This window comes from Mobula hypostoma, chromosome 14, assembly GCF_963921235.1.
Source record: "Mobula hypostoma chromosome 14, sMobHyp1.1, whole genome shotgun sequence".
NCBI lineage: Eukaryota > Metazoa > Chordata > Chondrichthyes > Myliobatiformes > Myliobatidae > Mobula > Mobula hypostoma.
The window spans coordinates 17,337,793-17,459,688 of record NC_086110.1 but is presented as its reverse complement, the minus strand read 5'-3'; the positions used below and the strand labels follow the sequence as shown (position 1 = coordinate 17,459,688).

At 41.5% G+C, this 121,896-nt stretch overlaps 1 protein-coding gene and 1 long non-coding RNA gene across 2 annotated transcripts; one reads left to right on the top strand and one right to left on the bottom strand.

Annotated features, from left to right (window-relative positions):
- Positions 1-9,583: 9,583 nt before the first annotated feature.
- On the bottom strand, positions 9,584-66,669 carry LOC134356598 (BTB/POZ domain-containing protein KCTD19-like). The gene is made up of 12 exons (XM_063067557.1): positions 66,603-66,669; positions 62,719-63,035; positions 52,382-52,529; positions 46,362-46,553; positions 43,189-43,320; positions 41,631-41,850; positions 39,559-39,711; positions 38,702-38,813; positions 30,720-30,862; positions 23,951-24,034; positions 23,388-23,529; positions 9,584-10,003 (listed from the first exon to the last, which is right to left on the bottom strand). Exons 2-12 carry the CDS (start codon positions 63,007-63,009, stop codon positions 9,584-9,586), a joined length of 2,037 nt encoding a protein of 678 aa, XP_062923627.1. The 5' UTR covers positions 63,010-63,035; positions 66,603-66,669.
- Positions 66,670-75,209: 8,540 nt separating this feature from the next.
- On the top strand, positions 75,210-84,847 carry LOC134356456 (uncharacterized). Its single transcript, XR_010020356.1, has 3 exons — positions 75,210-75,306; positions 79,171-79,260; positions 82,429-84,847. It is a non-coding gene; the product is annotated as an uncharacterized LOC134356456 (long non-coding RNA).
- The last annotated feature ends 37,049 nt before the right edge of the window (positions 84,848-121,896 follow it).

Genomic DNA, 121,896 nt, shown 5'->3' with positions numbered 1-121,896 from the left:
CAAATCTTTTCTGGAGGCATTACAATATTTTCCTCTTCAAACTATTAATCCAATTCTCTTCTGTATGTTTACTGACTTCATCAGCGCCACACTTTAAAGTAAGTGCATTAGATTGTTGCCTGGTATGACCTATGCTGCCATTCAATAAAATAGCTGATTCTCTACTTCAAGTCACCTTTCCTCATTCAAACTACAAATCCCTTGTTATCCTGAGTGTTTAAAACAGTGCGTGTCATCTCTAGCAACACACATCAAAGATGCTGGTGAACACAGCAGCCCAGGCAGCATCTCTAGGAAGAGGTACAGTCGACGTTTCAGGCCGAGACCCTTTGAAGGGTCTCGGCCTGAGACATCGACTGTACCTCTTCCTAGAGATGCTGCCTGGGCTGCTGCGTTCACCAGCAACTTTGGTGTGTGTTGCTTGAATTTCCAGCATCTGCAGAATTCCTGTTGTTTGCATGTCATCTCTAGTTAGTTTGCCAGTTATCTTAAAACCTTGTCCTTTTATTACTGGCCCTTCCTCTGTTGGAAAGTTTTAAATTAACTTTCTCTTATCAAAACTTCAGATTTGAACATATCTATTTTTAATCAAAGCCAAATACTTTAATACAGTAAAACAAGATTTTAAGAGCTAGACAATTAGCTTTATCATGCTAATACAAAGTCAGGAATGCTAAAGTATCCAACAGTGTAATTCACCAGACCAAAAATGGCAACTTTACCATAATTGATTTATACAAAATGAGAGCTCTTTGTACCTATGTCCGTGGAATACTTCATATATAACACACTATCTGTATAAAACTCCGAGTAGCCATCATTTCCCAGGAGGAGAGGATGGTGGACTTTTATTATGAATCCAGTGTCGTGTGGCCAACCATCTAAATAATTACAATCCATTGATTTATCAACTTGTTTACCTGTGACAAACAGATCAAAATTTATTACAAATTGGTATGTCTACATTTCACATTTACTTCTATTATAACAAGTTACAATATCCTTCCGAAGATACATTCTGATTTCATGAACTTAAATACCCAACAGTTGCAATGATTTGCAACATACTAACACACTCAAAATTATCCCAAGGGCCTGTAAATGCTATTCTTTAATTTCTAAACTCACCATGTTGTGTATTTAACATTTCAGTAATATTGTAAAAGTACTGTTTGATTAAGCATTCTTGTTGTTTACAATATGCTTTGTGGGTTATCTGTAAAAGTATGTAAATGGCATTCGGCATCACACCACCATGTGACGTGTGTGTCTCGCTTCCTGCAGTCTCAGAATCAACTCCTACAACCAACACAGAGGAGGCTGTTTCACATCCACAAGTCCCACCTGCCAAGCAGAATGAGCCCCTTGTCAGGAAAGACATTATCCCACAAGAGTAAGAAAGCCTCCATAGCAATTAAATCTTTAGACCTGAATGGTACAATTTAAAATTGACTATTCTGTGAATGTCTATATATTAGTTGTATTGTAGTATATTGTATATTGAGTTAGAGTTTATAGATAAGCAGAGAGGAGTGTTGTGCATTTAATATTTTAAGTAATATTTGAATAATATTGTAAATATATTGTTTAATTAAGCTTTATTGTCTACATAATGCATTGCAGGTTATCGGTAAAAGTACATAAATGACATACATCGTTACGCCATCACGTGATACATGCACCACACATACAGTAAAAAGTGAAATTAGACTCATATTCCTGACTCTTTATTTCCTGTAAATAAGTTTTAGGTTTTGAAGTTACAAGACTTAACACACATGTCCAAAAACACCTTTTATAGAAACTTTTGTGAGCTACAATTTTTCTGTTATACAATCTCATTTCTCACTGGATGGGAGAGCTGAAATAAGGAAGTCAGCCATGCAAAAGTGAACAAACATTCATAATTTAGAAACATAGAAACATAGAAAATAGGTGCAGGAGTAGGCCATTCGGCCCTTCGAGCCTGCACCGCCATTTATTATGATCATGGCTGATCATCCAACTCAGAACCTCGCCCCAGCCTTCCCTCCATACCCCCTGATCCCCATAGCCACAAGGGCCATATCTAACTCCCTCTTAAATATAGCCAATGAACTGGCCTCAACTATTTCCTGTGGCAGAGAATTCCACAGATTCACCACTCTCTGTGTGAAGAAGTTTTTCCTAATCTCGGTCCTAAAAGGCTTCCCCTTTATCCTCAAACTGTGACCCCTTGTTCTGGACTTCCCCAACATCGGGAACAATCTTCCTGCATCTAGCCTGTCCAATCCCTTTAGGATTTTATACGTTTCTATCAGATCCCCCCTCAATCTTCTAAATTCCAACGAGTACAAGCCCAGTTCATCCAGTCTTTCTTCATATGAAAGTCCTGCCATCCCAGGAATCAATCTGGTGAACCTTCTTTGTACTCCCTCTATGGCAAGGATGTCTTTCCTCAGATTAGGGGACCAAAACTGCACACAATACTCCAGGTGTGGTCTCACCAAGGCCTTGTACAACTGCAGTAGTACCTCCCTGCTCCTGTACTCGAATCCTCTCGCTATAAATGCCAGCATACCATTCGCCTTTTTCACCGCCTGCTGTACCTGCATGCCCACTTTCAATGACTGGTGTATAATGATACCCAGGTCTCGTTGCACCTCCCCTTTTCCTAATCGGCCACCATTCAGATAATAATCTGTTTTCCTATTTTTGCCACCAAAGTGGATAACTTCACATTTATCCACATTAAATTGCATCTGCCATGAATTTGCCCACTCACCCAACCTATCCAAGTCACTCTGCATCCTCTTAGCATCCTCCTCACAGCTAACACTGCCACCCAGCTTCGTGTCATCCGCAAACTTGGAGATGCTGCATTTAATTCCCTCATCCAAGTCATTAATATATATTGTAAACAACTGGGGTCCCAGCACTGAGCCTTGCGGTACCCCACTAGTCACTGCCTGCCATTCTGAAAAGGTCCTGTTTATTCCCACTCTTTGCTTCCTGTCTGCTAACCAATTCTCCATCCACATCAATACCTTACCCCCAATACCGTGTGCTTTAAGTTTGCACACTAATCTCCTGTGTGGGACCTTGTCAAAAGCCTTTTGAAAATCCAAATATACCACATCCACTGGTTCTCCCCTATCCACTCTACTGGTTACATCCTCAAAAAATTCTATGAGATTCGTCAGACATGATTTTCCTTTCACAAATCCATGCTGACTTTGTCCGATCATTTCACTACTTCCCAAATGTGCTGTTATCACATCTTTGATAACTGACTCCAGCAGTTTCCCCACCACCGACGTTAGGCTAACCGGTCTATAATTCCCCGGTTTCTCTCTCCCTCCTTTTTTAAAAAGTGGGGTTACATTAGCCACCCTCCAATCCTCAGGAACTAGTCCAGAATCTAACGAGTTTTGAAAAATTATCACTAATGCATCCACTGTTTCTTGGGCTACTTCCTTAAGCACTCTCGGATGCAGACCATCTGGCCCTGGGGATTTATCTGCCTTCAATCCCTTCAATTTACCTAACACCACTTCCCTACTAATAAGTATTTCGCTCAGTTCCTCCATCTCACTGGACCCTCTGTCCCCTGCTATTTCTGGAAGATTATTTATGTCCTCCTTAGTGAAGACAGAACCAATTTTACAATCTGCAGAAAATTGTCAGTAAGTATTATCTGTTTAGAGTTTTTGTAACAAGAGCGTATGTTAGAAACTGTGTTCATTCGTAATATGACATAATGTACCAAAACTTTCCTGAGATGTAGGAGGGAAAGGCTCCTTTATAAATACAGTATGTACGTGACCTTTCCTGCAGTCTGGACAACACCAAGTGGGCAATTTCCAGAGAACCCAGCACATTCTTGTTCAGTAGTGATTTTCTCAGATAACACCGCCAGGAGGAAACTTACTCACCAGTTGTGGCAAACAAGTGTGCAGCTCCAATAACTTCAAAACGAGAAGTCAACAGAACTCAGTCAACTCAGCTACACCATAGCTTTAATTTTTCTCATAAACCAATAATGTATTTTCCTTGATGGATATTCCTGTGATTTATGCATATGGTCTTAGAAAAATACTGTCAGAAACAGGCCCTTCGGCCCACCTAGTCCATAGTGAACCATGTAAACTGCCTAGTCCCATTTACCTGCACCTGGACTGTAGCCCTCCCATTCATGTGTGTATCCATACTTCTATTGAACATTGAAATCAAAATCGCATGCACCACTTGTGTTGGCAGCTTTTCCCACAACCCTCTAAGTGAAGAAGTTTCCCCTCATGTTCCCCTTAAACATTTCACCTTTCACCTTTATTCAATTATCTCTAGTTGTAGTCACACCCAACCTCAGTGGAAAAAGCCTACTTGCATTCATCCTATCTATACCTCTCAATTTTATTTTTACCTTTATCAAATCTGCCCTCAATCTTCCATAATTCCAAGGAATAAAGTCCTAACTGATTCAAACTTTCCTTTTAACTCAGGTCCTCCAGTCCTGGCAATATCCTTGTAAATTTTCTCTGTATTCTTTCAACTTTATTTACATCTTCTGTAGGCAGGTGATCAAAACTGCATACAATACTACCAAATCAGGCCTCACCAACACCTTATACAACATCAACACAGCATCCCATCTCCTGTACTCATTTATGAAGACCAATATGCTAAAAGCTTTCTTTTGACCCTGTCTACCTGCACCACCACTTTCAACGAATTATGGACCTGGATTCCCAGATCCTTTTGTTTTCCCACACTCCTCAGTATCTTACATTTACTCTGTAAGACCTACACTGGTTGCTCCTACCAAAGTGCAACACCTCGCACTTGCCTGTATTAAATTCCATCTTCCATTTTTAAGTCAATTTTTTGAGCTGGTCCAGATCCCACTGCAAGTTTTGATAGTCTTCCTTGCTGTCCACTACATCTCCAATCTTGCTGGTCCAATTAAGAACATTATTATCCATCATTGATATAGATGACAAACAACTACAGACCCAGCACCAATCCACAAAACACAGGCCTCCAGTCAGAGAGACAACCGTTTCCCACCACTCTGGCCTCTCCCGATGTCCAATCCTGTTTACTGTTTCATCTTGAATGCCAAGTGACTGAACCTTCCTGAACAACTTCCCATGCTAGATCTTGTCAAATGCCTTGCTAAAGTTCATGTAGACATCATATACTGCCTTGCCTTCATCACCTTTCCTGGTAACTTCCTCAAAAAACTCTTAAGATTGGTTAGACACGACCTACCATGAACAAAGCTATGCTGACTATCCCTAATCATCATTTAGTGTCATGTCATATGATGTGGGCGATCATGGTCTGACATCTGTTATGACTATGAATGTTGTTGGAAATTTTTTTGACAGAAGTGGTGTGCCATTGAATTCTTCTGGGCAGTCCATTTACAAGATAGGTGACCCCAGTCTTTATCAACATAAGTGGTCTATGGTCACAGAACCAGGATGTGTAAAGTCCAGCTGCTCATACAACCATCACCACCTGCTCCCATGACTTCATGTGACCCTGATCAGGGTGCTAAACAAGTGCTACACCTCGTACAAGGGTGACCCGCAGGCTAGTGGAGGGAAGAAGCACCTTACACCTCCTTTGGTGGAGACATATCTCCATCCCGTCACCCTTATCCCTAATCAGTCTATCCAAATACTCATATATCCAGTCCCTTAGAATATCTTCCAATAACTTTTCCACTATTGATGTCAGGCTCACCAGCCTATAATTTCCTGGTTTTAGAGCCTTTCTAATCAGCTGAACAACATTAGCTATCCTCCAATTCTCCAGTACCTCATCTGTTGTTAAGGGTGACTTGAACATATCCTCCAGGGAGCCTGCAATTTCTGCTCTTGCCTCCCACATGGTCCAACTGAACACCTCATCAGGCCCTGGGGATTTATCCACCCTGATTTACATCATGACAGCAAAACATCTGCTCCTCTGTAATCTATATACGGTCCATGACCTCACAGCTGCTTTACCTCACTTCTATATCCCATATCCCAAGTAAATACAGATGTAAAAAAAATCCATTTACGGCCTCCCCCATCTCTTTTAGCTCCAGATGACCAATTTTGTCCCTTTCAATCCTCTTGGTCTTAACACATCTGTGGTATCCCTTAGGATACTCTTTCACCTTGTCTGCTAGGGAATCCTCAATCCTTCTTTTACCCTCCGGATTTCTTTCTTAAACGTTCTCTTGCACTTCTTATATTCCATAAATACCTCATTTGTTCCTACTTGCCTATACCTGCTATGCACTTTTTTTTCATAATCAGGGACTTAATATCTCTTGACACCACGGTTCCATGAACCTGTCAGCTTTATTTTTTATTCTGACAGGCACATTCAACATATGTACTCTCAAAATTTAACTTTTGGAAGGCCTCCCACCTACCAAGTACACCTTTGCCAGAATGTCCCAATCCACACTTGCCAGATCCTTTCTGATACAGTACTGTCAAAATTGCCTTTCCTCCAATTCAGAATCTCAAACAATATATAAAATCTATCTTCTTTCTATATTTCCTTGAAACTAGTGGCATTATGATCACTAGATGCAAAGTGTTCCCCTACACAAACTTCTGTCACCTGCCCTGTCTCAGTCCCTAATAGATCACATACCACACACTCTCTCACAGGGACTTCTATGTACTGATTAAGGAAACTTCCCTGAACACATTTAACAAACTCTATCCCATCTAGTCCTTTTACAGTTTTAGAGTCATGGACAATATGTGGAAAGTTAGAATTACCTACTACCACAACCTTGTGTTTCTTGTAACAGTCTGCGATTTTTCTGCAGATTTGTTCTCCTAAATCCTGCGGACTTTTGGATGGTCTATAATATAGCCCCATTAATGTGTTCATACCTTTCTTATTCCTCAGTTTCACCTACAAAGCCTCACTAGATGATTTCTTAAGTCTGTCTTGATGGAGCACTGTTGTGACATTTTCCCTGAAGTAATGCCACCCCTCCCCCTTTAACCCTTCCTGTTCTGTCGAGCCTAAAACAATGAAACCCTGGAATATTGAGCTGCCAGTCCTGCCCATCCTGCAAACAAGTCTCACCAATGGTACAATATCTTAATTCCATGTGTTGGATCCATATCCTGAGCTCATCTGCCTTTCCTACACGATTTCTTGCTTGAAATACATGCAGCTCAGAACATTGGTCACACCATGCTCAACCTTTTGGTTCCTGACTTTGTCTGAGTTCTTACCAACATCTTTCTTGACATCCACTCCACTATCTGTTCTGGCACTCTGGTTCCCATCCCCCGTAACTTTAGTTTAAATCCTTCCATGCAGCACTAGCAAACCATCTCTTCTGCAGAGGTCCCACCTTTCCTGGAAGAGAGCCCAATAACCCAAAAATCTGATGGCCTACCTCCTACACCAACCCCTTATCCACATGTTAAACTGTAAAATCTTCCTAGTTCTGACCTCACTAGCACATAGCATGGGTAACATCCCTGAGGTCATAACCCTGGAGGTCTTGTCTTTCAACTTAGACCTAACTCTGAATCCACTTTGCAGAACCTCGTCACTCTTTCATCGTCACTATGCCATTGGACTACATGGACTACAACCTCTGGCTGCTTCTCTTGCACTTAAGAATGCTGAGGACTCGATCTGAGATGATCCTCAGATCTTGGCACCGAGGAGGCAACATATTATCTGGGAATCTCGTCCTCATCCACAGAAACACCTTTCTCTTCCCTTAATTAACAAATTCCCAATCACCACAGCTCACCTCTTCTCCCCCCCCCCCCAAAGTCGCAGAGCCAGACTCAGTGCCAAAGACCTGACCACTGTGATTTTCCACTGCAACATTGGTATACCTGTTGTTGGGGGGAGGAGAATGGCCACAGGAGTACTTTGCATCAGCTGTTTAACCCCTTTTCCCTTCCTGACTGTCATCTAGTCTCACTTCTACCTCTTGATATGTCCTATCTATCCCCATCCTCAGCCTTTAGAGTTCATCAAGTTCCAGCTCCAATTCCTTTGAAAACTATATTTTAAACAGTTAATAATTTGGTGGGAAAGAACTGGTCTTGAGAATAGACATTGGGAATTGTAAGCAGGGGAAGGTGCAGACCTTCTCACTACTGCACAGACGAGTTCCAGCACTGGCATCATTAAATATCCCAGAACTGGAAAAAATAGAGCTGAAGAATATCTATGTGGCAAATGTAAATTACCCATCGTGTAGGCAATTGGTAGGGGAATTGCAAGGGGATGGGGTTGGTAAATTTATGTAAGAGAGAAACAAGGGGAATAGAATTGATTGAGGATTAATACAACATTGTGAACTTAAGGCTGGATTAATGTTTGTACTGCATGACATTTATCTCCATTAAACAGAATCATTGCACACTGTAAATCTTTACCTGTTAATAACTTTTCCATTCAGCCTAGAAATATCCTCTTAGTATACATGCAGTTGTATAAGTTACACTATGAGATGTTTGTTTTTGTTCATATCTATTTTAGTGCAAAAGACAAACTGCAATAAAGGAAACACATTCACAAAAGACTCCATTAAAATAAATCTTTTTACAGAGTTGAATTCTGCAATTTCTGGGAAGGAATCTAAAAGTATGTCAGAGGAAGCTAAGTGGGACTTGAGCTACTCAATATTACTTGGGTCTTCCCCTAGATTACAAATGCCCAATTTGTGTACAACCCGTACATTTCAAGGAGCAATTGGGAGACTGGCAGGTTGGGTTTGCTGGCTTCTGCGGGGCTGCAGACATCTTCAGCTGCCTGGGAACTTGGTTCATGGTAACATTTCCAACCTGCTGATTGTCTAGTTTAAAAATAGTTCACAGCAACAGAACTTAGCCATAACCTGGGAGGACCTGTATGAGGCAAACCATTTAAATTAAAGCAGGCTATACTGAAGATGTAACAGATCATATTCCTGAGCTGCACCCAATGCCACCAAGCACCTTGTACTCCCTTTATTGTCATGTTAAGTATGAATAATGAATAAGTTCAGTGAGCGTTTTGCTCCCATTACATTTTTCACAAGGTACTTCTTGAGTTAACATCCCTCCACGTTGAAAATAACCTATTTATTCCAGCTCTTGATATTCTACATGAGCTTTCAAACCATGCCAAAGTTCCTCTATTATTCTCTTCATGCACCAGTTTCTTTTGTGGTACTCCCAAGGTGAATGCAGCTCCTTTCAAACATGCCCTTGATTTTAGCCTGCTGCTGGACTGAATTTTTGAAGAAGGATGATGGAAATGATTTAAAACTTTTCATCACTATTAAATTACTCTCTAAATATTATGTTTCTAAACTGGGAGAACCAATCCTCTTTGTCATTCCTTTCCCAAGGAGGATCATGTATAAAATATAAAGCCAACCTGAACCCATTCTGAGGACTTCTTATGTTTGATATCTCGCCCAATACACAGTTGCATTCTGTTGGGTTCAAGTGAGACATGCAGGCACTAAGTAACGCTTTTGAGCTGAAAATCCTGAGGATTTAGAACTTTATGATCCTTCAACTCATAGGCCAGTTGGGCTTCAGTACAGGTTCCAGGCTCCAAAAAATTAAATTATTAAATGTGGCTGTAGTGTTTTACCTTTAGAACCAGCACTAGACAAAAATCCAGCCTTCTCTGTGTCATTGTGCTTTGATCCATTAGCGAACAAAATTAATTTATCCACGGACACCACTGATTCTCTCTGTCCATTACGATGTGGTTTGACTGTTCGTTTTTGAGGTGGACTTACTGAATCATCCAAACATACTTCATTGTCTGGAGCACAGGAATCCTCACTAACTTGCTTCCCTCCAACAAGAAATGTATTTAATTTACTTTTTTTTGCTTTACGAGGTGAAGAAGCTGGACTGTGGCTCTTAGCAGCTCTATTCACGGTCACAACTTTTGTCTGAGTTGTCTTATTACACCAGGTCACATTGATCATTCTGCATTGATCTATTTCAGTATTGTTGTTGCAACGGTACTCCTGAGAGAAGTTTAAAAAAAAGTTATTTAATCACTTTTGACAAGAAATTTAGTACTTTACTATATATAATTGTAATATAACACAAGCTTAATTAAATATGTGTGATGACTCAAATTGGATCATAAAAGCACCCTTTTAAGATCCACATAAACGGAATCAGAAGGGTTACACTGGGGAGACAGGTCATTCAGCCCATCAAGACTGCCAGCCCTATACAATTACAATTTAACTAGTCCTCTTTCCATTTGCTCTCCCTCACTATTTTCCACGAATAGGAAAAGTTTCATTCTGTATTCTCAAGACCCATCATGATTTTCAATACCTCTAATTATGTTCTGATCATTCTCTTCCAGCAGGTACAACCTATCTTTCCCAATCTATTCAGGAAGAATAAGTAAGTCCTTCATCCCTGGAATCATTCCATTAAACCTTTCTTGTACCCACTGCAGGGTGTTCAGTAATTTTATTTTTGAGGTGGGGTGCCTGAAATTGAGCACAGTTGTGGATAACCAGTGTTTCATTAAGATTCATTATGACCTCCTTGACTGTATGCCTGTATTTATAAAGTTCAGAGTACCAGGCTTTTATTTTAAACTATATTCATTATCTGTTCTGCCACTTTAAATGATTTATACACTACACTCCTTATCACTACTTCTCTATTGTGCTTTCAAAATTGTGCTCTTTTTATTGCATTTCCTATTGAAATTTACACTACAATTTTCTGGATTAAATTTAATCCAGCATATATCATCCCATTTCTCCAAATCGTCTACATTCCCTTGAAGTCTATTATCATGCTTCCAAATTTTGACTACAAATTTGGAAACTGCTCCCTGTGCAAAATCTGTTAATTAAAAAAATAAAATCAAGAACAATTCAAGGACAATGTGCAAGGCTGTAGAAAACTGTTTAATTCAGAATCAAATTTATCACATGACATGAAATTAGTTGTTTAGCAGTGCCGTGCAAAAACAAAATTACTAAAAATTACAATGATATATAAATAGTGCAAAAAAAAAAGCAAAAAATTATTTAGTGGTCACAAGTTCATGGACTGTTCTGATATCTGATGATGGAGGGGCAAAAGCTGTTCCTAAAATGCTGCGTGAGGTTTTCAGGCCTCCTCCCCAACGATGATGAAGGTCCTGAAGCACCACCTCTTGAAGATGTTCTCAATGGCAGGGAGGATTGTGTCTATGATGGAACTGTCTGAGTCTTAAACTCTTTACAATCTCTTGGATACTGGGTATTGGAGCCCCTGTACCAAGCTGCAGTGCAACCAGTCCGAATTCTCATCCACCATACATCTATACATTAAGGCAGCATGGTAATGTAGTAATTAGCGCAACATTTTACAGTACCAGTAACACAGGTTCATTTCCCCAGGCCGTCTGTAAGGAGCTTGTACATTCTGTCCTTGATCGCGTGGGGTTCCTCCCATATTTCAAAGATATCCCAATTGGGAAGTTAGCTGGTCATTATAAATTGTCTCGTGATTAGTCTCAGGTTAACCATAAAACAATTACAGCACGGAAACAGGCCATCTCGGCCCTTCTAGTCCGTGCCAACTCTTACTCTCTCCTAGTTCCACTGACTTGCACTCAACCCATAACCCTCCATTCCTTTCCTGTCCATATATCTATCCAAATTAAATTTAAACAACAACATAGAACCTGATTCAACCACTTCTGCTGGAAGCTCGTTCCACACAGCTACCACTCTCTAAATAAAGAAGTTCCTCCTCATGTTACCCCTAAACTTTTGTCCTCTAACTCTCAACTCATGTCCTCTTGTTTGAATCTTCCCCACTCTCAATGGAAAAAGCCTAACCACATCAACTCTTATCAATCCCCCTCATAATTTTAAACATCTCTATCAAGTCCCCCCTCAACCTTCTACGCTCCAAAGGATAAAGATCTAACTTGTTCAATCTTTCTCTGTAACTTAGGAGATGAAACCCAGGCAACATTTTAGTAAACCACCTCTGTACTCTGTCAATTTTACATCTTTCCTATAATTGGGTGTTGCTGGGTGGCACGGTTTGAAGGATCGAAAGGCCCTATTCTGCACTGTGTCTTAATAATAAATAATCAGTACAGTGTAAAAGTCTTAGGCATCTAGATTTTTAATATAGTTTCAGATGTATAGCCTCCTGATCTTGACATCATTGATGCTGTCTGGGATTACCAAGAGAGACAGAAGCAAGCAAGCTGCCGCCAGTTCTCCAAAATGCTTGGAACGGCCTACCAGCTGGTTTTAAAAGTGTATGACTGTACCTAAGAAAATTGATGCAGTTTTAGAGGCAAAGGGTGATCACACCCAATATGGATTTGATTTAGTTTTTTTACTCTACTATTCTTCATAGTAATTTTTTGGTATTTAGAAACTTCTAATTTATTAATTTTGAAAGCATCTTTGCTTTATAGAATTTTTCTTTAATGTGCTAAGACATTTGCACAGTTCTGTAGCAACTTGTAAGAATCCTTAATGATATACTACTAAATCTCCTCAAATACCCAATACAGAGCTGCTAGCGTGCCGCCTTTATGGTTGCATCAATGTGTAGGGCTCAGGATAGATCCTCTGAGATGTTGACACCCAGGAACTTGAAGTTGCTCACCGTTTCCGTTGCTGAACATTCAAAGAGGGCTGATGTGTGTTCTCCTAGTTTTCCTTTACTCAAGTCCACAATCAGTTTTTTGGTCTTGCTGATGTTGGGTTTGAGGCTGTTGTTGCAACACCATTCCACCTGCCAATCTATCTCATTCGTGCATGCCTCTGTTGCCATCTGACTACCAACAACAATTTTCCTTTATTTTTCTCATTTGTATCAAAGGCATAGAATGTTCTGTGGATTGAGGAAACTTTTGAAATTGTATCTCTAGTATATTAGACTCTATGCTGGGTCAGAATAATAAATATTTCAATTCAATTCAATTTTAATTGTCATTCAACCATACATGAATACAGACAAATGAAACAGCATTACTCTGGGGTCAAGGTGCATAACACAGTGCCAACAGTCACACAGCACAAAGCACACATAGCACAGAAAAATAGAAAGATACAGCCACTCAATAACGAAGAGCAACCTCAAGCCATCCAATGCCACTGAAATCTGCAGCCAACTACAACCGAGCTTGCCTTCTGCCAGGTAAATACTGGGATTTGGGGTGGGGGGTGGGGGGAGGGCAGCACCAACTCCAACCTGGACACCTACCATAGCACCACCCCTCCGATGGAGCACACCGGTTCTGACGCCTCTCCCTGGACACCTACCATACCACCACCCCTCCGATGGTGCACACCGGTTCTGACGCCTCTCCCTGGACACCTACCATACCACCACCCCTCCGATGGAGCACACCGGTTCTGACGCCTCTCCCTGGACACCTACCATACCACCACCCCTCCGATGGAGCACACCGGTTCTGACGCCTCTCCCTGGACACCTACCATACCACCACCCCTCCGATGGAGCACACCGGTTCTGACGCCTCTCCCTGGACACCTACCATACCACCACCCCTCCGATGGAGCACACCGGTTCTGATGCCTCTCCCTGGCGACTGTAAACAGACAACACCATAGCTTGAGGCTTAGTCCTCACACATACAAGGTAGCAAGTACATATAGGATATCAGTAAATACAATCACACAAAATATATGCGTATATAGTCCAGACCCTGAATCCATTGTTCTGCCGAGCAAACACTGGTGGGGGTGGAGGTGGGGGGGCAGGGGTGGTGGCAGCACCAACTCCAGCCCGAATGCTGCACCACACCGCAGTCCCCAGGACAGCACACTAGCTCCATGTTTCTCTCCCAGTGGCTGTAAACAGACAACACCGTGGATTGAGGCTCTGAGTCCAACTGAATACAACCAAAACCTGCAGTTGACCACAATACAGCTTGTGTTCTGCCGAGTGAATACTGGGGTGGGGGGGGGTCACCAGCACCAACTCCAGCATGGACTCTCCACCACCCCTATCTGCCTGGAGGAGCACTCCAGATACAACACTGCTCTCCTAGTGGCTGTAGACGGGCAACGCCACGACTTGAGGCATAGTCCTCGCTACGACCAAGGCCACACAGCTTCCCGACCATCCGACCCTGCTCGCCATCAATAAAACACGTGACATTCCACATTAACAATGACCAAAAGGGTCTTGCGGTCACAAGGAAAACAACCAAGATAGTGACTTGCCATTAGACTGTGAGTTTCCTTTAACTCAGGCAACAACAAATTGCACAGCTCCTTCATCTTCTCTGCCAGTAAGTAACTTGCTGATGGGGATTCTTAATATTCAGCAGGATCTTGTGACATTAAAAATATGTTTAAGTTCAACTGTAGCACCTTTTGTTTACCCTACAGAAGCCGCCATAACTATGCACCACCATCTTACCAGAAGATTTCCAAGCATTTATGATTCATAACAATTGTGGGCAATTATATTTTAAAAGTCCTGAATGAGCAGTGCAATATATTAGTACTGGTAAATGGCACAATTGTTAAACTAAATCTTTAAGAGTTGTTTGTATCTTTCCATTTTTAAACAGCCACTAGTAACTCAATTTCTAACCAATTCCCTGTCTCAAGATGAAGTTATTTTTTTCATTTAAAGCTCATTATATTCATTGAACTGATTAAACTAAATTTCCCTGAACTATATTTTTCCTCCTCTAACAAGTTATTTCATTACACCTGCATTAAGGAAAACCATTGAAAATAAATGATCAACACAACTGCAACAAAACAAATGATAATAAAACTTTAATACAGATAAGTCTTCTAAAACAAAAGGAGAAAAGTTATTTTGAGCTACAAGCATGACGATGTAGAATCCTTATGGTGGAGTTAAGAAACTGCAAGGGTATAGAGACCCTGATAAGACCATAAAATATAGGGGGCACAAATAGGCCATTTGGCCTACCAAGTCTGCTCCACCATTTCATCATGGCTGATTCAATTTTTCTCTCAGTCCCAATCTCCTGCCCTGACTGATCAAGAATCTATCAACCTCTGCCCTAAATACACATAAAGATTTGTCCTCCACAGCCGCCTGGGGCAATGAATTCCACAGATTCATCACTCTCTGGCTAAAGAAATTCCTCCACATCTGCGTTCTAAAAGGATGCTCCTCTATTCAGAGGCTATGTCCTCTGGTCTTAGACACTCCCACCATAGGAAACGTCTTCTCCACATTCACACTATCAGGGCCTTTCATCATTTGATAGATTTCAATGAGGTCACCCCTCATTCATCTAAATTCCAGTGAATACAGGCACAGAGCCATCAAACGCTCATCATATGACAAGCAGTTTTATTCTGCAATCATTTTCGTGAACCTCATTTGAACCCGCTCCAGTTTCAGCACATCCTTTTCTAAGGTAAGGGGCCCAAACCTGCTCATAAGCCTCACCAGTGTTTTACAAACTTTCAACATTACATCCTTGCTTTTATATTCTAGTCCTCTTGAAATGAATTGCATTTGCCTTCCTCACCACAGACTCAACCTGCAAATTAACCATTAGGGAATCTTGCACAAGGACTCCCAAGTCCCTCTGTGCCTCAGATTTTTATATTGTGTCTCCATTCAGAAAATAGTCAACCCTATTATTTCTTCCGCCAAAGCGCATGACTATACACTTCCTGACACAGTATTTCATCTACTTCTTTGCCCACTCTCCTAATCTGTACATGTCCTTCTGTAGCCCATCTATTTCCTCAAAACCACCTGCCCTTCCACCTATCTTCGTATCATCGGCAAACTTTGCAACAAAGCCATCAATTCCATTATCCAAATCATTGACATATAACGTAAAAAGAATCTGTCTCCACAGACTCATGTGGAACACTATTAGTCAACATAGCCAACCAGAAAAGGCTCAAGAGGCTCCCTTTATTCCCATTCTTTGCCTTCTGCCAACCAGCCACTGCTTTATCCTGTAATACCATGGTCTCGTAGCTTGTTAAGCAGCCTCGTGTGCCTCCTTGTCATAGGCCTTCTGAAAATCCAAGTACACAACATCAACCAATTCTCCTTGTCTATCCTGTTTGTTACTTCTTCAAAGAATTCCAACAGATTTCTCAGACAAGATTTTCCCTTGAGGAAACCAGTTGATCATGGCCTATTTTAGAAATATAGAAAATCTACAGCACAATACAGGCCCTTAGGCCCACAAAGCTGTGCTGAACATGTCCTTTACCTTAGAAATTACCTAGGGTTACCCATAGCCCTCTATTTTTCTAAGCTCCATGTATCCAGGAGTCTCTTAAAAGACCCTATCCTTTCCGCCTCCACCACCATCGCCGGCAGCCCATTCCACACACTCACCACTCTCTGCGTAAAAAAAACTTATCCTTGACATCTCCTCTGTACCCACTTCCAAGCACCTTAAAACTGTGCCCTCTCGTGCTAGCCATTTCAGCCCTGGGAAAAAGCCTCTGACTATCCACACGATCAATGCCTCCCATCATCTTATACATCCCTATCAGGTCACCTCTCATCCTCTGTTGCTCCAAGGAGAAAAGGCCGGGTTCACTCAACCTATTCTCATAAGGTATGCCCCCATATCCAGGCAATTATCATGTGCATGCAAGTACCCTGAGATTCATCCTTAATAATCAATGTCTTCCCAGCCACTGAGGTCAGACTAATTGGCATATAGTTTCCTTTCTTCTGCTTCTCCCTCTCTCTTTTTGAAGAGTGGAGTGACATTTGCAATTTTCCTGTCTTCCAGAGCCATTCCAGATCCTAATAATTCTTGAAATATCATTACCAATGCCTCCACAATCTCTTCAGCCACCTCTTTCAGAACTGTGGGGTGTGCACCATCTGGTCCAGGTGACTTATCTACCCTTAGACCTTCCTGTTTTACAATAACCTTCTCTTTAGTAATGGTCAGTTCATCCACCATTGCTACCTCTCCAGCAGTCTGATATCCACACTTGCCTCTTTTCCACTATGTATCTGAAGAAACTTTTGGCACCCTCTTTAAAATTATTGACTAGCTTACTTTCATATTCCCCCTTTTGCAATCAGGTTACTAACCTGATTTTCCCAATTTACTTGCATATTGAAAACCCTCATGATTATTGTTACATTTGATGGGAGAACATACAGGCCTCTGAACAGTAGCTAGGATGTGAGATATAAATTACAACAGGAAACAGAAAATGCATGTAATAAGTGTAATGTTGTGATGGTCATGGGGGATTTCAATATGCAGGTGGATTCAGGAAATAAGTTTGGTGCTCGATCCTAAAAGAAGGAATTTGTAGAATGCTTACAAGATGGCTTTTTAGAGCAGCTTGTGGATGAGTCCAGCAGGGGAAAGGCAATTCTGGACTCGGTGTTGTGTAATGAACCAGATTTAATTCGGAAATTTAAGGTAACGGAACCTTTTTCCCATGGCTCAAGTGCATTAAGTGTCAGGGTCTGAGCCCAAGCCCTACTGAAGGTCAGGAGAGAGAGCAAAAAAAGAGCAACTTTGGGTAAGGCCGGTTTTTCAGCTGCACAGGTGTGGTAAATGTTGGTGTCAGAGGCCAAAACTCACAGCAAATAAAAGAAGGTAGGGTCAAGTGGAGCAGTCATTGTCAAAGTGTACCAGTGATAGATTGCGAAGGCTTTGACTTACCAGGCTTCGGCAAAAACAGGCAGATGCATAGATAAGAAGAGGTAAGCTTTTTTAGTACAGAGTAATCAGGATGGAATGCTCCTCCTGCCAGATGTGGGCATTCATAAGAACATAAGAAATAGGAGCAGGAGTAGGCAATCCAGCCGATCAAGCCTGCCCTGCCATTCAATAAGATCATGGCTGATCTGTCCGTAAACTCAACTCCATCTACCTGCCTTTTCCCCATAACCTTTAACTCCCTTACTATGTAAAAACCTATCTAACTGTTTCTTAAATATATTTAGTGAAGAAGCCTCAACTGCTTCCCTGAGCAGAGAATTCAACAGATTCACGACTCTCTGGAAAAAAAAATTCTCCCCTGAACCTTGAGGCAATATCCCCTAGTTCTAGTCTCACCTACCAATAGAAACAATTTTCCTACTTCTATCTTATCTAGCCTTTTCAAAATTTTGTATGTTTCTGTAAGAGCCCCGCTCATTCTTCTGAACTCCAGAGAGTATAGTCCCAGGCGACTCAATCTCTCCTCATAGGTTAACCCCTTCATCCTTGGAATCAACCTGGAATCAGGATACCTGACGGTTTTCCTGATGACTACATCTGCAGGAAGTGCACCCAATTTCAGCTCCTGACTGATTTTGGGTCAAGGAGTTGGAGCTGGAGTTAGATGTACTCAGGACCATCCAGTAGGCTGAAGACATTATAGATGAGAATTTTGAAAGTGGTCACACCCAGAGTACAGGCTGCATGATGGGTGACCACCAGGAGAAGTAAGGGGATTAAGAAGTCAGTGCAGAGTCCTCTGGGAAAAGGGCCTAAGTAAAGAGTATATAGAATTAGGAAAGAGGTGGAAGAGAAGGAGCTCCAAGGTAGGAATCTCCAGATTACTCTTTGTGCCACAGGCTAGGGCAGGTAGGAATGGTATGATTGCACAAATGAATAAATGGCTGAGGACATGGTTCAGGGGACAGTTTTAATCTCTGGGATCATTGGAACCTTTTCTGGGGAAGGGGTGACCTGTACAAGAGGGACAGGTTGCACCTGAACTGGAGGAGAACCAATACCCTGGTTGGAAGGTTTGCTAATGCCATTCAGGAGAGTTTAAACTAGTTTTGCAGGGGACAGGAAACCGGAGCACCATGTAGATTAAGTAAAGGATCAGACAGGTAGAAATACGCCAGGGAAAATTTTGAAAGGCAAAATCCAAATAACAGGTATGATAGGTCAGATAGATTGAAGCACGTGTATTTTAGTGCTAGGAGTATTATGGGTAAAGGTGATGAACTTAGTGCATGGATCAGTACATGGAATTTGGTTGAGAGAGGGGCAGCAGTGGGTAATTAATGTATCAGGTTTTGTAAGTTTTAGAAACGATAGAGAAGGATTAAGAAAGCTGGGGCTAGGTGGGGAGTGGGTGAAATTGCACTACTAATCAGGGACAATATCACAACTGCACTCAGGGGAGACATATTGGAGGGTTCAGACACTGAGTCCATTTGCATAGAATTCAGGAATAAGAAGATGCAATCACACTGATGGGATTGTACTACAGATCTCCTGATAGCCACCAGGAGATTGAGGAACAGGTATATAAACGGTTAAGGAAATATGGAAAAATAATGAGGTTGTTGAAATGTGAGATTTCAAATTCCCCATTATAAACTGGGACCTTCTTAGTGCAAGAAATTTAGATGGGTCAGAATTTGTTAAGCATATCCATGAGGGTTTATTAAATCTATATGTGAACAGTCCAATGAGAGGAGAGGCAGTACCGGACCTGGTGTTGGGTAATGAGCCTGGCCAGGTGACTGACCTTTCAGTGGGTGAGCACTGACCACAACTCCTTAACTTTCAGGATAGCTATATATAAGGATAGGTATCGTCCTTGTGGGAGAGATTTAAATTAGAGTAGAGTAAATTATGAGGACATTAGGCAGGAACTAAGAAGAAATGGCAGACCAATTGAATAATTACTTTGGTTCTGTCTTCACTAAGGAGGACATAAATAATCTTCCAGAAATAGTAAGGGACAGAGGGTCCAGTGAGATGGAGGAACTGAGTGAAATACATGTTAGTCGGGAAGTGGTGTTAGGTAAATTGAAGGGATTGAAGGCAGATAAATCCCCAGGGCCAGATGGTCTGCATCCCAGAGTGCTTAAGGAAGTAGCCCAAGAAATAGTGGATGCATTAGTGATAATTTTTCAAAACTCGTTAGATTCTGGACTAGTTCCTGAGGATTGGAGGGTGGCTAATGTAACTCCACTTTTTAAAAAAGGAGGGAGAGAAACCGGGGAATTATAGACCAGTTAGCCTAACGTCGGTGGTGGGGAAACTGCTGGAGTCGGTTATCAAGGATGTGATAACAGCACATTTGGAAAGCGGTGAAATGATCGGACAAAGTCAGCATGGATTTGTGAAAGGAAAATCATGTCTGACGAATCTCATAGAATTTTTTGAGAATGTAACTAGTAGAGTGGATAGGGGAGACCCAGTGGATGTGGTATATTTGGATTTTCAAAAGGCTTTTGACAAGGTCCCACACAGGAGATTAGTGTGCAGACTTAAAGCACACGGTATTGGGGGTAAGGTATTGGTGTGGGTGGAGAATTGGTTAGCAGACAGGAAGCAAAGAGTGGGAATAAACGGGACCTTTTCAGAATGGCAGGCGGTGACTAGTGGGGTACCGCAAGGCTCAGTGCTGGGACCCCAGTTGTTTACAATATATATTAATGACTTGGATGAGGGAATTAAATGCAGCATCTCCAAGTTTGCGGATGACACGAAGCTGGGTGGCAGTGTTAGCTGTGAGGAGGATGCTAAGAGGATGCAGAGTGACTTGGATAGGTTGGGTGAGTGGGCAAATTCATGGCAGATGCAATTTAATGTGGATAAATGTGAAGTTATCCACTTTGGTGGCAAAAGTAGGAAAACAGATTATTATCTGAATGGTGGCCGATTAGGAAAAGGGAAGGTGCAACGAGACCTGGGTGTCATTATACACCAGTCATTGAAAGTGGGCATGCAGGTACAGCAGGCGGTGAAAAAGGCGAATGGTATGCTGGCATTTATAGCGAGAGGATTCAAGTACAGGAGCAGGGAGGTACTACTGCAGTTGTACAAGGCCTTGGTGAGACCACACCTGGAGTATTGTGTGCAGTTTTGGTCCCCTAATCTGAGGAAAGACATCTTTGCCATAGAGGGAGTACAAAGAAGGTTCTCCAGACTGATTCCTGGGATGGCAGGACTTTCATATGAAGAAAGACTGGATGAACTGGGCTTGTACTCGTTGGAATTTAGAAGATTGAGGGGGGATCTGATTGAAACGTATAAGATCCTAAAGGGATTGGACAGGCTAGATGCAGGAAGATTGTTCCCGATGTTGGGGAAGTGCAGAACGAGGGGCCACAGTTTGAGGATAGAGGGGAAGCCTTTTAGGACCGAGATTAGGAAAAACTTCTTCACACAGAGAGTGGTGAATCTGTGGAATTCTCTGCCACAGGAAACAGTTGAGGCCAGTTCATTGGCTATATTTAAGAGGGAGTTAGATATGGCCCTTGTGGCTACGGGGATCAGGGGGTATGGAGGGAAGGCTGGGGCGGGGTTCTGAGTTGGATGATCAGCCATGATCATAATAAATGGCGGTGCAGGCTCGAAGGGCCGAATGGCATACTCCTGCACCTATTTTCTATGTTTCTAAGCTACAGAAAGTTGTAAAATTAGTCAGCTCCATCTTGAGTACTAGCCTCCAAGGTATCCAAGACAACTTCAAGGACTGCTGCCTCAGAAAGTTATTAAGTATATTACATATACTTACTATAATTGATTTCTTTATTTTTTCTTTCTATGTTATCATGCATTGAATTGTACTGCTGCTGTTAAGTTAACAAATTTCATGATATACGCCAGTGATAATAAACCTAATTCTGATTCTAAGTGGACATTCCTCTTTCTGAGGCTATGCCATCTGGTCTTAGACTCACCCATAAAAGGAAACATTCTCGTCAAATCCACTCTATCCAGGCCTTTCAGTATTTGATAGATTTGAATGTGCTCTCCCCTCGTTCTTCTAAACTCCAGCGAGTACAGACATGGAGCCACCACACTCTCCTCATGTGTTTCATTCCCTTTCATTCCAAGAATTATTCTTGGAAGCCTCCTCTGGACCCATCCAGTGCCAGCAGAACTTTTCCCAGATAATGGGCCTCCAAACTGCTCATAATACTGCAAATGCAGTCTGACCAATACCTTATAAATTTTCAAGGTCACATCCTTCTCTTATATTCAAATTCTCCTGAAATGAACACTAACATTGCATTTTCCTTCCTTACCACTGACTCCTCCTTTTGTAGGGAATCCTGCACAAGGACCACACACAAGTCCCCTTTCTCCCCATTTAGAAAATAGTCTACACCTTTAGTCCTTCTGTGTATGACCATGTACTTCTCTACATTACATTCCACCTGCCACTTCTTTGCCCATTCTCTCAATCTGTCAAAGTCCTTCTGCAGACTACCTGCTTCCTCAACACTACCTGCCCCTCTGGCTATCTTTGTTTTATCTGCAAACTTGGCCACAAAGCCATCAATTCTGGCATCCAAATCATTGATATATACAGTGAAAAGAAGCGGTTTCTATACAGAGCCCTGCAGAACACCACTACTTAGTGGCAGCTAGTCAGTCAATCTTCCATCCATCTTGGTATCTTTACTGTAATACCATAGGCTCTTATCTTGTTAAGCAGCCTCATGTGTGACATATTGTCAAAGGCCTTCTGAATATCCAAGTAAATAACATAAACTGATTCCTCTTTGTCTGTCCTGCTGGTTATTTCCTAAAAGAATTCCAAGAGACTTCTCAGGCGACATTTCCCCTGAAGGACATGTTCACATTCCAACTTTATCATGTGCCTTCAAGTACCCTGAAACCTCTTAATGATGGATTCTAATATCTTTCCAACCACTGAAGTCAGGCTAACTGGCCTTTAATTTCCTTTCTTCTGACTTCCTTCCTTCTTAAAGATTTGAGTGTCATTTGCAGTATTTCAGTCCTCCGAAACCATCTCAGAATTTAATGATTTTTGAAAGATAATTACTAATGCTTCTACAATCTCTTCACCTTCTTTTCTGGTAGAGACCTGATTGCCAGAATTAAATGCCGCAGACCTAGCCCTCAGCAGATGATGAAACTCCTGGTTCATCTACGGCTTTTGGCTTGGGAATGTAAAGCAATACTGCAGCATACTCATCCAGATTCGAAGACGAATCCTTGAATACAGTCTAGCTCATCGATTCAAAGGAGCCCTGTAGGCGCTTCTGTGCTTCCCTTATCCATACCACCATGGTCCTTACTACTGGTGCTTCAGTACTCAGGAAGTAGAACTACAGCCAGGTGATCAGACTTTCTAAAGAATTTTGAACAGAAATGAGGAAGAATTTGTTTAGCAGACAGTGATAATTCTGTGGAATTCATTGCCACAATTGGCTCTGTAGAGGCCCAGCTATTGAGTATAAAAGCAGAGATTGAAAGGATCTTGATTAGTCAGGGCATCAAAGGTTATGGGGAGAAGGCAGGAGAATGGAATTGAGATGAATAATAAATCAGCCGTGATAGAATGGCAGAGCAGACAAGATTTACTGAATGGCCTAATTCTGCTCCTATGTTTCATGGTGTTACTATATTTCCTCTATCAGGGAAGACTTTACCAATGCCAAATGTTGGGATATAAATAAATGGATAATTGATACCTTTTGTATAAAATTACTTAACACATTTCCCTTTTCTGCTAAGCTTCCATGCAGGTCCATGGATGAAATTGACTTTGATGTTTCTACGGGAACATTAACTGTTTCTGCTGTAATTGTCTTCTTATTCTCTGCATACCAAATTCTATAAATAACAATGTAACATAATGTTAGCATTGAAGCGTAATTCAGAAGAGAGCAAATACAATGCGATAAATGTTGCATTATCATTTGTCAGCAAAACACCAAAATAAATCGAAATACTTCTCAAAGCTGTTTTCTTTTTGGTAATGCCACATCTAACAGGCATTAGTTGTACATAACATAGTTGTGACTCCAAGTCTAGCTCTCATTTCTATTACATGGTCATTTTCATTTTTATTGTCCAAGTACATTTTGCTCATCTTCTGTCAATAATAAGGGCCAGAATAAATGTCCATGAATTAATTATATAAAACTGTGAAATATGCTGATCAAGAGAACTTATATGTTTTTAACAGATTTTCAAAGAGTAATATTACAACAATCTCAGCAAAATTCATGAAATTCTTTTCCATTATTTATACCTGTATTGTTCATTATTTTGCAAGGCTTCAGTAAGTGCAGGGATCTTACAATCTTCTATTTCTTGACAAAGTAAAGGCCATTCTCTGTGATGTTTAAGAGTACAAAAACAAACAGCAAAAGCATTGTTATTAATATAAGCAACTGATGTATTTTGCAATGACGACAACACAAGGAAATCTGCAGATGCTGGAAATTCAAGCAACACACACAAAATGCTGGTGGAACGCAGTCGGCCAGGCAGCATCTTTAGGAAGAGGTACAGTCGACGTTTCAGGCTCAGATCCCTTCATCAGGACTAACTGAAAGAATAGCTAGTAGGAGATTTGAAAGTGAGAGGGGGAGGGGGAGATCCGAAATGACAGGCGAAGACAGGGGGGGAGCGATAGAGCTAGGAGCTGGACAGTTGATTGGCAAAAGGGATACAAGGCTGGAGAAGGGAGAGTTTTGCAATGAGTTGCATTTATAGATTTAAGATAAAACTATGCAAACCCACTTTGTATTATAGGCTCCACATTATACTGTATTAGTATAATAACCAATTTAAGCCCCTCTATCTTACTGTGCTAATCAAATGAAAGTAGTCATTTGGGCTTTGGAGGTTAGGTCAGTGGTTGCTTCTTCTACAGGGTGTGGGAGAATGGGGACATTTCCATTGAATACACCTGCAAGATGCATGTACAGCTGCTGTGCCTGGCAGACAGCCTCGAGCAGTTAGTAAGTGGTCACTCGGCAGGTACAGAAAGAGATAGGTGACTGCCAGGAAGGGTACTCAGGTATGCAGGACTCTCCTGTGGTCATTCCCCATATTAACAGGTATGCTACATTGGATACTGTTGGGTTGGAGGATATAGCTTACCGGGGAAAACAGTAGCAACAGCATAGTTCAAGGTACCATGGTGGAGGTTGCTGTACAAAACAAAGGAAGGAATGAATAGGACTAAGACAGCAATAGTAGCGAGGGATTCTAGTTTGGTATTTGTGGGTGAAGGTACAGAGTGCCAGATAGATATTGTATGGTCGCTAATGAGGCTCGAGTTTGCTATGTTGCTTCCTGGGTACAGGGGTCAAGGATGTTTCTGAGCAGCTGAAGGACATTGTGAAAGGGGAAGGTGAACTACCAGAGGTCATGGTATGTGTACTGCAGTTAACAGTGACACAGGTAAGAGGAGGGATAAGGTCCTGCAACACCAGTTTCAGGAGCCAAGTAGACATTTAAAGAGTCACAGGCTAGTGAATATAGGGATACAAGTATAGTTGAAGGGATGGTGCAGGAATTTGGGTGTTAGGTTCTTGGATTATTGACACTGTTTCTAGGGTATACAGGACCTGGACAACCAGGAGAGGTAATGTTGCCTATAGGAGAAATAGTTAAAAAGTCCATTAGGCTGAAAAAGTAAGTTTGTGAACATCAAGGGAATTAAATGCTAAATTGTATTTATTTTATCAGAAGGAGTAAAACTAAAAATGAACTCAAAACTTTAATACAGGGGTCTATGATATTGTGCCTCACTGAGACATAGTTGAAAGATGTACAGGAATGGCAACTCAATGTCCCAAGATATAGAATTTTCAGGCAAGTTAGAGGTAGCAATGAGAGGGGAGGAAGTTAGTCAAAGTCTGCATTACTGAGTGAGGATATATTGGAAGGTTCCTCACAAGGGCTATATAAATCAAAGTCAGAAAGAAAAAGGATGCCTTCAACTTGGCTGGGGATTTATTACAGACTTGTCAACAGACAATAGAGGAATAACAAGAGATACATTAAAATAGGGTCAATGTATTGGGGTTTCCAATTTCCAAATTCAGTGGATTCCAGTTAATTAAGCCATTGGTTATTCAGTGCAGCCACTTATTTGGGACAACTCTTAAAGGACAAAAACAAATCAAGAAAATGGCCAGGATTCCCTTTGTTTATGTGGGACAAAATGCTACTTAATTAGGGCAGGAGACTATTGCCAATCCTTCTCTAACTAGCGTCAGTCTTGTGCACATCATGTGGTTGTTAGACACTACACCATGCTTAGAGCAAAGAGTTTTTAAATAGTGCCAGTTAAGTGTTTTGTGTGTTCAAAAATCCATGATTTTTGACACTATTTGGTGAGAAATATGCAGTAAGAAAACTCAGGACTGTTTTGTTCACTGAGATTTCAAGCATTCATTCTTGGAAATGCCAGAAATGGCTGGGAATGAAACTATTTCAACAAGTTAACAACACTATAAAGAATTTGAAGGTATCAACAATCATCTTGAATGTTACCTTTGGTCCCCACCAGACACTAAGCTGTCACTTGTGGCTCCAAGTAGCTGCTTTCATGTACACAGCTTTGACAGGCAGGCTAAACCAGATGAAAGCACTGGCCAGATGAGATCTACCATGAGATTCAACTGCCAGGAAGGTGGTTCTAATACTTCATGGAGAGCGAAGATTATGGCGAGGCACAGAGAAGTCATAGTTATCCACAGCAACCAGGTAAGACCCCAGTTGAAACGATGACTCCTCCCACCAGACCTGGACTTCTAAGGTCGGGAGAGTGGAACTGCCCCAGCGCAATGGTTTTTCCACTTTAAAAACTCATGTCAGACAAAATCTGCATCAAGCTTTTGCACTAGAAACATATGAACTAGATAGTTTCTAATGAGAAAGATCGATGTAAATTTTGCAGTAACAGCACAGCAAACCAATTTCCTGTTTGCAAACCAATATCATGGAGTATATATTGAATCTAATCAAGGAACCTTTAAACTGTATTAACTGAAATTGCAAGAGTGAGAACAGTGACATGCTGCGTTGGCAATTCACTTGTTTCTTTATGAGATGGTCCATCCAAGATCGGACTACTTCTGGTAGGTATTCTACTGTAAGGGTACTGACCAAGAAGAACAAATGGGTCATCAACAGAAGAGTACGGTGGCCATAGAACTGCATAAAGGTAGGCATAACCATTACCAAGCTTGAAGCCAATAATTGAAAAACTCTCAATTTAATTCCCTGACCAAAGCCTTTTGTGATTTTGCATCCCATCTAAGCAGAAGCAAGTATAAAACAAAACCAATCAGGAGGGACAGACTATGGGAGTATAAATGCCCAGGCCTGTTGAGGATAGCGGAGTTTGTCATCGAAATGTCAGTTATAATTGATACCTTTATCTGGCTGAGAAGTATTTATTCATCAGAACCAAGTATAGTGTTGGCAAGTAAGTGTGAATATGTAATGCTTCCTAAGACAATGATGAGATTACCACTTTATTTTAAGATTCCCAAAATCTCTGTGCCATATCAATAGAATTTTGTCAAAATTGCATGTATTATTGTAGCAATTCCTTAAAATCTATGTGAAGAACTCTGTTGTTGGAATAATGAGTAGAAACTCTTGCTAAAGATTAATAGATGGACACTACTCTTTGGTCACCTCTTTGGTAACAGCTCTCCTTTCCCCTGGTTAGTGCTTATCACTTCAATTAGAAACATAGAAAACCTACTGCACAATACAGGCCCTTTGGCCCACAAAGCTGTGCTGAACATGTCCTTACCTTAGAAATTACCTAGGGTTACCCATAGCCTTCTATTTTTTAGGCTCCATGTACCCATCCAGGAGTCTCTTAAAAGACCCTATCGTATCTGCCTCCACCATCATCGCCGGCAGCCCATTCCATGCACTCACCACGCTCTGCATTAAAAAATTGCCCCTAACATCCCCTCTGTACCTACTTCCAAGCACCTTAAAATTGTGCCCTCTCATGTTAGCCATTTCAGCCCTGGAAAAAAGCCTCTGACTATCCACACGGTCAATACCTCTCATCATCTTATACACCTCTATCAGGTCACTTCTCATCCTCCATTGCTCTAAGGAGAAAAGGCCGAGTTCACTCAACCTATTCTCATAAGGCATGCCCTCCAATTCAGGCAACATTCTTGTAAATCTCCTCTGCACCCTTTCTATAGTTTAGATTAGATTAGATTATGAGGACACACAGTCCTCTTTTATTGTCATTTAGTAATGCATGCATTAAGAAATGATACAATGTTCCTCCAGAATGATATCACAGAAACACAAGACAGACCAAGACTAAAAAAACTGACAAAAACCACATAATTATAACATATAGTTACAACAGTGCAAAGCAATACCGTAATTTGATAAAGAACAGACCATGGGCATGGTAAAAAAAAAAAGTCTCAAAGTCTCTCGAAAGTCCCATCGACTCACGCAAACGGTAGAAGGAAGAGAAACTCTCTTCCTACCATGAACCTCCAGCATCGCAAACTTGCCAATGCAGCACCCTGGAAGCACCCAACCACAGTCCGAAAGCTTCGAGCCTCCGACCAGCCCTCCGACACTGAGCACCGAGCACCATCTCTGCCAAGCGCTTCGACTCCGGCCCCAGCAACAGGCAATAGGCAAGACGAGGACTTGGGGCCTTCCCCTTCGGAGATTCTCGATCACACAGTAGTAACGGCAGCGAAGCAGGCATTTCAGAAGTTTCTCCAGATGTTCCTCCATGTTTCTCACATCTGTCTCCATCAAATCAGGATTGTGCACAGTACTTAGTTAACAAATACGATATCATTTCGGAGCGGCTGCGCGCGCTGCGACGTGCCGCCATCTTCTCCTCCCCACCCCATCCTTCCACATGTTTCCACATCCTTCCTGTAGTGAGGTGACCAGAACTGAGCACAATACTCCAAGTGGGGTCTGACCAGAGTCCTACATATCTGCAACATTACCTCTCGGCTTCTAAATTCAATTCTACATGATTGATGAAGGCCAATGCACCGTATGCCTTCTTAACCACACAGTCAAACTGCGCAGCAGTTTGAGTGTCCTATGAACTCGGACCTCAAGATCCCTCTGATCCTCCACACTGCCAAGAGTCTTACCATTAATACTATATTCTGCCATCATACTTGACCTATCAAAATGAACCACCTCACACTTAACTGGGTTGAACTCCATCTGCCACTTCTTAGCCCAGTTTTGCATCCTATCAATGTCCCGCTGTAACCTCTGACAACCCTCTACACTATCCACAACACCCTCAACCTTTGTGTCATCAGCAAATTTACTAACACATCCCTCCACTTCCTCATCCAGGTCATTTATAAAAATCACGAAGATTAGAGGTTCCAGAACAAGTCCCTGAGGCACACCATTTGTTCTCTCCAAAAAATATTTACTGTTTAACAAAGCACTTTCAATACTATCTCATTATCATATCCCAAAATGGACACTTCCAAATGGGGCTTGTTGTAGTGTTTTTGAAAAACTAAACAGCTTTTTGGTACAAGTTGCATTATGTTAGAAGCATTGCTTAGTATGTATATGGTAACAAAACTAATATGGTATATCACAGCAGAGTTGATGTGGTGTGATGTAGGTCACTAAGTACATGATCTTGAAGAAACCTGGTTGAATCGGAATGAAACTCCCAGATTCTCCTGCCCTTCAACTCACTACACCCCAATTATTTAGAAGACATGTTTTTAAAGCTGGAAATAAAACGGAGGTACTTTTCTAGAAGATGCAAAGATGTTTCCTAGAAAAATGCTGCCAGACTTAGGATATAATAGAAGATGCAGTCCTACATAAAAGCCAATCCATAAGTAAAACATAAAGGTGACGTAAATCATATACCTTTCTTATAAGAAAACAAAAACAAATGCAAAATCCATTTTAGAACAAAGTGATCGGAGTGGTCATAGTGTTGCTAAACTGAAGTGGTGATTAGCGTTTTGCCAGTTGGTTTAAGAATAAAATGGTTGAAGAAAAGAGGCTGCCTTGGTAGTGTGTGACTTCAGGCTTCTGTACTTCATGCCCAATGGTAGCTACGAAAAGATGGCATGGCCCAGATTATGTGGATCTTTGATGATGGATGTTGCCTTCCTGAGATAAAGTCTCCTGTAGATACTACCTGTGATGGGGAAGGATATCCCTGTTACGTATTGGGCACAGACCACTACTTTCTTCATCTTTTTGCTTTCCTGCTACCATACCAAACCATGATGCAACCATTCAGGGTACTTCCAACAGTACATCTGTAAAAGCTTGTTAGTGGTCAGTGATGAGCTAATCCTCCTTAAACTCCCAAGGAAGTAAAGATACTGGCATACTTTCCTTATGATTGCATTTAATATGTTGGGCCCAGGACTGGTTATCTGATATGCTAACACCCAGGAATACTGACTCCCTAGTGAAAGTTAGGATTAAGTGATCCTTTTTAAGGTGCTTCTTAGAATAAGAAAAATGTTCTTCTATAATCTACACATCAGAACTGTTGAACACCTGTCAACAAAACAAAAATCACTGCCAAGTATGCAGCTTGCATTGTGTTAAGAAGCAAACAATCTGCTGAAACTCAGCAGGACCTGACCCTAAATACCAACAATTCCTTTTCCTCACCACAGATGCCACTCGACTTGGCAGTTCCTCCAGCAGACTGTTTGCTACTTCAACTTACAGAATCTTCTGTCTATTGACTTTGTACTACCAGATAAAGCAATCCATATAGCATCAGTTGTCAATTTTTCAGCTTGACTACTTTCCTCTAAGTGATATCAGTAATTTCAAGATCAGTGCAGCTTTATATTTTGGAAGTCAGAATTTAAACTTGTAGTCTACAAACGGACAAAATGTTCATCTTATTAAACTAGTTGGATTTAAATATTTTGATTTTTAAAATATTCTTTAATTTTAAATACTCTTTAAATATTAGAAAATCTATATGAATTGTTTGACATTCAAATGGCTAAAATATGAAGTATTGCACTCACTTGAATCCTGATGGAATACACAGTTTGTCGAATCTCAGGAAGTTGATAATATGCCTAAACATCTGACCATCTCCAATGATGAAAAGTGTCTTGCCATATGTGATCCATTGTGCTTTGTTGCGATTAAACAGCAGTTCAGGATACTAACAGACATGAATCTTGTCAAAAAGGCTACATTGTTTATTTAATTATAGTCACTCAAGAAATTATAATCATTGCCTTAAAGATTCGTAAGAACTTATATTATCACATTAGAATTAATTTGTTAATTTTTTTTCATATCATATGCAAATTTGGTGAAATAATTCACCAGAAGAAAGTCACATCATAGTTTACCACAGCAAATCACTGGTCCTTTGAACTAAACAGATATCATTTTGCATCACTTTAGCATATTTCTTTCCTCCCATGTACTAATCTAGTTTTCCTTAAATATATCAATGATACCTGTCTTAACCACTCCATGAGGTATAGAGTTTGTCACTTCTTGAGAAAGAAAGTGGTGCACAGTATATTCAGAACTTCCAATCACAACACAATTCATTAGAACACAAGCATTTATAAAGTTGTCCTTTTAAGTTTTACAAAGCAGACTGACATAATTCTAGATATATTCCAGATTAATTAACCAGCAGTATAACAGTAATAAAACAAGAAACTATTTAATTGGGCAATGTGTTACTTTACTAGACTATTCAATTTCTAGTCAAAGCTGAATCAGAAAATTCATGAGCTGTAGCTCTAACGAAATCTGGCATAAGACCATAAGACACAATGGTTTCAGTCCGGAATCATTCTAGAATTTCTTCAGCTACCTCTTTCAGAACCCGGGGTGTAAATCATCTGAATCAGGTGACTTCACTCAACTTTGCCCCCCGACACTCTCAAACTTCTGGCATACTACTAGCAACTTCTACAGTGAAGACTGACACAAAATACAATTTCTTTGTCCACCATACTACCTCTCCAGCATCATTTTCCAGTGGCCCAATATCCACCTTCTCCCTTCTGAGGTCCAGAACGAGGGGTCACAGTTTGAGGATAGAGGGGAAGCCTTTTAGGACCGAGATTAGGAAAAACTTCTTCACACAGAGAGTGGTGAATCTGTGGAATTCTCTGCCACAGCAAACTGTTGAGGCCAGTTCATTGGCTATGTTTAAGAGGGAGTTAGATATGGCCCTTGTGGCTACAGGGGTCAGGGGGTATGGAGGGAAGGCTGGGTTCTGAGTTGGATGATCAGCCATGATCATAATAAATGGCGGTGCAGGTTCGAAGGGCCGAATGGCCTACTCCTGCACCTATTTTCTATGTTTCTATGTTTCTTTTACTCTTCACAGATCTGCAAAAAACCTCTGGTACTCTTGCATATTATTGGCTAGCTTATCTTCATATTTCATATTTTCTTTCCTAATTTCCAACTAATTTTTGCTACATTATATGCCATCTCTTGCTTTAATGCTGTCTCTGACTTCCCTTGTCAGCTACAGTCCCCTCATCCTCCCTTTACAGTACTTCTTCATCTTCGGGAGGTATCTATCTTGCGCCTTCCAAATTGTCCCCAGAATCTCCAGCCAATGCTGTTCTGCCATCATCTATACTCGTTTTCTTTTCCAATCAACTTTGGTCAGCTCCTCTCATATGCCTCTGTAATTCTCTTTACTCCACTGTAATACTGATACATCAAACATTATCTTCTCCCTCTCAAACTGCAGAGTGAATTGTATCACATTATGATTACTGCCTCTGAAGAGTTCTTTTACCTCAAGCTCTGTTACAGAAATGGCTGGAGTCGCTTAACACTTTAGTGCAAGTGTGTTTATTAGGTGTGTCAAAAATCAAATTTACAAAATTAGAGAAAATAGTGGGAAAAAAAACTGCCAATATTTTCCTCAGGATATCTACTAGAAAACACAATAATAGCTCCATACTATTGTTGTCCACTGTTAAGTCCTTGAAGCCATGATCTCTCTCCAACTGATGATAAAAGCTCAGTTTATTAGGCACCAGGGCATACCATCTTTAATTACCCACAAAGTTAACTTAAGACTTGATGCATCCCACAATGTAGTTACAATCATATTACAAAATAAAAGGAAGAATTTCCTTTAAATACAGTATACAAACAATATATACATATTTACACATCCCCATTACTACAGAAAGTGAATATTTCACTGTGTATGGTGGGAGGGCACCATCCAGCCAATATAAGTTCATCAGCTTGGTTTCGGACCCATTATGAGAATATACCGGGGAAGACATTTAAGTGTGTCCACTCAGCACAACGACATCAGAATGACAAGGCAATGACTGTGTGTCTGTAAATGCACATGTATAAGGAGTGTGTTTACTGAGTGCTCTCCGTCACATTTCCACCCTCCTCTCCTGCTGCACCAACACACAGCAGCCAAGACAGGTAGTCTGCAGTGACTTTCCCTTTCCCTGCTTTATGATGGATGCAGGATTTGAAAGGTTGAAGCTCCAGATACCACTGTGTCACTCTAGTACTACGGTCCTCCACTGTTTGAATCCATGACATCACTCTGTGGTCTGTGCAGAGGTCAAACTCCCCACCAAGAAGGTAGTACTGAAGGCTGCCAAGGGCCAGACACTCCTTTTCAATGAAGAAATACCTGGTTTCCCTTGGGAGGAGTTTTTGGCTCAGGCAAAAGGTAAGTCGCTCTTCTCCAGGTTCTTCAGACCCGCATTGCTCCAGTGACTACTCCTGAGGCAGCCATCCACCTGGACAAGAGACCATTAGTCAAGGTCTGAGCTCTGAAGTACAGATGAAGAACACATGTGAGCTTTAAGGACTGGAAAAGTGTTTTCATGCTCACTTGTCCACGACACTGGGTGACTTACAAGTTTCCCAGGAAGATGAGTCAAAGGTGCAGCCAGAGTGGCGAATTGGGGAATGAACCCGCGATGCCACCCTACCAGAGCCAGGAAGGACTTCACTTTGTCCACTCGGGCTCAGATTTTTCCATGTCCCAGCTGATAGCCAAAGTATCTGGATTTCCTTTTTGCCCACTCACATTTTTGTAGATTGAGGGTGGAACCATCAGCATATTTTCCAGGATCCTGTGCAGATGGTCCCAGTGCTCTGACCACATCTGGCTGTAGACAAGCACGTCATCTAGGTAGGCTGCACTACAGTCCTCAGCCTTGTAACACCTGGTTCACCAGTTGCTGGAAGATTGCCAGTGCACTATGAAGACCGGAGGACATCATGGTGAATTGAAACAGAACCAGGGTTGGAAGGCTATGAGGGGTTTTGATTGGTCATCCAGGTGAACCTACCAGTAGCCTTTACAAAGGTCCAGTCTAGTAATGTCATTTTCCCGTCCAATTCTTTCTAATAGGTCATCAATGTGGGACATAGGATAAGCATTGAAAAATGAAATGGGATTCAGCTTCTGGAAGTCAATGAATATCTTCAGGGTACCATCCTCCTTGGGGCCAATAACGATAGGACCACTCCACTCACCATTTGAAGGCTTGATGACTCCCAGTGCCAACATGGTCAGCATCTCATCCTTCAGGGCCCCCACAAGCCGCTCTGACACTCCGTAGCAGTGTGTTGTACTTAACTCTGGTCATGTTTGATCCTGATGGGATGTCTTAAGACCTTTGTCAGCCCTGGTCTCTTCTGGAACAGCTGTGGAAAATAAGCAAACACCCTCTGCAGCTCCACTGGTTGGCAGCCATCAAGATGGGAGAGGTCAATCCTCCAGGCCTCCATAGCCCCCTCAGAATCATCATCATCAAATGGGTACACCATCTATACAATTATCAACAGAGGCAGGAGAACCAGCATATTTCTCACGGTGCTGTTGCCAACCTAATTTTCTAGGCCTTTTGATTCCTTCCTCCCATTGATTAGCATTCAGGTCAGGCAGAGATTGTAACCCAGCCATTGGTTTGGTTTGCACAGGTCATGCCAAAATACAAACCAGCACTATCTACTCAAGGAGTAACAGATGAGTGTGATTGGCTATTTTCCTTCCTCAGTAACTCATGAAACACAGGCAAATTTCTTCCCGATTCATGTTAACTGGCAGTTTCTCGGCACACTTACATTCATTAAATACTTTGTGGTCATTCAAATCAACAGTGAGTTCTGCCAGCGACTCAGACTTCCAGTCACCATGGACATACCGGACAGGTGTTTGCTGACTATAGGCAACACCAAAGGCAGGGGCATGACTTTTCTTAATAAATGATAGTGAACCACAAGAACCTAAAAGAGCTTTAATAGGTTTTGACTATTACAAACATGAGCTCTTTTTCCTCACATTCTGCTTGATTTCCTTACCATATTATCATCGTCAATATCATAATCATCACCACATTCTCCCTGTCTTGGTAGAGAGTACATACCTGATAATTTGGCCTTCTTGACAGGATACACAGAGGACTTACGATCTGGCTGCTGACAATGTTATCAAATTCAAGTCTTAGAAACAACTACCAAAGGTTCTTTGCCCTCTTTTCTCCTGCACTTGCTGACTTTACCCTTCCCTGTTGAGCCTCAGAGCCAGCTATGGTGGCCTGGCCTAGCTGCTGCTGCACCCTGATAGGTCATCCCCACTACAGTCTGCAAAGGAGTATACTTGTTGCTGAGAGAAATGGCCACAGGGGAACCTGCACTGAGTGCTTACTCCCCTTAATTCACATATGAGATGGTTGACCACCGGGAGAAGCCTACGCTCCAGGTATGCCCACTTCAGTAAAAGTCTCAGCCTCCTGGTTGGTCCCAAGTGCATCCAGCTTCAGCTCCAGCTCCTTAAACCTATCAAGCCAGGAGCTGAAATTGGCTGCACTTCCTGTAAATATAGTTATCAGAAAGACCATTCGACATCCAGAAATCCCACATCTCACAGGAGGAGCTTTTCATCATGCCCACACTTATTATACCTTTAGCTCCCACTTCTTCAGCTTAAATCCTACAATCAACTAAATGACTCCAAAAGCTCAGCGTCTTTAGCCTACACCTGATCTTGCTGAAGCCTGTTGAACCAAAGCCTGCCTGCATCAACAATGGGCCGCTCAAATAATACTCACTCCTGACAAGACTTGATGTTTTCAAATGGCTCCTATCTTGCAGCATGTCAATCTCTCACTTGCTACCTAAAGCAATGACTTACTCCTGAATAGACTTGCCTTTATCAAATGGCTCCTGCCCTACAAGATGCCACTCTCTCACATGCTTCTTCAAACAATAACTCACTCCTGTTGAGAGTTGTTGATTTCAAATGGCTCTCACCCTGAAAAAAGTCACTCTCATTCACATCTTTATATCAGGAACCAGCCCCAGTATTCTTTAATGCTGATCAATATTTAATGGTTCCTGCCACATGGACGTTGATGAAAATAAAACGGGACTAATCTGTAATGCTCCTTTATTGTCAAATATATTATCATCATGCACATTTTGGGTTTGCATGTTTATAAAAGTTGTATTTCAATAAAGGATTCCAGGTCTGGTTGGACATATTCTGGCAGTTCCATCACAATATGAATGGATGAAATTGTTTTAAAGCAGTAACAGAAAATATGAAATAACAAATTAGCAACTTCTTCCGTGTCCATCATAATTCTCTTTTACTTTGAAGTCAATGGGAGAGAAAATTAATTGGGGTAAAGTCACTATCATATTGCTATTTCTCATTTTACAAGAAGTTATGTAGAGCCTGCACAGAAAAAGACCAAATCAGTCACTAATGACAGTGATGTTCAATTCAAGCTCTTTCCTATTCTCCTTCAAGGACATAACTTCAGTTGACTATTCTCCCAGTAAATGGTGCTATTGAAATGAGATACCAAAGGGCTTTATTGCCATGAAATCATCATTGACTATAAATAATAGGACCAGATAATACAATAAGGGTTCGAGAGGAAATAGGTCTAGAAAAACAGGGATTTGTATTTTACTGGATTGAAAGTTTTGCTGGATTCCAACATAGCCATTGCTTAGTGGAAAAGCTCTTATAATTTGCCTTAAAAGGAGGAAACAAAAAAACAGTAGTAAATGCTTGTGTTTTTTTCAGATGTTGTTCCCAAAATGTCAATGTTGGGATCATTTCAATATATATATAATAAAACTAATTTGGCTGAGACTTTAAAACTCCAGGGTGAACCCAAGGTTCTACCGCTGCCCTAACTTTGTATGTGGTAAATTACTGCATTCTTAGTCTAATAGAATGTGGAATTTATCATATACTAAACCAGGACAGAGGTGGAATCTTAGGCTGTGTTATCACCTTCCTTAAGTGGCTGGTAAATTAGCAGGACCATCTAATACACACCAGTTAGCTAACATCGGTGGTGGGGAAAATGCTAGAGTCAGTTATCAAAGATGTGATAACAGCACATTTGGAAAGGGGTGAAATCATCGGACAAAGTCAGCATGGATTTGTGAAAGGAAAATCATGTCTGACAAATCTCATAGAATTTTTTGAGGATGTAACTAGTAGAGTGCATAGGGGAGAACCAGTGGATGTGGTATATTTGGATTTTCAGAAGGCTTTTGACAAGGTCCCACACAGGAGATTAGTGTGCAGACTTAAAGAACACTGTATTGGGGGTATGGTATTGATGTGGATAGAGAATTGGTTGGCAGACAGGAAGCACAGAGTGGGAATAAACGGGACCTTTTCAGAATGGCAGGCAGTGATTAGTGGGGTACGCAAGGCTCAGTGCTGGGAGCCCAGTTGTTTACAATATATATTAATGACTTAGACGAGGAAATTAAATGCAGTATCTCCAAGTTTGCAGATGACACAAAGCTGGGCGGCAGTGTTAGCTGTGAGGAGGATGCTAAAAGGATGCAGGGTAACTTGGATAGGTTAGGGTAAGTGGGCAAATTCATGGCAGATGCAATTTAATGTGGATAAATGTGAGGTTATCCACTTTGGTGGCAAGAACAGGAAAACAGATTATTATCTGAATGGTGGCCGATTAGGAAAAGGGGAGGTGCAAAGAGATCTGGGTGCCATTGTACACCAGTCATTGAAAGTGGGCATGCAGGTACAGCAGGTGGTGAAAAAGGCAAATGGTATGCTGGCATTCATAGCAAGAGGATTCGAGTACAGGAGCAGGGAGCTACTACTGCAGTTGTATAAGGCCTTGGTGAGACCACACCTAGAGTATTGTGTGCAGTTTTGGTCCCCTAATCTGAGGAAAGACATTCTTGCCGTAGAGGGAGTACAAAGAACGTTCAACAGATTGATTCCTGGGATGGCAGGACTTTCATATGATGAAAGACTGGATCGACTAGGCTTACACTCGTTGGAATTTAGAAGATTGAGGGGGGATCTTATTGAAACGTATAAAATCCTAAAGGGATTGGACAGGCTAGATGCAGGAAGATTGTTCCCGATATTGGGGAAGTCCAGAACGAGGGGTCACAGTTTAAGGATAGAGGGGAAGCCTTTTAGGACCGAGATGAGGAAAAACTTCTTCACACAGAGAGTGGTGAATCTGTGGAATTCTCTGCCACAGGAAACAGTTGAGGCCAGTTCATTGGCTATACTTAAGAGGGAGTTAGATGTGGCCTTTGTGGCTAAAGGGATCAGGGGATATGGAGAGAAGGCAGGTGCAGGGTTCTGAGTTGGATGATCTACTCCTGCACCTATTTGCTATGTTTCTATACTTGCAGTATATGGGACAGAAACATCTTGAACACACTCCACCCTAAATTGTATCACAGATTCCTGACCTATTTAGGGATTATTATATCATAATGACATCAGTTTGCTTTAGAACTACAGGTCATGAGAATAACTAGCTTAGATATTTTTGTCACATTACACTTTTTTTTCCTGTTTCATCAATTACAATATCAATAATGCCAGTAATATATTTATTACATCTCAAAAAGACATTAAAATAACTATTTTGGACAACATTCATAGAACTGGTATATATGCTGATGAATAAATTATCTACAAAGCAGATGACAGAAAAATAAATTAGCTTACCTTCAGGAAGGTATTCAGGTAAGTGGCGTACCAATAATTTCCTACATAAACTTTCACAATCTGAAGAAGTGTATGGCTGTTGACAGTAGCAGTCCAACTGTCATTTGAGGTACCTCAAACCAATTAAATAATTTAAAGTTGCAAATTACTGCAGATAGAAAATGATACATGCAAATAAAATTTTAAAGTCTTGGTTTCATTAAAAGTACAGAAAATTTTAAAAAACAGAAGGGAACCATTTAGTCCATATATTTTATCTTTCCCTCACAACAATCTAATCAGTTCCATTCCCCACCTTTTTCCCAGAAGTCTGCAAATTAATTTCCTTCAGCTAGTTCCAATTAGCCCCAATTAGCTCTCTTTTCACCACCCTTACAAAAAGTTCTACTTCAGAACCCACAGTGCAAAAAGGGTTTCCTTGCATCATTTGACAATCACTTTGAATTTGTGTGTTCAAGACATTCAACCATCTACTTATAGGAACAGATTTTTCCCCCGTAGTCTATCTAAAGTCTTCCTGTTCATGTCAAATTAAATGATTACCCTCATTTAATCTAGGAATTATTCTTTCATTTGAACCTTATAGCTGAATTCCTCACTATTTGAGCTATTCATGTATATGCTTTCTGCGCTCTTTCTAAATTGACATTCTTCCTAAAACACAGCAATATGAATTGACCACAAAACTCCAGTTGTGGCATAATGAATGCCTTGTAAAAGTACCTTCTGCATTAAGATCTCTGCTTCTACTTAGGAAACCCACAAACTCATTTGCTTTACTAACAGCTCTTTCAACATTGCCTGCCACTTGCAAATTTGCTGCATTTTAGATGAACATACTTATCTGCAACCTTGATTCAAGCGACTCCTTTCTTCTTTTCTGGAGATAAAGTTGCATGGCATCCTTAATTGGCTGATACAGGCTGTCGTGTCGGTCCAGATAAACACAAACTGCACACATTTGAGACATATCTTCAGTGAAAGGTAAACGACATGTCCCTAACCAGCTTCTGGAGACACAAATAATATCAATCTTTTGCAGTTAGGATACAAAGTAAAAGCAGGAATGAAAGAAAACAGTGATAATTTATGGACACAACACAGTAAATGAGAACAAATGATGAATTAATCATCATTAACTTTAACTTGCCATCAGCTTTATTACAGAATCAGAGAACACTGCCAAATAGTCTAAAGCCATTATCTCTATTTTCTGAAAACATACCAACTATCAAAAAATTACAGCGATATCAGATTATGAACTTTCCACTTGATAAATTGATTTTATTATTGCCAAGTGTTCCACGGTACAGTGAAAATTTTGCTTGCATACTGTTCAAACAGATCAATTCATTATAGCATTGTACCAAGGTAGTCCAAGGGAGAAAAAAAACAATTACAGAATAAAGTGCTACCATTACAGTAAAAGTGCAGTTCAGGTTAACAAGGTGCAAGGTCATAACAAGGTGAATTGTGAGGTCGAGAGTCCCTCTTATTGGACAAGGGAACCGACCAACAATCTTATAGCAGGAGAATAGAAGCCTTCCTTCAGCCTGGTGGCACATGCTTTCAAGCTTTTGTTTTTTCTGCCCATTGTTGAAGGGGTTGGGGTAGGGGGTGGAGAGAGGTAGATGGCATCTTTGATCACGTTAGGATCTTCACTAAGGCAATGACAAATATAGACAGACTACATGGAGGAAGACTGCTTTCAGTTATGCGCTGTGTCCACAACTCTTTGCAGTTCTTTGGCAGTCAAAAGCAGAGCAATTGCCATACTATGCTGCGTTGCATCCAGACGGAATCAAAAAGGACATGCCAAATTTCTTTAGCTTCCTGAGAAAGCAGAGGCTTTCTTGGCCATAGTGTCAATGAGGTTGGACCTGGTGATGTTTACTGCTATAAACTTGAAGCTTCAGCACTGTTGATGTAGACAGGAGCAGGTGCACTGACTGCCATCGCCCCCTTTGGAAGTCAATGACCAAGCTCTTTCATTTCACTGATGATGAGGAAAAGGTTGTGGTCATAACACCATTCCAGTAGGCTCTCTACCAACCTCCTATACTCCAATTCTTCACTATTTGAGATTCAGCCCACTACAGTAGTATCAGCTGCAAACTTTTGGATGGAATTAAAGCAAAATCTGGCCAAGTATTCGTGAGAGTTTGGGGAGCAGAGCAGGGGTTGAGGATGCAGTCTTTTGGGGCAGCAGGGTTGGCAATAGTCACAGATGAGGTGTTGTTGCCTGTTGGTCAGGAAGTCAAGGATCCAGTTGCAAAGAGAGGTGTTGAGTTCCAGGTCTGAGTTTAGAAATGAGTTTGCTTGGAATTAAGAGTACTAAAGGTGGAGCTATAGTCTAATACAGGTGTCTTTACTATCAATGATAAATCAAAAATGATTAACAAAACAAACCCCAAAAATGCTACTATCCTCAGTGATGTAGGACCCAGCATAAGAGTGTAAAAACAGCATGATGAAGCAAACACAACACCAATCAGGAAGAAATGTTCAGTGGACATCTTAGTGTGGATTTACAAGTTTCTTTCCCTCACCTGTTTCCGTGGATTTCTGGAATCATCTGGATTACCATTTCTGGGACTGTGTTTGAGTAAGATTTAAGAAGAACTGTTCTCAAACCTGACACCATTTGTGAGCTACAAATGCAGAGCACTATTAATTTTTGTTTAGGGGAGTAATTTGTTTAGTTGTCTGTACTTTGGGTAGATACTGAAAATGTAGTTGTTTAACATTAAAAACTGAGTCTGTGGCCTATTGCTGCTGGCACATAACACAAGCATGTATTTAATTACTTTGAGAAATGAAATGTTCAATATTATGTGAAAGTTATGAAAACAAATTTATATAAATTATACTTGATATCAATCAACAATTAGAATCAATCATATTTAATATCAAATCTAATACAAAGTACCTGACATGTTTAAAAAGAACTCCATTGCCAAAAATATATAGTTTCATCCCATCAAGGCTGCTTTCAATGCAAAGCTGTCCTAGTGCTGAATCTGGGTACTTGACTAATAATTCCAGGACAAGGACATATAATGGTTTGCTTGCCATGGCGCCTACAGCCTCACAACCCACTTCAGAATGATTTACAGAACTGCCAGGGATAGAGACATCTTTGGAATTACCTGCCATAATAAAGTGAGAAGTATGTTACTCAAAATTGCAATTGATAATGAAGTGTAATAGCATTGATTTTCAACTTGCTGTTAGGGTGGATAATTATAATTATGGACCAGTGATTAAGTTTCAAATCTATTTTAATCTTTAAAGAATATTTTTATAGCTGAGTAGTCAATTCAAAATCTACCCATCTTACTTTGTAAAGAGATTTGCACTGAATGTTTCCCATAAAGCTGCTGCAAACATTATACAAGTAACTTTCTTATATTATAATACTGGATTACTGTTCTACCAGTAAAAAACTGATAATTCAGCATCCAAAATTCAGAAATCTTGATAAGTTAAGCATTTGAATTACTCATTGATACACCAAGTTCTCTCTATCTGTGGACTGTCAGCCATGTATAACAAGCTGTAACTGACTTATTTCTGTTTTCCATACTCCCTATGTGTGTTACGTGTAAAGAAAATGGAAGTTTTAGAAATAGTGCAAGTACCATCTGATAGTCAAGAAGATCTGACACATTGGCAAAAGTAAAATCCCAAGGGTGCCAAATTATCAGACTTTTATTGTATTTAGTTGTCTGCAGAAAATCTTTGGGACATTCAAATATTATGAAAACACTTTATCAACAACATCGTTCTTTTTCCTATCCAATCTGACAGCAGTTTATATACTCTGTGGGTGTTACTGCAAAAAAAAAAGTAGCATTATCCTTTCAAAAAAAATTTGAGTCTAGGAGGTATAAACAATTATGGACACAATTACCCAAAACAAGTTGAGTTCAGAAGTGAGAAGCAAAGCACATATTCTAAAATAAAATTGATGTTCTTACAAATCTTTAAAATCGTTTTGTAAGCTTTTATATTTTCCATTCTGGATATTAAGGTAGACATGTTAATCAGTTCTGTCTCAACTATGTACGCTGAAAAGTTTCCATGACATTTGTAAACTAATTCAAAAAAAACTGTGCACAAATAATCTTCCCGATAGGCAGTTACTGTTAAATGTTCATCAATTGTCTAAAACAAAAAGACCACCGAAATCAACATTTCTTTTTTCCATCTGTAAAAAGATATTGCCAAATAACTCACACAAAATGCTGGAGGAACTCAGCAGGCCAGACAGTATCTATGGAAATGAGTACAGTCGTTTTCTCGGGCTGAGACACGTGTGTTGTGTGTGCTGCTTGGATTTCCAGCATCTGCAGATTTTCTCTTGTTTGTGATGGCCAAATAACTCAATAGTTTTTAATTTGTTGTCTTATACAGCTTTGTCATGTTTTCATCCTAAAAGTAGGACATTTTACTTCAAAAGGTGCTTTGGGAACACAAGGACTTACCCCTGTCTCTCCTGTATGATTTCACAGCTTTGATGAGCTCTGGAATTTGAAGCAACTCCATTTCATTCAGAAGAACTTCAGTTTCTGAAGGTTTGTCAGGAAGAATAAGTTTGCCAGTCAGAAGGAAGTTTGCTGCAAAATTGGAATGATCATGTTGACTTCAATGTTCAACATAATTGATTTAAATTCCATCAACATTGCCCAATAAATAACAAATGGTTTTATAATTTGCTTTTGCATTGCATGCTTAAGACAGAAAAAGGAGATGGAAAAGATAGTCAAAACAGCTTCAGTGCAGGGACAGAAAATGCTCTCTGTGCTAAACTGAAAAAAGTGATACCTATCAATTTAGCAACATAAAAGCTTGTTTATAGGAATTGCATTGACATATAGATTATGATTGACTTGTAGGTCATTTTACTAAGGAAGTGTGTACAGGAGTGAGGAGGAAAATGGACCCAATAATGGATTTCTGCGAATCACTAGGCATATATGCATTAGATAAAAATAGTTATCAGATATTGGCTGAAAGCATTCACACAAAATTTGTTGTAGAAAACTGTAGGTAGGATGTTCTCTAACTACATGCTGTAAAATGGTTGAAAAGAACCAGAACTAAGTGTAGTGTATTTCTGGTTCTCCAGAAAGATCAGAGAAATGTGTGTACAGTTTTTACTAAGATGAAGGAAGCACAAAAAAGCAATGGAATACCCATCTGATAAGGGTTTACCAGGGATAATCAGGGGGATGGAACTAATTCAAAAGCTTTATGAAAGTACAATGAATAATTGAAGTCTGTTACACAATTCTGGTTAGGAAACAGAAAATAGGGTAGATACTTTTGTGTAGTGTCCTTACCTGAAATACAGTTCTTGGACGTTGATGCCAATAAAGAAAACATTTTCTTTTACATATCTTAATTCTGGGAACATTTTATAAAATTATTGAAATTGACATACATATTTTGAGAAATAAAATTACGTTACATTTACATTTTAAGTTAATTTAAAAATCATAATTTGCTTCCTTATTCCAAAGACCAAGAATCCTCATTGAAAAGCGTCTGCAATTTGACACCAGATTAGACCTGGAGATCTGAAACAGAATATCAGCCTGCAAATACCATGCTCATCGAATAAAACCAAAGGTCTGACATGCAATCTTCATCTTGGAAACAGCAGTATAAAACTTTCTATTTTGTTTACTGCAACTTGTTTAGACGATCTGTTCTGTAATAATGTAATATTATACACAAGATTATGGTTTATATTTCAGAATGTCTATTATCCTCAGTGAAGTAAATACCATAAGGACACATAACCTGCATCTCCTATAAGGTGTACATACCTAATAGACAAGATATTCTGCAGATGCTGGAAATCCAGAGCAACACACACAAAATGCTCTAGGAACTCAGCAGGCCAGGCAGCATCTATGAAAGTCAACATTTGGGCCAAGAACCTTCACTAAGACTGGAAAGGAAGGGGGAAGGTACCAAAATAAAACGGGGGTGGGGGAAGAGGAGGACAAACTTGAAGGTGATAGGTGAAGCCAGATGGGTTGGAAAGGTAAAAGGCTGGAGAAGGAATCTAATTGGTGAGGAGACCGGACCATGGGAGAAAGCAAAGAAGGGACGCCAGTGGGAGGTAACAGACCGTTGAGAAGAGGTAAGAGGCCAGAGTAGGGAATGGTAAAAGAAGGAAGGGGATGGAGAAAAGAAAAAGAGAAAAAAAGTTACCCGAAGAAGAAATCAATGTTCAATGCCATCAGGCTGAAGATAATCTAGATGGAATATGAGGCTGCTCCTCCACCCTGAGAGTGGCCTCATAGCAGAAGAATGGGCCATGGACTGCATAAGCCATGCTGGAACAGGTATGGGGATAGGAATTAAAATAGTTGGCCACTGGGAAATTCTGCCTTTGACAGATGGAGTGGAGGGGCTCAACAAAACAGTCCCCCAATTTACACTGGGTCTCACCAATGTAAAGGTGGCTGCATCAGGAGCACCAGATACAATAGAGAACCCCAGATTTGCAGGTGAAATGTTGCCTCTGCTGTAAAGATTGTTTGTGGTCCTGTATGGAGGTGAGGGAGGAGACGAATGGGTAAGCGTAGCACCTCTTGCTTGCAGATATGCGTGTCAGGAGGGAGATTAGTGGGAAGGATGAATGGACAAGTGAATCTCAGAGGGAGAAATCACTGTGGAAAGCAGAGAGTGTGTGGGGGGGGTGGTGGAAGTAAAGATGTATTTTTGAACAACCACTCCCCTACTCCCTTTCTAAAGGTGGAAACAATCACTTTCATTTGTTTGTATTTTTCCTTAAATAAATGATTCAGTTATTGTACAGAAAACACCAAGGACAACGATCAGTTGATAATTGTAACACAAGGTGACACTGCAGGAAGTGTAGCTTATTTCTGGTTCTCCAGTAAAAAGATGCTCATGATATGCTGGGAATCCCAGCGCAAATGGAGTACAGATAGCATATTAATACTTGTGTAACCATCAGGTTTGGCTAGCATGCATTTGTCTAGGGAAAGACAGCCTGTCCCAGCCAAACTGAGAAATCTCGTTTGTGTGGATGCTGTGTGATGTGTTGCCTGGTTACAAATCCGTACCGCAAAATATTAGACAGCACACCATATGCAAAGAGACAATTGAGCTTTATAATTCTTAATCTGACTATAGGGTTAGTAAAGAACATAAAAAGAAAAAGGACCCATTTTAATGAAACAGTCTAAAATGCACGTTGGAGCTCATGGTTCCATCCATTCGTTCCCCATCGACCTCCTCTGAGCATCGACTCCTGGACCCTCGGTCCAAGTCTACTCCACCCTGCGGTCTACCAACTCTCTCCACTTGCGTCTTCTCTCTTCACCTCTCACGACAAAAGACCACGAATACCTTCTCTCAGACCCACAAGAAAGTAACAACAGGCCTCTCATTGGATAGCGCACATTCCAAAGCCCCCGTTACCTCTAGTCATAACCCAAACATTGCTGCTACAGAGAAACCATTACATTAGCAGTGAAACATTACAGAGAGGCCATCACATTAGCAGTGAATCCTTACAGTGAATTCTTAATTTTAGCAACAAAACTTAAATGACTGTGAGAAAGTTAACAGGGTTTATATTTGTAATGTAGTATCAATATAATCGCAGGTTAATTACCTATATATCGAAAATTACTCCAGCCAATTTCTATTAGGACAACTCCCTCACACAACCACAGCAAATTATCTTCATTGATTACAGTAGGGTATTTCTTCACAAGATCTAAAGGAAGAAAATACCAGTGCACCTCTTCTTCAGTATCCAACAGGGGCGTATCTATCAATCCTAATGGAGCTTTATCAGTTAAACCTAAAGCAAAACAAAAAGAAGGTCTCAATTGCCTTCAAAAACATTTCCCCTCAACAGTTATCACATTTAAAAATATAAAATTTCGAAGTCAATTTCTCCAAGGACTTAATAGTTGATTTGAGATTAAACAACAGAGGGCAGCAAAGTCTCATTTTGGAGCTCATGTTTTGCTGAGTTTGTATCTCACCTTTGATTTGCTTTTCCTTATAAGATCACCAAAATATTTCTAACTGATGAATTAGTGAATGCAGACTATCAGCAAACACACAAGATTAATGAAATACCAATGTGAACTATTACAGCATTTTAAATGCTTAGTCAGAATGACCCTAATGCTTATGTTGTTTCATGTCATGGAACTGATGTTGCAAATTACAGCAATTATGTTTGAACTCAAGTAGAAACAAATGTTAATATTAGGTAAGTGCTAATTTGCTAAGGAGGACAGAGCTTCGTCCTCTGTCCTCTTTTTCAGATTGAGAGATAGAGTTTGACAATGTTTAATGATTATTTTTGTATTAGTAAACAGACCTCAGGTGAAAAATAATTAGCATCAAGTTCTCAAACTCATCCAAGTAATTTCAGAATTTTGCTATTATTTCAGATTTTCAACACTTATTTTATCACTTTCCCCACACAAAACATTCAACAATGTTTTGATTTTCAAATACAGCTGGATACATTGTTATCAGAAGATCTGTCTGGCAGGATCCATTGAAAGATATTGTGATTGAAGATCCTTTCCAAAATATTTCTACTGAAAGGAGAAGTGGCAAAGGCAGGTCAGCGGTGCCTTAAAACCAGTTGCTTCGGACAGATGGGGTTCATCAGCCATGGTTGGCAGCTCATCTGGAAGAAAAATTCTGATCTCAAGCCTCCTCTGCTTTACGCCTCTCCCCACTCATGGGGATAACTTCAGAGTAAACCCTGTGGAAAAACTCCAGAGCTAGAGACGCTGAAACAGTCCGACTGGCAACTCCTACAACACTAATGGTACCAAACTGTCCTTACTCTTAATAATTTCTCCTTTGGCTCCTCCCACTTCCTCCAAACTACAGGTGCAGCTATGGGCACCCTTATGGGTCCTAGCTATGCCTGCCTTTTTGTTGGCTTTGTGGAACAATCTATGTTCCGTGCCTATTCCGGTATCTGTCCCCCACTTTTCCTTCGCTACATCAACGACTGCATTGGCGCTGCTTCCTGCACGCATGCAGAACTCGTTGACTTTATTAACTTTGCCTCCAACTTTCACCCTGCCCTCAAGTTTACCTGGTCCATTTCTGACACATCCCTCCCCTTTCTAGATCTTTCTGTCTCTGTCTCTGGAGACAGCTTATCCACTGATGTCTATTATAAGCCTACTGACTGTCACAGCTATCTGGACTATTCCTCTTCTCACCCTGTCTCTTGCAAAAACGCCATCCCTTTCTCGCAATTCCTCCGTCTCCGCCGCATCTGCTCTCAGGATGAGGCTTTTCATTCTAGGACGAGGGAGATGTCTTCCTTTTTTAAAGAAAGGGGCTTCCCTTCCTCCACTATCAACTCTGCTCTTAAACGCATCTCCCCCATTTCACATACATCTGCTCTCACTCCATCCTCCCGCCGCCCCACTAGGAATAGGGTTCCCCTGGTCCTCACCCACCACCCCACCAGCCTCCGGGTCCAACGTATTATTCTCCGTAACTTCCGCCACCTCCAACAGGATCCCACCACTAAACACATCTTTCCCTGCCCCCCTCTCTCTGCATTCCGCAGGGATCGCTCCCTACACAACTCCCTTGTCCATTCGTCCCCCCCATCCCTCCCCACTGATCTCCCTCCTGGCACTTATCCGTGTAAGCGGAACAAGTGCTACACGTGCCCTCACACTTCCTCCCTCACCACCATTCAGGGCCCCAAACAGTCCTTCCAGGTGAGGCAACACTTCACCTGTGAGTCGACTGGGGTGATATACTGCGTCCGGTGCTCCCGATGTGGCCTTTTATATATTGGCGAGACCCGATGCAGACTGGGAGACCGCTTTGCTGAATATCTACGCTCTATCCGCCAGAGAAAGCAGGATCTCCCAGTGGCCACACATTTTAATTCCATATCCCATTCCCATTCTGACATGTCTATCTACGGCCTCCTCTACTGTAAAGATGAAGCCACACTCAGGTTGGAGGAACAACACCTTATATTCCATCTGGGTAGCCTCCAACCTGATGGCATGAACATCGACTTCTCTAACTTCCGCTAAGGCCCCACCTCCCCCTCGTACCCCATCTGTTACTTATTTTTATGCACACATTCTTTCTCTCACTCTCCTTTTTCTCCCTCTGTCCCTCTGAATATACCTCTTGCCCATCCTCTGGGTTCCCCCCCACCTCCTTGTCTTTCTTCCTGGACCTCCTGCCCCATGATCCTCTCGTATCCCCTTTTGCCTATCACCTGTCCAGCTCTTGGCTCCATCCCTCCCCCTCCTGTCTTCTCCTATCATTTTGGATCTCCCCCTCCCCCTCCAACTTTCAAATCCCTTACTCACTCTTCCTTCAGTTAGTTCTGACGAAGGGTCTCGGCCTGAAACGTCAACTGCACCTCTTCCTACAGATGCTGCTTGGCCTGCTGCGTTCACCAGCAAGTTTGATGTGTGTTGCTTGAATTTCCAGCATCTGCAGAATTCCTGTTGTTTGCGTACCAAACTGTATCGGTCTCCACCGTTCCTTTAGGTTCATCAGATGGTGGAGGGGCAATAGCTTACTCCCCATATTGTACTGCCCTGGGGCGCATATTTGGACAGTAGGACTCAATATCCATAGTTAACTCTGACCGATGGAGGCCTCATCATGGGAATGGTAGGATGTTTCAGCTTCTCAACTTGGCCCATATCCCCTTTGAAAACTGATGACTAAATGGCACCTACAGAAGGATAGTCCTGCTGGGCTGCTGCCAATTCTGCAGGATTCAAGGCAGGCAACTGCTTTGTATTCAGAACAGTCAAATTGCAATAAGCTTCAGGAATGGCATGATTAGAAGCCCCCACATGATCCATAGCTCTCTTAGGCCATAGCCTTGCCTCTGATTTCCCCACTGTGGAAAACTGGCACATTGCTTAAACACCAGAGGCAGGAACGCCCTCCCACTCTCCATCCATTTCCAGCACCTCATGCGAATGCTGGAACAACGCAACCACATCAATGTTCCAACTCCCCAGCCGATATTGAAGGTTGAAATCATACACAGACAACGCTGCCAACCAGCGATAACCTGTGGCATCCAATTTCACCAAGATCAGGATACAAGTCAGTAGATTGTTGTTGATCCTTGCCTGAAACTTGGCACCGTATAGATAGTTACATAACTTATCTACCACTGCCCATTTCATTGCCAGAAACTCCGATTTGTGCATAGGACAGTTTCAATCAGATACTGACATACTCTGGTGAACAAAAGCAAAAGTCTTGATAAAGAACACTGCCTAAACCCTCACGCCTGGTGTCTGTATGCAGTACCAAGTAAAGCTCTAGCATAAATACCCTCTTGATGTGTCCATCCTCTCCACAGTTGTAACAGAAAATACTGGTCGTTTCCCCCATCAAAAGACTCCTTTCAGCACCACTCCTTTGTTTTGCACGTCCTACGGTTGGGTCAGGTTTCCTATCGGACTTGTCACACTTGGTTGCAGCATTAGCTGACGTCAGCCAAGATACCTTGACTTGCAGGTTTTTCCACTTCATCTTACAAAATCTCCACTTGTGTGGCATCAGGAATTGCTTCAGCAACAGAGGCTACCACTGAGGACATTGCCTGACTAGTGGAGGCCTTCCACTCCTCCAACATATTTTCCTCCTCTTTTACTTTTCTGAGCAGTTCAACAAACAAGGGAGGGGGCGCATCTTATGAGATATTTGAATACTTAAAGCAATCTCCTCATGTGACTGTGCACCCTTCACAACTTGCTCCATCCTTAATTGATTTATCTCAGCCAGTTGCATGGCCCCCTTTACAGCACAAGCAATGCAGCTGAATCTCTAACCTGAAAAGATAGGTAGAAGGTTTCTCTCCTTTCTCCTGGAACGTGTGTCTAAACCTCACCATAAGATCAGTTGGGCCATCGTGCCAAAAACATTTTCTAATGCATGCATGTAGTCCACAGACGCGGCCAATGAGTTTTCTGTTTTAAGGACCTCACCACCTCAGCAGTTTAACTTTTGAAACTCTCTACAGTCATTGTTTTTTCATATTAACTGAGCACCATCACTCATCCAGTAACTGAGTTGTCTGCTCCGCCAAAGCCTCATATTCTTCTTCCTGTACAGAACACTCTCAGTCTTCAATAAGTTTGGCTCTCCACAGGTATACTTTGGCATTTATCAACTGGTGATATAGTAGCTGAAATCAGCTCAGAATTTAAATCAATCGCTGAAGGACTCTTTAGATCTTTCACATCAGACAATTCTTTTCCCTGACTTCACAGAAACAAGAACACTTCACTTTAAATTCTTCACCCTCAGCTATTCCCCTCCCCTTTTAAAAAATATGGACTTCCCATGGCCCTGCCCATCTATCAGACAGCACAACTTCAGTCATATCATGGGTAGCCTGGACTAGCATGACATTCTCACCAGCTGATTGGTCAAAACATTGTTCAACAAGGGTAACTTTCCTCAATACTTTTACAGAATTCAGCACTCTAAGTAGCAGTTCGTCAGGTGTTCAAATATCCACCCCACTCACAACACAAGCATTACTTATGGATAACCTCTTTGAATCGCACCAAACCTTTATCCCTGCAGCATTCATAATGAAGTACCTTAATTACAACATACCTTACTTTCCATAAACACTAGTTTAAACTTTGACTTAAATAAACACACAAATAAAGTACTTAATGAATCCTTATAAAGCATTCACACAGCATCCAAAACCTGAATGACCACCCCACAAATGCAACTCTCTCACCGGACTCATATACAAACTTGGCTCATTAACTAATTCTGCTAACAGCCACGTGACTCAGTGGTGGGAAGGCCACCTTTCATAAACAATATATGTCTAGGGTTGGTATGATTTGGGGTTCAACCAAATAGGAAAGTTAGGATGAACATTGTAGCAAATGCTGTGCAAATACTGCTCACACACAATTATCAGTTGCCAAGAAATGACAGATTGTACAGCAGTATAAAATTATAAAGAAAAATATATTCACCAATTTTTCAACTTTACCAAACGGTTAACAGGAAAAGAAAAGAAAGATAAAAGGGCCCATGACAATTAAACCAGTCTAAATGTGCACATAAACATTGCAGCTCATTTCCATAGAAGATAGGTGTATCGCTTTACTCACGGCGCTGAATTCCCATCACCAACCACAGGTAGAACTTCCTTTCTTGGAATCCTTTGATTCTCAAAGCACTTCTTACATTATGGTGTCCCCTTTGGATAGGATCCTCCAGGCATCTTCCCTGGTGTCCTCTACATCTCCCACCCAAAAAAAAACCCAAACCAGACTACTGTCCTTCAGAAATCTCATCCCACCCAGTTCTCTAGAATCTTCTCTCACATCCCACTGGGCAGAAAGTTACAACATGTACACAGACAGTCCTAATTGGCTGACACAACATTCTTAAATTGAGCAACATGGCTCCTTATGCTTAGCCGAAGCCAAAACACTCTTTTAAAGCAAGACACACTTTTAAAGAAAACTGCTAAAATAAAAATACCTCACAGCATAGCAGTAGAAATCTTACCCAGGGCATTACAAATAATTTTCTTTACAATTATCAAAAATCAACAATGATCTAACTGTTGACAACAAATATCTTGAAAAATGTACTAGTTTTATCTACCTGTGAATGCTGGACTTTTAATTTGAAAGTCTGAAGGCTTACTGTTACATCTTGTTCTCCAGTAATTCCTATAGGCTCTTTGAGTGACTGGTACATCTTCAAGTCGTACACGCAAATGATGTTTACTTTCTTTCAAATTATCCAAAGCCTATTAATATATTTGCAAATCAGTACATCTTATACAAGTTGCTATTTGTAACAGATATTTCTATACATTCTCAGAACACTTTTCCCTGCAATAAAACCTTGCAAATTATCAGTTAACATTTTTCCTTCTACAAAGAGGAGAAAATCTGCAGATGCTGGGAATCCCAGCAACACACACAAAATGCTGGAGGAACTCAGCAGGCTAGGCAACGTCTCTGGAAAAGATTACAGTTGACATTTCGGGCCGAAACTGTCCTGCTGAAGGGTCTCAGCCCAAAACATCAACTGTACTCTTTACCAGAGATGCTGCCTGGCCTGCTGAGTTCCTCCAGCATTTTGTGTGAACATTTTTCCTGCTTTGGCTTTTTCAACCAATTACATCATTCTTGAGCCAAGAAATCAAGCAAGTGATTGATTCTAGTAACACCATACAGTGCTTGCTTTTTAGTAATCAAACTAAAATTATGCAAGTAGCACAAAACAAATCAGTTAGCTCTTTCTTTCATTACTAAAAATTGTGGATTAGAATTTTTGCTAGCTAGGTGTCCCTCTATGGCCTGATATTTCAATATTATTGAAAGCAGTGGATTACTTTTATCTGCAAAACAGTCTGTTTGGCGAGGATGATTACCACTGAGGTATTTCTGAGTACTTGCTGGACACTAGGCAGCTTACTCATACATAAATGCAAGATAAATAAACTGTGGGCAGTATGCTCAGTTTTCCAATATATACTACCAGTATACGAAGCCAGTGCACTGCATTGCCAGATCCCTCTGGAAATGCCAAGTCACATTTAAACACTAGTATTAGAAGCATGAGGGTGGTGGGGTGAAGATACATCTCAAAAGAGGTGCAACGTGTTCCTTCCATCTACTAGCCTGCAGGTCACCCTTGGACAAAATGTAGCAGCTGTTTTGCCCCTCCCCCCCGATCAGGGTCATATGAAGCTATGGGAAGAGATTTTGGCTGGTCGCATGAGCAGCTGGTGTATACCATAAGTTCCAGTTATGCAACGACTGACATGAGGCAAACAATCTCTGAAGATTATTAATAATGGCTGGGTTACTTTGTTTTGCAAACATAGTCCACAGAAGAAGGCAATGGCAAACCACTTCCGTAAAAAGATTTGCCAAGAACAATCATGGTCATGGAAAGACCATGATCATCCCCATCCTACAATGCAGCACATAATAAAACCATAAGACATAGGAGCAGAATTAGGCCATCTGGTCCATCAAGTCTGCTCCACCATTCAATCATGCCTGATCCTCTTTTTTATCTCCTCCTCAACCCCAGTTCCCGGCCTTCTTCCCGTGCCATGTCCAATCAAGAACCCATCAATCTCTGCCTTAAATACATCCAATGACCTGGCCTCCACAGCTACACATGGCAACAAATTCCACAAATTCACCACCCTTTAGCTAAAGAAATTTTCAGCATCTCTGTTTAGAAAGGACGCCCCTCTGTCCTGAGGCTGTGCCCTCTTGTCCTGGACTCTCCCACCATGGGAAACATCCTTTCCTATTCTGTCTTGGATTTTCAACATTCGAAAGATTTCGATGAGATCCCCCCTCATACTTCTGAATTCCAGTGAGTACAGACCCAGAGCCATCAAATGTTTCTCGTATGATAACCCTTTCGTTCCTGGAATCATCTTTGTGAATCTCCTCTGGACCCTCACCAACGTCAGCACATCTTTTCTAAGATGAGGGGGCCAAAACTGTTCACAGTACTCAAGGTGAGGCCTCACCAGTGCCTTATAAAGCCTCAACATCACATTGTTGCTCTTGTATTCTTGACCTCTTGAAATGAATGCTAACATGGCATTTGCCTTCCTCACCACCAACTCAACCTGCAGGTTAACCTTCCGGGAGGCACAATGAATTGAGGCATGAACACAGGTTCTTCTACAGTTTTCAAAAACCGGTCTGTTTCCATTTATACTGCAATGAAAGCCAAATCCTTCATCATAGCAACTGTATGATTTGCTCATCTGCAAGTGTTGAAAAAGACCAGCCAACACTTACACTGTGTAAAGCCAGTTATAAATTTGGAGCTGGATCATCCATGCTTCTTGTCACAGAGGCTCAATACTACAGCATACATCTTCTGTGCACTTACTGGGCTTGTACCTCTGGCTCCTCCACTGAAGCCCTCATTCAGGTCCTCAGCAGTAAAACACATTGCAACTTCAGCTTTCTGGGGAGCTAGTAACTTGGCATACATTTTCTTCCTGATCTGGTAACAAATGACTAATACCAAGTGACACATGTAAGGCTCATCCTTAAAGCAACATCTAAAATATATGGTTGGGCACAGGAGTACAATCAGCCAGAGACTCATTCCACCGAGATGCAACATTGAGCGTCATAGAAAGTCATTCCTGCCTGTGGCCATCAAACTTTACAACTCCTCCCTTGGAGGGTCAGATGCCCTGAGCCAATAGGCCGGTCCTGGACTTATTTCCTGGCGTAATTTACATATTACTATTTAATTATTTATGGTTTTATATTGCTATAAAACCATAACTATAATTGTATGGTCTGACACCAGTAGAGAAGTGGTTATTGGTGAACTCACAGTCCCCTGGGAAGACAACATCGATGAAGCCCATGAGCGTAAGTTAACCAAGTATGCAGAATTAAGATCAGAGTGCAGAGACAGAGGGTGGAAGGTCTCATGCTATCCATTTGAAGTAGGCTGCCGTGGGTTTATTGCGTTCACTTTCCAGAAGTGGCTGCGTGACCTTGGCTTCACTAGAAGAGAGATCAAGTGAACCAGCAGGGCTGTAGCTGAGGCAGCAGAGAAAGGATCAGCATGGGTGTGGACCAAGTATGTCCAGAGGGGCAGATAGTCAGACAGTGTATACATATCTTGCAAACCCTTCAGTAGTTGCATAGACACCTGAACAGCAGACTATCTGTTGGATGGAAGTGACTGATAGAGGCAGATGCCAAGTTTTTAAGCTCACCAGTGGGAGGTGGTGCTTTAGCACTGCTAGCCCACCACCTCGAGGGAGTCTTGATCATAAGCGGGCCAAAACTCCTGAAGACAGGTGGCAGATCAACTGATGATCCCACTGGTGATAGCACAGGACAGTTAACATTTTAGTCCAAGTGTATTTTTAACTCTATTTATACCCTATTCTTGGTTGGTGCAACTGTAACGAAAACCAATTTCCCTCGGGATCAATAAAGTATGACTATGACTATGTCTATGGCTATATGACAAACAAGAGAATCATCTGCAGATGTTGGAAATCCAAAGCAAAACACATAAAATGCTGAAGGACATCAGCAGGTCAGGCAGTACCAATAGAAAAGAGTAAACAGTTGACTTTTGGGCCGAGACCCTTCATCAGGACTACAATATATAAAATCTCAATACCTGAGCACTTCGAGTGCCAATTTAAAGAACGTACCTTGACACTCAGCTGTTATGTATTAGCATACATAGTTCTGCTAATGTCCATTTCTATAATGCAAATTAGTTATAAGGTGATTGATGGATTTGGGACCACTGTTACAGCATTATGTGGGACTGAATTGATTACAGCACCATCATGATTGGGAAAACTAGTTTAAAGTTTGTGCTTTGTTCTGCCTATAACCTGACTTTCTGTAATACAAAGTTTCTTTGGAATAAAATTCTCGCATTATAACAGAACTACTTGCAATTTGATGTGTTACCACATATTTACAGATATTTTCATACAAGGTCGTTAATCTTTAATAATAGTAAAGCTAATTTTTATAGCTTTTGCTGCACTGTTGTATAGTTTTCTGCTTGTCAAAATATGTCACCAAAAATACACTAATAGTTGAGAAAATAGGAAAAATATACTTTGCAAAACACAATTTCTAAATGTCAAATGTAAATGTTATCTTTTTGTACTTTTTTCTCACATTCACATTATTTCAAAGGTAATTTTATTATCAAAGTACATACATGTCACTACATACAACCCCGAGATTCATTTTTTATGGGCATATTCAACAATCTATAGAATGTTAACTATAACAGGATCAACAAAAGATTGAGCAGACTGCAGAAGACAACAAACTCTGTAAATATAAATATAAATAAATAGCAAAAAATAATGAGAACATGAGATGAACAGTCCTTGAAAGTGAGTTCATTGGCTATGGGAACATTTCAATGCTCTGGCAAGTGAAGTTGAGTGTCATTATCTCCTTTTGTTCAAGAGCCTGATGGTTGAGGGGTAGTAACTATTCTTGAACTTGTTGGTGTAAGTCATGAGGCTCTTGTACCTTCTTCCTGATGGCAGCAGTGCAAGGAGAGCATGACCTGGGTGGTGGGGATCTCTGATGATGAATGCTGTTTTCCTGTGACAGCCTTTCAAGTCAATGTGCTCAATGGTTTGGAAGGCTTTACTTGTAATGTACTGGGCCAAATCCACAAGTTTTTGTAGGATCTTCTGTTCAAAGGCACTGTTGTTTCCATACCAGGCTGTGATGCAGCCAATCAATATACTCACCACTACACAGATACAGAAGTTTATCAAAGTTTTAAATGTCAGCCCGAAATCTTCACAAAATCCTAAGGAAGTGGAGGCACTGCAGTGCTTTGTTCACAATTGCACTTATGTGCCGGGCACAGGATAGGTCCTCTGAAATAGTAACACCAGGAATTTAAAGTTGTTAACCCTCTCCACTTCTGATTCTCTGATGAGGACTGGTTCATGGACCTCTGGTTTCCCTCTCCTGGAGTCTACAATCAGTTCCTTGGTCTGACATTGAGTGAGAGGTTGTTGTGATGATACCATTCAGCCAGATTTTCAATCTCCCATCTATATGCTTATTCATCACTACTTTTGATCTAACCAGCAGTGGTTTTCTCAGCAAATTTGGAATATGGCATTGGAGCTGTACTTGGCCACACTGTCATATGTGTAAATCCAGTAGAGTAGGGGGTTAAGCAAACAGCGTTAGGCATACATGTGCTGATGGAGAATATAGAGGCTATGTTGTTGTCAATCCGAAGAGACTGGGATCTACAGGTGAGGAAATCCAGGATCCAATTGCTCAAGGGGGTATTGAGGTCAAGTCTTGGAGCTTATTGATTCATTTTGAGGATAATGGCATTGAATGCTGAGCTGTAGTCAATAAAGAGCCTCCTGATGTTTGCATCTTTGCTGACCAAATGTTCCAGGATTCAGTGAAGAGCCAAGGAGATGGCATCTTATGTGGACCTGTTACTCCGGTAGACAATTTGGAGTAGACCTCAGTTGCCTCTCAGGCGAAACACTTCATCACCGTGTATGTAAGTGCAACTGGGCGATAGCTGTTAAGGCAGGTCACAACACTCATCTTGGGCATCAGTATAATTGAAGCTTGCTTCAAGCAGGTGGATACCACACACTGATAAAATGCGAAGTTAAATATCTCAGTGAATAAGCAGCCATTTGATCAGAATGCCTGTATTACGTGGCCAGGTACTCCATCCAGCCTGGATGCTTTCCGTGGACGGACCTTCCTGAAGGCAGCTCGCAGTCAGCTTCAGACAGTGAAATCATGAGATCATCAGGGGATGTGGGAGATTGTGATGGTTCTTCCATGTTCTGACAGTCAGACTGTTATTTCTACAAGAATGGCATATTCTATGTTAGGCAACAACATATCCAGAGTTCGGGCACAAGTAAACATTTCTGCTGATTTTCAAGGTGAGGTAAATCAGACCTCACTGTTTACTTAAAATACATTACAACTATGAATCAGGAACTCTTTATGAATTTCAGAGGCTTACATACTTTGAATATACAATTTGCAGTTGCCCATGAGAATACTTGAGTGTTTTGTGGACAAAGGCTTCTTCCTTGCCATCCACCTCCATTCCATGTTAATCAGAGTGCCATTTTAATTATTGCAAAGGGGTCACCAAAGATCCAACAAGAGAACACTATCAGCATCCTCAGGATAAAATTCTATGAGCTGCACAAACCTGTGATACTTTATGAAAACAATGATATTCATAATTCTCTCAATCTCACTACTGACAAAGCTACGGAAGTTATAATTCTGTGACCCAGATCTACTGTACAACAGATTCTGCAGTTGGATAGCCATCAGTTAGGTAGGCATCAAGTATTAATTCACACAGTGAGACTCATGAGGAATTTAAAAACCAAAATGCTGATATTTATAAAATATTAAAAAATGCAGAAAGCATTGCCTGCCACAGAAGTACAAGAATGTACTAACTAATAAACTTAAAAATATTTCTGCATGCAATGTTGCTGTAAAAACACCAAGGAGAGCTTAAACCTTGACTTACCAAACGCAGGATATTGACTGCCAGAGAAGAAAGATGGCAGCCTATGCAAAATTTGAGTTTGCCACTGGTTTATCATAGAGTTGGATGCAGAGAAACAGACACAACTCATCTGTACAGACAAGTTGCCAAACTGAACTAATCCTATTTGCCTGCCTTTGGCCTTTATCCCTCTTTAGCCTTTCCGATCTGCGCACCTGTCTAAATGCCTTTTAAATGCTGTAATTGTACCCACCTCTATCATTTTCTCTAGCAGCTTATTTCACACAACACTATCTGTTTTATGCAAAAGCCTTGGGTACATATTTATAGCTAGGGTGTTTAAGACTGTTGCCCAGTACTGTACTTGCACAGGTAAATCGCGAGAGAGCAAAGGACTTTGGGAATGGTGAGAATGGAGCACTGCAGAAGGGGTGCAGGAAAGCTGATAGAGGAGTGCCATCTCAGGGGGTGGTGCAGGTGCAGTTACACCCGGCCCTGAGACACCAGTCCAAACAATTGGTTTATTGATCATTACAGAATGTCTCTCTGGTGCCTCCTACTCACTCCCCACTCCCTTCTCCTTTTCCCAACTATGATTCCCCTCCCCCTGCTCATTTCCCACTCTCAGTCCACAATAGAGACCCATATCAGAATCAGATTTATTGTCACTCACACGTCATGACATTTGCTTCTTTTTCCGACAGCAGTATATTGAAATACATTACATTACTGCAGTGTGTGGTGCGTGGCCAAGTGGTTAGGGCGTTGGACTAGCGATCTGAAGGTCGTGGGTTCGAGCCTCGGCCAAGGTATCGTGTGTGTCCTTGAGCAAGGCACTTCCACACAATGCTCCAGTCTACCAGCTGTGAATGGGTACCGGCAAAAATACTGGGTGTTAACCTTGTGATAGAGTGGCGTCCTATCCGTGGGGGGGGGGGGGGGAGAAAGAGTATCGTACTTTCAGTCACTTCACGCCACGGAAACCGGCATAAGCACCGGCCTGATGGGTCACAATGCTCGTGACAGACTTTAATCTTTAAGAATTACTGCAGTATCGTGCAGAGGTTTTAGTTATTGTGCATTCTATATACAAACATGCCTAAGACTTTTATACAGTATACTATTCAACTTATCAACACCCTTAATGACTTTATGAACCTCTGTTTGGTCACCCCACAGCCTTCCACACTCCAGAGGAAACAGCCTGAGCCTATCCAGACTCTTCTTATAAACCCAAGCCTTCCAGTCCCAGAAACATCCTGTTTATACCCTCTCCAGTTTAATGACATCCTTCCTATAACAGGTGACCACAAATGCAGATAGACTCCAAATGTGGCCTTACCAATGTCTTGTACAGCTGCAACACCATGTCCCAACTCCTGTTCTCAATATCCTGACTCATTCATTTGTTATATACCATCTTGTATGACATAGGTGATCATGGTCTTTTCATGATCATGATTGTTCTTGTCAAATTTTTTCAAAGGTATTTTTTGGGCATCATCTTCTTCTGGGCAGTGCTCTTACAAGACAGGCGGCCCAGCTATTATCAATACACTTCAGAGATCACCTGGCATCAGTGGGTCACATAACCAGGACTTCTGATATGCTCCAGCTACTCATATAACCATTCACCACCTGCTCCCATGGCTTTACATGAACATGATCAGGTGGCTAAGCAGCTGCTACACCCCCCCCAAAGGTAACCTGCAGGCCAGCGGAGGGAATGAGCACCTTACACCTCCTTTGGTAGAGATGAATCTCCACCCTGCCACCCCAATATTTTCACTGGAAAAGCAAACCTTCATCCCTCTGTCCAGTTGTGTTGCAACTTTCAAGTAACTATGAACTGTGCTCAGTTCTGGTCACCTGACTGCAGGAAGGTTGTGGAAACTATAGAAAGGGTGCAGAGGAAACTTACAAGGACGTAGCCTGGATTAGGGAGCATGTCTTGAGTAAACTTGGCCTTTTCTCCTTGGCGCAACTGAGTATTAGAGGTGACCTGATAGAGGTGTATAAGATGATGAGAGGCATTGATTGTGTGAATAGTCAGAGACTTCTCCCAGGGCTGAGATGGCTAACACGAGAGGGCACAGTTTTAAGGTACTTGGAAGTAGGTACAGAGGACATATCAGGATTAAGTTCGTTTTTCAATGCAGAGAGTGGTGAGTGCATGGAATGGGCTGCTGGTGATGGTGATGGAGGTGGATACAATAGGGCCTTTTAAGAGGCTCTTGGATAGGTACATGGAGCTTAGAAACATAGAGGGCTATAGGTAACCCCAAGTAATTTCTAAAGTAAGTACATGTTCGGCACAGCATTGTGGGCCAAAGGGACTATATTGTGCTGTAGGTTTTCTATGTTTCTATGTAACCTCATTGTATTTGAAATCAGTATAAATATGGCGCAGGTTCAAAATGTTGTAGCACTTAACTTGGCATATCTTGGAAAATCATGGAATTTCTTGAGCTATTACTCTAAAATTCCAGAGGACACTTCAGCAGAAATTCTCTGCCACCTCCTTTTCAATTCTGTTTTGGTAAAGGGGATAAATAATTTGTGCTCCAACACATCCCTGTTAAGGAGGTCCATGTCAAGGAACGTGTGTATATCCTCTTCCCTGTAAGTATTCTCACCACTGTTGTATTGACTTAGTACAGTAATGATTTTGAGGGCTGGAGCTCCAATGTCAAGTAACTGAGCAAAGTGCTAGCAGCTGTACTAAGTTACAATGCAAATTATCAAGGGTACCACCAAGCACTGCAAATACCCGTCCTTTTACAAAGGATCTCAGGCAGTTTTCTTTCATCCAGGTGCACTGGTATGATTTGATGCAGCCAAACCACAATGTGCAGGACTACCTCTTATTTAGTACATCTTATCACAAAATGATTGAATCTTTTTGTAAAAAAAACACAAAATTGTATGATTCACCATTTGTTCCAGGAAACTAGGCATGGCAATGAACTCAATGTCCCTGTTACCAAACGTGAGAATGTTATTTTAAAAATAAATAAAATGGTGCTGACTAACGTGAATTATTAATGAATGTGAAAATTACACCATTCAACCCTATCACTTTTAATTGTACGTGGAACATATAAACAGCTGATTTTTAATGTTAATCTGAACAATAAAATCTTAACTCCTGAAATTTGTGGAGTTCACATGTTTGTAGGGCCATGTTGTTTATTATAAAATACCTGTTGCTCCCAAGCAAATCCAAAGAAACTAAACCAGCCTTTCCATTTCTAAGGCATTTTTAGTAATTAAATCCAAATTCAGATTGAACATATTTCTATGACAAATCAATTAATATCACTATAAATCTTGCTAAATTTTTGGACCATCTTTGTTTGTTCAGATCCAACCTTTGTACTACATCTACAGACTTGTATATGAATGATTTCAGAATTACCATATTTTAGTTGCTCACCATATTGATGGGAATATTAGATGTCTGATGAACACACTTAACTATTTTTTGACCATGCCTTCTGCAACAAAGCACAATACGAGATGTCCCCAGGTAACAAACAGGTTCCATTTTTAACCAATTTTGTTCATAAGTCAGAAAATGCACAAAAAAAATTCATTATAACCATAGCTCTACAGTATTGTAATGAATGGCATGAAAAGCACATGACTGTTGAGAAGACAATTTCTAAGAGTGGAAAGAAATGGGAAATAACAGCAGTTTTGGCTCTCATAGGAACAAATGTATATGCGCAAGTCAGACTTTTAAACTTAGTATCATTGGATCTCACTTGAGTGCAAGGGAACCTGTAATTTGGGAGTTCTTAACCCGGGGATGACCTTTACAGGGTAGAGATATTACTGTCCACAAGGATACAAACATTGTTCTATTGGGCTTGCAATCATGCACTGCTCTACATATTATCTGTTACTAATACCTGTTGCAAAGGTGTTAGACACATTGCTGTAGCTTGTTCATACAACAATCCAATTTCAGAAAGGCAAGAAAAAGACAGCTTTGATGTATGCAAATAATAGTGAACATGGCGGAAAGTATATCCATCTTGGTCAATAAAAAGTCTGGCATCTTCAGAATGAAGAAGGCTGGAAGCTTCTTGCCACAATACCGAGTCACGGAACTGTAAAAGTTTTGACTTTAGAATTGAAAAGAACCAGCCTCCTACATTGAAATATACAGAATCTTCTTCCTGATAGTCTCCTGGTGCCATTATATTTCTTCCCTTTGGTGGAACTGCTTTAAAATTAAACAGAAAATAATGTTTCGTTATTCTTCTGAAGCACATTACAGTTAGCTCCTGTAGCAAATTATTTAAGTACTTTGTACCACATATACTCTAGATTAAACAAACAGAACTTTAGAAACAGTTTACTCATGATAGGCAGATGAATATTTGTTTAGAATTGGAATTGGGTTATTATCGTCATGTACTGAGGTATAGTGCAAAACTTGTCCCGTGTACGATTCATAGAGACCAACTATACAGAGCACTGAGATAGTACATGATAAAAACAATTACAGAATGCAGAATAAAGTGCAACAGCTACAGAGAAAGTGCGGTGCAGATAGACAATAAGATGCAAAATCAAAATTAGGTGGATTATAAGGTCAAGAGTTCATCTTATTGCACTAAGAACCATTCAAATGTCTTATAGCCCCTTGTCCCTTCAGTGCAAAATACCTAAACATAATCAAGATTGCTCCCACATAATGCAGGGATGTTAATGCTTTAATTCTCCAGTAGCAGGTAATTTAAAAACAAATCAAAACCACTCAGCGATTAAGCATGGGGGGGGCGGGGGGGGGGGTTGACACTGTATGATGCGCTCTAATAACGAAATTCTAACTTGAAGAAATTAGGCTAATTTCTTTAACAAGAAACCAGCAAAAACAAATTGTCTTGTAATGATAACACTAATGATATAACAAAATAAACATTCTAAGTTTCTCCAAATGTACTTAAGCATTCTTAAATATAATTAAATGATAAGCAGTCAACAAAAAAATTGTAATTCCCCCAACTTACTCCCTACTCTAACCAGACTAAAACTGAAAGACAAAGCACAAATATGTAACTATACTCTCCACTCAAAAAATGTGCAATACAAAATATAATATGGACAGACAGAAAATAGATACATGGCCCCTATATCCTAGTCCTTAATTACACAGGGCAACAAACATTTTTGAAAGTGTTGCTGCGTCAGATTTTTGTTTTTTGTTTATGATAGACTGCTTGGAGCTGAACACAAATATAATTTCAGACTACTTATATCATATAGGAATTTGGAGAAAGAATAAATTAACTTTTAATGAATATAATGTCTTTAATTGCATAATGTTGCTGATGCTTTGCAATAGTTCAACTAAGGTAAAAATGTTTTGTTGATGATTTTTATTTGTATTCAGTGTCTGAGGCTTCTCACTTAAGTGTCCAACAATAATCTGCCAGCACTCTTGGATTCCAGATGCCCTGATACTGCTTCTACATGATCGCAATCTCCTGGTGAAACCTTTCACCATGCTCATCACTGACAGCATCAAAATTTGCAGGGAAGAAGTCTAAATGGAATACAGAAAATTAATTTTTAGTGACATGTTGCACTTCATGGTTTTGTATGTTTGAAGCAAATTGTCAACCAGCTACACGTAGTTTGGTGCTCTGTCATTGTCAAGAAAAGTTTCAACAACATTCTTGAATGCCTTCCATAAGATTTTCTCCAGTCCCACTAGAAGTTCTTTGAATTGCCTGTCACTGATGACCTGTTTGATTTGTGGACCAACAAAAAATCCTTCCTTAATCTTAGCATTAGTTATTCTGATATACATAAGTCATAAATAAAATCCTTCATGGAGATTTTTGTGCCTGCTAACAGCAGATTCCATCCCTGCAGTCTTGAACCCAGTAATTCTGCTTTTGCCATTGAAAAACTCAAGTCTCTGACCAGGTCACTTAACTCAGATTAAGTTATCTGAGAATCACTTGACATTCAAAATGTCAGTTTCCATTCCTTGTTCAAGCATCCTGGCATCTTCGTCTGCCTCCTCTTGATTCCATGTCCTGTTTTTTAAAACCTGCCCTAACATGCAGCATACATCCTGCCTAAACTTTTCAGCTTACATTGTAGGCAACAATTTAATTAATTTGCATTATTAATTGAAATAACATACATAGACAATTTCAAAACAATGGTGCGCAAAAGGGAAATTTCATGGTGATTTTCATGATCAGCAGCCCCAAATCAATAAGGTACACCCAAAGGCATAAAGGAAGCAAAATCTTTGTTGTTTAGTTTTACTAAACCATAATAATTACAACTATATACTACTGCAAAATAGGAGACATGAAATGTTAACATTCATACAAGTGTCCTCTTTCTTCTTCCAGATGAGTCATGCAACAGTCATCTAGGCCAGATGGTACCAGTATTTAGCCCAGTACAGAGTGATCTTTACTCTGTCAAGTCAGTAAGTCAAATCAAAATTACGAAGCTTCCAGAACTGTAGCTCCTCAAACCTCTGCCTTTTGGTTACTTGGTTACTCCTTGACCCACCATTTCCAAAACAAGTGTAACGCCCTGGGAAAGGTTTCACTGCTATGTAAGGGTTGTTCTGTAGCAGCAGTGTTTGGGTTATGATCAGAGATAACTGGGGTTGTGGAATGTTCTGCCATCCAATGAAGGGATTGTTTTTTTTCTTGTTGTGTGCCTGAGAAGCAAGTTGTTCGAGATCTTTTGTTCAGCAGAAGATGCCAGAACTGAGAGGTTGTAAACAGCAGAAAGGAGTGGACTTGGAATGGGGTCGGGAGTCAACAACGCTCAAAGGAAATCGATGGAGAACTAACGGATGGGAAAACCATGAGCTCCAACATGAACATTAGACTGTTCCATTAAAATGGGCCCCTTTTTCTTTCTGTTTTCTTTACTAACCCTATTACAAATTATCAAGTTCAATCGTTTAATTGCATATATCTGATATTTCGTGGTACTGATTTGTAACAGGGTAACACATCACGCAGCATCCAAACAAACGAGATTTCACAAGTTTGGCGGGGCCAGAGACTGTCTTCCCCTAGACTAATGCCGCTAGCTGAACCTGAAGGTTACCCAAGTTTGACATATATTGGACTTGCTTTCGTCTACAAAGAACATAAACATTTTCCTTTTGGAAATCTCGTGGTGGTAAGGACGATGAAGCCTTCAGAAGCAACAGATGGTTGGGTATTAATGCTTTCCGATGACTGGGATCGAAGGACCATTGATAATAGCCTGCACTTCACAAAGACCTGTGTGGAAATTCTGTATATTCATGGTAGAATTGAGGACCTTTCTCACCCCCTTTGTAAACTCGAGAATTCATCTGAAAATCTTTCTTTGCCAAAAGTCAGTGATCTCTTTTCTTCTTCAAAAATCTCCTTCTTAAACTCACCCCCCCCCGTCACCTCCAGTTTAAGTTCCATGCGGAATATTTTGGAGGATCAAGAACCAAGAACCAATCTCCATTTCAGCTTTTCTGAGCTCCTCCACTGAGAGACGATCTCAACCAATCTCTCTCCCTAAAGAATATCCTTGTTTAAGCCCGGGTTGGAATGGACAAAAATAGTTTTGTAGAATCTTGGTTCTTGGTTCTTGATCCTCCAAAATATTCCGCATGGAATTTAAACTGGAGGTGGCGGAGGGTAGGCTTAAGAAGGAGATTTTTGAATCATTCGCTAACAGACAAGATGTTAATCAGCAGTGCCTAAAACAAAATTAGAACAACACTTTTATATCATGCTAGTCGCACCTTGGTCCGCTATTTTACCTCAGTCTCCGGTTACTTCAGCGTCGCAGCCCGAATCAATTCACGTCCCATGTCCGTTTGATTTTCCCTCCCGCGACCCCTCCAAACATTTTGAACAAAACCATCCCGAAGACACGCGCGCACTCTCGACACAGCGAGCTCCCGCCCTGCGCGCGCACCCTCGACCCACCGAGCTCCCGCCCTGCGCGCGCACCCTGCACCCAGTGGCCACCCGCCCTCCGCGCGCACCCTCGACACACCGAGCTCCAGCCCTGCGCGCACTATTGACCCACCCCCGAGCTCCCGCCGTGCGCGCGAACCCTTGACCCAATGGCCTCCCATTCTCCGCGCGCACCCATGACACAGCTAGCTCCAGCCCTGCGCGCGCACCCTTGACCCACTGGCCTCCCACTGGCCTCTCGCCCTGCGCGCGCACCCTTGACACAGCGAGCTCCAGCCCTGCGCGCGCACCCTTGACCCACTGGCCTCCCGCCCTGCGCGCGCACCCTGCACCCACTGGCCTCTCGCCCTGCGCGCGCACCCATGACACACTGAACTCCCGCCCTGCGCGCGCACCCTTGACCCAACGAACTCCCGCCCTGCGCGCGCACCCTTGACCCAACGAACTCCCGCCCTGCGCGCGCACCCTTGACCCACCGAGCTCCCGCCCTGCGCGCGCACCCTTGACACACACAGCTCCCGCCCTGTGCGCATACCCTTGACCCACTGGCCTCCTGCCCTACGCGCACACCCTTGATCCACCGAGCTCCCGCCCTGCGCGCGCACCCTTGACACACATAGCTCCCGCCCTGTGCGCGTACCCTTGACCCACTGGCCTCCCGCCCTGCGCACGCACCCTTGACCCACTGGCCTCCCGCCCTGCGCGCGCACCCTGCACCCACTGGCCTCCCACCCTCCGCGCACACCCTTGACACACCGAGCTCCAGCCCTGCGCGCACTCTTGACCCACTGGCCTCCCGCCCTGCGCGCGCACCCTTGACACACACAGCTCCCGCCCTGTGCGCATACCCTTGACCCACTGGCCTCTTGCCCTGCGCGCGCACCCTTGACCCACCGAGCTCCCGCCCTGCGCGCGCACCCTTGACACCCACAGCTCCCGCCCTGTGCGCATACCCTTGACCCACTGGCTTTCTGCCCTGCGCGCGCACCCTTGACCCACCGAGCTCCCGCCCTGCGCGCGCACCCTTGACACACACACACCTCCCGCCCTGTGCGCATACCCTTGACCCACTGGCCTCCCACCCTGCGCATGCACCCTTGACACACCGAGCTCCAGCCCTGCACGCACTCTTGACCCACCCCCGAGCAAGCGCCGTGCGCGCGAACCCTTGACCCACTGGCCTCCCGCCCTCCATGCGCACCCTTGACACAGCGAGCTCCAGCCCTGCGCGCGCACCCTTGACCCACTGGCCTCCCACCCTGCGCACGCACCCATGACACACTGAACTCCCGCCCTGCGCGCGCACGCTTGACCCACCGAACTCCCGCCCTGCGCACGCACCCTTAACCCATCGAGCTCCCGCCCTGCGCGCGCACCCTTGACACACACAGTTCCTGCCCTGTGCGCATACCCTTGACCCACTGGCCTCCTGTCCTGCGCGCGCACCCTTGACCCACTGAGCTCCCGCCCTGCGTGTGCACTCTTGACCCACTGGCCTCCCGCCCTGCGTGCGCACTCTTGACCCACTGGCCTCCCGCCCTGCGCGTGCACCCTTGACCCACTGAGCTCCCGCCCTGCGCGCGCACCCTTGACCCACTGGCCTCCCGCCCTGCGCGCGCACCCATGACACACTGAACTCCCGCCCTGTGCACACACGCTTGACCCACCGAACTCCCGCCCTGCGCACGCACCCTTAACCCATCGAGCTCCCGCCCTGCGCGCGCACCCTTGACACACACAGCTCCCGCCCTGTGCGCATACCCTTGACTCACTGGCCTCCTGCCCTACACGCACACCCTTGACCCACTGAGCTTCCGCCCTGCGTGCGCACTCTTGACCCACTGGCCTCCCGCCCTGCGTGCGCACTCTTGACCCACTGGCCTCCCGCCCTACGCGTGCACCCTTGACCCGCTGAGCTCCCGCCCTGTGTGCGCACCCTTGACCCACTGGCCTCCCGCCCTGCATGCGCACCCTTGACACACCGAGCTCCCGCCCTGTGCACATACTCTTGACACACAGAGCTCCCGCCCTGCGCGCATACTCTTGACACACAGAGCTCCCGCCCTGCGCATGCACCCTTGACACAGCGAGCTTCAGCCCTGCGCGCACTCTTGACCCACCCCCGAGCTCCCGCCATGCGCGCAAACCCTTGACCCATTGGCGTCCCGCCCTCCGCGCACACCCTTAACACAGCGAGCTCCAGTCCTGCGCGCGCACCCTTGACCCACTGGCCTCCCGCCCTGCGTGCGCACCCATGACACACTGAACTCCCGCCCTGCGCGCATACCCTTGACCCACTGGCCTCCCGCCCTGCGCGCGCACCCTTGACCCACCGAGCTCCCACCCTGCGCGCACACCCTTGAACCACCAAGCTCCCGCCCTGCGCGCGCACCCTTGACCCACTGGCCTCCCGCCCTGCGCACGCACCCTGCACCCACTGGCCTCCTGCCTGCCGCGTGCACCCTTGACCCACTGGCCTCCCGCCCTGCGCGCGCACCCTTGACACACCGAGCTCCTGCCCTGTGCGCGTACTCCTGACCCACCGAGCTCCCGCCCTGCACGCACCCTTGGCACATCGAGCTCCCGCCCTGTGCACGCACCCTTGACACATCGAGCTCCCACCCTGTGCGCCTACCCTTGACCTACTGGCCTCCTGCCTTACGTGCACACCCTTCACCCACCGGCCTCCTGCTCTGCGCGTGCACCTTGGAATACCGGCCTCTCTTGCTACATGCGTGCATCAGGGATGCATCTCACCCTAACCATGGAATTTTTACTCTCCTCCCATCCGGTAGGCTCTACAGGAGCCTCCACTCCCACACCAGCAGGCACAGGAAGGGCTTCTTCCCTGAGGCTGTGACACTGCTGAACCTCACAATACAGCGCTAAGCAGTATTGCATCCATATTGTACTGTCTCAGTACTTTTATATTTGTGTGCTGTAGCAATTTTTTTACTCACAGTCATTTTGTAGATAACACTATTCTAGCATTTCTGGTCAGATGCTAAATGCATTTCATTGGCTTTGTATCTGTACTCCGCACAATGACAAAGTTGAATCTAATCTAATCTAATCTACGCAATGGCCGCCCCTGAGTTGCGCGCGCTGTTCCTTGCAACCACTTTCCACTCCTGACGCTCGTGCGATCAGGAGTCCCAGTTCTGCCCTCACGCCCGCCCCCCCTCTCCTCCCCTCCCCCCCCTACTAATTCACCTCCAACTCATAATGAAATATAGCTGCTGCCTTGCCGTCTTTATAACTGCATCATTATGTTGGGATCAGGTTAAATCCTCAGAGATATTGACACTCAGGAACTTGAAATTGCTCACTCTCTCCACTTCTGATCCCTCTTTGGGGATTGGTTCGTGTTCCCTTGTCTTACCCTTCCTGAAGTCCACAATCAGCTCTTTGGTCTTGCTGATGTTGAGTGCCAGGTTGTTGCTGCAACAGCACTCGATAGCTGGTATATTGATAGGTAAATATACCAGCTATTGAGACAGGTGGAGGGGCCGGTAGTGCTGAGAGAACGGAGAGTCTGCGGAGAGACTTGGATAGATTGGAAGAATGGGCAAAGAGGTGGCAAATGAAGTACACTGTTGGAAAGTGTATGGTTATGCACTTTGGCAGAAGTAATAAACGGGCAGACTATTACTTAAATGGGGAAAGAATTCAAAGTTCTGAGATGCAACAGGACTTGGGAGTCCTTGTACGGGATACCCTTAAGGTTAACCTTCAGGTTGAGTCGGTAGTGAAGAAGGCGAATGCAATGTTGGCATTCATTTCTAGAGGAATAGGGTATAGGAGCAGGGATATGATGTTGAGGCTCTATAAGGCGCTGGTGAGACCTCACTTGGAGTACTGTGGGCAGTTTTGGTCTCCTTGTTTAAGAAAGGATGTGCTGAAGTTGGAGAAGGTACAGAGAAGATTCACTAGAATGATTCTGGGAATGAGAGGGTTAACAAATGAGGAATGTTTGTCCACTCTTGGACTGTACTCCTTGGAGTTTAGAAGAATGAGGAGAGACCTCATAGAAATATTTTGAATGTTGAAAGGCACGGACAGAGTGGATGCGGCAAAGTTGTTTCCCATGATGGGGGAGTCTAGTACGAGAGGGCATGACTTAAGGATTGAAGGGCACCCATTCAGAACAGAAATGCGAAGAAATTTTTTTAGCCAGAGGGTGGTGAATCTATGGAATTTGTTGCCACAGGCGGCAGTGGAGGCCAAGTCATTAAGGCAGAGAATGATAAGTATCTGAGTAGCCAGGGCATCAAAGGTTATGGTGAAAAGGCGGGGGAGTGGGACTAAATGGGAGAATGGATCAGCTCATAATAAAATGGCAGAGCAGACTCGATGGGCCGAATGGCCGACTTCTGCTCCTTTGTCTTATGGTCTTATATCTCACTCCTGAATGCCCTCTCGTCGCCATCAGAAATTCTGCCAACAATGATTGCATCGTCAGCAAATTTACAGATGGCATTTTAGCTATGCCTGGCCACACAGTCATGGTTATAGAAAGAGTTGACCAGTGGGTTAAGCATACATCCCTGAGGTGCACCAGTGTTGATTGTCAGCGAGGAGGCGATGTTATACCAGTCGCACAGATAGTGGTCTTACAGTTAGGAAGTGGAGGATCCAACTGTAGAGGCCCAGCTGCTGGAGCTTTTCGATCAGGACTGCAGGAATAATGGTGTTGAACACTGAGCTTATAGTCAAAGAACAGCTCTCAGACATAGGTGTGTCCATGATCTAAGGCCGCGCGAAGAGCCATTGAGATTGCGTCTGCTGTAGACCTATTGTGGTGCTAGGCAAACTGCAGTGGATTCAGGTCTTTGCTGAGGGAGGAGTTGATTCTAGCCAGGACCAACCTCTCAAAGCATTTCTTCATCATAGATAGGAGTGCAACTGGATGATAGTCATGAAGGCAGCTCCCACTGCTTTTCTTGGGCACTGGTATAACTGTTGCCTGAAGGGCCATGGGTTAAGAATAGGGCAAATGGATGTTACTGTAGAGTTTGGATGGCATGGCAAAATAAGTTCCCTCTTATGCTCTGCAGTTCTATATGTGTTACCGAAACAAACATTGAGACAGGTAGGCAAGGAAATGGCAGGCTTTCTCCCGTGACTTTCCAATTATTCCCACACGCAAAAAAAAACTGTAGATGCTGGAAAACCAAAGCTGCATGGGAACTAGTGAAACTTCCAGTGTTGGAGTTGACTTTGTCTGTAGGAAATGTCTGCAGATACAGTTGGTGGAGCTGGGGCTGCGAAGAATTTGTGATGAACATCAACAATTAAAGATAAAATATCTTGTAGGGTGATGAAATAGGTGACAAATGGCACATACTGTTCATGCTGTACTAAATAATACTCAAACACCGCCATTCAGTTGTACTCCTTTTTATGAGACGGTGTCTGACATAATGACGTCAGTGTAAAGTGACTGCTTTTGGTTTGTTTGCAATGGCAGTTGTGGAGACCAAGTCTTTATGTATATTTTAGGCAGAGGTAGATAGATTCTTGATTGTTCGGGGCTTGATGGGATACAGGGTAAAGACAAGAAAATTGATCAACCATGATTAAATGGTGGAGCAAACTGAGTAGGCCAAATAGCCTAATTCCATTCCTATATTTTTTGATCTTATACTACCCCCAAATCATTTCATCTGCTTGCAACCCCTCCCTTATCTGGTTCCACTTTCACCTTCAGTAACTACATCCTCTCCTGTTTCTAATGATCACCTTCCAGCCTCTGTCTCCATCTCCCCTTCTGATCTGCCCCCCCCACCACTTAGCTCCATTTGCTCCTTTTTCTCATTTGTTTTGAACTCTGACCCACCAGCTGCTTCACACCTCTCCATCTCTACTTGGCTCCATTTAGCTATCATTACTACCTATTGCCTGCCAAACTTTGTCATATTGTATCCCTCTCTCTCACCTCTTTATATGGCTATCTCCCCTCTGAACCTTCAGCCTTGATGTAGAATCGTGAGTGGAATAATGAACATCTCGATAGGGCAAATTCAAATCTCCTGTCAAAACTTGATATAACTGCTACGTAAGAGTTCATGTGCAAAATTAAAACAACAGAATTGAGGATAATGTACACGTGTAAATGATTAGCATACAGAAAGCAAAGTTGGTACAAATGCATCTTTTTCTTGGAAGCTGTCAGAGAGATGAGTGGGGCTTTTTCAGAGATTAGAGCTTGTGTCCCGGTTATTCACAGTGTATGTCAATGATTTGGAGCAGGGAATTAAATGTAACATTTCCAAGTTTGCGTTGTACACAAAGTTGAGGGGAGAGGTCAGGGCAGTTGGTGAATTGCCATGAGGGTGAAAAGAGGCTCCAATGACAATGAGTGGGCAAGTACATGGCAGATATTATTAGGTTATCCATTTTGGTTTTAAAACAAAGATTGATTCTAAATGGAAGGGGCAGGTACATTGAGACCTACTTGACCTTTTACACTAGTTGCTGAAAAGTGTCAAATTCAACAAGCACTTAGGAATGCAAATGATTCATTTTTTTCGATAAAGTATCAAGCCTAGGATCTGTCAAAGTGGAAGATGGCAAAGCAGCCACAGATGTGTTTTATCAGAAATCTCAGTTATTACAACAAAGCAGCTCTTCAGTGTTGACACTGCATGGGCAAACTTGCTTTTTGGACCAATACCATCTTCAAATTTTTGGAATGAGGCCAAATTTGAATACAAGAAGGTGATGCTATAGGGTTAAATATTGATAAACATCCCTTAGGTTAATTAATATAACATGGTCAGATTGTAAAAAACAGATTATGAGTTTGCAACCCATAGTTAAATCAGCAGAGATGTTTTGCACTGGATCTTGGAGTTACAGGATTTCAAAAACTGTTAACTATAAGATCAAACCCATTAGATGGCCATTCAGAAACAGAAGTCTGCTATTCCTCTTCACTGAGACTCCAAATGCCTGGGTTTGGTCACTGCAAGAAACTTCACTTTCAGCCATTCCATACAAAATAAACCCATGCAGAGTAAAATTCAAATTACAACTCTCTTTACATTCATCTCTTTTCGAAATTATAACCCATTTTTGACTGTCTTTGAATGCTGAACTTTTAACTTGGAAAATTTAATTTATTTCCTACTTGCTGTTTCGTTCACTGTTAATCTTTAAGTTGCATATGCAGATGTCTCTCTTTTTAACCAATTCCTACTAAAACAAATTGAATTCATCTTTTCAATCTTCCAACACTGCAGCTAAATAATACACTATTTATAAGTGTTCTAAAAGGAAATTATCTCCATGCACATTCTCATCCAATAAATTGATTTTTGATTCTATTGGTACAGTTTTCAAAATCTAAATGTAATTCAGGTTTCCAGGGAAAATATAATTTCTTCTACGAAAATAAGATATTTTAAGTTTGAAAATAGTGGTTTACAAACTTAATTCAAATATGGCCTTGTTAAAATAATTTGATTAATATTGATATTTAAATGTAATCACAAAATTAATATAATATTCCACAAATCAATTTTTAGGTCATGAAGAATCTACATTTTATTGTATTCAACATAACACATTATGATTATGCCATCATCTGTATAGTATACAAGATCCTTTTCTCGATATACTTTTGATCAAGTTCATACAGGATTTGGTAAAAAAAAAGTTCTATGAACAAAACTGTTCACAATAACATGCAAGAGTTTCTGTTGATGTGCCATTTCTAGTTTCCCCAGATTACAACCACAGCTTCAATCTCTCATCAGTCTTATTCGAATATAAACATTGAACAAATGTTTCTTCCCTGTAAAAATCTGTGGTGAACATGATCATAGTTTAATCTGTAATAGATAAAGATTCACACCACGTCACACTAAGCTGCTAATTAAAGTTAGCTCATCACATTATTAGCCAAAAATATTCCGTTGTTCGTTTTAGAGGGTATTCTTGAAAAGCATAATGCTTTATGAAAAGTAGACGAAGCAGCAATATCAATGTTGTAAGATGTTACACCTACATGTAATGGCAACACAAAGTATAAGTCAAATACAAAACCAGAAAATATCTTAAAGTAGCAAATTTAATTTCATCAGCATGGCAATCTTACTTCTATTTACATTGTGCACAGAACTTGAAATATTCATATTTAGACACTCTAATATTTCATTTGTTCTGCTTTTGAAAGATCAAGTGAAAATCTGCTTTCATGTAACTTTCAGTCGATGTAATCTAGTTCACAGTAAGTTAGAAATTAATTATCCTTGTGTTGCCCTTAAGGCATTTATTTGACTTTGTTGGGTCTACGCTTTAAATTATTTGTTTGTAACTATTTTCTAGTGAAAGTTAAAGGTTGATAATTAAGTTACAGTATAACAAAGGTAAATTCATTGTCTACGGCATATCGCGGCAAGTGATGACGTCACCTCCGGTTTGCCGCGTCTGGTGTGGAACTTCCGGTTCGGAGAAGGTGAGAAGGTGGGTGCCATGCGTGCAGCGGGATCATGAAGAGCTCTGTGTCTACCCAGAAAGAAATGTTATAGAAGCAACGCCGTAAGTTCCTATGAAAGTATTTGAAGTAAAAATATTAACACGGTAGGGGCAGTCCGGGTGGCACGTGTGTTGGGTTTTCATTTTCAAACGCGGGGTGGGCTCGGGCCCGGCGGTGGTTTGACGCGACCCCTCCCTCCCTACTCGGGGCGGCTGGAGACACTCGCTAAAAGAAGAGAGCGTGGGTGATCTCCAGAATGAAACAGACACTGTATATTTTTGTATTTTTGTTATCAACAGTTTTCACCATACGATGTTAATGTGGAAGAGTGCACAGTAAATGGTTAACCTTACTACGACTCTCTCTTCATTGGCTCTGGTTTAACTAGATGTTTAGTCAGAGTTTCAACACGCTGCACAAGAACACAACAATCCTCTTATTATTTATGTGTCTTTTTCCAATTATTAAATCTCGGGGTTTCATCATCAATATACAGAGGGAATACCAACAGTCCCAAAACGAATCCTGTGGGATACCAACAAACACCACTGTAAAAGTACACTTCATCATACTTCGACATTTCCATTGTAGCTCATACTATGAAGATAAGGTAGATTGAAATGTAAATTTAAATTTGTAGCTATGTGCCACCATGTTTTGTGACTAGACAGATTCATAAATTAAATGTATGTCTGTCAAAATACATAATGATCAAAATACATTCTCTTAAACACCTTCCATTCCATTCCCTGAGTACAGAATGGCAATTGAAACCAATAGGAACATGATCAACACCTAATCTTTCTAAGTAGATAGTCAAAGTAAGGGCTACAAAAACACAACTGACACAGAAACAGAAAATAGGTCAGCGCTTCCTGTAAAGAGAATAAAAGGATCAGTTCCAGAACATTCTAAAAGTTTATGAAAATTCATCTACCTGAGCACCAACTCTGTAGACACTGCCTGACCCCTGCTGTTACACTTCCACAATTTTACTGTTTTGTTTTAAGGTGCTTCAATACTTAAAAGTTTAAAGGTTAGCTTTATTTGTCACATGTACTTAGCGAACTGTGTCACTTGTGTCAAATCAAATCAGCCAGGGTTCTGCTGGTGGCAGCCCACAAATGTCAGCATGCTTCCAGTCCCAACATTGCATGGCCACAACTTCCTCACCCTCACCGTACAGCTTAGGAATGTGGACAGAAAGTGGAACATGCAGAGGAAACCCACACAGTCACAGGGAGAATGTGGTAGGGATCCAGTCCCATCAGTATTCACTGATGCTGTAAATCCGGTGCTGTAACTGCTTATTAAATTTTACATTTCCAGCACCTGTATTTTTATGTTTTTCTGAAGTACTTCAGGATGCTGGAAAGCTAAAATGAAAAACACTGAAGCGCTCAGCAGGTTGGTAAACTAAAAGGAAGTATTAATGATTCAGGTCGATGATCCTGGCGGCCCTGTTTAGTGATTCCACCGACACTGGTTCTTATTTCAATTGTCATTCCTAGCTTATTCTCAATGCTATTATTACAGTTTTATAATTCCCGAGTCAATATTACTACGTAGAATACAATTTGGTGTAAACTCCACTTCTGTACATTGCAAGCTACATGTAAAGATCGGAAATTAGATTACAAGCTTGTTCATGTGCATGAAAAACTGCCTATTTTAGCAAACCAGATAGAAACATCTATTACATTCCAGAAACTTATCGGCAATTCATTGCATATTACCAACAGTTCACACATAAAAAGCAAACTAAGGCTTCATTGTGTGAGCATTACACATAATACTTCTGATTTTAAAAAGGTTATGAGCACACACAAATCAGTTGAGGTCTCTCCACATGACAAACTGCTTCCAATGTTAACCCTGCCTATTGTCCAATTCAATGTATTTAGTTCCGGGTGGCCTAGCATTAACACAGCATCTCTTAATTTTGTCAAACTAAGGGTTTATTTGTACAAAAAATAATTTAGGATTTGCTCATGTACTATTTCCAACAAAAATTAATTTATTTAGCATTGGGTATTTTTGATGAAGTTACACTACTAAAATGAGTTCCTGTACTAAATGCACTTTCATTACACTATATCTCTATTACTATGATGGCTGTATTTGAATGATGAGAGTTGATCTGAGATTCCTGAAGCTGACAGTTTGTTCCATGCTGCAGTGTGCTGAGAGCCAAGATTTGACATGTCTGTCCTCTGGCGAGTTGCGTTCAGCAGCTCTTGTAAGTAATTATTGGAGGATTTGATGGCTCTAAAAAATAGGTAACAAATAAATGAACAGAATAACAAAGCAGAAAGAGTTTATGAGAAACTTATAACTGTAGTTCCAAATATACAGTTTACTTTAATCAGAAAAGCTGAAGCTGATCACAAAAGGGTAACAACACCAGCTGCTATTCGATTCATCATGTTCAGTGGTGGTTCTACAGAACAGCAATCCGATTTATCCGAATCTCCCATCCTTTATTCCAGTCCTCTGGAATCAATGGGCTTGACCCTGTTGACGATGGTCTTCAACAGTGTCTTGCAGTCTGCATATAACAACAGGATGGGTCTCCAATTCCTGATGCTATCCCTGCCCCCCTCCTGCTTGTAAATGAGGGAAATGGAGTCTGATACACTGCCAGTCAAACACATAACATCGTACACTTCCAGCAGCTCTGGAGTCATCCAGTGCTACTGAGCCCAACATAACTCAGCCAGTCAGCCATCGCTTCCGAGAGTTTTGCTCAAATTGTAGGATGAGATGGAGTCAGTCAGTTCCTCCAGGATCAGTTGCTAGTCCAGACTCTCCTATCTGCTGTCATCCAAGACCTCCATGATGGAGAATGAAACACCCAAATATTCCACATATAACCATAAGATTTTGGAGCAGATAGAGGGAATTCGGATCAAAGAGTCTGCCCCACCATTTCATCATGGCTGATCCGTTTCCCTCTGTCATGCTGGCTCTCCTGATCTAAGCATGGGTTTCCAAATACTCATATACCCTATCATGAAGAATATTCTCCAGTAATTTCCCAACAACTGACCTGAGACTCACCAGTCTATAGTTCCCAGGATTTTCCCGTGTTTCCTTCTTAAATAGAGGTACAACATAAGCCAGTCCTCCAGGACCTCTCCTGTGGCTACAGAGGACACGAAGATAGTGTCCAGCAATCTCATCCCTTGCCTCCTTCAATAACCAGGTGAAAAACCCATCAGACTCTGGGGACATTTCCACCTTTATACTCATTTGGAGGAACGATACTTCCTCCACCTTGACCTCTAAACAGCCTAACGTAGTGATACACTCAGCACTGATCTCCTGGTCCTCCATATCCTTTTCCTTGGTAAATACTGAAGCAAAGTACTCATTAAGTCTCTCACTCATATTCTCCACATCCAAGCAAATGTTCCCCCTTTATCCCTAAGCCTGCTAGATTTTCCTCGAAGAACAGCACAACCTCAATTACCCTGAGAGCTACAGTATGTTGGCTGGGGTCGGAGATTTAAGCTTTGGCTTTTGGTAGGATCATCCATGCCAGACAGGTCAAAAGACAGAGTCCAGACTCAGAATGGTCCACTGGTCCTCCAGGGTGAGGAATTCCACTCAGATCTGACACCCTGACTGGTAAAACATAATTATTACAGAAACAGCAACGAAGAATCCTCCATCTGAGTGTGAAGGTATTCCTGAGTCTCCACCAGGGACTTGCACGACTGTCAGTAGTGAAAACCGAGAGGAAACTTCTGCTGTGATGAAGGAAGCCATGAGCGCCCCAGAGATGAAGGACATTCATTGCTGCCCGAAATGCCAGCGATGTAACGGCAAATGAGAAGAGATTAGATTTTTGGTTCCCCTTTAAGCTGGAATACTCTATTTGCTTGTTCTCCTGCTCCTGTCTTATTTTTGTTTTCTTTCTACAGTTTATTGTACTCATCCTGGCCTTAAAAATTACCCTGGTGGGACTGCAGGTTTCTGGAAAGCAAATGCTTTGAGGAGAAAGGTGTTTCAAGGTAGAACAGCACCTCTGATAAGAATTTAAATAGAGTGATGTCTTCACATTGTTGATTTCAACTTTTTAAACAAGCAAATTATACCATTTCAGGGCGATTTTCTGCTACAGTATGGAGGAGCAGTTTTAAATTATCTTCACAACACTGCAGATAACAAAAATATTACCAGGAAATTTCGAAATACAGGAATTTGAATAGTTTTTAGGTGCAGTATTTTAAGTAGCGGAGAGGGTAAGAAAACATAAAGTAATATATATTGAAATGCCATTACATTGCTTGCTAAATTTGATACACTGGATTCTGAATGAAATATTAGATATTAATATATCTTCTGATTTTCAAATAAGATGGTTTTGCTGACATACCACAATAGTTTTCTATGTTTTTATTACCTATGACTCTCTTGTAACATCATGACAGTCCTTTAACTTGTTGCGTTGTTTAATTTCCTGACTCAAATATTCCACTAGCAAATTTAGTCTGTCGTTTTCTCTGTGAAGTTCCTCTAAGAAAACAGATAAACAGAAAATGCTTCATCATTTTACAAGAATTATAGTATATCTTGGTTTATATTCAGGTTAAATCTCTGTCAAGCAACTTTGATATTTAGTGGGTAAATATTAAAATAACAAACAGCAGCAAAGGTTTTGAAGTGGCAGGGTTATTATACATTAACATTTTTACTGCAATAATTAGCTCCTAAATCCTTAATATTTTAAATTTTTCCCTGAATATTCCAATTCCTGAGTAGATGGTTGACAAAACCAAATGGGATATCTGGATTTATACAAAAGATCATCAAAATACAGGGATGTAATATGTAAGTTCTGCCAGCTGGTGGCGTGGTGGCGCTAGCCTTCGAAGCGAAGGCTCCCGAGTTCGAATCCAGCCGGCTCCCTTGCTCGCTTTCCATCCATGCTGGGTTGAGCGTCGAGATAGCAACTCAGCCTCGTAAAAATAAGAAAGCCTGCTAAAAAAAAAACGCCATCATGACGGCATCCCGATAACTCCACTGAGAGTTAAGGGCTTTCTTCTTCTTCTAATATGTAAGTTGGCAAACTTTTGCAAGTAAAACGTTGCCGATGTTAGAAAGCTGAAATAAAAACAATAGAAAAATCTGCTTGTACGAAACATCTGTGGAAGGTGGGAAAAGGGTAAATATTTCAACAAATCAGGTAATCACCTGTAAGTTTAACTTGTTTTACCTCCAGAGATGGAACCTGACTTGCTGCATATTTTCACCATTTTCTGATTTTATTACAACACAAACTGTTAGGATATAAACTTTGCATAATTGAATAATCTCTTAATATTCAACCTTCATGCTCTTCCATCGTGCACCTATCATGTGATGGTGTGAAGATGTATGCCATTTACGTACTCTTACTGATAATTTGCAATGCAATATGTAAACAACAAAGAATGCTTAATTAAACAATATATGTACGATATTACTCAAATCTTAATGTAATTTTAAATAAGCAAAACATATCACCTGCATCAAATGTATTTTATGCTGCATAGAAAGGCAGGTGGTGAGAATAATTTGTGTGATAGGATGGGGACCTGCCTTCAACCTCTTACAACTTGCCAACAATGCCAATTGAAAGCTTTAAAAACAAATCATACCACCTTGCAACTTGGTATATTGCAACCTTAGGATTAATACTGAATTCAAAAGAGAATTTTTCATTACTAGTCATCAAATGGAATCATTCATTCTGTGTACAACCATAAACCCTCCACAAATACTATCTGAGTGATGTGTATTTGCGGCATTGTTTTCCCCAAATGTCCTTCACTTTTCCTCATGTTCCATTGTTACTGGAATATTTATTGTCCGGCAGCCAGATCTGTTATTAAGTTTTTACTGCCTTTTCTCAGATGACATCACTAATAATTGTGTCACTTCAGACACTTTCCAACTCCACCCGATCACAAACACGTCCTTTAGCTCCACCCATTCACTTGCTCCACAACTTAAAACATATGATTCCACAATTTTCCAATTTTATGATGGATCATTAGCCAGTATGACTCCTTCTCTCTATCCATTGAAGCTGCTTAACTTGCTGAGATATTTCCTGTTTTTTCTATTTTCATTTCATAACGCATCTACAGAAACATGTTAAGAAGAAACCTACCGTTACGTTGTTGATGTCCAGCACAATTCACAGGTTCTAAACTCTTTAACTGAGAGCGCAGCTTGTTGTTTTCCTCTATCAATTTCTCAAACTTTCCATTTAAAGATTCCTTCAAAAGGTATTAAAACAAGATGTCACCATTCCCTTCGTCAACAGCAAATGTCAAATCAATCTTTAGAATTTTTTCTAATGTGATTGGACAAGCTTGAGATATGAAAGGAAACATACCTTTTTGCAGTGCAGAAAAATACATATTTTCATTCTTCTCAATGACATACATATTCTATCAATATTTTAAACATCAAATAGATTTTTTTTTATTAAGTGCAATTGTGAACAATAGCCAGATCAGAAATGCTGATCAAGTCAACTAGTTCCCAAAGAGAACTCTGATAGGCCAATCAGATGGTTCACTGCTGCTCAGCGATAGAACACAGAACAGGCACAAGGGTTGCTAGCCCCTGTACCCCAGAAACACACCTGAGCCTGTAAGCGCTTGACATCAGACCAAAAGCTTGGTAAAAAGTTAGATTTTAGAGAATGTGGTTACGAAAGAAATAAAAAGTTAAAGGTGCTGACAAGCTTAAGGAGGGAATTTCTGCATTTTTGCAACAGGGAGCTGAAAACTACTGATGGAATGAATGAAGAAGATATCGCACAAGGGTCAGAATTGCCACAACACAGGGATCTCCGTGTGGAGAAAGAGCTGAAGAATTTTAGAGGTTGACTGAAAAATCTCCCCCCAATAATTATCCATTGTTTTTGAGAAACACTCTTGGATTTAGTGCACATTTGTTTTAAATAAGATGAGTTAACAGGTTTCTGTAACATCAGATTATATTTTACAAATTGATTTGTGGCAGTGGAAGTGGTGGACACAAGATTAAATGATGCTCACCAAATCACCACCTTTCTGAGTCAATTGATGTTTAATATGAAGGAACTCTGCAGAGTCTAGGCCAGACACTGTTCTGGTCAGCAGAGATCTGTTCTCTTCTGTTAATAATTTAACCTTTTCTTCCAGGCTTTGAATTTTTGTAACGGCCATTGTGTCCAGCGCATTGAAGAACAGTTCAACAACAGAATCTATAGAAGAGTTTGTTGCAACAAAGAAAAAATGAATCACTGGTCCAACATATATTTGCGGCGATTTGGAAGTTCTAGGATAGCACTTCAGTTGTCATTCGATACATCCAGTATCTTTTAAAATTAGCTGATAAACAAGATATGGAGTAGCATTATAAATGTTACTTAGTTGTATCGATGAGGCAAGACAATTGTAACCCTAACCCTAAACCTAGCATTTTCATTTTTTCTCCTTTTGTAAGTTCTTCAAAAAACAACTGCAAACAAACTTTTGGTCATCTCTGGTTTCTTCTTATCATCTGCTTACTTAGTTTTAGTTTGCTGAATGAACTTTACAAGCTATTTTTATTCAAATATTCAATAAAAATTTGTTGCCTCAAAATCAGGCTTCATGTAAGGTCTAATCAATATTACCCAGAATTGATAACTTGTGGATTTTATCTCTTGATCTCAACCTGGGTGATTACCTCACGGTTCATTAAGGAAGACAACTGACTAAGAAACCTCTGGTTTGTGTGGTGTGAATTTGAACCACTCCAGTGTCGGTCCACTAGATCAAGTAAATTCTGCAAGTGGGGGGAAATGTTTGCAGAGCTGCCAGATCTGAGCCCCAATGGAATTCGAGGATGATAATCACCACATTGATCTACTTCAAGCAATTTATCCAAAGTTGCCTGCTGGTAAAAGGAGAAATATAGTTACAATGTGTTTGTATGTGCAAAAGATTCAGAGTTCCTTTAAAAATCACCATTTTTAATTTATGTTAGATCATTTGGACACTTTTTTGCAAAAGTGAGGAATAACCACAGCTGATAAACCTGTCAACTGATGGAAATTACCCATTCAAATCAAAATAATAACACTGCGAGTGGTTTTCACAAAATAGATCAAGTATACTTAGTTTGCCAGATACTTCCAAATAATATCAGTTTTGAAACATGGCAAATTTTAATTTGTATGACGACTGTGAAGTAACAATATCAAATATTCACTTTGTTCCCATGAACTCATGCACAGTAAGATATTTTAAAAGGGGGCAAATCTAGCACAATATGGACTCTTGGGATTTATGTCAACAGGTCAAACATTGTTTAACTCCTGAACCAATCACTCTGAAGAAATAGTTAAATAAACATCTCAGGAAGAGTAAGTCAGAATAGTGAAGTCATTGCAAAATCAAGTACAGAATGGATTCAGAAAAGGAAATGAAATACATTTTCAGTTGATTTTTAAAATTCTCCAAAATGATGAAGAAAAGAATTTCTCCATGAACTGTTAAATTTTAAGCAAGAGGCAGTCTGTTTGACAATATACTGTCACACAGCCACACAGCATGGAAATAAGCCCCTTCACTCATCATGTCTATGCCAGTCATTACTTTCCCATCTTTACTAAACCCATTTCCTAGCATCCAGCCGTACCATTCAGTGCCCTTTGATGGCTCAAGTGCCTATCAAAATACCTCTTATACGCTGTGATTGTACTTGCCTCTATCATCCTCTCAGGTGGTGTGTTCCAGATTTCGGGTAAAAGTTCTTCCTCAAACCTGTTATCCTTGTTCTTAAATCAATGCCCTCACACCTCTCCAAAGATTAAAAGTTCTTCATACGAGCTATAGTCTTTTAATTTTGCATACGCTTACCAGCAACCTACTCCTTCAGCCCAGCCCTTGCCCTCTTAAGAAAGCAAACCTAGCCTATTTTGTTTGACAATATCCCAATGGATTTCCTTTGCACCTTTTCCAGTACAATCACATCCTTCCTTAGTTGTGGGAATCAGACCCATGTACAGTAATCCAGTAAAGCTTCACACAGAGGTTCCACATGTTGCAAATCAATTTAACTGACTTCAGACACGAGCCTTCAGATTTGAATATAAATTAAGAATTAAGTCTAAAATGCAGCTCTGAACAATGGGTTCCTAAGAATTGTGAACCAAGTTAATTGGAAGAACAGACATGCTAATTTAAATTTGTGGCTGATGTGCATTTGGGTGTGTGTAATACAGTTGTGAGCAGGGAGTATGTTGGTGGGAAGATCCAGGCATTTGAAACTCTTAAATGTAGTTCAAAGGAAGCATTGTAAATATCGATTTGTTAGAATTGTCCTGAAATTTCTTTGATGTTTAGCACATAAAATGTTGTGTATTACTGGGTCAAGCATATCTCTTGCTCCGAAAGGGTCTCTCTCCTTCTCTCTTGTGACTCCAAAGGCTGTTAGCTTATTTGTGATATTTTGTCAAATAAAGCGACTGCTTCATACCGACCAGTACTTCCCTCTGGTGACTTAATTCACGCAAAAACATTTGGTGTCAGGAGAGGGATTCCTTCTTGCGACTCATCGTGTGGACCAGCAATCTCTGCAGTTGATGTGGGTAAGTATTTTTAAAACTGGCATTCACACTTGGACCTGTTCAGATCAGTGGTTAGGTATCATGAACACGCCGAAGAGGTGAACTGGTAGATATTAAAGTAATGTTTGAGTGTGTGCTTGTGTGTTAATGTAAGAGACTAAAATTTGTGTGGTAATTTGGTAAGGTGGGACCACCAGTTACGGAGGGTGGTTTCTGAAGGTTCAGGAGGCTACTGGGGTTGTGTATATTCAATCCAAGAACTGTAATTTAGCATACGCATTTGCGAGTGTGTGTGCCTTAGTGTAACAGTTACAGGCAAAGGAATACAGCAGGCATTATGAGTTTAGATGCACATTGCATTGTACTTACTCTGCGGTTTTAAGTGTGTACTGCTTAACTTGTATCCGTCACTTATGTCTTATGTTGTGTGGGAATTAGAGGAGATATATCAGGGTGAGGTTTTACAGAGATGCATCTCTCCGGAGAGCAGCTGTTGAGGTCAGGTAACATCAGGTCATGAACCCTGGAGACCCAAGCCAATCCTCAACCGTGACTACAACCATTCATGAACCCATCAACCCTGGGGAGAAATAGCGCATTTTGTCAAAAGTTGCACTCACTGGAAGTTGCATGTGGCAATTCAGAGAGAAGAAGCAACAGAAATTACAAGTGCACAGAAAGCTGTGAAAAGCATGTTAAAGTGTAATGGGATCAGTGCTGTGTAATGAAGGCTGTTTGCTGAAGTCATTTAAAGTTCTTTAGCACATGTGCTAACCCCCAGACATCACTCTAACAAGCCCTCTGCCTTTCATATACAAATAAAGTGCTTGAGGATCTCACCTATGAATGACATTTCATGGCCTCTTCTTACCCTCTGTTTCCTTTATGAAACCCCCAATACTTTTCTTATTCTTTGAAAAGCCTCCGATTTTTAGTTCTCTATACTTGCCACAAACTTTCTTCCTATTGCCATTTACCACCACAGGTTCAACTTCACAAGATCAACATTTAACTCTTCCTTCCCTTTCTGAGTCTTTCTGTCTCAATTTCTGGAGAAAAACCATTTACTAACATCAATCAGAAGCCTCCTGACTCCAACAGCTACTTTAATGATTCTTCACCTACCCCATCTCCTATGAGGACTATAATCCATTCTCCCAGTTCCTCAGAATCCATCATATTTGCTCTGGTGATGTCATGTGAATTTTCAACATTTCTTGTTTTCACAAAAGGGAGTTTAAGGAATTTTTCATGACATCAAAAAGTGCCAATGAATATCAGCCAATCAAGTTTTTGCCTAAAGTCACCTTTGAAGTTTTGTTGAAAACAAAAATCACTAGAATCAGTCCAACCTGTGGCTTTGGTTATGTGATGTACACAGGTTACCTCCTGGTATCAAGACCTCCAAGTTACTGTAAAGACATGATGAGAAATGTAGTGCCTCACACAGTCAGAATTGAGGGGGTGGGGTATGAACATGAATACAATCAAATAATTTCTTACAGTATTCTCATTTACACAATACCACATCAGTCTTCTAATGTTGAAGACAACCTTATTGTCTAATATAGGCTGAAGACAACTGGACTTTCAAAAAATTAACTTTGTTAAGTAAACTGTGTTTGTTACCTTTCAATTATGACTTGGCTGTAAGGAATTTAAACTGCTTGTTTTTGTCACTTCTAATTTATAGTCAATATATTCCTTGTGGCTCTGGTTAATTTTGATTGTCTTTCTGAATTCTTATTCCCCATAAATTTCTGTATTGATGTGCTCAGTAAAGCCAGCTGATGCTATGTTATGTTGGTCACAAGATGATGTTTCTTGGTGTGGCATTTGGCTGGTGGAAGGCATTCTCAATTTGTGACAGCTGGCACTATCGTCTTCAGGGATACTTCTACTGCTTAGCTTATTATTTTTAAACGGAATTTCATCTGAAAATGATACTCCTGATCCTCCCCTGGATCGATTACAAACATTCTTCCCAATAGAACAGAAAGAGGATTGGTAAATTCTGTAATCACCTGAAAGGCAAATATGTTACAAAATAGTTGTGTTGAAAGAAAACACACTTTGTTCAATGTCTAACTCCTGAGAATGATTAAGTAGGTTAATTGGATATTCATTTTTAATAATGTCTTTAAAAATGTAACTGAAACTGCAAAGGAATATTGTGTTTAACTATAAAACTTCATCACTTTCTCTGATAAAGGATCATCACAAGCATAACGTGTAACTTGTTATGTATTTAATATCTCAATAATATTTCAGTAACCTTGTATATACATTGTTTAATTAAGTATTCCTGTTTATTTAAGTAATTTATATGAAAAATATGCAGACCTCATCACGCTGCATGATATACACACGCCTCACTCAAAGTAAACTCAAAGTTACACCCGTATTTTCGGATTCCATGTTTTTCCTTCAAAATTAGTTTAATGTTTCAAAGTTACAAAAGATAGAAACTTCCCTTTGGACTTGGGAGACTTTTCAATGCAACAGAACTGAAGCGAGGTGAGGCAGTGGGCCGATCACCGAGGGCAAGGAAGGACTGAAGTTCGATCGATTTAAGCTCTGTGCCAAATCGGAAAGGTCGGGTACTGGCCTCACCAAGGTGGCCGGATATCGGATCCTGGATTCAGGTTCCGGAGCAACAGAACCTGATGTTTGGATGATGATTTAGTCTCTGGGCCAGATTGAAAAGGTCAGGGTGCAGGACCGGAGACAAGGGACGGGCCGATTCAGCTGACTGTTCTGCTCTGTGTTGAACGAGGGCTCTTGTTGTGGACTTCAGTTCAGATCACTGTTTGCTCACATTTACTGCTTGCATGATTTCCTTTCATCTCTGTACAGTGTTTGACAGTCTTAAAATTTTTTTGAGGGATTTCTTTCCTTTCATGGCTGCCTGTTAAAACATGTCTCAAGGTTGAATAGAGTATATATGCTTTGACAGTGCAAATATACCTAATATATAGTCAGCGCCACATGGACATTCAATTAAAATAATTGGAAGTGATACTGTTCTTGTACTATTTAATCAGACCCTTCATTACTTTCACATTTCATGCTGATGGGGGCAGAGGATGGATACTCAGTTATAATGGATCTTGTGCTTTACAGGCCAGAACTTTGGGACTCCAAGTATTACAGAGGTTCTTTTTCATTAGCCAGGTGCAGCTTTGACATTTATCATTCCACATCCATTTGTTTCTGTCAATGAGGATAACACTACTTTGTTTATACATTCACATTCATGAAGAGATCATCTTGAATTCATATTTCTGGGTGATGTATTTGGCACATCATCAGTGGCCATGGACTGAATTTTTGGAACCCTTATTCAGTGAAGTGGAAAAAATACTTGAGGTGCAGGAATTAAAAACACTCCCCAAAATGAGCAGAAAGATCCTCGCTACTACTTGCTTTGTTCTTCAAGTTTCTTCCTCTCCTCCTCCTCGTCCTTTCCCAGGAGTTGTTGTGTGGCGATGCTCCATGGAGTTTGCGCTGGCTCTAGTGAAGAAACATCTGACAGCGCTTTGATGGTTGCTTCCATAATCGCCAAGAGGCTTTGGTTTAAATGTGTCCTTTAGACTTTCAGTAGAGAAGAGTTATGAATTCAGTGATAGCATTTGTCTGCAAGGAGCCATATGCTGCTTCAGTATGGTGACTGAAATATGACAGCACAGGACTATTTCTGAATGAATGGGTCTTGAAAACACAGTGCAAGGTTTTGTCAGGGAGGATATGTTGGTGATAGTTATAAGCATATTTTCCGGTTGTTGGTGAAATGACATCAGCACTGGACTTCGAGGCGAATGTTCCCGGGATTCAATATGGCCGGCCGCTTGCACGGTTTCCATCCCTATTGGGTTGAATGTCGAGCTAGCAATTTGGCCTCGTAAAAAGACGACAAGTGCTGAGGAAACAGCAAGCAATGTCACCCAATGTGCCACAAGGCGTAAAAAGGAACTACCACAACAACATATGCATATTTGCAAATGCAGGAGAATTTTGGGAGATGTTAGGTACTATTTGTAGATGCAGAAACGGACAGCAGTTTTAGTAATTTAGCTCCCGGTTTACACATTGTCAGTGGCACACTCCAGGCATAAACATTTGACCTGTAACAGACAGGCAGATCTCAGTGATCATTTCTTTATTGAAAATCTTTGCCTCCGGTGTGCTTCATATCTCAGCTGAATGAAGGAAGGAACATTGCTCCTGGGTGTTGCTGCGGAGTTAACCCTCCAGCTGCCAGTTAGAATTCAAGCTGTACCAATACTAATGTACATACATTTTTAAATATAAATCCAGAAGGCTTTACCTTCACTGAGATGAATGTGATTTTGTTCACTTCTCAAATGTTTAGTTTCCTACAGGAAATGATAATTTTATTATAAGGATACTGTTCCAATATTGCAAGTTAAGAAAGAACATCTGACAAGTGTATAAAAATTAGTAATGTTCCCAGTTTTAAATACACACAAATAGTCTCAGTTACACTGTATGTTGGCTTGATTCACATAGCCCCAGACAGTCATCATTCAAAATTTAGTCTGCTTGAATGCGTTCATGTAATTTCTAAATGTAGAGGTAGATGCAAGTAGAACAGACTAATTAATATTTATAGGTTAAGATCTAAGTTGTTTTAATAAATTAATTAAATTGAATAGAAAACACAATTGATAGGAAACATGAAACAAAATTGGACAGAGGTTGAAGGGCAGCTGATGTATTGATATAGCAACCTGATACAGGTAGGAAAGGGAACTCACTGGGATACATCCATGAAACTGGAACATCCTAGGTCGGGATTTGGGCAGAGGGATAGGAATGCAACTTAGAATCATGTGGTACCCTTGGATAATAGCCTATTCCTCTATAATAGTCTCTAGGGGTGTGAACGAAGTCCAGACAGAAAAGGGGCAATCTAATTATAGATGGAACCCAGCTGGTGATAGTGAAATGGAACAGTGAAAGGGACAGTAGTTAGGGGCATAGCTACAATGGCGAGGAGTGTTGTGTGCCCACTGTCTCAATTAAGCCTGTTGAGTATTAAGTTGGGAAGCCCTGTGGCAGCTGTATAAAACCTTGGTCAAGCTACATTTGGCATTTTGAGTGCAGTTCTGGTTGAAGAAACTCGGCTCATACGGGAGGCTGAGGAAGTGATTGATAGGAGGTACAGGGAGATAGTCCACCCCGAGGTTGCAGGAGGCAGGTAACTGGGTTACTGTAAGGAGGAAGGGAAATGGGCAGCCAGTGTAGAGTACGACTGTGACCATTCCCTCAAGAGTAACTATACCATATAACAATTACAGCGCGGAAACAGGCCATCTCGGCCCTTCTAGTCTGTGCCGATCTCCTACTCTCACCTAGTCCCACCGACCTGCACTCGGTCCATAACCCTCCATTCCCTTCCTGTCCATATATCTATGCAATTTAACTTTAAACGACAACATCGAAACTGCCTCAACCACTTCTGCTGGAAGGTCGTTCCACACGGCCACCACTCTCTGAGTAAAGAAGTTCCCCCTCATGTTACCCCTAAACTTTTGCTCTTTAACTCTCAACTCATGTCCTCATTTGAATCTCCCCCACTCTCAATGGAAAAAGCCTATCCACGTTAACTCTATCAATCCCCCTCATAATTTTAAACACCTCTATCAAGTCCCCTCTCAACCTTCTACACTCCAAAGAATAAAGACCTAAAGACTTAACTTGTTCAACCACTTTGTATACCACTAATGGTGTAATGGTAAAGTATACCATTTGGTTAACGTTGGGAGGGACGAGCTACAAGAGTGGAACCGCAGCAACCTGGTCTCTGGCACTGAGTTTGGCACTGTGGATCGGAAGAGGTGAAGAGGACTGCAGCAGTGATAGGAGGTTCCATAGTTAGAGGAATAGAAATGAGATTCTGTAGACGGAATATAGAAGTATAGATGGTATGTTACCTCCCAGGTGCCAAGGTCCAGGACGTCTCAGATTGGATCAATGGGAAGGATTACACTTGAACCCGAGAGGGAGCAATAACCTTACGGGCAGCTTTGCTGGAGCTGCTCAGGTGGGATCAACTAATTTGGCAGGAGGATGGGAACCAGTCATAGGGCTGAGGATGAGGCAGTCAGTTTACAAACAAAGGCAGTGTGCAGTGAGACTGCTAGCAAGGAGAGCTTGAGGATGGGGCAAAATTACAGGTTATGGAATGGTTTTCAATGTCAAAGGAGGCCAAAATCAAAACGAATGATCAATACAGGACTGAAGGTGATGGCACACATTATTCTGAATAAAGTAGATGAACTTGCAGCACAGTTATAGATTGGCATGTATGCCATTGTGGGCATCACTGATTTGTGGCTGAAAGAAGGTTATAACTGGGAGCTTAATGTCCAAGGATACACATTGCATTGAAAGGACAGGCCTGCAGGCCGAGGGTCCGGGTGGGGTGGGGGGGGTGCTATGTTGGGGGAAAAAAAATCAAATCATGAGAAAGAAGTGACAAAGGATTGGAAGGTGTAGAATCATGGGTAGAGCGAAAAATCTGCAAATGCTTTCAAAAACCAACAGAAAGTGACTAAAAAAATGATAAAGAAAGAAAAGATGGCATACAAAAGTAAGCTAGCCAATTATATTAAAGAGGACCAAACAAAGTTCCTTCAGTTATTTTACGTGTAAGACGGGCAAGAGAATAACTTGGACTGCTGCAAAGTGATGCTGGAGAGTTGGTAATCGGACACAAGGAAATGGCAGATGATCTGATTAAGCATTTCGCATCAGGCTTCACTATGGAAGATATTAGTAGTCTGCCAGAACTTAGGGTTAGTCAAGTGGCGGAAGTATGAATTTGCCATTATCAATGAGAAAGTGCTTGAGAAACTGAAAGGTCTGAAGGAAGACAAGTCACCTGGAGAAAGGATCTGCATCCCAGGGTTCTGAAAGAGGTGGCTGGAGAGACTGTGGAGACACTACCAATGATCAATGTATTCTGGCATGGTTCCAGAGGAATGGAAAATTGCAAATGTCATTCCACTCTTCAAGATGGGAGAGAAGAAGAAGAAGAAAGTAAATTATACAGCGGCTAGTCTGACTAAGTCGTGGGGAAGATAAAATTAAAAATTGACATAAAATTAAAAAACCTTTGGTACATAGGACTTGAGAGTCCCTTCATAGGATTTCCGAAAGGTTCACTTTCAAGTTGAGCAGCTGGTGAGGAAGGCAAATGTGATGTTAGCATTCTGTTCAAGAGTACTAGAATATAAAAGAAAGGATGTAATGTTGAGGCTTTATAAGACACTGGTGACGCCTCACTTGGAGTACGGTGAGCAGCTGTGCTGACATTGGCGAGGGTTCAAAGGAGGTCACAATAATGATTCCAGGATTGAAATGGTTATCAAATGAGGAGTGCTTGATGGCTCTGTGCCTGTACTCATTGGAATTCAAAAGAAATGAGGGTAAATCTTATAGAAAACTGTCAAATATTGAAGGAGCTTGATAGAGTGGATGTGGAGAGATGTTTCCTGTGGTAGGAGAATTTAAGACCAGAGAGAGGACACAGCATCAGAATAGAAGGACGTCCATTTAAAACAGAGATGAGGAGGAATTTCTTTAGCCATAGTGTGGTGAATTAGTGGAATTCTTTGCCAAGTCATTGCGTGTATTTAAAACAGATATTGGCAGATTCTTGATTAGTCAGGGTATGAAAGGATATAGAGAGAGGACATGAGATCAGTGCTGAGAGGGAATTGAATTAGCTTTTATGAAATGGCGGAGCAGACTCAATGGGCCAAATGGCCTAATTCTGTCCCTATATTTGATGGTCTTGTGATTTGATTGAAGTTTTCAGGATATTAAGACAATCTAATCTGCAGGGTTTATTAAGAAACTATTTCCACTCAGGACAGGGATTGAAAATTAGAATTTGTGATTTCAGACCAAGATAAGGAAATATTTCTCAGTGAGAAAGATGGTTGAGATCTGGAACAATCTTCCACATAGAAGATTTTTTCAGGTCAATGTTTAACACATTTTCGTTAACCAGAGTTAATAAGGGATACTGGTCAAGAGCACGTATATACAGTAGAGTTAGTTCACAGATCAGCTAAAATATCATTAAATGGTGAACAACACTGTCAGGCTGAATGGCCATTTCCTCCTCCTGTGTTTCTATATTAAACTCCTTTAATTGTGTCTCCTTACTCAGGCTTTCATCCAGCTTTCTCTTTACTCATGTCAGCATTATATTCCTTTAAAACACCTTTGATTCTGTTAAAAATGTCATAAAAGTCCAAGTTATTCATGCATGCAAGTATACACACAGTGGCTACTTTAATTGGTATATCTTGTACTGAAGAAATGGCCACTGAGTGTATGTTTGTGGTCTTGTGCTGTTGTAGCCCGTCCACTTCAACGGATAGCATCTTGTGCATTCAAAGTGCCCTTCTGCTTGCCACTGCTCTAATGCGTGGTTATTTTAGTTACTGTCACCTTCCTGTCAGACTGAAGCAGTCAGGCCCTGCTCCTCTGACCTCTCTCATTTTTGAGCACACTATTGCCGCTCACTAGAGGTTGCCAAAAGCTTGATCAGAGGGATGGGATTATGCAGTCTAATGCTGATCACTCCTTTCACTCTCCACTCCAGAGAATATTGTGCATGAAAATCTCAGGAGATCATCAGTTTCTGAGATATTTGAACCATTCAGTCTGGCAACAACAATCACTCCAAGGTCATCTAAGTCGCATTTCTTGCCCATTCTGATGTTAAATTGAAGAACTGCATGTGTGCATGATTTTATGCACAGAATTGCAGCCACATGATTGGCTGATTAGATATTTGCATTTGCGAGCAGCTGTAACAGGTTCACCTGATAAAGTGGCCACCAAGTGTATTTTTAAAATCAAGCTGATTTCTCTGACCTGGAATATACTGTATGAAAGGATGATAAGAGTCCATTAAAATTAAAAGTTTGATTAAATCTCCTTAATTGAACCCCATTGCCTAATTTCACCATGTTACAAACTACATAAATGAGGAGATACTAAGCTCGATGTGAGGAAAAGTTTTCAGAGATTGAAAGTACAGTTATTATGAAAGATTATAGAAATTATACACCTTCAAATTAATAACAGCCACAAAGGAAGAAATTTGAATAACCCAACCAAAAAGACCAAAAACCACTATGCAGAGAAAAAGGGATAAAAATCACATTGAGCAAACAGAAGAAAATCGAAGCAGTAGGAAAAAATAAAAGCTTGCAGCATATTTATCCTTAAAGTCAGTTGGCATATAGTGTTGACATGTTTAACTTCAGTAATCAGTTATTTTAATCAGTAATGAAAATTTGCATCCACCTAACATATTCTCATTTCGCAATCATAAACTCTTTAAATCACTGGCAGAAGGATATCTTGGTCGTTTCCTGTTAAATCATTGCATCCATGGTGCATTCAAAATAATAATGAATCTGCTGTACACAATAGTCAGAAGAACTCCTCACTTCAAGATACTAAAACACCCCCTTCCCTTGTTCTAACATCAAACATAATTTTGACTACTTACATGCTCACAAAATATAAATTTTACCGGAACAGCAAACATTTTAAGTGAAGTACAAAACATTCAATAAGAATGATTCAATATCAATATAAAGTAACAAACTGATGCATAAAATTCATGGTTGAAAACTGACCTAGCTCAGCAATGGGTTTTGTAGAACTGAAAACAAAATGATAACATATACTCTTCTATGGCTGTTCTGTGAACTTCCAATATCCCCTGTTTTCACAAAAGGGAGTTAAAGGAAATTGTCATGATGTCAAAATGTGCCAATGAATATCAGCCAATCAATTTTTTTGCCTGAGTTCACCTTTGACGCTTTATTGAAAATGTAAATCACTAGAATCATTCTTATCTGGGAATTCGCTTCTTTGATGTATGCAGGTTATCTTCTGGAGGCCAAACCTCCATGTTGTGAAGTCATGGTGAGAAATGTAGTGCCTCATGTAGGTTCGATTGAGGGGGTGAGGTATGTTTAAGAATACAATCAACCAATATTTGTAAAATATTTCCCATATACACAATACCACATCAGTCTCCCAATACTGCAGACAACCTGATTATATAGTATAGGCTGTAGACAACTGCACATTGGCAAAAATTAACTTAGTTATATGAACAGTGTTTGTTACCTTTCTGTCAGTAAAGCTTCTCTTTGAACAAGTTGAATGAAGGGATGTTAAAGAGTTGCTGGGTGTAATAATTGTTGTTGATCAACAAGGCGGTGAGCAGATGATGTTCCATAATATGGCATTTGGCTGGTAGAAAGCATTCTTAATCTGTGAAAGCTGGTACTGTCATCCTCATAGATCCTTCCACAGTTTCTGTATTTGGTATTTGATTTACATCTGACAGATTAAGAAAATGAAAAATGGGAAATCATCAGTACTTTTGCATAAACAGGTAATTTTATCATTCCGCCTTTACAATAGAATATTCAGTTTATGTTAATCAACATCACAGCTCTCAGTTACCCTTTTTTAAATATATACCAATGGTGAGAATATTTGCTGGATATTGAAATTTCCTCTGCCATAACAAAACCCGTGAGAATCCAGATTCAGCTCATTGTTTTTCATCTAAATTCTGTCTGAAACTGTTACTCTCAATCTTTCACTGGAATAATTGTAAACGTACTTCCCAACAGAATGTAAAGAGGACCAGACTACTGATTAAAGTGATCGCAACACAGACTCCTGTGGAATACCACGAGTCGCCGGCAGCCAACCAGAAAAGGCTCCCTTTAGTCCCACCTTGCCTATTCCCAATCAGCCACTGCTTTATTCATGGTAGGAATCTTTCCTGTAATATCACGGGCTCTGAATTTGTTAAGCAGCCTCATGTGTGACACCTTGTCAAAGGCCTTCTGAAAATCCATATAGACAACATTAACCGATTCTCCTTTGTCTAGCCTGCTTGTTATTTCTTCGAAGAATTCCAACAGGTTTGTCAGGCAAGATTTACTCTTGAGAGAATCATGCTGAATATGGCCCACTTGATTATGTACCTCCAAGTACCCTGAAAACACATCCTTAAGAATCAACTCAAACAACGTCCCAACCACTGAGGTCAGACGAACTGCGCCATAATTTCCTCTCTTCTTCCTTGCTCCACTATTTTCCAGTCTTCTGGAACTATTCCAGGATCATTACTGATGCCTCCACAGTCTCTTCAGCCGCCTCTTTCAAAAGACTTGGGTGTACACCATCAGGTCCAGCTGACACAGGATCTACCTTCGGACCTTTCAGTTTCCTAACACCTTCGCTCCAGTAATGGCAACATCATACACTTCAGACCACTGACACTTTTGAACATCCACCATACTGCGAGTATCTTCCACAGGGAAGACTGATGCAAAATACTTACAGTATACAGTTCATCTGCCATTTCCTTGCTCCCCGTTACTACCTCTCCAGCAGTTTTCCTGCTCTCCAGTATCTACTGTCACCTCTCTGTTACACTTTATGTATCTGAAGGAGCTTCTGGTATCCTCTTTCATTTAATTGGCTAGCTTACTTTCATATTTCACCTTTAACTTCTCACTGACTTTTTAATTGCCTTCTGTTGGTTTTTAAAAGCTTCCCAATCATCTAACTTCCCACTAATTTTTGATCTATTATCTGCCCCCTCTTTGACTTTCATGTTGGCTTTGAATTCTCTTGTTAGCCATGGTTGTATCATGTTGCCTTTAGAATATTACTTCTTCTCTGGGATGTATATATCCTGTGCTTTCCTAATTGCTTCCAGAAATTACAGCCATTGATGTTCTACCATCATCCCTGCCAGTGTTCTTTCTCATCAATTTTGACCAGCTCCTTTCTCATGCCTCTGTAATTCCCTTTTCTCCACTGTAATACTGATATATTCGAGGAACTGCTGCCTTCTCACATTTCATGGTGAATTTGATCACGTTACCATCACTTTCCATCAGAGCTCTTTTACCTTCAGCTCTCTAATCAATTCTGGTTCATTGCACAACATCCAATCCAGAGCAGCTGATCTCTAGTGGGCTCAAACATGAACTGCTCTGAAAAGCCATCTCCGAGACATTCTAGAAAATCCCCCTCTTGGGATCCCACACCTTCTTGATTTTCCCAATCTGCCTCACTATTGTAAATTGCCCTTTTGGCATGTATTTTCTATTTCCCATTTTAATTTGTGGGCCACATCCTTACTACTAGTTGGTGGTCTGTGTAATACTCCTTTTATGTCTTTTTACCCTTGCAGTTCCATAGCTCTACCCCCAATAATTCAACACCTTTTGACCTGTTGTCACCTCTTTCTGATTACCTGATTTCAGTTTTACCAACAGAGCCATACCACAGCCTCTGCCTTCCCGTCAATCCTTTCGATACAATGTGTATCCTTGAATGTTAAGCTCGCAGCTATAATCTTCTTTCAGCCAGAACTCAGTGATGTCATACATGCCAATCTGTAACAATGCTACAAGTTCATCTATCTTATTCCGCATACTGCGTGCATTCAAGTATAACATCTTCAGTCCTGTATTCATCACCCTTTTCAATTTTAGCTGCCTTTTACATTGCATCTCATCCTGTTGACTGCAATTTTGCCCTATGATTAGTTCCTTCTAGTAAGGAGTCTCACTACACACTGCCTCTGTTTGTAAACCAACTACCTCATCCTCAGCACTCTCATTCTAGTTACCATCCCCATGCCAAATTAGTTTAATTCGTCCCGAACAACACTAGCAAACTTGCCCACAAGGATATCGGTTCCCCTAGGGTTCAGGTGTAACCCCTCCCTATTGTACACATCAAACCCTCCCCAGAAGCGATCCCAGTGATCCAAAACTTTGAAGCCTCGCCCCCAGCAGCAGTTCCTCAGCTTCGCATTCACCTGCTGAATCATTCTATTCTTCCCATCACTGGTGTTTGGCACAGGCAGCATCCAGAGATTACTACCCTGGAGATCCTCTTTTTAGCATTTTACTTCGATCCCCAAAATCTCCATTCAGGGCCGCCTCACCTTGTCTACTCATGTCATTGCTGCCAATATGTACCAAGAATTTTGTAATCTATGTAACCTATAGATTATACTGACCATCATAGTATAACTTGAGTACTATATTTCATTCACAGTGAATAGCTGATTGGTTGCCTGCATATTTGTTAAGTTACAGTCTGTCATCAATATTGATAAACTTGCCAGCTGAGAGTCCGCACGGACCTGCAAGGCACCATGCCAACATAATCTGGTCACAAGGGCTGCCAGACCACAGGCTGCCTAAGAAGCACCTTAGAAAACCTTTGACTGTCAAAGTTGTGAATGCAAATTTTAAGAAATAGGAGCAGAATGTACTTCAAGCCTCCTCTTCTACCTAGTAAACATTTTCCTGTTTTATTCCTGTTTCTTCCGGTTTCCTGGATATCTAGAAATCTATCAATTTTGAATGAACCAAGGAGTGAGGCACCAGGGCTCTTTCAGATGCAGAATTCCAACAATTCATCCTCCTACATGTAAAGAATTCTTTTCTCATCTGGTCTTAAATGCTCTATCCTTTATTCTAAGATTCTAACCCCTGATTCTAGACTCCTCAGCAAGATGGGATGCTTTGCATCTCTGCATCTAGCCGGTCCACAGAAGATTATTGGTTTATTATTGTCACTGAGGTACCCAGAAAAAATTGTTTTGCAAGCCATCCAGACAGATAATTTCATCACTTCAGTAGATTGAAATAAAACAAGGAATTAAACAATAATGGAATGCAAAGTAAATTATTATAGTTGCAGTGACAATACAGTGCAGGGTGACAATAAGGTACAAGGCCAACAATGATGTAGATTGTAAGGTTGCGAGCCCATCATGTTGTACTGGGGGCCATTCAGCAATGGGATAGAAGCTGTCCTTGAGCCTGGTGACTATGTGCTTTCTGGATTCTGTATCTTTTGTCCTTTCGGAGGAAGTAGAAGAGAAAATGTCCATGGTGGGTGGTGCCTTCGATCAAAGCAAATTTGGTTTGGTTAGTTGGCCCAGAGAGGCCACTGCGTCCAAACATGTCGCCATCTTATGTTATCTGCTTTATCCAGGCACCTTTACTGAATACAGTTGACTCCATCTCTCTGCATACAGCAAACCCAGCATCCCTGGTAGCAAGTCCAGTGGATCATATCCCTCAAGGGAAAGTTCAGTTATTCATGGCTAAAGTGACTATGAGGTTTCAAATGTACATTTAATGTCAGAGAAATGTATAACAATATACATCCTGAAATGCTTTGCAACCATCCACAAAAACAGAGGAGTGCCCCCAAAGAATGAATGCCAGTGAAATGTTAGAACCCCAACCTACTCCCCAGCTCCCCTCCCTCCCGTAAGCAGCAATCCCACCTCCCCCCACCAGCAAAAAAGTTATCGGCACCCACCACTAACCACTGAAGCATGAGCAAAGCAACAGCAAAAACACAGACTTGCAGTTACCTCAAAGACCACTTGTTCAGCCGGTCTTCGTCATACCACAAGCTCTCTCTCCCTAATAAGGGAGAAAGAGGTGTCTCCGTTTCACAGGTACCTCTTGAGTGAGTGAGAATGAGAGAGTGTGAGAGAGAGAGAGAGAGAGAGAGAGAGAGAGAGAGAGAGAGAGAGAGAGAGAGAGAGAGAGAGAGAGAGACAGAGAGAGAGAGACAGAGACTGTATAATCATGCGGCTATAAAATACATTTTTTAACGAAGCTCTTCTAAAAATTATTATATACTGCATCTTCTCGTTCTCCCTGGACTATTCTCCTGGCAATATACTGCAGTCAAAGATTATTTTCTTTTCATAATTCCATGATTTTCAAAATATTGTTCTTGCATTCTTCACTAATTCCACCACTTTCCTTACAACTGAGACTGATAACTTAGAAACACTCAAAAAATGTCATATATCCCACAAACAATTAAACACTTACCAAAATGAAGTTCTGAACAAAATTAACATATTTAAATAAACTGATTTCCTCAAATTAAATTATTAATAAAACGCACAATTCCACCTGTGCCTTCCATTCTTCCTGGCAGCCATAAAACCTTCATTTGATACCCTGTGCTAGTTTAACACTGGCATTGATCTCCCAATTGATTGTCCAGAATTTCAAGCAATTTCCTGTTCCACTGTCCAGTAGAAATTAGTCAATACCTTTTGGAATTCCACATTTGTGAGCTGGCGTTTATGCTGGGAAGTAGCAGTAAGGAACTGCCCATATTTCTCAACAAATTCGCTCAAGTAATTTACAAAAAATGAATTGATTACACAGAAAGATCTGAGGCAGTCAGGTTTGATGGTCAATGTGAATCGCATCACCTACCACTCTCATTATTAGAAGCTCCATCCCACTTGCACATCTGTACTCGATTCATGTAATTCTGCTCATCTGTGTCATAACTGAAGACCTTCTTCATCTGCTGACTGAAATTAATAGTGAAACAGGAAGCTAAATCAGCTTCATTGTAATCGCAAGTATAATAAACATTCATACAAAAGCAAACAAATAAAAAATAGATAATTTTGGAACAACACAGTTTAGGTAGCATTTGCAGAGGATTGCTTGTTTCACACTTCTGTACAATTAATCCTTCACCAATGCTTTTAAAAACGTCATCTTCAAACAACTATCAGTGGATTGAAAGATAACTTCTCTGATACATAAAGGTTAAAATATGAAATAAAAACAAAGAACATCAATAAAAATACCTTATGCTAGTTACATTCTTCCATAAATGTATATTACAGAACAGAACTGTTTCCTGACCTCTCCTCCCTTTTATCTACTTCTGATGTCTCATATTGTTCTTGTGAAATGAAGTCAAATTTTGCAGGATTTCTCTCAGTTTCACAGACAGGTCTGAGATCTGTTGATGACAAATCATTATTGAGATAGCACAATTAATAAAAATGCAACGTAACACATCAGTATTTGAATGGACTAACTGTTAATGAGTCCATCAAATAAATAATTCTGAGGAATAATCAGCAATGCAACATATAGACATACCAAACTAACAATTAGTACATCAGCAAATTATCAGCTGTGTATGATTTAGCAATTTGCAAGAGCTGCTTCAGTTAACTCAGCAGGATGTTCGGCAGTTACTTAACTGTGACCCGAAAGAATAAACGAGATCAGTAATCGACATATGAAAAACCAGCTAAACTGAGGAAGAACAATTTAACTATATTGTAGAAAGTTTAATAAAGTTCCTCCCACACCTCATTGAGTGCATCAGGCAGATACTGTATAAAACATGAGAGAAAAATGACTCAAGATAATTTTACACAGGCATGCTTCTTTTGGAATATAAAGAATTAATTTCAAGGGTCACTGCCTGATTTGAAAAGGACAATGCAGGGCTGAAGTTGCTTGAGCTGATCTTGCAATATATCAAACAGATTTCCGTAGTTTTAAAGTACTTCTTCCTCCCCATTCCCACACCATTCTCTAATGCAACTTTATCTATTTCATATCCACATAAAAACAGACAATATCTTTACATGTCATTTGGAGGGAGATTTCAAAAATAAATCATAAGAAACAAACATTGTGCAGGATGTGCACCAGTTGTTTTAAACATTTTGCATATCCAACAGCATACAAACAATTATGGCTGCATAAATACATTGATGAAGACTTGGCACATTGGTAAATACTGGATACTCTGTACAGATGGAATATCAGTAGCTTCAGACTCTACCTATAGATTCTTCCAGAGGTCACAGTCATAGTTACTCCATTGTTCCATATTGACAAATTCAAAAAGAAAGCACTTACAGTAAAACTCCAATTGTCTACCACGCTCGGCCCTTTGGTGGTGCCAGACTAACTGAATTTCTGGATGTCTATTATCTAGACGGCTATGGGGTAACACTATGGAATTTCTAAAGTAAGAACATGTTCGGCACAGCATTGTGGGATGAAGGGTCTGTATTGTGCTGTAGATTTTCTATGTTTCTAAGAATCATCACCACGCAGATCATGCTCTCTTCTCGACACAGGAAGTACAGAAAACTGAAATCTCCACATCCCAAGGTTCAGGAACAGCTACTTTCCTACAACCATTAGCTGCTTGAACTGTCTTGCAGTACCCTAATCCTACCTTAGCAATTGAACAATTGACAACCTCTTGCACTACCATTGATGTGTGTCTGATTGTGTGACACATGACATGTAAAATAAAGCAAAGTCACTTTCTTCATTGTTTGTATAAATTACGCTCAGTCTGTTCATGGCCTTTTGCTGCTGTAGCATATCCAAGGCTCAGAAATGCATTCAGAAATAATCATATTGTGTATTCAGAGATGCCCTTCTGCATACCACTGCTGTAATGTGTGGTCACTTGGGTTTCTGTTGCATTTCCATCAGCTTGAAATAGTTGGGCAGTTCTCCTCTGACCTCTCTCATTTACAAGATGCTTCTGCACACTGAACTGCTGCACTAGATTTTTTTTTGTTTTTCCACACAATTCTCTGTAAATCCTTGACACTTCTCCCCCTTTCCACCTTAACAGTGATAGAGTTCCTCTTATCCCCACCTACCACCCGATGATCTTACATATCCATCACGACACCATCCGCACTACCGCCTCTCCAAAAGCATCCTACCACTGAAGGCATTTTGCCAATTCCCCACCCGATTTTTCACAGGGATCACGTACTCCGCAGTCTCCTTGTCCATTCATCCAACTCCACTGATCCCCTAAGTGCTACAGCTCCCCACTCACGTGTCCCCTTCTTCTCCATTCAGAGTCCCAAACAATCCTTACAGGTGAGGCAATATTTCACCTGTGAATCTGCTGGAGTCATCTATTGTGTCTGATACTCCCAATGCGGCCTCCTCTATATTGGTAATGAAACACACTGGTTTCCTTGGCTGCGTAAGTTTCGGGAAGAACTGTCAAGTCCTGCCAAAATCGTGAGATTGAGGTGGCTCATCCCACCCCAAACACTGGTTTGTGTGGATGCAGTGTAATTTTTTTTTAGATTAGAAGGACACACAGTCCTCTTTGATTGTCATTCAGTAATGCATGCATTAAGAAATGATACAATGTTTTTCCAGCATGATATCACAGAAACACATGACAAACCGACTTAAAAACTAACAAAAATCACATAATTATAATATATAGTTACAACAGTGCAAAGCAAAACCGTAATTTGTTGAGAACAGACCATGGCACGGTAAAAGTCTCAAAGTCTCTCGAAAGTCCCATCATCTCACGCAGACGGTGAACCTCCAGCGCCGCAAACTTGCCGATGCAGATCCTGGAAGCATCTGACCACAGTCCGACTCCGAGTCCGTCCAAAAACTCCAAGCCTCCGAACAGCTCTCTGTCACTGAGCACTGAGCACCATCTCTGCTGAGCGCATCGACCCCGGCCCCGACAACAGGCAATAGGCAAAGCCAAGGATTTGGGGCCTTCCCCTCCGGAGATTCTCAATCGCACAGTAGCAGCAGCAGCGAAGCGGGCATTTCAGAAGTTACTCCAGGTGTTCCTCCGTGCTTCTCACGGCTGTCTCCATCAAATCCGGATTGTGCACGGCCCTCTAGTTAACACATACAATATTCATTCGGAATGGCCGCGTGCGCTGCGTCGCGCCGCCATCTTCTAATTTGCTCCTCCCTCCTAATTTGCTACCCTGTTACAAACTAGCACCACAAATTAAGACCGTATACTGCATACGATTAAAGGAATTGTATTTATGACTCTTAACTTAACGAAAGGGATAGTGAAGAGTAACAAAGAGAAAAGGTCCCAATTTAAATAAACAGTCAAATGTACACAAGCTGGAGCTCATCTTGAACTTCTCTGTCACTCATGTGCTGGGCCCTCGGTCAGTGTGCACTCATACCACCTTCCGAAAGTCACTTGCAATCCATTTCGAACAAACCGGTCTCCTACCAGATCGTTTACTATGACCGGTTCTCCCCAGGAGAGCTAGTTCTCTCACCATCTCCCACCGAACACAAGCCCAAGGCCAACCTTATTGTCCCTCACCAAGAAAACCTCCTGCAAATAGAATGGCACACATTCCATATCATCCCTCATCTTCAACAATAATCCAAACAGGCTGAAAGTAGAACAAACTGCCCTTACAGATCTGCTAAATGAAATACCTACAGCATAACAGTGAAGATGTGAACCAGGACATTACAGTGAGACCTGTCGTAAACTGGGGGACCACATCGTCATGCACCTCTGCTCCATCCGCAGAAAGTGCTATTTCCCAGGGGAAAAGCATTTTGATTATGATTCCTATCACATTCCAACATGTTGCTCCATGGCCTCTTCTTCTGCCAAGATGAGGCCACCCTCAGACTAATACTTTAAATTCTGTCTGGGTAGCCTCCAATACGATGCAATAGATACTGATTTCTCCTTCCGGTAATAAAAAAATTTCCTTCTCCTCCCCTCTAATTCTTTTCCCCATTCTGGCCTTCTACCTCTTCTCACCTGCCTATTACTTTGACGCACATGCCCAATGCCCTTCCCCTGAGGCCCCAGGGCCCATTTATCCTATCGACCACTCTCCTCTCCTAGCAGATTCCTTCATATCCAGCTCTTAACCTTCCCAAGCACCTGGCTTCACCTCACAACTTCTAGCTAGTTTATTCCCCTCACCCCCACCTTTTTATTCTGACATCTACCCCCTTCCTTTTCAGTCCTGAAAAAGGGTTTCAGCCTGAAACATCAACTGTTTTTCATTTCCATTTATGCTGCCAGATTTCCTGAGTTCCTTCAGCATTTCCTGTGTGTAACTCTAGAGACTGTTGTGCATGAAAATCCCAGGAGATCAGTAGTTTCTGAGATACTCCGGCCATGCCATCTGGCACCAACAACCATTCCATGGTTAAAGTCAATAGAACCTCTTGGCCATATCTGCATGCTTTTCTGCAGAGTGCTGCCATGATTGGCTGATTAGATATTTGCATTAACAAGCAGGCACATATGTGTACCTAATAAATCCACTGAGTGTATGATCTGCATGTTGGGCGGCTGTTGTAAACTTTTCATTGTTCCTGTACTTCACGGTATCTGTTCATCTGAAAATAGACTTGACTTGATTCAATTAATATCAGCATTTTTACAAATTCAGTTTCATTAAGAAATTGCACTGTATTATAAATTGCCTGCTAACAAGTTCAAATCTTTTATCATACAATTTGATGTTAAATAACTCATGCTAATCCAGTTTCATCAAATTTGTAAACCGGCGAATTACATACAACAGAGGGATGGGAACCAGTGCAGAGAGACAGAGGAGTGTAAAGTGAGCGTAGAAGCAAAAAGTACAAAGGGGAAAAGTAAAAGTGGCAGGCCGACAAATCCAGGGCAAGCATTAAAAAGGGCTAAGAGAGTTGTAAAAGAGCGCCTGAAGGCTTTATGTGTCAATGCAAGGAGCATTCGTAATAAGGAGGATGAATTGAAAGTGCAGATTGTTATTAATGATTATGATATAGTTGGGATCACAGAGACATGGCTCCAGGGTGACCAGGGATGGGAGCTCAACGTTCAGGGATATTCAATATTCAGGAGGGATAGACACGAAGGAAGGGGAGGTGGGGTGGCGTTGCTGGTTAAAAAAGAGATTAACGCAATAGAAAGGAAGGACATAAGCCGGGAAGATGTGGAATCGATATGGGTAGAGCTGCGTAACACTAAGGGGCAGAAGACGCTGCTGGGAGTTGTGTACAGGCCACCTAACAGTAGTAGTGAGGTCGGAGATGGTATTAAACAGGAAATTAGAAATGTGTGCAATAAAGGAACAGCAGTTATAATGGGTGACTTCAATCTACATGTAGACTGGGTGAACCAAATTGGTAAAGGTGCTGAGGAAGAGGATTTCTTGGAATGTATGCGGGATGGTTTTTTGAACCAACATGTCGAGGAACCGACTAGAGAGCAGGCTATTCTGGACTGGGTTTTGAGCAATGAGGAAGGGTTAATTAGCGATCTTGTCGTGAGAGGCCCCTTGGGTAAGAGTGACCATAATATGGTGGAATTCTTCATTAACATGGAGAGTGACGTAGTTAATTCAGAAACAAAGGTTCTGAACTTAAAGAGGGGTAACTTTGAAGGTATGAGACATGAATTAGCTAAGATAGACTGGCAAATGACACTTCAAGGATTGACGGTGGATATGCAATGGCAGGCATTTAAAGGTTGCATGGATGAACTACAACAATTGTTCATCCCAGTTTGGCAAAAGAATAAATCAAGGAAGGTAGTGCACCCGTGGCTGACAAGAGAAATTAGGGATAGTATCAATTCCAAAGAAGTAGCATACAAATTAGCCAGAGAAAGTGGCTCACCTGAGGACTGGGAGAAATTCAGAGTTCAGCAGAGGAGGACAAAGGGCTTAATTAGGAAGGGGAAAAAAGATTATGAGAGAAAACTGGCAGAGAACATAAAAACGGACTGTAAAAGCTTTTATAGATATGTAAAAAGGAAAAGACTGATAAAGACAAATGTAGGTCCCCTGCAAACAGAAACAGGTGAATTGATTATGGGGAGCAAGGACATGGCAGACCAATTGAATAATTACTTTGGTTCTGTCTTCACTAAGGAGGACATAAATAATCTTCCAGAAATAGTAAGGGACAGAGGGTCCAGTGAGATGGAGGAACTGAGCGAAATACATGTTAGTAGGGAAGTGGTGTTAGGTAAATTGAAGGGATTGAAGGCAGATAAATCCCCAGGGCCAGATGGTCTGCATCCCAGAGTGCTTAAGGAAGTGGCCCAAGAAATAGTGGATGCATTAGTGATAATTTTTCAAAACTCGTTAGATTCTGGACTAGTTCCTGAGGATTGGAGGGTGGCTAATGTAACCCCACTTTTTAAAAAAGGAGGGAGAGAGAAACCGGGGAATTATAGGCCGGTTAGCCTAACGTCGGTGGTGGGGAAACTGCTGGAGTCAGTTATCAAGGATGTGATAACAGCACATTTGGAAAGCGGTGAAATGATCGGACAAAGTCAGCATGGATTTGTGAAAGGAAAATCATGTCTGACGAATCTCATAGAATTTTTTGAGGATGTAACTAGTAGAGTGGATAGGGGAGAACCAGTGGATGTGGTATATTTGGATTTTCAAAAGGCTTTTGACAAGGTCCCACACAGGAGATTAGTGTGCAAACTTAAAGCACATGGTATTGGGGGTAAGGTATTGGTGTGGGTGGAGAATTGGTTAGCAGACAGGAAGCAAAGAGTGGGAATAAACGGGACCTTTTCAGAATGGCAGGCGGTGACTAGTGGGGTACCGCAAGGCTCAGTGCTGGGACCCCAGTTGTTTACAATATATATTAATGACTTGGATGAGGGAATTAAATGCAGCATCTCCAAGTTTGCGGATGACACGAAGCTGGGTGGCAGTGTTAGCAGTGAGGAGGATGCTAAGAGGATGCAGGGTGACTTGGATAGGTTGGGTGAGTGGGCAAACTCATGGCAGATGCAATTTAATGTGGATAAATGTGAAGTTATCCACTTTGGTGGCAAAAATAGGAAAACAGATTATTATCTGAATGGTGGCCGATTAGGAAAAGGGGAGGTGCAACGAGACCTGGGTGTCATTATACACCAGTCATTGAAAGTGGGCATGCAGGTACAGCAGGCGGTGAAAAAGGCGAACGGTATGCTGGCATTTATAGCGAGAGGATTCGAGTACAGGAGCAGGGAGGTACTACTGCAGTTGTACAAGGCCTTGGTGAGACCACACCTGGAGTATTGTGTGCAGTTTTGGTCCCCTAATCTGAGGAAAGACATCCTTGCCATAGAGGGAGTACAAAGAAGGTTCACCAGATTGATTCCTGGGATGGCAGGTCTTTCATATGAAGAAAGACTGGATGAACTGGGCTTGTACTCGTTGGAATTTAGAAGATTGAGGGGGGATCTGATTGAAACGTATAAGATCCTAAAGGGATTGGACAGGCTAGATGCGGGAAGATTGTTCCCGATGTTGGGGAGGTCTAGAACGAGGGGTCACAGTTTGAGGATAGAGGGGAAGCCTTTTAGGACCGAGGTTAGGAAAAACTTCTTCACACAGAGAGTGGTGAATCTGTGGAATTCTCTGCCACAGCAAACTGTTGAGGCCAGTTCATTAGCTATGTTTAAAAGGAAGTTAGATATGGCCCTTGTGGCTACAGGGGTCACGGGGTATGGAGGGAAGGCTGGGTTCTGAGTTGGATGATCAGCCATGATCATAATAAATGGCGGTGCAGGCTCGAAGGGCCGAATGGCCTACTCCTGCACCTATTTTCTATGTTTCTATGTTTCTATACTGTCTATAATTCTCCTCCATCCTTGTAGCTGGATTTAGCTGTAAATCTAGCTCAGTTAAATGGATCAGATGGCACAAGCTAGATATTTCTTTCAATGTTTGAATGCTATTAAAATACAGGCTTAATTTTTCTAGAGACTGTAAACACTTCAAACCCTACACAAGGAAAGAAATATAGTTATTCATGAAACAAATGACACTTTTGAATTTAATATTGCACTTTCAAATTTTTTCCCAAGAGATAATATCAACATTTTAGAACCAACTGTGATAACAAATTATGTTACTAATCTGTCAGCATCAATAGAACTGAAACTGAAGATTCAATCAGCTTTAATTGTAAGAAATGTTTAATAACTTATACCCAAGAGACCAAAACGTTCAAAGCAGTTTTCTATCAGGCACATAAACTGAACCAACGTATCGAATTTTCATACATTTCAGGAGTTTGAACACAGATGACTGTTTCCGATATCCCAAAGCATTCAAAATACTATGAAGATTCATTGAGGGATAAAAATATCTCAAAAAGTTTTCAAATGATGAAAGAAAATTGAAATAAGGCAATGGAAATGCCTGAAATTTTTTGAGGGCTTTTAAGTGCACTCAGCATTATCCTCTCACAGCTTGGGAAAATCCTGGGAAAAGTGGTGCCTTCAAGTTCAGTAACTTGCATGAGAAAAGCACATGTACCAAGAAATAATGAATCAGAATCAGGTTTATTATCACTGGCAAATGTAGTGAAATTTTTAAACTTAGCGATAGCAGTATAAAGCAATACAAGATAAACACTGAAAAAAACAAATAAATCAATTACAGTCAGTATATAACATATATGAAATAGGTCAATTAAAAATGGTGCAAAAACAAAATAAATGAAGTGTGGTAGTGTTCATGGGTTCAATATCCATTCAGAACTTGGGTAGCGGGGGAAGAAGCTGTTCCTGAATCATTGAGTGTGTGCATTTCGGCTTCTGTGCCTCCTTCCTGATAGTAATAACGAGAAGAGGGCACGTCCTGGGTGAAGGGAGCTCATTAATAATGAATGGTGTCTTTCTAAGACACCATTTCGTGAAGACGTCTTGGATACTACGGAGGATCGAATCCTTGATGGAGCTGACTAATTATAACTCTCCATAGCTTCTTCAATCCTGAGCAGTAGACAACACCGCCACCAGACAGTGAAGCAGCCTGTTAGAATGCTTTCCACGGTACAATCTCAGCAATTCAGAATCAGCTCGCTTACACTTCCCATCAAGTTTTGGCCCAGTGGATTCAATCATCAAGGTGAAATTGACTTGTGAGTTGTATTATTATGCAAAGTCACTGGTTAGCTTTAATACATGTATTCACTGCCCAGTTCACATCACCATTCTAGATCTTTAAAGCTACACTTCCACTTGTTTATCTCAACTCAAACTAACACCCTGAACCCTCTTTCTTAAAAGGAAAAATGATGCTGATGGATTCTGGTGGATACCCAAATTAAAGTTTAACCAAAATATTTCTAACAAGAATTTTTACTGCAGGGGTTTCTCTCCAAACACAAATTGCAAAATACAGAACACAACAAAACACATCAATAAATACCAATAAAGATTTCTCACCTGTTCACTGAATAATGTTTGACAACCTTATTTAGGTAAATGGGAACAATGGCTACACCTGCTGTGGCTCATATAACTGGCTTCTCAGCACAGTACCTATCATCCTTGGACTTAATGCATGGAAATTTGCAACCTGCTGAAGTGCAGTTCTCTTATGGAACTGCTGGTTAGCTTTCAACATGATATAGCCCATCAAAGGTTCAGGGATTTCAGTGGAAATAACTTCCTTACATTATTTTCTGCATGTTTTGGGCATTAATATGACGCTATTAAGCAGAAAATGATTGCAGATCCATATAAAACTGCACCTCACCCATGTTTCTGTCTTCACTCCATTAATCATTTAAATTAAGATAATAAATAATGAAGAACCCACATTCAGATACAAAGTTGGAAGACATTACTTATCAAGAACAGTAGATTGACAACTGAATTTCTCGACAAGTCCAATCACTTCTGTCTCTTGAAATGCAAAAGGACATCGCCTAGAGTGACGATTTCCTCATGTAGGATCCATGCAGTGACAGAGTCTCCACATCATCTGAGGAGAAGGCAAGTAATTTAAATGCATCTCTCCTTTACTCCTTCAGAATGACATACAATTTGTATTCGTTTCTTCCTTGTCTGTGTAAACATCACAATTGCAATTTGATGAAAACATTCAAGAGGATCATGAAATGTATTCTCAAAGATTGTCCTGAGAAAATATAACTTGCAGAATTTTTGGGAAAAATAAAAGGTGTCCGTGAACAACATACATGTTGTTAATTGCAAATTAACTACCAAACAACTGTTTCTATGTTTTTCTATGTTTCTATGTTTCTAGGTGACACTCCACTGGCAGAATTTTAAAATATGATCTGTGCCCTTAATTTCCCTGTGAATCTCCTCGTTGCACTTTTAGCTTTCCACATAACTATCTTCTTTCTCTTGTAGACATTGAGGAAGAGATTATTTGCCTGGCACCAGGCCTCAGCTTCTTCCACCTCCCCTCTCTTGGGCATATTATCATTGTTGGTGATGAGCCTCACCACAGTCATGGCATTGGCACACTTGACAGTGTAATTACTCCTGTGTTTTCATGTGCAGAATGTACAGAGTGGCCACAGCACAGCACCCGTGTTGAGGATGATGGAGGGGAGGAGCAATTATTTATCGTATCTACCCAAAGGCTATCGGTTAGAAAGTTCAACTCCTAGTGAATAAATAATGAAAAAATCATGAACATAGAAAAACACACTGGGATCTTGTGATCAAAGCAATTAATGAGCACCAGTTTATATATGGACATCATAAATATCACCATGGCACTGCCCATCTTCAATTTCTACCCAACAAATTGTAATATTCCTTTCAATAAATTGCATTCTTTCAAAGCCTCATGTCTCCTGGAAACGAATCAGATTTACCTCTCTTTCATAATCCAAGCTTACCTTCCCCTGTTACAGGATAGTTATCTACTGTTCCGTTGTAAACGTGGAGGTAGCTGGCTTGTCCCTTCCAAAGGGTCCCTTGTTTTACATGTAACAATATACTGTATTGTATACCACCAAATAAATAAGTGCTGCCTGGCCTGCTGAGTTCCTCCAGCATTTTGTGTGTATTAAATGTATAAAAATTCAGTAGAATGGATTATATGGGCTTATTTCCACTTTAGAGGATATCAGTGCAGTGTATACAGATGCAATATTCTCCCAAGGACTGACCTTGGTACCTGGTATGATTCTGATATATTAACTGTAATATAGTGTTCTGTTCAGAATTATTGGCTTCAACAAAAGATGTTCGGTTTACATTCTCTCAGCCTGATTGCCTATGTTTGCACCAACACAAATGACATCCAAAGTCATTAAATAAATCAAATGTCATGTTAAGTGATTTCTTCAGACAATAAACATGAGTAAAGTCATATTTCATCAGCAAAATAAAAGCATCGTTGAGAAGTGAAAAGGTGTGGAAACCCAAGGTAGTAATCTGAGAGGCTCAAAACTAACTTTCTTTTAGCCATTGGAGATAATATACTGCAGCAAATGTCAAGAGTATAGGTATAAGACATAAAAATTTAAAACATGAAGTTACATTACTGTCATATACACCAAAGTGCAATGAAATTCCAGGCTCACTTAGACCTCACGACTCAACAATAGACACGTTGGTGATGCAAATTCTCAAAAACTGCAAACACTTCTCTGAAATAAAATCAAAAAATGCACTAAGGACACAAAAGATCAGGCGAGGCAACATCAATGGAAGCGGAAACTATTTACACTTCATATCCACAATCCTACATCAGGTCACTGACCTGAAACATCATCTCTGACTCTCTTCCCACAGAACTTCTGGTAATTACACCCCTTCACCATTCCCATTCCTGTTTCCTTCTCTCACCTCATCTCCTTACCTGTCCATTACCTCCCACTGGTGCTGGTCTCTGTTGCCTTTCTTCCACGGTCTTCCACCCTCCCGACCAGATTCCCCTTTCTCCTTTATCTCTTTCACCTATCCGCTTCCTAGCTCTTTGCTTCACCCCTCCTCCCCACTCCCAGTTTCACCATCATCTACCAGCTTGTGTATCGTCCTCCACGTTCCCAACTTATAGCTCTGTTGTCTCATTATTTTTCCCCAGTCCTGATGAAAGGTCTCGGCTGAAAGGTCGAAAGTTTGACTGTTTACACTTTACCAGAAATGCTGCCTGGCCTACTGAGTTTCTCCAGCATTTTGTGTGTGTCCAGAGCAGCATTTGAGTTACCGCAGCAGCTCAGAGGGAACAGTGCTCCTGATTTGGAGTCAAGGCAAACATCCCACCCAGCCACCAACCATCTCTACTTTATAAAATGTCACCTGCCCTTCGACGATGCAACAGGGCATCAGCTGGAAGGCCCATGTTGGGATACAGCTATAGTAGAGCTGTCATGTACGTGGGTTTTGACCCAAAGAAAGAAAAGGCCGGAGTGTTTATTCGGCGAGGATACATAACAACAGCTCCATACTTGGCTCAGTGTTAACTCCTGGCTCTCTCTCTCACACTCCCTGTCTATCTGCTACTGACAGTGATCCACCATGTTCTTCTGGGCACCAGCAAATCCCATCTCTAATTCCCCACAGCTACCTTAAGGCAGTATATGATTCAGAATTTAGACAATAGACAATAGGTGCAGGAGTAGGCCATTCGGCCCTTCAAGCCAGCACCGCCATTCACTGTGATCATGGCTGATCATCCACAATCAGTATCCAGTTCCTGCCTTATCCCCATAACCTTTGATTCCGCTATCTTTAAGAGCTCTATCCATCTCTTTTTTGAAAGCATCCAGACACTTGGCCTCCACAGCCTTCAAGGGCAGAGCATTCCATATATCCACCACTCTCTGGTGAAGAAGTTTTTCCTCAACTCCGTTCTAAATTTGATTTACTCCACAATGTACTTACAAGCATATTATAAAATCAACAGAAGTACCTCCATTATAAGCAGTATAGAAACCATATAGACACGTTTTCACGTCCCAATAACTAAAGAAATGGAACATTCTACAGTGTATGACAGGAAGGCATCAAAACATCAACTGATTACAATAATATACCAGGGGACGATATTGAAAACTGCAGAGTCAGCACAACGACAGCAGAATGTCAAGGCCAAGAGTGAGCGTGAGCGTGTGTGTACACGGAGCGCGATTACTGAGCACTCTCCATCACAACGATAACACTAACTGCTCATGAAGATGTGACAGCTACTCCTTTATCTTGACCACTGTCCACTCCAGCCACTGGAGCCCAGGTGGAGACCCGCACCCACAGCCCCAGCCTCTTACCTGATCTGACGTTGCTCAGCTGTGCCTTGTCCCTGATCCATTCTTCAGTTGCTCCCACCTGCACTGCCCTCATTCTCATCTCTCTGAACACCCTTACTCTCTCACGAATCGTCTTTCTTCCTCCTGGTCTCTGAACACTTTCCCGCTCCGTGACAACGAAGCTGCGCATGCGCTCGCTGACAACGACTGCGAATTGAACCACGTGACCACAGTGTGACTTCCCGCGTAAATCGGGACAAGAAACTCGGCGACCTCTTTCCTCGGCAAAGGACGGCGCACACAGTGGCCGGGCTTTTGTAAATTTGCTAAACCACTTGTATAATTATGACGCCAATAATGGAAAACCTGGTATTTCATGTACAGCGAAACAATGCTTTACACGCAGTTGTCGCAGGGACAGCCCCGCGTTGAAGGAAACCAGTGGGAGCGTGCATTAATAAATATATATTTATATTTCAAATTTACCCTGCTGTCTGAGAAAAGAAGTATTCCCGTAACTCTCATTTGTTTCTATTTGTATGACTGGGTGAAAATAATGAGCTTAATCAGCAGCAGTGATGAGCTGCATTGATCCTCAGCCACCCGACCCCTTCTGAGCTCTAAACTTCACAACTTCAAAAGCCAGAGTGTTCTTCAATGTTTTGGTTTCAATTCCACCAGGAACTGAAAATCACTCTGAAGCGCTTTGCTCCCCTCAGCCAGGCTGAAGGTCTTGCTTTCTTTGGACGGTTTAATTCTGATGAAAGGACTATTTGGGAGTCAATCTCATCCAAAACAAGGGTTGATTTGTCCCGACGGTGGGAATGTGGAGACTGGATTCCAGTCTGGGATGGAGTCTCCAATGCACCGGATGCAAGGGGCTGCAGAGGCTTTTAGACTCAGCCAGTTCCATCATGGCCACAGTCTCCCCACCAGCAAGGAGACCTTCCAGAGGCGGTGTGGTGTCTTTAATATTTCAGTAATCTGTCAGATATCTTGTAAATATGCCGTTGATTGAGCATTCCGGTTCTGTTAAATAATTAACTGGGGTAAAATATTTTAAAACCGTTATTTTACGTTATCGCGCTACCACGTGACCCGCGCCTCGTTAAAAGTCAAAGACAAAGTTCGCTCCGGATTTCGGTGTCTCCGCGTTTTTTTTAATTAATTTAATGTTTTGAATTTGCAAAACATAACATTGGCGACGAGGTGTATTAAAATGAAGCCGAGACGGCTGCCGACCTGTAAAAGCGGAGCGAGAAGTTGGAAGTGAAAAAAACAGCTTTGCGCAGCCCAGCAGGTGGAGACGGTCTTCGGAAGGGAAGAGACGGTCGAGTTTTGTTAAACTCACAAAACGGGAGAATGCAGGTTTCAGAAAGACTGAGTACCGGCTGATAGTAATCAGTACACAATCCGAAATGGCTGTCTACATCGGAACTCTTGCCGAGTTTGATGACCCCACGGGTCATTGCCTCATGTATGCTGAGCTATTGGAACAGGATTGTGAAGCAAATGAAATGGCCAACGAGAAGCGAGAGCCAATTTTGCTGAGTTCTTCGGGTTTGAAGGTATACAGTTCGCTTCGATGTTTGGCTGCTCCAATGAAACGCGCAGCAATGAGCTTTACAGATATTGTAGAAGTGATGCAGGAATACTTAGAAGCGAAGACGTTGTTGATTGAAGAACGCTTTGGGTTTCAACAGCAGAAGCTGAACAAGGGGGAGTCCATTTCAGCGGACGTGGCTGAATTAAAGCGATTGTCTCAGCATTGCCAGTTTCGTCATTACTTTTGTCACACGTCGTAGTCAGGGCAGAAATGGGAAGATAGACCAGATGAATGAGTGGCTGAGGAACTGGTGCAGGGGAAAGAGTTTCAGGTTTTTGAAATATGGAACCTATTCTGAGGCGGGGGTTGGGGGGCGGCCTGTTTCTTAATTGGAGGAGAACTAATATCCTGGCTGGGAGGTTGGCTAGTGTACTTGGGACAATTTAAGCTAGTTTAACATGGGGATGGAAACCAGAGTAATAGTCTTCTAAATAGAAAGATTGAGAGCAAGATACTGTTAATGTCATAACCAGTCCGGAAGAACAGTAATGCATTTATTTTAACACGAGGAACATTAGGGGTGGGGGCGAAGAATTTAGAGCATGGTTCAGTCCAAAATACTATGTGAGAGAGGAACAAGATTGGATAATTGTCCACATATGACGTTTGGAAGCTGTTTAAAGACCAAGTGCTCAGTGTAAACGACAGTAAGGAGACAGACAACAGTCGAAGATTTCTGAGTTGTTTCTTAGGCAGACCTTGGTCTGGCAGCCCTCCTGACTAGATAATGTTGGCATGGTGCCTTATAGGTCCTTGCTGAATATCATGCAGACTGTCAACAAGCATTTAAACCATATTGATGAGAGACAGTTACATAACAACAAATGTGGCCAACAAATGATACTTGTTAGATTCTGAGCTATTCATTGTAAATGAAATATAGTACTCAAAGCATAATGAAATCGTCATTATAATCTATAGTTTACAGAGATTACATTAGTCTTGATAAATATTTGCACCAATGGCATAGGTAGACAAGGTGAGGAGGTCCTTAACAGAGATTTTAGGGAGCTTGGTAGAAAGCTAAAGACAGGACCTTTAGGGCAGTAATCTCTGGATGGCTGCCAGTGAGGGTAGAAGGAGGGGCTGATAATGGGGCAAAACTGCAGTCACCAGGTTGAGTTGTGATGCAAGAGGAAGACCAAAAAGGGTGAAGACAGGACAAGGTGTTACATTTGTATGCATGCAGTATACAGAATAAGGTAGATGAACTTACAGCACAATCACAGATTGGCACGTGTGCGGTTATGGGCATCACTGAGTCATGGCTGAAAGGAGGTTAAAGCTGGGAGCTTGACTTTCAAGGATACACATTGTTTTGAGAGGACAGGTAGGTAGGCAGAAGACGTGTGGCTGTTGGTACACACTGAAATCAAATCATTAGGAAGTGGTAACATGGAATCGGAAAGTACTGAATCATTCTGGTAGAAGGGGCAAAAAGATCCTGATAGGAGTTATATTCAGACCTCCAAAAGAATGGTCTACGAATTACAATGTGAGATAGAAAATGCATGTCAGCAGAGCAATGTTACAATAGTAATGCGTGATTTCAATATGCAGGTAGATTGGGGTAAATTAGGTTGGCGCTGGACCCCCAAGGGGGAAATTTCTTGAATGCCCATGAGATTCCATTTTAGAGCAGCTCGTGGTTGAGCCCGCTTGGGGATCAGCTTTTTTGGATTGAGTGTGTTGTAATGAACCAGAAGTGATTAAGAGTGAAGGTATAAGAACCCCGAGGGGAAAATGATGAAAATGGGATCGAATTCATTGTGAAGATATTGTGGAGGCATTAGTAATGATCTTTCAAGAATCACTAGATTCTGCAAAGGTTCCGGAAGAGTAGAAAATTAAAAAAATTTGCTCCACTCTTCAAAAAGGGAGAGGGGCAGATGGAAGGAAATTATAGTCCAGGTAGCCTGAATTCAGTAGTGGGGAAGATGTTGGAGTTGATTACTAAGAATGTGGTTTCAGTGTACTTGGAGGCACAGGATAAAATATGCTGTATTCAGCATAGTTCCCTCAAAGGAAAATCTTGTCTAACAAATCTGTTGGATTTCTTTGGGGGGGCGGGGAATAACAAGCAGGATAGAGAAAGGAAAGGCTGTTGATGTTTTTACTTGGATTTTCAGAAGCCTTTTGACAAGGTGCTGCACCTTTGTATTACTGGAAAGACCATAAGACCATTCAATCATGGCTTATTTTTTTTTCTCCTCCACAACCCCTTTTCCCAGCCTTCTCCCCGTAATCTATCTGGCCTTCACAGCTGCCTGTGGCAACAAATTCCACAAATTCACCACCCTTTGGCTAAAGAAATATCTTCGCATCTGTTTTGAAGGGGCACCCCGCTATCCCGAGGTTGTGCCCTCTTGTCCTAGACTCCTTTCCACATCTACTCTGTCTAGGCTTTCAGCATTTGAAAGGTTTCAATGAGATCCCCCCTCAACCTTCTGAATTCCAGCAAATCCAGACCCAGAGCCATCAAACATTCCCCACATGATATCCCTTTCATTCCTGGAGTCATCCTTGTGTAGCCACCCCTGGCCACCCTCAGCGTCGCCGGTTCGCTGTCGTCTAGGGAAACAGCCTCGGCCCCGCCAAACTGGATAATTCGTTTGTGTGGATGCTGTGTGATGTACCCCACCCCGCCCAAATAACAGACAATACACCAGATGCAATTAAGTGACTTAGTTTATAGATATTACTGGAACTATATAATTAAGAGAGAATAAAATATAAAAGGAAAATAAAAGGCGCCACACTTATCAAAGTTCAATCTCTTCTTGCACAAAACCGTTGGAGCTCAAGGACCACCTTCTTCACCCTGCGACCCCCTCGGACCACCTCGACCGGCCACCTGGGACCAACAACGGTGGTCGACCAGACGTTCCACACGAGTCCGTCTCCGTCTCCTCGCCGAACGCCCTCCTCGGGGTCCAACCCCGTTAGCGGACATCACAGCACATCGTCCATCCTCTGTCTCGCTTTCCCGCCTTCTGACCCAAAACCCCGTGCATACAGTATCTTCAAATACACCAAACCTATAACAATTATCCCAATTAGTTAATAGCACCAACTTATCACCCTCTAAACCAAAACAAACTGCTAGCGCAAACTTTCTCGGCGTTTAACACAACAAAGCCGCATTCCCCACATTAACATAACAAAGACGCCATTTTAATTAGCCTCCGCAGTAACATTAAAGTCGAAACCCCCTTACACTTGTGAACCTCCTCTGGACCCTCTCCAATGCCAGCACATCTTTTCAAAGATAAGAGGCCCAAAACTGGTCACAATACTCAAGATGAGGCCCCACCATTTCCTCATAAAGCCTCAGCATCACATCCTTGCTCTTGTATTCTGGACCTCTTGAAATGAATGCTAACATGGTATTTGCCTTCCTCACCACTGACTCAACCTGCAAGTTAACCTTTACGGTGTTCTGCACAAGGACTCGCAAGTTCCTCTGCATCTCAGATTCCTGGATTTTCTCCCCGTTTAGAAAATAGTTTGAACATTTATTTCCGCTACCAAAGTACATGACTCTGCATTTTTCAACATTGCATGTCATTTGCCACTTTCTTGGCCATTCTCCTAATCTGTCTAAATGCTTCTGCATCCTACCTGTTCCTCAACACTACCTGCCCCTCCACCAATCTTCGTATCATCTGCAAACTTGGCAACAAAGCCATCTGTTCCTTCATCTAAATCACTTATATACAGCATAAAAAGAAGCGGTCCCAACATTGACCCCTGCAGAACACCATTAATCACTGGCAGCCAACCAGAAAATGATCCTTTTAGTCTCACTCACTGCTACTACCGATCAGTCAATGCTCTAACCATGTTAGTAACTTTCCTGTAATACCATGGGCTCTTAACTTGGTAAGCAGCCTCGTGTGGCACCTTGTCAAAGGCCTTCTGAAAGTCCAAATATACAACATCCACTGCATACCCTTTATCTATCCTACTTGTAATGTCCTTAATGAATTCCAACAGGTTCGCCAGGCAGCATTTTCCCTGAAGGAAACCATGCTGACTTTGTCCTATCTTGTCCTGTGTCACCAAGTACTCCATCACCTCATCCTTAACAATTGACTCTAACATCTTCCCAACCACTGAGGTCAGGCTAACTGGTCTATGATTTCCTTTCTGCTGCCTTCTTCCTTTTTTAAAGAGTGGAGTGCCATTTGCAATTTTCCAGTCCTCTGGCACCATGCCAGAGTCCAATGATTTTTGAAAGATCATTTCTAATGCCAGCACAATCTCTAATGCTACCTCTTTCAGAACCCTAGGGTGCAGGTCCTCTGGTCTGAGTGACTTGTGTACCTTTATGTCTTTCAGATTTTTGAACACCTCTGTTGTAACAGTAACAGCACCCACTTCTCTTCCTTCACACACTACAACATCAGGCATACTGCTAGTGTCTTCCACAGTGAAGACTGACAAAAAATACTCATTTAGTTCATTAACCATTTTCTGGTCCCCCATTATTATTTCTCCTGCCTCGTTTTCTAGGGGTCCTATATCCACTCTCACTTCGCTTTTATTTTTAACATACTTGAAAAAACTTTTATTATCCACTTTGATATTACTCGCTGGCTTACTTTCATATTTCATCTTTTCCCTTCTAATGATTTTATTTTAGTTGCTCTCTGTAGGTTTTTAAAAACTTCCCTATCCTCTATCTTCTCACTATTTTTTTGCTTTGTTATATGCCTTTCTTTTGCTTTTACAATGGCTTTGACTTCCCTTGACAGGCATAGTTGTACCTTTTTACCATTTGAGTATTTCTTCATTTTGGGAATACATGTGTCCTGCACCTTCCTCATTTTTCCCAGAAACACAGGCCATTGCTGTACTGCTGACATCCCTGCCAGCAGCTCCTTCCAATTTACTTTGGCCAACTCCTCTCTCATACCACTGTAATTTCCCTTACTCCACTGAAATACTGCTACATCAGATTTTACTTCCTCCCTATCAAATTTCAAGTTGAACTCATTCGTATTATGATCACTGGTTCCTAAGTGTTCTTTTACTTTAAGCTCCCTAATCATCTCCGGTTCATTACATAACACCCATTCCAGTATAGCTGATCCCCTAGTAGGCTCAACGACAAACTGCTCTAAAAAGCTACCTCATAGGCATTCAACAAACTCACTCTCTTGAGATCCATTACCAACCTGATTTTCCCAATTCACCTGCATGTTAAAATCTCCCATGACCACCATAACGTTGCCCTCTTGACTTGCCTTTTCTATTATTTCTTGTTGTAACCTGTGGTCCACCCCCCAGTCACTGTTGGGAGGCCTGTATGTAACTGCCATCAACGTCCTTTTACCCTTGCGGTTTCTTAACTCAACCCACAAGGATTCTACATCTTCTGATCCTATGTCACATCTTTCTACTGATTTGATGCCATTCTTTACCAGTTGAGCCACACCATCCCACTCCCTACCTTCCTATCCCTCCGATATAACGTGTAACCTTGTACATTCAGCTCCCAACTACAACCATCCTTCAGCCACGATTCAGAGATGGCCACAACATCATACCTGGCAATCTGTAATATTGCAACAAGATCATCCACCTTATTTCTTGTACTATACGCATTTAGATACAACACCTTGAGTACCGTATTTGCTATCTTTTCTGATTCAGCATCCCTAATGATTTGATACTCAGCCTGTTGGCTGCAACTGCGTCCCATCACCTGCCTACCTTTCCTGACACTCTGACTGCACGCTATCTTTACTTTTTTACCATCTGTCCTATCTTGAGTCCTTCCCCAACAGCTCTAACAAACCTGCCCACGAGAATATTGGTCCCCCTGGGGTTCAGGTGCAACCCGTCACTTTTGAACAAGTCATACCTCCCCCAGAAGAGATCCCAGTGATCCAAGGACCTGAAGCCCTGCTCCCTGCACCAGCTTCTCAGTCACACATTTATCTGCCAGATCATCCTGTTTCTACCCTCACTAGTGCGTGGCACAGGCAACAATCCAGAAATTACTACCTGGGGGTTCCTGCTTCTCAGCTTTCTACCCAACTCTCTAAATTCTCTTTTCAGGACCTCGTAGCTTTTCCTTGCCATGTCATTGGTACCAATATATGTACCAAAACATCTGACTGCTCCCCCTCTTTCTCCAAAATGTGGACATGATCTGAGATATCTGGACCCTGGCACCTGGGAGGCAACATACCATCCGGGTGTCCCGTTCACGTCCACAGAATCTCCTGTCTGTTCCCCTCACCATCGAGTCTCCTATCACTACCACTCCCTTCTTCTCTCTCTTACCCTTCTGCACCATAGACCCATGCTCAGTGCCTGTAACCCGGTCGCTGTTGCATCCTCCCAAGAGGTCATCCCCTGCAAAAGTATCCAAGGTGGTATGCTTGCTTTTGAGGCGTCTGGCCGCAGGGGTGCTGTGGTGTAACTGCCTATTTCCATTTCTCCTGACAGTCACCCAGCTATTCGCCTCCTGTAACTTCAGGGTGACTGCTTAACTTGGATCAATTATGACCTCAGTCTCCTGTACGAGCTGAAGGTCATCGAGTTGCTGCTCCAGATCCCTAACATGGTCTTCAAGGAGCTGCAACCAGATGCACGAGATGTAGATGTAGTTCCCCGGCAGATTCTGGGTCTCCCGGTTCTCTAATACCCAGCATGAAGAGCACAACACAGCCACTTAAATGGTACAGTCAGAGGAAAAAAACAAAAAGGAAACCTTAAC

Coding starts and splice junctions, on each gene's coding strand:
- LOC134356598 (XM_063067557.1), bottom strand. CDS start 63,009: ATGGCACCAGGAGACTATCAGGAAGAAGATTCTGTATATTTCAATGTA. Junction 38,814..39,558: donor AGAAGAAAGGAGTCGCTTGA/ATCAAGGTTGCA, acceptor ATTGGTTTGAGG/TACCTCAAATGACAGTTGGA. Junction 30,863..38,701: donor ACCTGAATACCTTCCTGAAG/GTAAGCTAATTT, acceptor CATGTCTGTTAG/TATCCTGAACTGCTGTTTAA.